At 42.7% G+C, this 126,302-nt stretch overlaps 1 protein-coding gene and 1 non-coding gene across 3 annotated transcripts; one reads left to right on the top strand and one right to left on the bottom strand.

Moving 5' to 3' along the window:
• Positions 1-21,933: 21,933 nt before the first annotated feature.
• On the bottom strand, positions 21,934-118,886 carry ILRUN (inflammation and lipid regulator with UBA-like and NBR1-like domains). Of its 2 annotated transcripts, XM_047858955.1 has the most exons (5): positions 118,448-118,883; positions 80,776-80,930; positions 74,974-75,171; positions 41,577-41,905; positions 21,934-24,942 (listed from the first exon to the last, which is right to left on the bottom strand). In XM_047858955.1, the coding sequence occupies exons 1-5, from the start codon at positions 118,603-118,605 to the stop codon at positions 24,907-24,909; spliced, it is 876 nt and encodes a 291-aa protein (XP_047714911.1). In that variant the 5' UTR covers positions 118,606-118,883; the 3' UTR covers positions 21,934-24,906. The 2 variants fall into 2 exon arrangements, with proteins under 2 accessions (XP_047714911.1, XP_047714913.1); XM_047858957.1 differs by lacking the exon at positions 74,974-75,171 and having other exon boundaries at positions 118,448-118,886.
• On the top strand, positions 46,398-46,500 carry LOC125166888 (U6 spliceosomal RNA). The gene has a single exon (XR_007152595.1). It is a non-coding gene; the product is annotated as a U6 spliceosomal RNA (small nuclear RNA).
• Positions 118,887-126,302: the final 7,416 nt, after the last annotated feature.

The following is a 126,302-nucleotide window of genomic DNA, read 5'->3' on the forward strand; positions in this document are numbered from 1 at the left end:
GTCCTCTCTGCCAAGCGCCTCACTTACTGGGGCTCACTTACTGTGAGCCAGGTGCCATGTCAATTGCTTTATAGCATTAATCTATTTCATCGCCTTAACAGCCCTTTGAGGTAGCACCCCTATCATTAGCATGCCCATTTTAACCTGAGTGAGGAAACTGAGGCACAGAGAGGGAAGCAGCCTACGTGGTGAGGCCTGGGGCCTGGCTCTGAAGCAAAGCCTGGCTCTTGGCCCCTGCGGGGGGGCCCCCTTGCTGCTCGGGTGCCTTGCGTCAGCCGCCAGCCGGTCCCTCCGGCCAGAGTGCCAGGTGCACCCCCGGCCCGCCGCCGCGGGGGGTGGGGATGGAGGGGCCGCGTCACCGCCCACACCTGGAGCGCCTTTCCCCCCATTAGCGCAGAGCCAGCGGGGCCTTACAAAACCGCAGGCCCAGATAAGAGCACAATCGGAAACTGTTCTGCTCTCGGGCCGGCTGTGGGGCTGGGCCGCCGGCCGTGAGGTGCAGGGGGAGGCCGCTGGCAGCACCCCGGCCCTGCTATCAGCAGCCCTGCCCACCCCCTTCCCCATTAGCCCCTTTGAAATTTACCCACCTTATCGGGGCACGAGCTTGCCCAGGGCCGGCTGTTATGCCTTTGTGTCCGGCTGCGGAAGGCCGCCTTCCTCCCGGCCTGGCCTCTGCCCGGAGACCGTGCGGGGGGACACGGGCTGGAAGGAGGACCCGGTCCTCAGACACCGAGGGGCCCTCCTTGTGCACACACAAGATTGCCGGAGGCGCTGCACGGCCCTCCCGACGCACGCCCCCTGCACCGAGCCTGCAGGACCCCGTGCCTTCCTCCCTTCCTGCAGACGAATCAGCCAGCGGTTCCTACTCGATGTCTGGGGGGCATGTACGGCCTCCTCCTCCTTCTCCTCCTGTCCCTGACCGGTTTCCTCGGCAACCCATGCCTCCAGTCACACCCTCAGCAAATGTTTATTGAGCACCTACTACAGCCAGGCACTGGGGCGCAGCCGTGCAGACTGACCAATGTCACTCTCCTACGGGGCTGACGTTGGCGTGCTGGGGAGAGATGATAAATAAACACAAATAAGTAGGACATAGAGTGTGTTAGAGGTGATAACTGCTGCTATGGGGCAAAAATAAGCAAAAACACAGGGTGTGTTGGGCAGTTTTAGGTGTGTGTGTGTGAGGAGAGTGACGGGTCCAGGGAAGGCCCGCCTGAAAGGGCAATGTTTGAATCAAGATCCAAAGGATTCTCCTTTGCTCCCTGTCTATGGGGTTAGAATCACAAACACAGACGGCAGAGCCAGGAGGAGAATAGAGATCAACCAGTCCTACAGACTCCTTTTTCACTGTGGTTCAGAGAGGGCAGTGAAGTGCCCAAGGTCACACAGCACAACAGCAGCAGAGCCCAATAGGAGTTAGAGCCCAGTCAGGACACTTCCCACCATTCCAGCTGCCCCTCACCGGGGGCACCGCCAGGGCCCTGGGCAGGACAGTATGGCCATTGCTGGGCAGCTCTGGGGAGTGGGCTAAGCCTGGAGGGCAGATGCTTGTGGCCATTTGACTCTGCCTTTTGCAGCCAAGGGACATTCCAGGTCTTCTCTGAGGGTGAGAGTCTTGCCCCCCTGCCCAGTGTCATGGTCCTCCTGCTCCCTCACCCACCCACGTATTCTCTGTCCTTCTCTGGATGTCCACGTCTACCAGGACCTTAAGGGTCCTCTAGGAGAGGCTCCTTTCTGCCCTCTACCCCCTCACTCCCAACACACACTTGCTCTCCAGCAAAGGGGCGAGTGGCCTGGAAGGGGGGAGGGAGCAGCGGCTGCCTCTGCGGGCACATAGCACGTGGGGCCACGGGGCCGGGATGGGCAGACTTGTGCCCATGGGCTTTGAGGAGACAGGTGACAGAATGGAGGCTGCAGGCAGCTCAGGCTAGCAGGCTGTTGGGTGGGCCTTCTCCTTGGGTCGTGGGGTTGTGGGGCATCACAGACCCTCAGGGTGCCGTTTCCATGGAGCCGAAGAAGCCAGGCTGCTGGGAAAGAGGGCCGAGTCTCAAGACCAAGTTCAAATTTCAGCTCTGCTGCATTCTCGCTGCGTGACCTTGGGCAAAGCACTTGCCCTCTCGGCCTGCATCTCCGCTCAGTAAAAGGGGAACAAGGGTTCCTTCTTCAAAGGGGTGTCATAGAGAGCAAAGAAAAGGAGCCAAGGAGAGGCCAGTGGGCTCTCCCTTGTGGGGGCTTCTGGGTCACTCAACGAGACCATGGCCAGAGTTTAGGGAACACTCTGCATGTGCCAAGTACTTCAGAAGCTTTTCTTAAGGACCCATGTTAGTCGGACTTACCGCGATCCTGGCTTTATGACACCCACTCACTGTGCATGCATGGTCCTCTCTTAATTTTTAATAATATATTGAACACGGTGAACGCACTGCCCATCCAGGATCAAGGTTATCACCAGCAATGCTACATGTATTAACTTACTCATTTCTCACATCGGTCCTATAGTTTAGCTCTGAATTGTCCCCGTTTTACAGATGAGGAAACTGAGGCACAATGGAGGGTGTAGGGCACCCTCTCCACTGGGTGATGCTGGAGATGCACTGGGTATGTTCTTCAGGTTGACTTCCCCTTCTGGGCTCCGGGGAGACCTGCCCCTGCCAGGTTGGGTAGCTCGGTTGAGGGGATTCCAGCCACCGGTCAGCTCTGCCCCCCTGCAGGGCGCCCTCTTCCACCTGGGGGAGCTGTGAGGAGCAGCCTGCCTAGTCCAGGGCTCCCTGCCTTATGGGCCTCCTCTGGCCCTGTTGGGGCCCCAGTGCTCCCCTTAGCCGAGCTCAATGACCCAAGAGCTTGTCACTCCTACGCTTTCTCCTATCCTCTTTCTTGGTGGAGCCCAAGAACAGATGAAAGAAATTAAGCACATGAATGAAGAGGGAAAGGGGTTTTAAAAAGAAACAGGGAGCATTTCTGAGAGGAGGGAGTGGGAGGGGTGGAGGTGGGCAAGGCGGGACTCAGCCCCTCTGCCGGCTGCCTCACTCAGGGAGCCCCTGAGCCCCTTTGCTTGTGTGGATCTGACCTTCAGATCTTACTGCCTGAGTCCCGCTCCCTCTCCCGTGGTGACTTCCCAGATACAGTGACAGTCACGGTGTTCCCAGAAACCTCCTAAAAATAGTACAGCTGAGGTTGCTCCAGGGGCCTGGGCGGTGGGCGGGACAGCCCAGCTGGGCAGCGGCACCACCAGCCAGGAAGGGCTTGGTGGCCCTCGCCTGCTGCCAGGAATGGCCAGCCCCTGACCTAGGGTTGGGGAGGGTTTGGCAGAGCCGAGGCTAGGCTAAGATTGGGAAGTTCTGGGGCCTGAGCTTTTTTTACAAGTGTCTAGATGCAATGTCAGGGGCAGGAACTTTCTGCCTCACACGTGTGGGTCTTGACCTATATGGGGAAGTGGTCACTCTTGAGAACCTACTAAAAGCTGTGGACTCCCCACCTCTGAACTCTCTCTCCCTTCTTCCCGCCTCTCTCTCTCTCTCTCTCTCTCTCTCACACACACACACACACACACACACACACCCCAATTCCAAGGGCTCACAGACCCCCTGAAACCTCTCCATGAACTCCGGATTAAGAGTCCTCACCCTAGATCAAGGGTAATTGCTGGCAGGACGGCCTGATTCACCTCCAGCTCACGGCAAAACATCTGGCTCGTGGTAAGTGCTTGATATGTGCTTACTTCCACAAATCCGCAGACATCAACTTGTTGGATGAAGGAAAGAGGAGCTGTAGGAACACACGCGGGATCAGAGTCAGGGGAAGGGAAGGGAAGGGAAGGGAAGGGAAGGGAAGGGAAGGGAAGAGAAGGGAAAGGAAGGGAGGCTGCGGTGAGGGCTGTCATTCCACCACTTACCAGACTCCCGTGGCTCTCCGGGGCCCTCAGAGGAATTGGAAGAGCCAATTCCTGGGGCCATTTTGTGGGGCCTGGGAGGCTCGGTTGGACCTGCCCCAGTTGTCCGATTTGCAACCGCACGTGCAGGTCCTGCTCTAGGAGCTGCCGGAAGCCCTCCCTAAACATTTGCCCTTTCTTACATTTGCTGAGCATCAGTTGTGCGTCACACTGTTCTAGACGCTGGGGACACAGCGGCGAACAAAACAGAGGCCTTGCCCTTGTGGGGCTGACAGTGGCTCTTGCTTCCCAACTTGCTATATGCACTCGTACTTGGTCTTCAGAATCCGTGAGCATCATCTCCTCTGAGAAGCATTCCCCGATCCTGCCATTCTTGGGACCCTGAGATGACAATATCCCACCTTAGCAAATTGTCCTTCTCTTGGTCTGTCTCCTGCACTGGACTAGGGTTCCATAGAGACAGGGCTTTGTCCTATATGCACTTGGACTCCAGTGCAGTGCCTGGAAAACAGCTATGCATGGAGTAAAGGGATGGATGGTTGGATGGATGGATGGATGGATGGATGGATGGAATGAATTTATTAGGGCTGGGGCTATCAACCAGGAAGTAGAGGGGAATGAGGGCTTGGCTGAGGTAGACCTGGGAATGTCCCTGGGGAGGCCAAAGGGTGTCGGGAGGGTGCAGGGCTGGGTTCCCTCCTCTTGGTTCCCATGTGAGACCTAATTGGTCTGGACAACAATGGCCACAGGCGTGTGGGAAGGAAGGTCAGGGAAGGGGTGACAGAGAATAGGATCTGTTTCCTCGTCTGGGGTTTCCAGCTACTCTCACCCCACCCTCGTCTGGGGTTTCTAGCTGCTCTCACCCTTCCCCTGCAGTGACTTAAGCTCTGCCAAGCAGGGGGAGCTGTAAGAGAGGTGGGCAGTACAAGACCACCTGTGTGGGGCTTCTGAGGGCGGGGGACATTGAACTCTTACCTCCTTGGGTTGCGACCTCTGTGTCACCAGCTCCAGGAGGGGCTGAGACATTGTCTACCCTGTGCTCAGAACTCAAGACAGCCTCAGAGAGAATACGAGGGCTGCCCACGGTCACACGGTAGGCCAGGGCTTGACTCATTCTTGACTCATTGGCCTCTGCTGTCTTCATTCTCAGGCGGGTCCTACCCAGCTCTGTCAAGCCATGGAGGGGCTTCTTCTTTGAGGATCCCCTCTCCTCACCGAGGGGCAAGCCAGGCCTGCCTCTGAGGTCCCCAACCCAGCTGGAGATGAGCAGGGGCTGGGCCCATCCCTGGGATACCAGTGAGCAGAAACAGGACAGAGGGTTGGAGGGAAAGAATCTATCCCTCTCCTTCCCACCATCCCAACGCTGTGACTGCCTCCCCGTTTCCTTCACCACTAAGGCCACCTCTCTCCTTTGGCTGCCATCCTGGAGGAGGGGAAAGGAGACAGGGAGAGAGAACAGAAGCCGGGGAGGGGTCTTGTCCTCAGGTGTTCAAGGACGGTAAGAAAGGAGAGGGCATGGGGCGCCTGGGTGGCTCGGTCTGTTAAGTGTCTGACTTCAGCTCAGGTCGTGGTCTCATGGTCGGCGAGTTCGGGCCCCACGTCAGGCTCTGTGCTGACAGCTCAGAGCCTGGAGCCTGCTTCATATTCTGTGTCTCCTTCTCTCTGTGCCCCTCCTCCACTCATGCTTTCTCTCTCTCTGTCTCTGAAAAATGAATAGACCTTAAAAATTAAAAAAAAAAAAAAGAAGAAGAAGAAGGGAGAGGGCATTATGTGAACATAGCATGCCTCCACTCCCCAGAACTATGATCTCAGAGCTAGAAGGAGCCTCCAGCTGAACTAGTCTAATGATTCATTTTACAGGGATGCAGCAGAGGCCCAGAGAGGAAAGGGACTTGCTCAAGATCACACAGCACTCTAACTGCTCAGCTTATAGAGTGTTTGCTCTGGTACCAGACATTCTTCCATGCCCTTTACACATATTTAAAAGAATTTTTTTAAACGTTTATTTTTGAGGGAGAGAGAGCAACAGAGTGTGAGCAGGGGAGGAGCAAAGAGGGGGACACAGATTCGGAAGCAGGCTCCAGGCTCTGAGCTGTCAGCACAGAGCCCGACGCGGGGCTCGAACTCACGAGCTGTGAGATCATGACCTGAGCTGAACTCGGATGCTCAGCCGACTGAGCCACCCAGGCGCCCCATGCCCTTTGCACATATTAACTCCTGAATCCTTCCAACACCCTTATGAGACAGGGGCACTATCATATCCCCATTTTACAGATGGCAAAACTGAGGTAGAGAGAGGTTAAGAAGGTTGCCTGGAGTCAACAGCTTGAGTGGCAGAGCAGATCTTTGAGCCCAGGCAGCCTGGCTCTAGTGCCTCATGCATAATCCCATGCTTTGCTGTCTCTTGCTACAGATACTAAGTAGGAGTCTCCCTCCAGTCTCTCCTTGGCTTCTGCCTGCCCTGGGGCTTCAACTCAGTCTCATGGTCTCTGTGCATTTATACTGATAAATATAATAATAACATTGCTATTTGCACTTCCTGAATGCTTTCAGTGATCTAGGCACTGTGAACAAATGCCTTTTCTACAAAATGCCATCCATTCTCACAATAATCCTACGGGGTGGGTATCATAGCCTCCATTTGCAGATGAGGAAACGAAGCCCAGAGGAGTTAACTGACTTTCCAGGACACACAGCCGGTAAGAAACCGTAGGATGCAAACGCAGCCAAGCGCAAGCTGATCACCACCCGGTCCTGCCTGTACAGGGGCCGGGCTGGACCAGGGGTCACCGTCAGTCCCAGGAAGGTCGTTCTGACCAGGCCCTCCCTCCACCTTTGGACACCTCTCGCCGCGTGCGCCCTTCACTGGACCCAGCGGCCCGGTGGCCCGCGATCTGCCCTACCCCTTGCTGGTGACCCTTGCCCCCTTCTGCCGCCTGACGCCACTCCTGCGTCACGTCGGGGAAGCCAGCATCCCCGCGCCCAGTCTGGGACGCGGTTGGCAGCAGCTGCAGGAAGCAGGGATCAACGGGCATCTCAGGTGTCACTCAGAAGCCGTCACCCTGCTGTCCTCGCTCACACAGTCTGTCACTCCTTCTGCATTCAGCCCCAGCTGCGTGCCGGGCCTGGAGCCTCGCCCCCGGGGAGCTGAGAGCAGCCCTGTGCGAACAGGAAGGACTCCAGGAGCAGGAAGGGGCACCTGGGAGGCTGGCCTGGCATTGTGGAGGGGGCGGCAGGGGCTAGGACTTAGAGAGGGTGCAAGGAAGTGGAGGGAACACACACGTGCTCTACTCCCCGAGGGGGTGCTGTGCTCGGAGCTCCTCACGTGTGAGCGGAGTGGAGCGGGGGACAGATGACTTACGCACCCTTCCCCGCGGTCTCAGTGCGGCCCTTGCTAACTCAGAGAACGCGTAGTCAGTGCTGTAAAGGGGGCCCTGGGTCACCACTGGGTCCTCCTAACAACCTTGTGTGGGCTTCTCTTCTGAATCCCATTTCAGAGGTGAACAAGCTGAGGCAGGGTAGGGGCGAGGTGAGCTGCCCGTAGCTGAGCAGTAGCATAGCTGATTAGAGCCAGGGCCTGCCTAACCATGAATCTCAGAGCCTGAGGCAGGGGTGGGTGGGAAGTCTGGGGGCTGGAGGGAGGCTGAGGCTGGAGACTCTCTTCACAGCCCCAAGGTGGGTGGGCCAAGGGCTGGGACCCAGCCCTCACACCCAGTCCTCAGACCCAGCTGTGCCTCTGACTTGCTGTGCAACCTCCACAAGTTCCTTTCTCTCTCTGGTCTTCTGAAAGCCAAGAGGCTGGATTAGACAGTCTGTCACAAGGTCCTTTGTGGGCCCACAAAGCCGTACCTTTGTGGGGAGGGACTCCCCATCTTCCCCTCACTGAATTTATTCTCCATCGCCATCCCCAACGCTGTCACATTGATTGGGCAGGCTCTTTACATATGTTGTTTCATTTCATCTCCACACACCCTTGGGAGGAAACCTTCATCTCCAGCTTACAGATGAAGAAACTGAGACCCAGAGAAGGTAAGTGGGTAAGAATGAGGAGCCTAAATCCCCATGCCCCTGCCTCTCCTCCCAGCTAGGTCACCTGGCCTAGTGGAGACCGGGACTGACTTGTCCTCCAGCCACAGACCTGGGGGAGCCAGGTTTCAGGACGGGGGTGCCTCTCACTCCGCCTGAGGCTGCTCAGGCCTCAGCCAGGATGGCGGGGGCTGCTCCAGCACCATCGCCCCATGGGTCAGCCTTTCCACATTTGAGGGCTGGCTGCGTGCCTCATGGGGAGTTGCAATTACTGTCCCTCTGCATTGCTGCATCTGGGAGCTTCCCTGGGGGCCTCCATGGAGGGTGAGCGCTGCCCTCGGGGAGGCCCCATTCTCAATAACTGGACAAGACTAACAACAAGACCATGCACAGACCCTCGAAATTCTCAGCACGTTAACACAGTTTAACAGTTGAAGCCACACATCGGCCCTAGGAGGTGGGCACCATTATCAACTCCCTTTTGCAGAGGAGGGAACCGAGGCAGAGGAGAGGTTACATTACCTCCCAGGGAGCAGGGCTGGCAGACACAGAGTGAGGACTTAAACCTGGCAGTTTGGCCTGAAAACCACCATGCCCGACTCCCTCCCAACACGCGAAACAAAGGAAAGCGATAGTGGACACACAATCTGTAATGACCAATTTAACTGTACAGGACAGACTCTCCGTGCCCGAGAGAAGCTGAGGCGGGAGGCAGATCAAAGTTTCCGAGAAGGAAGCCCGAGTCCTGGTGATCGAGGTGTTGGAAGGGGTGGGTCCGGGTGGAGGCACAGGTCTTCTGGCAAGGGTGTTTGATCCTTTCGAGATACTGGGTCTCCGTCTCATAGGTGCCAGGCCCTTTACCCAGTCCACCTCCCTATCCCCACACCCACCTCAACACTTCCATTGCACAGATGGGAAAACTGAGGCCTGAGCTCTTTCCAGCGGGGCCCTCTGAGTCACAGAGGATGGGGGGTATCAGCTAAAGGGATGAGTTTCTGGGGGTCCAGGAGGAGGGGCTGTGGGCCCTGAACCTCAGGGCTCCAGGCTTCCTTTCCCAGCCCACGTGGGGAAGGATCACCCCTCCTCCTCTCCCCTTCTCCCTGCCCTCTGCCACATCAGTAGGCCACAGAAGGAGCTAGGCAGCTGGGAGGCCAGCATCTTTCAGCTTCCACAGCCAGCCCAGGAAGGGGGCCATTTCACAGAGGGAAACATTTAGAGCTCATCAACTTTTGGCCTTGCCCAAGGTCACAACAGCTGATGGGAAGTGGGTCAATTTGCCTCTCTTGACAAGGGGGAGGAAGGGCAGAGAACAGAGAGGAGAGGAGAGAGGAAGGGAAAGAGGAGGGGCAGTCTCAGGTGTCCTGAGCCCAGTTTTCACAGGTCCCTGCCCTGGCCTCAGTCTCCCCAGTTGGCTTCCCTCCCCCTTCCCATAAAGGACAGACCATAGCCTCAGCCCCAGGCATAAGGCATCCTGGGAGGGAACATGCTGATGACGGTTCCAGTGGGGTGTGGGTCCTGGGAGGGGCCAGGGAGGGACTGTTTGTTCCTCGGGTGGCCCAGGTTTGGGGACTGCTTTATGGTGCCATCTGGAAGATGTGGCCTGGGCGGGCCTAGCTGGCACAGGGCCATGGCGGGGAAGGGGGCACTGGGCACAGTGGGGAGCTGCCCCCCAGCTGTTGCCTGGCCCGGAGAGGAGGGTGGAGTCCCCTGGTGAGCATGAACCCAGCGTAGTCTGACAAAGATTCTGTGAAGCGGGAACTAGTCCCATTTCATGGGTCGGGACACTGAGGCCCAGCAGATCAGTGAACTGCCCAAGGTGACACCTGGCCAGGTATGAATGACATCTGAGCTCATGTCCTACCTTCATACCCGCCTCCCAGCACTGCCACACAGGCGTTGGGCACCAATGGCAAGCCTGGAACCAGAGGACCTGGCCCAGATGCTCTGAAACCTTGGGCAAGGGTCCCTACCTCCTTAGGGATCAGTTTCCTATACTGTAAAATGGGGAGAATATATGCCTTCTGGGTCGATCAATGGGAGAAACAGCCGAGATGGTATTTGGGAACACTGTCAGAAGGATGAAAGGACAGTGGTCCCAGGGATGGATGTGGGGGTGCTTTTTAACCGTGGAGCTTTATAGCTGACAGACCCACGGTGCTCACACTGCTGCCACGGGGTGAAGTCCTCACCTGGCATCCGAGACCCTTGACTGCAGGATTCAGCTGTGCCCTCTCGTCAGCCATTGCTGCTTTCCGTCTGGGGGAACCTGAGCAACTTTATCCCTTCTCTCTGAGCCTGTCTTCTCCTGTGTGAGGTGGTGGGCAGATGACATTGTCTACAGAGGGTCCATGGGAGGCCCCAGGAAGCCCCTGCATGAGAAAAAGCATCATGTAGACACATAAGGTATTATTACTCGGTAACATTGACACCGTAAGCTGTATCAGTCCTTAGCTCCTAGGGGAAGAGTTTTGATCTTCCTAAGGCCTCAGAGACATTAGGGTGAGAGACAAGGTCTCTGGCAGCAGGACCTGCAGAAAGAGACGATTTGGGGCACCAGCCCATTCTTACTCCTTGCCTAGCACCCCGAGGCAGCTTTCTCCACGGAGACGTGTGCTCAGGGCTTAGGGTCCCTGCCCTTGGTGGTGAAAGTGACTTCTCTCATATGGCTGGTTTGGGCGTAGGGCTGGCTCCCTTCCAGGTCCAGTGAGAGGCCAGGAGGGTCTGCCTGGAGATGTAGGATCTGAGGGGAGGGAGGCCCTGTCTCCTTCATCACGTGTCCACCATTCAACCACACACATGGGACCCAACCCACCAGAGAGGACCGCCTAGGGGATCCCACTCAGACCAGTCTTGGACCCTCAGCATTTGCTGGGCAGCTCCTCTGAACAGCTTCGGTATTGATGCAGGAGCCCCTCCCCACACCTCCTTGTGAGTTTTCTTTCTGTCGCTTCTCCGGGCTTGGGCCAGCCCCTGGGCTGAGGACCCTCGCACTTGACATCTGCCCTGGGGCCTTCCCTCTGGAGCTGTGTTCTATCACCTGCCTCTCAAGGATCTACAGCCTTTGGATTCTGGGCCACTTTTCTGGGGGCTACACACATGTATCACACACATTTATTCACACACATTGTTTTTTTTTAAAGTTTACTTATTTATTTTGAGAGAGCGAGCATGCGGGCAGGGAAGTGGCAGAGAGGGAGACACAGAATCCCAAGCAGGCTCCACTCTATCAGCACAGAGCCTGACGTGGTGCTTAAACTCATGAAGTGCAAGATCGTGACCTGAGCCGAGATCAAGAGTCAGACACTCAACTGCCTGAGCCACCCAGGTGCCCCTATTCACGTACATTTATTGAGTGCCAACTGTGTGCCTGGTGTTCCTTGACCACCTGGTTAATCACTGTCTACCTACCACCTTTCCCTGGTTTATCTTCTTGGTACATAGAGGAGGCTGAAAAGACCTTCTTTAGGTCTTGGTCTGTGTGATGCTATCTCTCCCCATCAGGATGTCAGCTCCTTGGAGGCAGGGATCGGGCTTGTCCACTGCTGTCTCCAGTTCTGGTCCTTGCTGAGCAGGGGAGTGGGGAGGCCCCGCACTGCCCCTCTGAGGGACATCATAGGTTGGTGTTCTGTGTTCTTACAAGTAACTCCACCACCCCCCCTTTCACTTGAGCAACCCTGGGGGGTTTCTATTACTGGAAACCCCAACAGGTTCAGAAAATGTGCTGTGGTCTCCTTACCAGAGAACAGAAGGGTGGGGGTGAGGACAGAGGGCCCCACAGGTGGAGGGATCACCATGGCACAGATGGAAGAGTGCAGGGCATGCATACAGAAGAGAGTGCTAGTTGCCTCCCCAATATCCATTCTCTCCTTTCTTACTAACAGAACCCCAATTTTCCTGGGTAAAGTAACGCCAGCATTCCTTGCAGACAGAAGGAATAGTTGTTATGGAGGGATTCCAGGACAGTTTCTTAGAAAGAGAACGGATTCAGTCTTTCCTCCTTTCTGCCTGGAACTGGGATGTGATGGCTGGAGCTGGGGTGGCTACATTGTGACCATGAAGAGGCCTTGAGGGTGAAAGCCAGACCTGTAATTGCCTTCAGACTTCACATATGAGAGAAAATAACTCCCTATCTTGCTTAAGCCACTGTGTTTCAGGACTATGTTACTTGCAGCTTAAATGTAATTCCTAAATGACTCCAGAGGGTCTGTCAATATCTTCTTCTTCGCCATCTCCTTTGTCTAGATGGTCTTGGGTGACCACTTCCCTTAAGGAGGCCTTTGAGAAGCAAAGGGGACGAAGCCAATTCATTGGATGTGAAGCCAATACCGGGAGGTGATCAGGGGGTACCCAGGAGAGAGTACCTATAGAGATGGGCCATGCCTGGGAGTGTCCAGGGAGAATAGAGTCTGAAGGGACCCTGAACTCAGTTCTCATCCACTGTTCCCCTCACCAATAAATCTGCAGATAAACATATGATATCCAAAGCACATAGAAATCTCCAGTAACACCACCCATTCTCCCAAATACACAGAGCCAATATCAGAAAATGCTCTCATATCCAGGAACTATGCCAGGGTCTCCCTTATGGCAGTCCTGCCCACTACAACCAGAGGGGTCAGGAGCATGGACTGAGGCTGTGGCCAGCCCAGGAGTGAAGGCGGCTAGGCCAGAGGCACTGCTGTGGGACTCTGCTAGGCCCGGTGACCAGACCTGGGGGTGACCACAGATGCTCCTCTGCTGGTTAGGGCAGGCCCTTGAGGGCAGCGTGCTCAGGTGGACACAGCAGCTCATTGTCTAAGCCTCGAATGATGTGGGTGAAGAGACAGAGCCCAGAGATGGGGATTGCTTCCGTCAAAGTCACACAGGCCTAACGGTGGGGCAAGGTGAAATGCCAGAATCTCCATTTCACAGAAGCCACAACTGGCTCAAAAATACAACCTTTTCCCCTTTCTTGGCTGTTCGCCTTTTCTAGAATGCTCTTTTCCCGGACATCACAGTGATCACTCCCTCAGCCGCTTCACACCTTGTCTTCACACATCACCTTCTCGGTGGGGGCCTCCCTGACCTCCTGTCTAAAGTTGTACTTCGCCTTTCCTTTCCTAACCTCTCTGTTTCTCCAAATCCCTTCTCATCATCCAATACACCACATATTTCACATATTTTGGTTCCATGACGCAGGGTGATTTTTTGTCTGCTTCACTTTTCATCAACACCTAGGACAGGGCTGAGCCCAAGGTAGGTAAGTGCTCCATATTTCTTTCTTTCTTTCTTTCTCTTCTTTCTTTCTTTCTTTCTTTCTTTCTTTCTTTCTTTCTCTTCCTTCCTTCCTTCCTTCCTTTCTTTTTAATGTTTTTATTTATTTCTGAGACAGAGAGAGACAGAGCATGAGCGGGGGAGGGGCAGAGAGAAAGGGAGACACAGAATCCGAAGCAGGCTCCAGGCTCCGAGCTGTCAGCACAGAGCCCGACGCGGGGCTCAAACTCACAAACCGTGAGATTGTGACCTGAACTGAAGTCGGTCGCTCAACCGACTGAGCCACCCAGGCGCCCAGTGCTCCATATTTATTTCTTAACAGAATGAATAAAAGAAGGATGTCAAGCTTCACCCATAGCACTTCCACACATGGAGAGCACGATGAAAACGCTCGAGCGGCTTCTTCTTCCCAGTGGATGCAGTCGGCCCCAGGGCGGGAGCTGTAGCCCCTGAGCGCACCGGAGCTAGCTGATCCTCCGGAGCCAAGACGTGCCCTTTTAACGGCAGACTGAAAACAAAGCTTAAATTGTGTCTGCTGCTTTCTTCATGGAAAAAAAAACAGGCCTTTCCACCTCTTTTGTAGTCATGGCCCTCTATGAACGTGAGGGTGTGCACGTGCACATTGCTGGGTATTTGTGCAGTGTCGTAGTCTGGAGTCACAGAGCTTCATCTAGGCCACACCTTTGTGTGTGACTGTGGGCCTGAGCCTCAGTTTTCTCACCTCTTAAATGGGAATAATAATGGTGCTTACCGTAACCAAATATTGGTTCTTCTTGTGTGGGCCATCGACTGGGAGGGCACACATGGGAGCCTGCTGGGGCACTGGACATGTTCTAGACCTTGACGTGGGTGATGGTGACGCAGGGTGTTGATAGGAAAGAGTTCATCAAGCTGAACCCGTACGTTTTGTGTTCCTTTATGTACGTAAAGTATGCAAAAATAACAGCATTTGCAGTGAGGCTGAAACAGAAAAATTTCAACTACACTCGAGTTACAGCAAAAACTAGTAAAAAAAAAAAAAAACCAACCCAAAACACCCCAGCTATTATTAAGTATGAACGTGTGCATAGGGTGTGAACTTTTTGCAGGCACATGGTGGTGTGAGACTACATGACCCTAAGGGTGTGGCGGTGTCCCTGGGTATGAACTAAGGTAATGAGCACGCACCTGTGTCAGTAGGTGGGTGCACGCGTGCGGTGTGAACACGCTTGTGAACGTGCCCGTGCACGTGCAGGTGTGGAGGGCTCTGTTCCTCGGACCCCAAATACTGAGCCAGGGGGACTGGGACGCAGCTCACACCACACATAAGGTAGGGGCTGGCTGGTCCAGGGCCTGCTCCCCGTTCCCACCCCACACACGGGGAGGCGGGAGACCGAAGGCCTGGCCGAGGGCTCCCAGGCCCCCTTCTCTTCCCGTAGCTGTAACTTCGCAAAGATGCAAATTCCTCTTCACTCCATGCAAAAGAGTCCTGAGAGCCAAGGCTGCCTCCCCTGGAGCCCAACCACCACGACTGGGCCTCACCAGACACTTGGCTGCACGGCTTGGGGATCGGGGCCAGCTGGAGTCGGTTCTTGTTTCCCAGCCACTGATTCTTTCTCTCCCCTGGGGACTGTGGCTCTCCCTGCTGGCTCAGGTGTCCTGGAGACAGCCTGGGCTGGGAGTGACCCACACTGGCTGTGGGATTCTGGGGAAGGCAGTGCCTCCTCTGGTTTCTAAGGCTCTTCCTGGTTTCGTGTCTGGGGATGCTCTGGAAAGGTCACTGTCCCCAACCCCAGGCTGCTGGGGAGATGCCTGGCTCTCCCAGACCCTCCTGGGACCCTCCCAGACCCATATTTACTATGGGTCCCCTCACAGGACTTAGCTGAGCCAGTGGCCACTGGTGCTCACTTCTCCCATCTCGTACGTCCTGTCTCCCCACAGGGACGTGTGTCTTCATCAGCCCTGGATGACCCACATCGGGGTGGCGGGGGGCCTGGGAGAGGCCCTTCTGACCTATCTCGGTAACAACCGCCCCCAACCCCGAGCCTTCACCCCCATGGCTTCCGGTTAAAGTGTGCTCAACTAACCGGAAGCCAGGATGTGTGGGAGTAGAGAAGTGAAGGAAGCAGCACAGAAGCAAGGGCTGGAGATGTTCAGAGGATTTCTGCGCTCTTTGACCCCAGCACCTGCCATGAGGATGGGGTGCAATGCCCTTGTGGTGCCCACTTGTGGCCTGGACTCCATCCCTGGCCCTGGTTCTGATATGGGCCCTTGAGGGCACCTGGAAGCAAACGTATCACCTCCACTGCTCCACCCTCGGAAGTGGTAAACCACAGTGGCCAAACCAGTTCCCAGGCATAGGTTTCAGGCTGTCAGGCTGTCATTCTCAACCTCAGGCGCACCTGTGATGCCCCCTCCCTCCAGGAATCCCGCTGTCCGGGGTCTGAGCTGGGTTGGGCAGTGCCTGCCTCCAGAAATCAGGCCACACAAAACCACCTCTCCTACACATTTCTCCACTCAGCACACGTGTGTTAGGAGCCTACTGCCCACATGACTAACACGGCCTCTGCCCTGAGAGCCTCTTCTTGGAGGGAATTAGGATCTCCTAGACTTCTTTCTAGAATGGTCCTTTCCTGCAACCCAACTCCAAACCCAGACCAAGAAATACCCACAAGGATTTGCTCGAAATAAAGGCTGTGGTGCAGGGGGAGACTCCTGAACAGGCTATGGATTTTTTTTGGACTCTGCCTCCCATATGCCCAGTGTCCCAGTCCCAGACCCTCAGGAGCCTGGGCCTCCCACATCTAGCAGGTCACAAAAATGGAACAACAGCTCACCTCATATTGGACACTTACCATGTGCCAGGTATACGGTGCTAAACTTTTATGATGGGTTTTAATTCTCACGAGACCTCTGGAACTATCCTGAGGTTCTGGGCGCATAACCTGACCAGTCACACCATGGAAAAGCAGCAGGGCCTAGATTCAAACTCAAGCTCCCCTACTTGGAGTGGAGAGCAGGGGCAACACGCCCTGGAGGAGTGGGTATCTGGAAAATCTACTTGGCAGGCGGAGCCAGGCCAGGGCAGTGTCCCTCCTTTCTGGACAGGGCCTGGGCCACATGGCGCCCTCTGCCGGCCTCAGGCCCACCCAGCAGCAGCTCGGGGTGGCCATGCTCCCGGCACCCCCAAGGGATGGCTCCTGCTCTCCACACATCCCCCTGAGAAGGCGTTCCTCATAGCTCAGCTGCAAACCCTCCCAGGCCCTTGCTGCCCCACTGCCCTCTTACTGTATTGGGGGGGAGGGAGGGGGAGGGCTCTCAGCTGCTTAGAGGCCCCATGCAGTGACAGCCCAGCCTTTCAGACCTCTTGGCAGTCTTGGTTGTTTGACCAGGGCTGGGGGCCCCCGCTCAGACACAGCCCCCATCTTCTCTCAGACTTCCCTCTCCCACAGCCCAGCAGGAAGAATTCCTAGAACTTGGCTCCAGGGCCCTAGGCCGTCCTTGGGAGGACGTGACCACAGGAACTAAGTTACAACCTACCAGGGCCCTGGCTTCACTTCTCCATGCCCCTGCCACCTGGCTCCTGGGTGGAGCCACCCCTGGCCTGGACAGCATCTAGCCCTCGTGCTATCCACGAGGATAGCATTCGTGGATTCGTGCAGATATCCATCTGCAGGAATGAGCTGCAGAGAGGGCTGGGACAGAAGAGTCTAGGGACAGGGACGGGAGAGGGATTGCCAGGAGAGGTCAACTGCAGTCATCAGAGCTCTGAGTCCAAGGAAGAGTCTTCTTGGTCAGAGAAGATCATCACAAGGGAGCTGGAGCAAGGAGCAGGCTTTGAGAGAGCGCAGCTGACAGATGAGGTCACACCTGGGGACACTCCTTCCATGGAGATCTCCTTTGGTCCTGTGGATTTAAATTCCGCCCTCTGGTTGACGACTCCCACGCTGTCTCCCGCTCCCACCTCCCCGGGGGACCGGAGACTTGCATGTCCGGGGCTGCCCAGCACCTCCCACAGATGCCAACAGGCATGTCACACTGAACAGGTCTGGACCGGACTCCCGATCCTACCCACGAGGATCATGCAGTCCTGTCTGTCTTAGGGAGCAGCACTCCAGCCACTAGAGAGGTCCCAGCTGTTCAGGCCTCCCATCTCCCGCATCGTCCCTCTCCTCACACTGGGCATCTTACCCATCGGCAAATACCGGTGGTTCAACTTTCTTCCTTTTTTAATGTTTATTCATTTTTGCGAGAGAGCATGAGCTGGGGAGGGGCAGACAGAGAGGAAGACAGAGGATCCGAAGCGGGCTCCTCACTGACAGCAGCAAGCCTGATATGGGGCTTGAACTCACGAACCGTGAGATCATGACCTGAGCTGAACTTGTACACTCAACCGACTCAACTGAGCCACCCAGCTGCCCCATTGGCTCAACTTTCAAAGTGTTCCGAGGACCTAGTCACTTCTCACCACCCCACTGACAGCACCCAGTCAACACTGGGTCTCCCGGCTTCTGCCCTCGTAACCTACAGTGTAGTCTCGACACAGCAGCCAGAGAAATCTTTTAAAGGATGTCAGATGTGTCCCTCTCTGTGCTCACAACCCTTCAATGGCTCCTGTCTCTCTGTCTTGCCCAGAGTGAAAGCCAGAGCCGTTTCAATCACCTGAAGGCCCCACATGACTTGACTGCTTCCCCCCCACTCCCCGCCCCTGCTCTGACTTCATCTTACTATTCTTGTTCACCCTGCAACAGCCCACATTCCCACCCCAGGGCCTTTGCATCTGCTGTTCTGCCTACACCACATATCCATAAGGTGTACTTCATGCACGTCAGCGAAGGCTCCTCTGGCCGTCCCGTACACAGTAGCGATCCCCTCCCTCACCAGCGCTCCCTATCCTTTGCTTTCTCTCCACAGCACCTGTCATCTCTTGACATACTACATCTTTGTTACTTGTCTTGACCACCCCGACTAGGATGTCAGCTCTATGAGCACAGGGATTTTTGTCTCTTTCGGTCACTGCTCTATCTCCAGCACCTAGAACAGTGCTTGGCACATAAGTAATGCCCAATAAAAGAGTGAGTCCATGAACTGAGAAGGGGCAAGGGCAGCAGAACTCTCCCGAATGGTAACTGGGATGGCCATTCTACCTCTTCCCCTCCAGACACAGACAGAAATAGGAGCACAGGACGGTCCTCGTACAGGCGCAGACCTCCTTTGTGGGTCTCGGTGCACCAGCCCCTCTCCCACCTTCCCGCAGGTGGCTTCCTCCACCCCCTTCCCATCTCTGCAGGTTCAGCTTTAGTGCCGTTTCCTCCCGGGTGGCCCTGGACTAAGCTCCACGGTACCTGCACTTCCATTGTCACGAGCCATGACATCAAGGAGTTACCTGTTCACACACCGAGCACCACACCGGCCTGCCCTCGACTGTCTCGTGGGTGTGAGGACTTAATGAGGGTAATTCACGGAAATAGTTTAATAGGGGCTGGTCAACAGCAGTCGACCGATATAAGCATAGTTGCAGCGGACACTCAGACATCTGCTGTTTGTGACAGAAAAGCAGTATGCTGGAAGTAACGCTTAAGGCAGAAATCACAGTCTAGGATAAACCCTGGGAAACTACTCACATTTTGAATATTACTGTTCTAGCTACTGAGTATTACTGTTCGACTCCCTCAAATTCTAGTGGGCCTGGGGCGCCTGGGTGGCGCAGTCGGTTAAGCGTCCGACTTCAGCCAGGTCACGATCTCGCGGTCCGGGAGTTCGAGCCCCGTGTCAGGCTCTGGGCTGATGGCTCGGAGCCTGGAGCCTGTTTCCAATTCTGTGTCTCCCTCTCTCTCTGCCCCTCCCCCGTTCATGCTCTGTCTCTCTCTGTCCCAAAAATAAATAAACGTTGAAAAAAAAAATTCTAGTGGGCCTGGCCAACACAGCCCTGGCTATATCTGGCTCGGTCCCACAGACCCAGGAGATGGGGGGGGCTTGCGCCCCTTCGGGCCATCCTCCACTGTCCCCATGCAAAGTGCAGTCCCAGGACCAACAGCATCTGCTTGCCTGGGAGCTTGTTAGAGACACAGAACCTTGCCTTCTTCCCCAAGATTTACTAAATCAGAAATTGTATTCTAACACATACAAGCTTGAGAAGCACTGCCCCAGATCACAGCATTGCAGACTTAGTTGGGCTAAAAAGGGTATTAACTGCCCCCGACCCTGCCAAAACCCAGGAGCTCCATCTCAGTCCTGGTTTTTATTTATTTTTTTTTAATTTTTTTTTTTAACGTTTTATTTTTGAGACAGGGAGAGACAGCGCATGAACGGGGGAGGGTCAGAGAGAGGGAGACACAGAATCTGAAACAGGCTCCAGGCTCTGAACTGTCAGCACAAAGCCCGATGCGGGGCTCAAACTCACAGACCGCGAGATCATGACCTGAGCCGAAGTCAGCCGCTTAACCGACTGAGCCACCCAGGCACCCCTCAGTCCTGGTTTTTAAACACGTCCATGTGCATTTTTTAGGGGAGGCAACTGAGACCTGTCAGTCATGCTAGCCTGCCAGAAACCATTCTCTGGACATCTTGACTCCCAAACTCACACACACTCTCCCGTCTCAAGGCAGCCTCGCCTGCTCCCTGCTCCACTCCCCTGAGTGCCCTGGGTGCCTGTTCTTGGCCACCAGCCAGGGCTGGACACCAGGTGGTGTCAGGGAAATGGCCGGGTCACAGCAAGCAGGTGAGCAGGTGAGGGAGGGGCCTTCTAGAGAACAGGGTGGGAGGCACCCAGGTACAACCTGAGCTGGGGCAGGGAAGTGGCTTCAGGATCTGTTTGCTCTGCCAGGAGGGCTGGGCCTCGGCCACTGCAACTGCCTCCCCAACGCCACCCACCAAGGCAAGAGAGCCCCCTCCCTGTCACCTAGCCCCCGTGGGAATGGCTTGATCCAGGAGCTGCCATCAAACCTGCTCCCCTCTCCCAGGGCCTGGTGACTTCTTGACAGGTTACAGCCCCAAAGACAAACAGATTCTGCCAAGCAAATAAGTGTCCAGTGGTAGGGGTGCTGAAGAAGGCCTGGGAGGGGTCTGAGCTGCCAGAAGACCCAGGTGACAGGGTGGGGGCGCCTCTCCTGCAGAGAACAAATAGCCCAGGGCACCTGGAAGGAAGCAGGGTGCTGGTGTGCTGTCACAGTGCTGGCTGGGGGCTGGGGTAAGGGCAGCTCACCACAGGGGTCTCTGGGCCAGTCTCCCACACCTTGGGCTCTGTTATCAGGCAGAGAAACCAGTCTTGCATTTAGGCCCTTGGGGCAGAGGCCAGTTCTTATGCTGTGCCTTCATCTCTCATGAATCAGTGGCTACCGGTTCCCTCAATGAACCGTCCATAGGGAGATGGCCAGGGCATCCCCTCCTGCACTCTAGGTGGCACCCAGGACCACCATCATTTAGAACACACAGCTTTGCCAGCCAGGGTGAAGGCCCAATTCGGGTCTGCAATTAGGTGAAATTAATGCCAGCATCTGGGAGCCGAGGCCACGGGTCTGAGCCTATACCACCTAAGCCAACTCCCTTTGTCTCTGATCCCACTTTCTCTTCAACACAGGGGTGATCATGTGGCTTGAGTTCTGAGCTCTTACAAGTGCTTCAGACATGAAGAGATGGGTCCAGTGAACCCACCTGCCATCATGCCAATTAAGTTTTTTTCATGTTATCTGACCACCATGTAACCTGCCTCCCCATCTCCTGGCCAAGGTCACAAGTCTATCTCACAGAAGTACACGGGTAGGTTCTAATTTGTTTGCCAATTGCCTAGAATATGGTCCCTACCTGACTCAGGTTCCCAGGCCAGTCCACAAAAATTTACCTAATCCATTTTATGTCAGAAGGAGCGCTTCATGCATCCAAGAACTACACCCAACAACCACGGAAAACATGTAAGGGAAGATGCGTTCCCTCTTCTATCTAAATCCAGGATGCCAAGGGCCCAGCTGGGACTGAGAAGGAGGACTCCTCAACTCAACTCTTTCTTCGCAGGAGGAAAGATGCCCGTGATGCTGTACCTTCTCCCTGTGCTATTCGCACTCCTGTGCTCTGGACCTGACACGCAGTAAATGCCCAAACAATGCCTGCTGGCTGACTGACACTAACTTGGCTGGCTCTTCTTACGTGCGGGGAACAGATGCACAATAGATGTGCTCAATAGATGCACAGTACCCTGTGAACCTAAGGGCCACCGGAAATTGTTTCCCCACCTTTTTGATCATTGAGCCAGGAAGGGCAGCAGATCTAATTATAAGCCCAGGGCTAATTTCCCAAACACAATGAACCTCAGGGTCTCGGTTTTCCCATTTGCAAAAGGAAGACCCAGAGACCAAAAAGCGCACATTGGAGTCACTGTGGGGGCAAGCTGGTACACAGGGTGCCTGAAGGTACAATAAAACTCACTGACACACATGAAAATAGTATTTTTTTTTTTTTTTGGTGTGTGTGTTAATTTAATCATACAAATCTTCATTTATACAGTAAGGAAAAGCCTCCCCATCTTCGTCTCCTCCCAGGCACCATGAGGCCCCACCACAAACACCCACCGAGCTTGCTTGCTACACACCACTGTCCAGGTGGAGAGGCAGCCACTGCTGCTCCAGCATTCATCCAGGGAAATGAAGGAAAGGCAAGGCAGGGTGTAGGGTGGGGAATCAGCTTGCACTTCTGAGCCCTGGCGACCCCACCATCCTCTCCTGCTGGGGCTCCGACTGAATTTGGGGATCCCATCCTGGCCACCCTCAAGCCACACTAGCTGTCTTGGTGAGGTTCTATGATGAGCTTAAGGTTACAGCCTATCCTAACTGGGGGAGAGAAGGCTGTTTCTTGTAGAAAAATACCCCGAATTCAACTGTCCCCATGGCAAAAAGAAAAAAAAAAAAAGGCATGCACGCGTACACACATCCACACACACCTCACTCCATGCACACAACAGGTTCTTCCAGGTCTGAGCCTTCTGCCTCCCTCACTGGGCTCAGGCCCCTAAGGATGCTGTCTGCCTCATCTCATGGGTGCCAGACATTGGTGGTCCTGCCTAGAAGGCAGGCTGCCTTTTGCAGAAGAGTCCCAGAGGAGCAGAGCCTACTGGGGCTGAGAGGGTCACCCCTACTACCACTCTAGGCAGGGGGGAGGAGGGGGGCTCTAGGCACTGCTCAGAACTCAAACCAGTGAGAGGAGGCAGAACAAATGGTACTGATACCCTCCTGGTCCTGGCGGAGCCATGGACTCCCTCTACCCCTACTCTATGGCTTGTGCTTGCTCTGGCCCTCTGTAAGCAGCTCACCTCTTCAAGGATGTGTACAGAAATGGTTTGTTCTTGGGAGGGAAGTCAACGTGCTTGGGAAAGTCACCTTGCCTACAAGCAAGGAGAGAAGCAGGATGCCTCTGCAGGGTCAGACCCGCTACTGGTGACTTATTAAAGCTCCTGCTGACTAAAGGCAGGTAGCTCCCCTGGGATATGGGGAAGGGGCACCTGGTGTAGGGCAGATGAGAAAGCCAGGAAACCAGGTGATGTAAAGCCTCCCACAATCCTGCCAGGAGCAGCTGGAGATGTGCTGTTTTCCTGGTTATCAAACCAGCAGAACGGTTGGGCGTGTGTGGGCTCCAGGGTGGCAGTGTCCCAGGAGGTTGGCACCAACAGTAGTGGCGATCTGGGCCTAACAGGCCCCTCAGACAAAAAGGCATCGCAAGCCCCTGGCTTGGGCCAGTGATGGCCTGAGCACCAGCAGGGACCACCCCCCTCCTCTGCTCTGCTCTGCTCTGCTCCAGAATGGAGAACTCATGCGCACTGCAAACGGGTGCTACAGTGTGAGCCCTATTAGTCTAGCCCCAGACCCAGTTGCACTGCCCTTCTCAGCGAGTTGGCTCCACCCTCCCCCAGCACTTCTCCCGTGGACCAAAGTTTATCCTGCCTTTTATTTTTTGGGAGGTGGGGAGGTGAAGGGGGAAATTTCATACAAGCTTTTCTCCCACAATCAAGCTTTAAAAAACAACAGTCTCAGAAGAGGATGAGGAGGAACAAACAACACACATTTTTGGAACTGAGATACCCAGACAGACAGAGACAGACGGGCAGGCAGACCCTCACCCACACCCAGGCTATATGACCCCTTGCAGCCACTCATCACCTGGTCTCCCTGCTTGTCTCACACCCCCGGTGTGGGTGGGGGTGTGGTAACAAGCAGGTGACCCTACAATCACACCCTAGATCCATATCCCCGGCTATCAAACCAACCAAGACTCAAGGGAAGGAGAGGATGAGAAGGAAAGAGAAGAGGGACTTGCATATTCTTGTATCTTTGGCAGACAGCTGTTCTAGCCTGGTTCAAGCTTCCCATGGAGAGATCCACATCTCAACCTGCTTGGAATCCATAGGATGCTAGTGGGGTCACATGCCCAAGTGAGCAGCCAGCCAATTAGCCTCTGCTCTGGCTGGGCTGCCCCTCGCCCACCACTTCCCAATAACCAAGCATCCAGCTTGCGGGGGGGGGGGGGGGGAGGGGGGGGAGGGGGCGGGTGGTGGTGCTCTCGTTTCATCAAAATGCGATCTCTAAAATCATACAGTCAGTAACTGTGGCCCTTCCCCATGGCCAATTCCCCACTTGGGGCTGTATTTTCATACCTTAACAGCTCAGCCTCCACTAACAGGCTATGAAAATACCACAAAGGACAATGGAAGGGAAACACAAGGAAGGGAGTTGTGTGACAACAGAGAAGCCTGGACACCTTTCCACCCGCCTGCTGCACACTTGCTGGTGAGCTGCACCAACACCCAATATGTGTGTGCATGTGGCACGCACATACATACAGCACAGAGGCACTGTTCCCAGAGTGAACGGGGAGCCACTGTGTATGAAGAATCCAAAAGAGCATTAAGTGTGATGGCAATTCTCTCTGCCAAGAGAAACATGGAGGAAAAGCAATTTGAATTGATGTTAACTGTGTGCAGAAGGACACCTTTTGGGCTCAGAAATTCCCATGTTACTCCAGATCTGTCCTCAAGGCTTCCTCTGCTGGCCACACAGGGAAGTTTGGTCTTCAGAGAGGTTCTGATGGTAACAAGCCACAGGGATTGACAAATACAAATGTAAAGGTGTAAATCAACAGAAGATTAAAGAGAAAAGAAGAGGAAAAGGGTGAGAACTCATTGGCTGATGCCATTAAAAACGAATGGGGTCAGAAACCTCTGGAGTCATGTGGCCCAGGAGATGTCCTCCTGTAGCACTGACCCAAAGAGTCCCCACACATGCCACACCAGCTTTGAACCTGAATCGCTTCCAGAGCAAGCAGCTAATCTATAAAGGGCATGTTATCCCTTATCTAAAAACAAAAGTGGGGCAAGAGGGCAAAAAATGAACATGTGCTCAAAACTACAACCTGTCTGTAGGCAAAATAATTTTTGTTTAAAAAGATGGCTTTTTTTTCCCCCATTAAAAATTTTTTTCCTTCCCGAGTGACCTAATGACTTGTTAGACTGACACCTATTAAACAAAACCCAAGGTGGCTGCATGGATTTCTTCTTAGTAGCCTCAACACCATTCCTGCGGTTCAGCACTCACACATGCGCACTGAGTTTACTCAAAACTAGTCTGTTCTGCTTCTTCCTCTTCTTCCAGGATGGGGGGGGTCGAGCCAGGGGTCCATGCGATGTGGTCTGCAATCCAGAGGAACCCCTTGCCCTCCCCCCCACCCAAAGTCAGGCCTTCTGTCTTTTGTTAATTTTTCTTCTTGCCGACACCCGTTTAAGACTGGCCGAAGGGGTAAGGCCCGTGGAGCCCCTGGAAGAGAGTGAACATAGTCAGTGATGGTAAACAGAGAAGATACAATTAGACAATCAAAACAAGTAAAAGAATCTCTGGTTCCCCGTGAGCCAGAAGAAAATCCCAAGGCACAGACAAAGCCTGTGGGTTTTCCTTCCACGCAAAACCTCAAGAGGCCAAACATCAGCATTTCAAGTTGCTAAGTGTTCTCACTCTATCACACCATCCAAAGAGAGGAGAGGCTAGGGGGGTAATCCTCATTTTTCAGCTTCTAGATCAATCAGTGCCAACATTCCTCCACCCAGTTCACAAAGCCTTCCTCCCCTGTGGACAATGTCTCCACCTCTCTGCGAAAGATATCTGTATGCCGTTTTCTGCACCTTAACTTCAGATGTAGGCTACTTCTGGCTAATGACCCTTATAGTAACAACAATACTGTAGCAGAAATGGCAACTGTCTGTTATCTATAGATAACAGACATGGTATGAGGACCTTTGCATGCATACATTGTCTCTAAGCCTCACCCTGAAAGCCAGGTGAGTGTCAGTATGCTCATTTAACTATGCCCATTGACTGCAGAGACTAAAAGACATGTTCAAAGTCACAGGGGTAGTAAAAGGCAGAGACAAGGTTCTAACCCAAGTCCAATTTCTGTTCTCCCCACGTTGCCTCTCCCTTGCCACATGATAAGGGTTTCTTCTCAATTCCCAAGGGTATTTTCTGTGCTGCTTGACTAGGTGGAAAAGGCTTCATTTCATGTCTCATTTTTCCCTCATGTTAAGAGAATGAGACACTAAGATATGCTAACACCAAAAGCAACTGCATGAACTTGCTGGAGAACGACCTGTGCCTCCCTCCACCTTCCCAGCCTCCTCCTGGAGCGTGCTCCCTGGAAAGACCAGTCGATGCCAAGACCTAGGAGGGCAAAAGTTAACTGGTGACAGCCTCACTAGGGTCCTACTCCTCAAAGTGGCCTAGAAGCAGCAGGGCCGTTGGACCAAAGGGACCAAATGGGTACCAAGAGCAGATGCCTCTGCCATAACCATGACAAATGACCAGAGGGTATTTCCTAATGCTTGACAACTATGTTAAGAATCCTGAATCTAGACAAAATTCGGGGTGAGAAGGCATAAAAGTGATGAATATCAAATTTTCTATTAGCTTGATGGGATGTGGGCAGTCAGAATTTGGTTGTCTTTTTTAAAAAATGACATTTTAAAAAAACATTTTTTTAAATTTTGAGAGAGAGTGCATGAGCAGGGCAGGGGCAGAGAGAGAGAATCCCGAGCAGGCTCCATGCCGTCAGTGCAGAGCCTGACGTGGGGCTTGAACTCACAAAACGTGAGATCATGACCCGAGCCGAAATCAGGAGTTGGATGCTTAACGACTGTGCCACCCAGGCACCTCCCACCCCCAAATAACACATTTCTTTGTGGAGGGAAAACAGTGCTTGGTTGCAGGGTGGCCAGTGATTAGAATCCTTTTCAGTGTGACTTTGTTTTGTTCGCTTCCACCTCCTTAGCCCAACAGGTCCCCAGTAAACTCTTGGGGACTTAGTAGCTAAAAGAGGACAGGTATTTCCCAGACTACTGCCTGAGGTGTCAGATACCCCTAAGTCACAAGACTACTGGCTCTTCCAAAACCAATTTTTAAAACAGTTGCTTAGGCCTGGGCTCTCTGGAGGTGGTTAGGCTAGAGATGTAAGACCCTCCCTGTTTCCACTACAGTGGGGTGCAGGTCATGCAGAACTGGGAGAAGGGGATCTGGGTTCTACTCCCAGCTTTGCACCACCTCACCAACTGACCTTGAGTAAGGTCCCTTCCCCTCACAGGATCTCATCAGGTTCTTCTCTAAATCTTCCCAGAATTTAAAGTTCTAGGAGTCAACACAGTACCTGACTTAGGAGGCTGAAAAACAGGACTCCATGAAAGAATGGAAAGAATGCCCTTTGGTCATGCTTAGGCCAGAGGTCAAAGCTGCCAAGAATAGGGAACAGTAGATTAAAGTTTCTATAGTGTTCTCAGTGGAAGGTACTAAAATTGCTTCTGCTTTTTTCCCCTCACCCACATAAAGCCTCAAAAGACCAGAAGTGTGTGTCTAGCTGCTTGGTGGCCGGCATCACTGAACCAAAAATCCTGACAAGGTGATTTGGAGGCAGGCAGGCCAACACGGATTGAGCATCAATCCCATGCCAGGTGCTGCTGTGGCACTGTAACATATTCTCTGTAGTTCTCACAAAGATCCACTAAGACGAGCCAGACTCAGAGAGGTAACTGAATCAAGGGCACAGAACTGGTAAGAGCAGTGGTGTTGAAAATGGCCACATGTCGGGGCACCTGGGATGCTCAGTCGGTCAACTTCAGCTCCGGTCATGATCTCACAGTTTGTGAGTTCTAGCCCTGCACTGGGCTATGTGCTAACAGCTAGCAGCCTGGAACCTGCTGTGTCTCCCTCTCTCTTTGCCCCTCCGCTACTCATGTTCTGTCTCTCTCTCTCAAAATAAACATTTTTTGTTTTTTAACAAAAAGGTGTTTAAAATGGCCACATGTCTGCCACCCCTCAAGCCAACCACACCTCCAGCCGGCAAGCTGACGCTGTAACTATCTCAGCGGCCATGGTACCACCTGATTAACAAGGAAGGGTGGGTTGGGGGAGCGAAGGGCTCTCAGACTCCATTCTACAGGGCCTGGTTGGAGGTCACACACACCAGATGTAGAAAGTATGGAAGCTTAAAACAAGCTGTGCTCATTACTTTCCAGCATTTATTCATCTGGAACAACCCAAGGAAAGCAATAAAGCCCTAGATCCCCATAAGATGTAGAACTAATACAATGCTCAAAGGTCTCTGTGCAGGAAAAAATGCACAGAGAAATGAAAACCTGAAAAACGAACAGCATTTGTTGTCTATGAAGTATTTTTCCCTAAATGTAACTGTCTTCCAGACCAAAGCTCCACCCACTTCACATGGGCCTTTCTAAAGCAGGTACTACTAGCCTTGTGACTTGTGTAGAGTGCTTTAGGGAAAGGAGTTCGTGCCTTTGCCAAGAACTGCAGCACATTCCCATTTTACAGGTAAATAAATGGGTCCTGTAAAAGACATAAAGGCGGGGAGAGGGACAAAGACATAATGGGCATCTTCAGAGTTCCACCTGAGTGTCCTGAGTGACATCCAGTGTTGTGTGTAACTAGCTTAGATCATGAACTTGTTGACCTTCTACCTAATAGCTGAGGTTCCATGCCTTTTGAGGGAAAAAAAATGCTGTCTAATTCCCTTTCACCCAGAGAATGGCATATTGGAAGTTGTTGATGTTTTAATTGGTGCAGAAAGGTGGCTTGAGGAACAAACTCTATTCTCACTCACCCCACACCCTGCCAAATTAACTACCATCCCTTCAAGGAAGGGAGAGGAAGCCAACTCTATTTCAAAACGATTTTATCATCTAGACTCCCCACACGCAGGATTATAGGTGTCACAAATGGATCACAGAACACAGGCAATGCAATACCAGTTGTGGAGGAAAAGCCTGGCAGAGATTCCAAGAACAGCGTGTCCAGGGCGCCCTATGGCAGGAGGCCAAGCAGGAAGTGCATTTCCTAACAGTGGGATGGAGGTATATTCGAAACGGGAGGCCCATCCACATTTCAGGTTGCACTGAAGTTCCAGGACCCAGTGTAACAGGTCCTGGTGGCTAATGTCTCCTACCCCAGCCTAAAAGCAGGGGTTGGCAACAGAGATAATGTTCATTCTCCTCTGGGGCCTAGCAACTCTTCAACCTCTAACCATTGGAAAAGCAAATGCCAAATATTTTAACTAACTTGGCATCAACTGACACCTCTCCTAGAACAGTTGTGCCTCTACGAATAAGGAAAACAGGGATAGGAGCATTAGATGGTAATTACCAGAGAGCCCTGAATTGAATGGACTAAGAGAAAAGTGAGGCTATCGGCATGACAGCAAAACTCAGAGGAGTCTGATGCAGAAGGCTACCCTTCTCTCTCACCACACAGGGACTAGCAGCAAGGCTGGATTTATCTATGCTAACAGAAGCTATGAATAATCAAATCTGAAGAGAAGTCCTGCATCTGACTCCAGGTCTAAAGGCCAGCTCCCCAGGGCCCACCTAACTTGCACAGTCCTCAACGCTTTCAAAGGCTACGTCTGCTAGGGGACAAGAAAGTGGTTCTGGCAAAGGAGAGACGGCCTTTAGGTCCATAAGGACTGAGGTGTTGCCTGTGTGCTTCAGCCTTCCTTAAGCTTTTCACTGAACAGCTGCAGTACCTATGAGCCCTGGGACCTAAGTTCTACTTGGCTACAGGCCAGGCAAGCCCTCTCAAAGCACAGAAGTGCCACCCCGCCAGCTAAGACAGAGGTGCCTCTCTGCTGGGGTCGGGAAGAAGACCTTGGCCTCAAGCCAGCCGAATCATCACAGTAGCTGGGCTAGGTCTGGAACTGCACTCCCACGATGCAAAAACAATGGAGAGCCATTATTTGGCTAATTTTCTAACATATTTTAACATATTTGTAAAAGACAACATTTACAGACATGAAACAGAGGCTCAGTCCCATTCACCACAATCTCCTAAAAAGATCCAGTACTTGTGATCTTGTTTTCAAGCAAACCTAAAAGCACTATCTCTCAGATTTTTCACAATAGTTTATCAGCAGAGTCACTCCTAGCCAGCAATCTGGTTATCACTGATCCTATGTGGGTGTGCACCTGCAAAAGTTCTCCTAAAATTAGAGAGGAATCAGAATAACTTTTCCAAAAAAGAGTACTAAAAGTTGTCACTGAGGGAAAACATTAACTGTATGTCAGAGTACCAGAAAGACAGGATACTGGTACTGTTTCAGCTAGAATATTTTTTAAGAGTTTCTTCATCAATTTTCTTTTTTTTTTTTTTTTTTTTTTTTTTTTTTTTTTAATTTTTTTTTTTCAACGTTTATTTATTTTTGGGACAGAGAGAGACAGAGCATGAACGGGGGAGGGGCAGAGAGAGAGGGGGAGGAAACAGGCTCCAGGCTCTGAGCCATCAGCCCAGAGCCCAACGCGGGGCTCGAACTCCCGGACCGCGAGATCGTGACCTGGCTGAAGTCGGACGCTTAACCGACTGCGCCACCCAGGCGCCCCACAATTTTCAACAGTATAGTAAGTGCAGGGATATGAGAGCAAGATGCCCTTGAAGAGGGTAGAAACTGTTTCTGCCAATTCGTTATGCCTTACATATGGCAAAACTCAAATATCAGTAAAACGAATGAGTGAAAGAACGGTGAACCACTCTGCACTGGCGAGCCATCTGTTTCTTAACACTCCGGGGGGGGTGGGTGGGGGGGGGGGCGAATGAAGGGAGCTGAAATGTGTAATGAAACAAGGATGTCTTATAAGGGCTTTCTGGGTTACGCTTTTACTGTTTGAAAGCTAGTTGTTTATTTAGATAAAGCACCACAACTTGGAGACTTTCACTTCCTGTCTTTATTTTGCTTCTTTAAATTTGTGATTTAAATAAATGAAAAGGTTCACACAGGTTGATAAAAAGACAGGACGTGTGCTGCAAGGCTGTGAAATAACATGCTCTCCCAGAGTATACTGATGGCAGCATCAGATAACACCACGACGGCCCTCCTCCTCCTCCTCCTCATTTCCTGGGCCAAACCTGGTCAGTGCTGCGTCTACCTAGTGTTCCTCTTGTATCACTAAGTACACTGAATGCAAACATAGAAGAATACAGGGTTTAGTACTAAGTTCTGTCCTGATCCTGCATTGTAAACATGGTGTGGTGAGGTCCTGTGCACAGGGCTGCTTCGCTGGTAAGGGCCAGAGACTGACCAAGCCCTGATTAAACCTGTTAGTCTCTTCATTAAATAGAAATAAAGTTGGGGTGCATCTGGCTCTTGCCATTTCGGCTCAGGTCATGATCTCAGGATTGTGAGGTAGAGCTCCACGTTGGGCTCTGTGCTAAGCATGGAACTTGCTTGAGATTCTCTCTCTGCCTCTCTCTCAAATAAGTAAATAAATAATAAGCAAACAAACATTAAAAGAAATAGTCTCTACTGGAGTAATAGGAAGGACAATGAGGACTCTCAAGAGTATTCAAACAAGGACCCTTCTCTCAATGGCTGCCAATAGCTTAATGAGTCTTCCTAGTGGTATAGGAGTGCCAAGTTAGCAGGACAAGAACTTCTGCAGAAGCTTTAACACTGGTGTTCAAGCCACTTTCGTGGGACAGTCCTCAAAATTTCAAAGACACATTTGATGGACTGGCTGAGCACGAGTAGGAGAATCAGCCAAAGAAAAGCAAATAAACCAGGGCATGGCTCAGTCAGTTAAGTGTCCAACTCTTGATTTCAGCTCAGGTCATGATCCCAGGTTCGTGAGACTGAGCCCCAAGTTGGGCCCCACCTCAGTGTGGAGCCTGCTTGGGATTCTCTCTCTCAGATTCTCTCTCTCTCCCTCCCCCTCTGCCCCTCCCTACCTGTACTCTTTCTCTCTGAAATAAACAAACTTTAAAAAGAAAAGAAACCTATTTTTATGCACGAGGGCTGATCATGGGGCAGGCTCAGTTCATAGTCTTCTCACTGTGCCAAAACTGCTGCAAAGCTTGATTCAGTTGTAAGTGTGACAAACTTATTTTTTAAAAAAGCCCTGTAAAACCATTTTTATACTTACCTCTGTGGCACAGTTTTTCTGCTGCTCTTAACTGACTTTTATAGCCATGCTGGGGACCTCCTCATCTATCCATCCGTCCTCCCTCTACCCATTCATCCAATCCTTCATCATGCAGCCCTCATTCTTCCTCCCTTCATCATCCATCTCTCCGCCCTCCTTCCATTCTTCCTCCCATCCATCTAAAGCTCCCCATGGCCAAAGGCAACTCCCAGAGCCTTCACCTACTTCATGGCAAATGAAGAAAATCACCATAAAGAATAAAACTCAAACATAATTGTGAATGAAAATATATTATTTAAAGTTCTACAGGAGATGAAGGATACTGGCTGGGTTTGATCTCCCCTTTCAGTAAAGACTTCAGAAAAAGTTATTTGCAGCTTGGAATTCTAGCTCCCAAATCCCAAGTAATAGCAAGGGTGCTAGAATCCAGGTGGTAAGCTGGTGGACAGAGCTCTCTCATGGCCATCTCCTAGAGTAGAGGAGATTCCTAAAAAGGAAGAAAGAACTGATAAGGGTCTCACTGGGGAGGATACCCAAAAGGAGAGAAGCTTATCCAAGTTCCTAGCCCTGTCATCACTCGGGCTGGCTGCACTGTCAGGGTCCTGCTAAGCACTGGGTGAGGCTGTTGGTCCCATTTCCTCTCAGAATTCCCATCCAAGCTCCTGTGACCTTTTGTCAATTAGCCTTCCCTTTCTCCCATCTCTCTTACAATTAGTTCACAGCATCACCCCCTGTCCCACAATGTCTGGCTGATTGAGGAAGGAGAATAAATGGTCTCTCCTTGGTCTCATTCAGCTATATTTGCTTTCATCTTTTCATAACAGAGTATTGCTGTTACTATGCTTCCTTTCACATTAAACATTGACTCTCCTTTGCTTGGCTTTCAAAGGTCTTCCTCCAAAATTCGCCCCACCTTCTTTAAGCACACCTTACTCCACAGCCAGGCTGGCCAGTGTCCCATGAACACACCCTGCCTGTGGATGCCTCTGGGCCTTCCTGCATGTGGTTCCTCTTCCCTCCAATTCAGTTTGAGCCTATCATCTACCAAGGGATCACTTTCCTGGCTACTCTAAACCTCCCTGCTTTCTCCTTCCACCAAGTACATTTGTACAGTTACTCAAAAGTCAACTGGAACTCAATACACTCTTTACTGGCTGTTCTTTCCTATGAGCTAGTCACATGTATGTAATCAGACAGTAAATTCTTTGAAGCTAAGGATTAGCACCTAGAAGGCCTCACTTATTAACTACATCATATCAAAACTATCTCTGTGGAAAGCAAACAGTTTTAATTGGCTATTGGGTAATGAAATCACAGCAAAAAGCCCAAGACCCTCAAGCCACAGCTTTGTAAAAGGTCTTGCTTTCAGTTGAGCTCTAAGGAAGCACACATTTTCCCCGAGGCCCAATAGCTCTTCACCTCACATTCAACACCTGTCCTGCTACAACACAGCTACAGAGGACTTAACTGAGAACAAGACATTCAAAACTTAAGCATCTATACCAGGAGACAGAGTCTCACACTTGTGAATTTCACTAGTCCTACCTTGAGAACTTCCATCAGAAACGAAAATGCTAAACTCAGAATATAGGAAAGAAAATGCACCCTTACAACCAAAATAAAATATTCTGGCAATCCTGGGAACACTGGCTGTGTTTCAGCTACAAGACTGCCCGGCATCAGACCAGTCTAAAACAATGCTCAGAGCCCCAAAGCAAATAAATTGGAGTTGAACGGCTTTGAAGCTGTTGAGGTACAAAAGGGAGAGTTCTTGGAGATACTTTTTATTCTCAGTCGGATAGTAATGTTACAAACAACAAAAGACATTTTCTAAGGCTCATGGTGTTTGCTTAATTTATTTTTAAAATGCACACATGACCCATGCCAATGCAAACACCAGCAAGGCTGGGAGGACTTTCCTGGCTCCTCTGGGTTTTCAAAAGAGAGTCATGGTAATATCATTAAACCAGAGTTTCCTGACAATCCCCTTCTGGTACAGAATGTACTGAACGGCCAGCCAACAAGGACAGGTTCCTCTGTTCTGCATTGCTTCCTCCCTGGTCACAAATTCTTTGGGAGCTCCTAAAGATGAATGAGGAAGTCTCTACAACCTGACACTAAGGGTATAAACTACCTTCAGAGAGGGGCGCCTGGGTGGCTCAGTTGGTAAAGCGTCCAACTTTGGCTCAGGTCATGATCTCATGGTTTGTGGGTTCAAACCCCACATCGGGCTCTGTGCTGACAGCTCAGAGCCTGAAGCCTGCTTCAGATTCTATGTCTCCCCTCTCTCTGCCTCTTCCCTGCTCATACTTTGACTCTCTTTCTCTCTCTCTCTCAAAAATAAACATAAAAAAAAAAAAACAAAACTACCTTCAGAGAACCAACAGACTTTGCTTCTGCCAGCAAACCTCATCACAGTATGGTCTAGAAGAACATTAGACTCAAACTGGGTCCCTGGGTTCCAGCCCATGGCCTACCCCCAAGTCACTTACAACTTCTTCATTATTTTGTCAAATGAAGAGTGTAACTACAGAAGTCACAAGACTGTTATGAATTAAGAATACGCACAGTAAATGTGTTTTGGATAACACAAAGTTTGTTTACATGTTACATGGACAGTATTGGGCCCAGTTCAGTCTGTGAACCTCTTCTCTATCTATACCAGTGGTTCACAAGTAGGGCGATTTTGTCATCTCTCTGTCCAGAGGACAGTTGACAATGCCTGGAGATATTTTTGGTTGTGAAACTTGGGGGTGGGGAGGTACTACTGGCACGTACTGGGCGAAGGCCAGGAATGCTGCTAGACATCTTACAATGCATTAGACATCCCCCATTTCCTACTTATCTTCAAGACTTCTCTGGTCTAAAATTTCAATGGTCTTACTACTTTGATGAGAAACCCTGCTCTACACTCATCACTTAGTGGACCGCAGCCAGTCTCAGAGCATTAGAGATATAATCTATACGTTACAATTGCCAAATTTGTATCTTCACCCAGACCTCTCTACTAAACTCTAGATGCAACTCAGATATACAACAGCCCACCTGACATCTCCATTTGGATATCTAAAGAAATTGCCAATGTGCCAAAAATGGAACTCCTGACCTCTCCCCACCTCTACCACAGTCTTTTCCTTCTCCATTGATGGCAATTCCATCCCTTTAGTAGCTCAGACCAAAAACCCTGGTTTTTCACTCTTTACTTCTTTTACTTTTTACATCTTTACTCCATTCTCTCTTACATCCACTTTCCAAAGCAGGGGTTTTATTTATCACCTCTCTGCTCAAAGCCCTTTAATGGCTTCCTTTGTCCCTCAGAGCAGAAAGCCCAAAGCTTTACAGAAGGGTCCATAAAGCCCTCCATGATCTGGTTTCCATCCTCTGATTTCACCTTTCTCTACTCTCCTCCTTCACTCTGTTCTTTAAACAAACAAGGTAAACTTCTACTTCAGGGTTTGTACTGACTGTCTCTTTGCCTAAAATATTCTTTCTCTAGATAGTTTTTGCAGAAATAGAATCTGCCTTTAAAGGGAATAAGATAGCCCCTAAGTATGTTCTAGGTCTAAAACATTAAACATGTTCAAAGAGAGATTTTAAATTTGTTCCAGAAAAGTAAAATTTCAGAGACTGTATCTTTTGGCCTCTTGAGGCCTCAAGAGGTATAGGTGTTGCTGTTACAAGAGTGACTTAATGGAAATTTCAATGTCAACAAAAATCTAAACCCAACTAACTATGGAGGTTCTAGGCAATCTTTTCCCTTGGGAAGCTAAAGAGAAAGGCTGGTTCCTGTAGTTTGTGAGGGGAGGCGGTTTAGTAGTAGAGAAGTCATGTAATAGTCAATAATTGGCTTGATCCTCATTTGAAAGGCAGCAATATGTTATAGAAAGCATTCTCTCCCTAGCTCACAGCTGTTAGCTTGGCTAATAATATGTACTGGAACACTATTTGTGATTGGGAATCAATGCAGTACACTGTTAAGAAAGCAGGCTCAAGAGTAAAAAACAATTGCTTTTGTTCATATCCTAGTTTTACCATTTCCTAGCTGCCTGACCCTTGGGCAAGTCATGGAACCTGTGTACCTCAAGTCTCAGCAACTGTAAAGTAAGGGAAATAGCAGCGCCTGCACCATGGTACTGTTGTGTGCACCAAATGAAATAATCCATATCAAACACTGAGCCTGCTGCCTCTGAGGAACAAATACTGGGGGGAAGAGAGGTGACTGGTGTTTCTGTAATAAGCTTTGTAGAACTACTTGGCTCCTTAAACTATGTACACACTGATAGTTTTCACAATAAAAATTAAATTTAAAAAGTTCTCAGTGCAGTGCCTGGCACATAATAAGTACTCAATAAATGGTAGTTTCATAGCTCTAATTACTGCATTCTGATCAGCCTCTGCCTGGCTGCCGTGTGCCTTTGTTACCTGTCCCTTGCCAGAGGAAAACACAAGCTGGAAAACATATCAAGTGACCCAAGTTTTCCTTCTAGCTTCGCTTTGAACCATCTTTAAACCTTTCATGAAAGGGTCTGTGAGAACGAAAATTCAAGTTTCATGGCAGTGGGAAGGTTACACTGCCTGCTATCACCTCACACAACCAAGTAGCACAGCTGTGGACACCACCTACCTGCCTTCCAGTCAAATCCAGTGCCCTCTGAACTGGGCAAATGTTGAACCCAATTCCATTACGTCACCCCAAACCCATCCCTTATTATTATGCGAAACCAATTAGCTACTTCAAAGTAGACAGTAAGATCCATCTGCCATTATATCCTCAGGCCTACAGAGCAAAAGATTTGCTTTTCCCAAACCTCCCCCAGTAACCTCTAGTATGATTTCTGAACTCTCACCTAAACAGAGAGAAAATAATTCCTCTATGCCTTTGTCAACACAGAAAGCAGCAGGTTAGGAGAGAGTTGACTTCTGATGTAATAAAAGCAGACTGACTCCTGCTCTAGCTCCAGATCCAAAACATACTAACGGGTGGCAGTCAGACAGAGATAGGAAGAGAAGCAGGTGGGAGTGTGGGCAGGCAGGGCAGATGGCACTCGGCAGTGGCTGACGCTGGAGGAGCACGATGAACCTCCCCACAAAGATAATAACAAGTTTCTCCTTCTGAACCAGCATTTGGCGGAAGTAATAACAGTGCCTCAGACTGTAATCCAGTTTAAAGGAGGACTATATGACATATACCAGCTCCAAAGATTTTTTTTTTTTAAAGTAAGAGCAAACACAAAATAAAATCCATAGGCCATGTAACAAAATAAATGAATTTGGGATTCTTTTCAGTTCCCCCAGTGTAAATTATTACCCTTTTGTTTTCTTTTTTAGAGAAAGGAAGTGAAGCATTTGGCCTTCCTCAAGAACAGCAGCCTCTTGGTTTTTGACAGCCACATTCTTATTCCCATCTGTCCTGAATCAGATTGTTTGGCTGGTGTCTTTTTTCCCTCTATAAGGCCTTCTTAGAAAACATTTAGACATTAAAAAAATTACTGGCAAATAAGAAAACGAAGCATCTAATTTTAACAGGACTTATCTTTTCCTTCTGGACTTCTAGAAATTGGTTTTTTTTGTTTTGTTTTGTTTTTACTATTCTCACACTGTCCAAACAGAAGCTATCCTGGCCTCTAGAGAGGAGTCAGAGAGCTAGAATTCATGGTGAGACTGGCCTGGAGTCAACAGAGTGAGTACCTATCCTACTGCGACTCTGTCCTCAGAGGCTCTTGAGCTAATCACATAGAAAGGTTCATTAAAATAGCCCTACTCTTCACCAATACTTGATCTGACTGTTCATATGGCACAGGTCAACCATAACTGAGCTGACAACGAGGCCAGCCAATTTCTAACAAAAGCGAGGAGTCAGATTTATGAATCTTTTGTAGGTCAGCATATACTTACTTTCCTGACTCCCTCTGACAGCTCTCATGCAGGGAGGGGCCAGGCCCTCTGGATTGTGGGATGGAGCTAGAGCAGGCATTCCCACCCAGAGTTTCCCCCGAGACACGGAGTACTGAGTCCAGAGAGCTTATGGCTATTCAAGTGCAGCTGGGGAAGGGTTCCAGAGATGCCTAGTTCCTGGCACTGACATACGTGCCATTATGTTGACATATCCACGCAGCCCTCATGGAGCAGGTGCATGAAGCAATCTTTTTATTTCATCCTACCAACCTTAGCAAGTTAAACTGTAACTATGGAAGCAGCAGGGAATTATATCTGCCTACTACAACCATGATCATGGGCTTCTAGAGCATCATGTTCTTTCTCAGCCTTAATGGCAGGCAGGGAATTACTTTAGAATAAGTCAAATCTATTGCCAACTCTGATCCCGGACACCAAGGCATAAGGTATTCCTCCTATCCATCCAATGAAGACAACACCCTGGGGTGAACTGAAAACACATGTCCCAACTCTAGAGCCCCAAGGGTCTCTTTCATCCTTTCCATTCATTTATAAATAAAAGGGTGCTAATTATTATAAACACCACAAGGTTTATGTACCCCAAGAGTTATAAGAATAGTTCTTATTTTTATCAACCAGGAAAAGAAGTCACTACTTTAAAGATTCAACAAACAAGGGAACTCTCCAAACAGGCCATCTTCAGTTTACATTAGAGCCACTTATCTTATTTCAACTCTGCTTTCTTTTTACTCCTTCATGATATTGATCATCAGTTCAGTAAATGCTTTCACTCAACATAGCCTCCAGCCCAAAAGGAGGATCTAGGGAGAGCCCAGGTTCATCTACTAATAATGAGTTTTAGTAATGTGGCACCTTGGATTTGAATCCCAGCTCTGCCTCTCAATAGCTATGTAATATTGGGCAAGTAACCAGGTCGCTTTGAGCTTTTGTTTTCTTGTCAAAAAATGAGATGATACGTGTAAAGCACTTGGCAACACATCTGGCACATATGAACAGCTAAAAAGTAATTCTGGCATATAACTGATCTCATCACTGTGTCAAGTACACCCTTCAAGTATACCTTCGAACATACTTGAGCATGCCTGCCTTTAAAAATAAATAAATCTAGGGGTGTCTTGGTGGCTCAGCAGGTTATGTGTCTGACTTCAGTTCAGGTCATGATCTCGTGGTTCACGAGTTCTAGCCCCACATGGTGATCTGTGCTGACAGCTCAGAGCCTGGAGCCTGCTTTGACTCTGTCTCCCTCTCTCTCCGCTCCTCCCCATTCGTGCTTGCGCGCGCTCCCTCTCTCTCTCTCAAAAATAAAAACATTAAAATAGTTTTTTAAATTTTATAATAAATAAATCTATATTCTCAAGCCAAACATGAATGTTTAGAATTATGAATAAGCTCTGCTTTAAGATATCCATTTAAGTACAGTCCCAAATCTTTCCAAAGTCATTTATAATTATTTCATCCACTGCTCCTCAAATGAAAGCACTGCAAATGACTGAACCCTTCTCTCGTTGTCCATCATCCACATCTCCTGACCACACGTCTCTTACTCATTCTGCCCTCAGCACTTAAACTGTACCTCCACTCTCTTTCCTGTCTATCCTTCCAAATCTATCCTTTGAAAACCCTTTTCCATCAACCCAATCTCTTCTTCCTCTCTGCCCTAACTCTAATCCACAGTCATACACACAAATTACAAAACACACTTTGACTGTTGTTCTCAGTCCATACTTCATCTTGACTGAACTGTTCTCTAATTGCTGTGTACATGTTTCATCTCCCCTACTGTACTGTAAGCTACTAGTTGGAAGGGGTAACTTCATTTATTCAAGTCTCCTACTGAACAACGTACACTGATCTAAACAGTACACAGATGTGTTAATAAATATTTACTGATGACTGTTTATACCACTACCCTTGTTCCTAAGAAGCCTTAAGAGGTGGAGCTGACTCAACTTTAGCCAGAAATGCTTTTAGAGAACTTGCCAGATGTTCACCTAAGTGCATTCTGAATAAGATTCTGCTTAAATTAAGAAACAAGGGAGGCTCCAATTTCTCTTTGGCACCTAAGTGCCATATTCTCAATGTATTATAGCCAACAGTCTCCTTGAATATCATCTCCAATGAGAACCTTTTCTCTGAGGTTCTTGCAAATACTACTTCTAAATGATCCTACAGAGTTCATGACAAAAAGAAAAAATACAAAATTAGGTAACATACCATGAATTCATCAACCTCAGGAAATCTCAATAGTGTCACCTAGCCCAGCCCCTCCAAAAAAAAAAAAAAAAAGTAACATGGTAGGACCTCAATTAAGGCTTGTAGGTAATCCATTCTGACCCCCCCAGTCAATCTCTCCCCAGCTCCCACACCCCAGGCCAGGGTAATGATCACAGAATTGGCCAAAAGGCATCAGTCCCTAAAGGGGCTCCCTATAGGAGCTGCAAGCAACTGACAGGTTCACAATTTATGAAGATGAGTGCAGTGCCCTGGCCAAGAACACCAGCCCTCTCCTAAGACCACAGTGACTACTGAGCCAGGCAGCTCACAGTTGGGTGAGGGGGCTTCCATTATATAAAGTACTTGAACAACTGGTGTTGCCTCCTCCAACTCTCATCTTCCTATTAAACTCAATTGCAAGTTCCGGTTCTAACAGGGTAAGCTTCCCTAGGGCTTGGCTCACTTAAGCACCTTGAGCAGTCATACTCTGGATGATTAAATTTAAGGAAGAAAAATCTGGAGAAATAGGAGCTTGGAAGAAAACCTTTTATTATAGTGTTTTGACATGAAGTCTTTCCTCAAATACAGGCAATTTTCTGTCTTGCCAATTAACTTCTCTTACAGCCTGTACAACTACCATGATTCCGCAGAATCTTTTAGAACCATCTAAACAACCAAAAAAATCAATCCTTTGTTACATCACTACTGAATGAAGTCTCTTACTAGACTGTGTGGGGGAAAAAGAATTCACATCTCTAGGTTTCTTTTTAATTTGTCTCTTGATCTGGACCATATATAAAGCATTAGCCAGAAAAATACCATTCTTACAACAGACAAGCAATTTGTCTCTCAAATAAATATCAATTTTATTTTAAAAACTTGAGGGTAAATGCCAACATGAAGCAAGGGCAGACTTACCAGTTATATGATCATATAGGTGGGATGCTGGGCCTATTACACAGCATTATTAATCAGAGAAGAATGCACAGGAATGCTCACAGGCCCTGCCATACCAAACACCTCCAACAGTGAGCTCTTAGCATCAGGGCTTTATTCAGCCAACCAAAACCAACAACCAAGAACCATCATCACCTTAGCAGAGTGTGGAAGACACAGGTTAATCAGCTAGCATGGAGAGAAACAGACCAAGAAATCAAACACCCAGAAAAGTGTCTCAGAACAATCAGAATATTTAACATCATGGTGAACTTAACAATCAATTCTCTCACTGCCCCACACATAAAAAGTCAAAATATCACTTGGACCACTCTTGGTTGTGGGTGAGGAGGTAGATGGGCCATAACAGACTGAAAATACATCGATAAGAAGACATACAAACGAGGTAAATGAAGAGAAAGCCAACAACAATATTTAGGATAAATAATTGAGTTTGTCTTTTTTCCTTGGAAAAAACAAAAGCCCCACCCAAAACAAAAAACAAACAAAACAACAAAAAACAAAAAAACCCTAAAACCCCCAAAACAACAAAGTAGGAGGAAATTCCAAAGGTATGTTGTTGTTCTAGGTTTAGCATACATTTATACCAGAAGGAAGGCTGGTGATATTTTGACTTTCTTTTTTTTTTTTTTAATGCTAAAGGTAAAAAAAAGTGTGTTCTTTCAACACCCAAACCAGAGCAGAGAGACAGTAGTAAATTACAAATGTGGATAAAGTAACATCCACAGGACATGAAGATGGGGGGGAGGGGAGAAGGGGTAGGTTTTTGTATTCTTGCTGTTGGCAGGAAAGCTAAGCAGTCTTAAAGAACATTCTAGGCTTCTAGGTTTGCCATGAAGGGGTATCACAAATCCCAAGGCCCACCACCTACCCCTTCTCCTCTTCTCCGAGGGCACCTACCTTACTGTAAGTCACTACTGATAAGTTGTTTGCGTGACTGCTGGGGGACAGATTTACAGAGTTCTGTGAGAGTCTATTCTCATCTTGCTCGGTTTGGTCAGGAGCAGGAGCCCATGTGTTTTTGCTGATCGAGTCGAACTCGGAACCCCCAGGGTCTTTTAAGTTGTTTTCATCTGATTGTCGGTTCTTTTGGGGAGAGGCAAACGGGTTGAAGTTTCCTTCTACCTTGCGATGCGGCTGTGTGTTGAACTCCGTTTCAAAAGATGACAGCTGCTGCGTTACTCCTAAAAGTCCACCCACCTCCACACTGAGAATCACCCAGATGACATCTGAAACAAAAAGGCAACTCACATCAATGACAGGCATACCCTCAAGGCCTACAGCAGCCACCACCAAAAACCCCAACCATCACCCAAAGCATAAAGAGCTAATTTTAAAAGCTTGCTGACAAAGTAGCGCAGTGCATTTGCACTGCGTGATTTTCTACATTTTTGGTAATGTCAAGTTCAAACTCCAGTACACATTCAGTAGAGGTCTATCATAAGACCCATGAAACTATTTGTGAAAAGGTTACCAGCTGATTCTGATGCACAGCCACATTTGGAAATCACTGCTCCAGAGAACAATCATCTTTAGGTAGAAACCCAAAAGCTATTTTCCCAGAATTATAATCTCTTTGTGGTTTTTGCTTTATTTTGAATGTATATAACTTAGAAAACTCAGGGCAGGCATAATTCTTGAGCCAAAAAATGCTTATAATTACTATAATAAGCAACCTATCAACTGTCCCCTCCCTACCTCTAGCAATTTAGAGTGACTACATGTTGTCTGAACTAGGACAACTGAGAATAAAGGGGGAAGCTATTAATAATGATACCAGGACATAAGTGTAAACCAGCACTAACCCTGACTATTAAGACAAATATCACCTAGGGTGTTTTTTCTCCTAACAACCTATGTGATCAAAGGATACCAAAAATTTAGTCTGTCCCAGACTTTCTAAAATACTCCAATTCAACACCAACTTTGCCTTTGTTATAATAGAGGGACACCCCACCATCTACATTGAAACCATAAGAGATTTGTTTTAGAAGATGCACCACAGGACTTTTGGTCATAATTCAGTTATTTCCTCAACTGCCAAAGCTAAGTGTTCAAATAGAAGAATAAAGAAAGAGGCTGTTTCCTTTGATGTTTGGCACCTCAATTTAGAGAACAGTGACATCAACTTTCCTGCTGGAAGGCTTTTAAAAAGCAAGCTGCAGGAAGGCCAAGAAGTGGGAACCCAGCAGAAAAAATATGAAAATCTGTCCAAGGCTCTTAAATAACTGCTGAATGATTGATAAGAAAAGGCTAATAAAATTCATCAGTTACCTAAACAGAAATACAGGTAATATTAAGCCTAGGGGGGGAAAAAACACTAAAAAGTATAGTGAGGAGATTGAGGAAAACCCTCTTGGGCTGTGCTTATTCTCAATTTTCAATTTGGGTTCTGTATCTGAGGACGGCCATAAATAGTCAGTTTGTGTTCAGTGGTTTGGGAGCTCTATTAAAAACTTGGTTGCAAGAGAACAGCTAGAAGCCAGAACCCTAGTAAGTGGAGATGCAGTGACACCTGCTGTTCACTTCTGGAACTAGCAATTCTTTGCAGCCACTAGCTGTGCTAGCATGTTAGGAATGGGGATCCATTCCAGACACTTTTCATTAAGGCAAAGGTGAATCCTCATGTAAACTAGTACCATAAAAGTTCAACCTGTTAATTAACATTGTAAGCCAGGATATTCAGCATGCCACTTCACTCAGAAATCTGGGACAGTGCCAGGAATAGTGGGTCAGAGAACTTTCATTCAAAGCTTGAAGTCAATCTCATAAACCAACATGATGTAGGCCTTAAAGAACAATTCAATGGCAGGCACCCGAGGGAGATTCATTCCATGCTTTCCTCTCCTAGCTTTCTAACCAAAGGCAACATTTCTTCGCTCTATTGTTTGTTTTCCCTAAACAGATACGCCCTGTCTTACAGCATATTAATTCTTACTTCTTCTCTTTCACCCCTCTGTTTTCCAAAATCCTTTTGTAAGTACATAATGTTTTACATACTCAGCTACAGGTCATGTGCTTCCTTCACTTTGCTTATGGGAAAGGATAGTCTTCTGAAGACTGTTATCAGTATATGAGGCTAATGACATTTTCCTCCCTGGCTTTAAGAGCTAAAGCTTCTTTCATATAACTCATAGAGCCATGTCACATGTAAGCCACTGCACTCTCTTCACCTTGGCTATTCTTCTGTACTGTTCACAGGCTAAATACAGTAGCTGTAAAGAGAAGGTCATTTAAGAAACCATTGGTTTATAAACGCCAACAATGAATACTCCAGTTCTGATCTTCTAAATATAGGTCTTCTACATGGTTCAATCTCAGCCATGTAGGTACTACCACTAGCCTTCGCATTTCAGAACGTGTCCATTCCAATCATGGTGTGTGTGTGTGTGAGTGTGTGTTAAACAAATAAAAACAGCGACAGAAATGGACCCAATAAGCTTGTTTCAGAGAGGCTGACCATTTCCAGTTCTTGCCAGATGCCTTAATTACTGAGATAAGAACTGCCAGCCACGTTATTTTATTACTTGTGATGATAAAATCATAGCTGTAAGAAATCTTAGGGGTCATCTAATGGAACAGCTGCACTTTCTTGATAAAGGATCTGAGGTCTGGAGGTAGAAGTGATGGGCCCAAGATCAGATTTCAAGTTAAAAGCCAACTTACATGGTGACTGAGAACGCTCAACTCAGAGTAACTGGTATAGCTCATATTTATTTTTCCTCAACAGGAACTTGAGAACCCAAGAATCCAGGGAACTAAAGCTATAGTTAAGTCAGTCTTATTTCCCAGGCCAAAGTATCTTTACCCACAAACATATATGATCTTTGGCACCAATAATAAGAACGGGCCAACATTCTACGATGTCCTAGAAAAGTAGCCAATAAAGTAGAACCAAGTGCCAAGCCTACACATTCAGGGCTTAAGAGCAAATGGAGAAACTGATTTTAGAACGTGTTGCCTTAAGGTGGTTTTCAAAAAGCACCTGGACCAGGACTTTGGAACTAGATGGTACTGTAAATATTGTTTCATTCAATTCGTCCCTTTTACATATAAAACCTTCAGCAAGTATATAACTTTAATAAGTATAAACTTCCTTTTGTAGAAATGTATGATAAATTACTGAAGAGAGAACATAAACTTTTTATTTCTTAAGTTTATATTAGAAATGCAGAATAAAAGGGAAATATTTTACTTGAAGCCCAACTCCATAATCTTAATGAACCATGGTGCTATACAAAGACATCTCAGATTATCGTGGATATGTCAAAAACATATCTAAAAGCTAGCATCACAGATCAAATCACATTATAATAAACATAAATAAACATCTACAATTTGTCCACCAAAATAGAATTGCTACAAATCAGTACAATATTTAAACTGGTAAATTTGTTTCTTGTGGGGATATGGGTTATAAGACAGGTACAGCATGGGTACATGTGTACTGGGGATGAACAGTGAAATGGTGGGAGCAAGGTTCCTCATTGTTGAAGAAGGATATTATAGATGAGCAAGAAAAGAAAACATTCTAAAATGAACTCTGTGGTACTAAATTAAAGTCCAAGACATCAATATAAACTCATGTTTATCTTGATATATATGCAGATGAAGAAACACAGAAACAATGATATGTCGATATTCAGAGATTAGTATGTATACACATGCTACCCAGCTCTGCCTGCTGAGAAGGCCTAGAAGTAATGACAGCCCAGCAGCATTAAACATACCCAGTGGCCAGTGGTTTCTGAACTCCATTCACCAATAAAAAGAACAAGGGGTCCTCAGAAAAATGGCTGATTCTAGGGCTAAGTCACGGAAAATATAAAATGAGCCTGGACTATATTTGTAGTATCAAAAAGTAAGGAAGTGTTCAAAAAAAACCAAAAGGATAAGAGTATGTCAAAGGGATGCATGAGTCACCTAAAAGACCTCCCTCTGGCCAAAGCTGGAATAATTCGGGCAACAAGATAAATAACATAGTACTGGATTATAACTCAAAGTATAAAAAAAATACACATGAGTCCTTAGTGATATAAACAAATGATTAAATAAATTGATGAGAAGAGTCAAATTTCTTTACATAAGAACTCTAAATAAGGGGTCCTTGGCTCACTTACAACTCTTGATCTCAGCTCCAACTCTTGATCTCAGTTCAGGTCTTGATCTGAGGATCGTGAGTTCAAGCCCTGCGTTGGGCTCTGTGCTAGGTGAGAAGCCTTCTTAAAGAACTCCAAATAATATACGCAGATACTCCTCCTTCGAAGAGATGGAGTTTAATTCCATATATCTCCCAACCCATTTTGAGTATGGACTAGACTCAGTGATTTGCTTCCAAAGAACAGAGTAGGGAATGAAAAAAACAATAACTTTTACAACAGATAAACTGGCAACCAAACAATTTAATCAAGTGACCAATTTTAATCACTAGTGATGTTATGGAAACATCAGGTGCCCCCTGGGAGGCAGCATTGTTCCCCAAACCTGTAACATCAGTCTAAATTGAGGAAAACATCATAAAGGCTCAACTGGGGGACATTATAAAAAGTAATTGCCAGTATTCCTCTAAACTATCATGGGTCATGAAAAATATGGAAAAGACAGACAAACTGTCAGGGATCAGAGGAGACTGAAAGACAAGATAACTACATGTAATGTGGTATCCTAGGACAGATTCTGGAGGTGATGAGTGGAAAAACTGGTAAAAACTAAAGTCTGTGCTCACTTTGGCAGTGCATATATTAAAACTGGAACGATACAGAGAAGATTAATGTGGCTGCTGTGCAAAAATGACATGAGAATTCATGACGTGTTCCACATTTTTTCCAAAAATCTAAATAAAGTCTGGAATTTAGTTAATAGTAATGTGCCAATGTTGAGGTCTTCCTTCTAACGAGTCGTCCATTCAACTAGACACACGAGTTCACTCTTCCATGCAGTGTGATGTCTCTCTTCTTCTGTGCAACCCCTTCTCAGTACACCAGTAAGGGCCAGTTAACAGTTTTCGAACGAACAGCAACAACTATACAAATAAGCCATCATCTGGATGTGCATGTTGGGCTGAAGCTGCCCAACGACATCCAGAGCTTGCTTCTGTGACAGAAGTCACTTACAGAAAGCAATAATCTGCCACATCAATATGTCCCACTTGGTCTGGACATCCCCAGGGAAAAGGCCAGGAGACTTGAGAAAGCACAACTTTTACATATTAAGTTTACAAAGACACCTCAAAATGGTTCAAACTGTGTCTAGGACTGAAATCTTGTAGGCTTCTGACACCTAGAGCAAATGCCTTAGACTTGTCCCCAGGAGTCGTGAAACAATGCCACAACACCAGGAGACACAGCCTGGCTTTAGTCAGTGTGTACATCGAAGACTACCATGGAGATCATATCTAGGTTTGGACGTCGTGAATTCAAATCCTAAAGCTCAATGCACCTTAAAGTGCAAGAGGAACATCACATTTCCCCTGAGGATTAAGAAACAACTTGGATCTGGAGAAGTAAAGAGGCTCTAATCGAACTGCTGGGCTAAAGCTATGGGTTCACATTTCATCTCTGCAGGAGGGCTGGATATGTACTGCCCAGCTTCCATGACAGAGGCTTGAAAGGAGAGAGTTTGAGCGCTGGTAGTCTATGGACCGAAACTTGCTAGACAGTAAGCAATTCAAAGGTCAGTGTTATGAGCAAGTCTCAACATACTTGTGTCTGTCTCTAGGAACTACCAAGGCAGCAGTGTTTGTGTACCACTGTGAAAAAGAGGCACTTCCAGTTGTCCTTGTCTCAACTTCCCAGTCTCAACTTCCGATCTACATTTCTACCTTATTTACTCCACACAGAGCCTTGCTCCCATGACACGTGCCCATATACTTTTGCTATGTTTACCAACACACCACCTATCGCAGCATCTAAGGGGGAAGAAGGCTGAGCAGGCTCCAGTTCATCAGCTGCTCAGAGTGACTGCTGAAGGATAGCCTCTACTCAAACCCTGTTCCCTACCCATCCTCATTCTCCACCCCATCTTGCCACAAAAGCATTAGAACCTTGTACCTTGGTTTCAGTATTATTCTTAGGAATTTCCTTTTAAAATGCAAATGCCCCTCCAAGGAATATATTAAACTACCTTAATATATTAAGGTCATTATCAAATCAACAACATTATCAAATCAACCAATAGGCACAAGTTCAAAAAGGGGAGAGGAAAGGGCCTAAGAAAGAGCAGCGAAAGCCTGGATGAGATGAGATGAGATGAGATGAGATGAGATGAGATGAGATGAGATGAGATGAGATGAGATGAGATGAGATGAGAAGAGAAGAGAAGAGAAGAGAAGGGTTCCTGGGGCCCTGTATAACAGGGAGAGGGGCTTGGAAAGAAAAGCTGAAACGGCAACAAAGAAACTATTCCTACTTCACAATTTTCCCAAATCATGCCCTATTTACCAGTTATGAGCTCTCACCTTAATTTAGGGGTGGGGTGGGAGACTACAGTGATCATTTAATTACTTAACTACTTGCTTCAGTCATAGGAAACAAAAATCTATACTTCCCAAATCCAGTAGATCAGTGCCATGGAACTGAAAGACTAAAAATATATCTGAGATAAAAGATGAAAATCAGCTCAGAATGAAAAATGAAAAAAAATAACCCTACCATGAACTGGGCTTGAAGTACAGACACTTACTTATAGATAGAGGCAGGTGCAAAGTTAACAGGAAACATTATTTGTCCCAAGGTCAGGCAGCCCCTATAAAATGCTGTTAACAACCCTCCGAGTGACTATTGCTTTCTTACCAATGATGCCCCCAGACCCATTCCGTTATAGCATCTATTACTGAGGATACCCAACTGTTAAACTGCCCCTGCCTCAAGATAGCATTCAAACCCTAATTAATCCCCCCTTCTAATCCTGCCTCAGAAATAGCTGCCAATCCCAAATTGATCCCCATTTCCCTTAGAGCTTTCTCAGAATCCTTCAGCAAGAACCCAAACCTTACAAAGGCTGCTTCCCTCCTCCCTCTTGTTGTGTGGCATTCCAGAGTTCCCCTGAAATGCCTGGCCTCACCATATTAGCATCAATAAATCTGGTTGTGTCAGATACAGGCTTGTTTCAGGTGACCTTTGAAACCAGAAGCCTTCATCTCTTCCCCCTCTTGGCTTCAACTTATAGACGCAGACTCCAGCCCTTCCTATTTCCCTTCTGGTACAGACAGCCCTCCCCTGAAGTGGGCCCAGCTGGCCCAGCCACCAGCTGACATTACAGGCAAGAGGAATGCATTCATTCAATGGTAAGACGGTGAAAAAAAAGACAGAAGGAACAGCCTCAAGAATGAAGAAAACACAGCGACACCTGGGTGGCTCAGTCAGCTGAGCATCCATCAGGTCATGATCTCGTGGTCAGTTCGTGAGTTCAAGTCCCACATTGGGCTTGCTACTGTCAGCACGGAGCCCACTTCGGATCCTCTGTCTGCCTCTCACTCTGCCCCCCCACCACTTGTGCTCTCTCAAACATAAATAAACATTAAAAAAAAAAGAATAGGGGCGTTCGCTTTCAAATGTCCCCTCTCTGTAAAGAGAGCTTTCCTATTATTCTTACTTTCTTATCTTATTAACAAAACAAAAAATAAAAAAAGAACAAAGAAAACACAGAAGTAGAAGCCTAGTCACAAATGTTTCAAGCAGGACAGTCATCAACTGGGTCCAGTGCAACTAATAATTCAAGTAAGTTGCAAAGTGAGAACAAAGCATGGAATATAGCATCATGCAGGTCACTGGTGTTTTGGAAAGAGGAGTTTCAGTGGTGCGGACAGAAGCCTGATGGAAAGAATTCAAGAGTCTAGAAATCAGGAGGTGGAGACAGCCATTACTGATACAAAATTTTCCAAGGAATTTTTCTATGAAGGAGAGCAGTGAAATGGGGAAGAAACTGGAGGAGGAAAATAATAGCATTATATGTAACAGCAAGAATTTTTTAAAAACTTGAATGTCCATCAATAGTGACTGGCTGTAAAAATGATGACATTCTACCAGAGGGGATACTCCACAGTCATAAAAAGAAATGAGGATTTCTAGAGTGATCTCTGGAATATATTATTAAGTGGGGGGGAAAAAAGTAAGATGCAGATCAGTATCTTTAGTTATGATACTTTTGTGTAAGAAAAGGGTCAAATTTCTATGTGTTGGCTAGTATTTGCAAAACAACACTGAACAGATAAACCATAAATAAATAAAAATGAGTATCTTAGGGGGAGGAAGGGACTGGCTGAAGGAGGCAGTAATGGGAAACTTCTCTAAATATTCCTAAATTGTGACTTAGAAATAGTAGAAATGTCTTAGATAATGAAGAAAAAAAACCCAGCCAAACAACAACAACAAAAAGAAAACAAAAACAAACAACCTAGGTCAAAGGGAAACACAGTAAGGACTGGAGATCAATTCTGTAGGATGGTGATTAGCATAGGATAGGTGCACAATAAATAGCAAATTATCTATGCACAATTTAAGCAGCACCATTTAAGTAGCATTAAAAAAAACAAACAAAATATGTTTACGGTGTTGCCATGTTGGAAGTTAGTCAATGTTAAGAGTAATGTCTGATGACTGGCTATGTCTAGTTAGAGGACTATGACAATGACAGTAAACAAAAAGCAGATAAGGCCTCCTTACTTGGGCAAGTTAACATTTAATGTTGTAACTTAAAAATCAACTACTTTGATAAGACTGGGCATTAACTTGTCAGTGAACACCACCTGTGGTATGGAAGACAACACCACAAAATAGTAGCCAGTTTTCAATCAAGCATATTACTTTACAGCAGACTGCTCTGCAGACCACCTACATCAAGAACATGAGGGCTATGTGTGAAAAAAACAGATTCCTGGATCCCTAACTGCAATGAACTAAAATAGGTTTTATATATAAAATCTAAGAGTTTATGATACCTATAAAAAGGGTATTTAACCTTTAACTTTTCCTCCTCATTCATTAGTTTCACTGAAAGCAACTAGAGCACCAACTCCTTCCTCTAAAAATTGGCAAGCAAAGGTAAAGAATCAAGCAGTGAGTCTAGCCTGACTGTAAAACTGAATTGCAAGATATCATTGTTGATAAGAAAACTTTTCTTTTTATCCCAGAACTACTCCAGCTAATAATGTGGGTGGAAGAAATAATCACTTTGTAACCCCTGATGAAATGACTTAGGCAATAATCATCAATGAATGAAAGCCATTAGGCTAAAGGTTGCTTGAGAAGGAGGACCTCCGCAATGGAGGGATCAGGCAGTCACTACTTGAACCCTTTGATCGCTCTCGGCATCACTAAAACCATAACAATTTTCAAAAGCCAAAACAATTTTGAAAAAAGAATGACATTGGAAGTCTCACACTTCCTGATTTTAAAACTTACTAAAATACTACAGTAATCAAAATAGTGTGGTACTGGTAAAAAGATGTACAGATCAACAGAAGAAAAGAGAGACAGTTCAGAAGCAAACCCTCCCATATATGGCCAAATGATTTCTGACAAGGCTGGCATGGCCATTCAAAAGGGAAAGGACAGGGCGCCTGGGTGGCTCAGTCAGTTGGGCGTCCTAATTCGGCTCAGGTCATGGTATCACAGTTCATTGGCTTGAGGCCTGCATCAGGCTCTGTGCTAACAGCTCACAGCCTGGAGCCTGCTTCGAATTCTGTGTCTGCCTCTCTCTCTGCCTCTCCCCAGCTCACACTCTGTCTCTCTCACTCTCAAAAGTAAAATAAAAATGTTAAAAAAAATTTTTTAAAGGGAAGGGACAGTCTTTTCAACAAGCGCTGTTAAATATCATATCATATTCAAACTGAATATCATATACAAAAGAATAAAGATGGTACCTTACTTTCACACTACATAGGTACAAGAATTACCTCACAACAGATCAAAGACTGGAGTGCCCGGCTGGCTCGGTCAGAGGAGGATGTGACTCTTGATCTTGGGGTTGTGAATTTGAGCCCCATGGACACAGAGATTACTTAATACAACTTAAAAAAAAATGGATCTGGGGTGCCTGGGTGGCTCAGTCAGTTAAGGGTCCGACTTCGGCTCAGGTCATGATCTCAAAGTTCATGGGTTTGAGCCCCGCGTCAGGGTTTGGGCTGACAGCCCTGTCTTCCTGTCTTCCTGTCTCTCTGCCCCTTCCCCACTCGCACTCTGTCCGTCTCTCTCTCAAAAATAAATCAACATTAAAAAAATAAAATAGGGGCGCCTGCGTGGCGCAGTCGGTTAAGCGTCCGACTTCAGCCAGGTCACGATCTCGCGGTCCGGGAGTTCGAGCCCCGTGTCAGGCTCTGGGCTGATGGCTCGGAGCCTGGAGCCTGTTTCCGATTCTGTGTCTCCCTCTCTCTCTGCCCCTCCCCCGTTCATGCTCTGTCTCTCTCTGTCCCAAAAATAAATAAAAAACGTTGAAAAAAAAAATTTTTTTTAAATAAATAAATAAAATAAAATAAAATAAAAAAATGGATCAAAGACCTAAACATAACAGCTTAAAGTATAAAACTCTTAGAAGAAAATATAGAAGGGTAAAAAAAAAAAGGAGGAAAATATAGAGGGAAAGCTTCATGACACTGGATTTGGAAATGATTTCTTGGATATGACACAAAAAGCACAGGCAACCAAAGAAAAAATAAACTGGACTACATCAAAATTAAAACTTTCATGCATCAGGGGTGCCTGGGTGGTTCAGTTGGTTAAGCATCCGACCTCCGCTTAGGTCACAATCTCATCTCGTTGGGCTCCGTGCTGGCAGCTCAGAGCCTGGAGCCAGCTTTGGATTCTGTGTCTCCCTCTCTCTCTGCCCCTCCCCCACTCATGCTCGCTCTCTCTCTCTCTCTCTCTCAAAAATAATCAAAAAAAAAAAAAACTTCTGTGCATCAAAAGACAAAATTAACAGAGTGAAAAGATAACCCACAGAACAAAGAATCTGCAAATCATGTATCTGATAAGGGTTAATACCCAGAATATATAAAGAACTCCTACCTAAAAAAAACCCAAAACCTGATTTAAAAATAACTTTAACAGATAAACTGAATAGCCAACAAGCACATGAAAAGATGTTCAACACCCCTTATCATTAGGGAAATGCATATCAAAACTCATAACACCTTACACACATTAGGATGGCTACTATCAAAACCCAGAAAATAAAGTAACAAGTGTTGGCAAGGACGTGGAGAAACTGAAACCCTGGTGCACTGTTGGTGGGAGTGTAAAATGGTGCAGCCACTATGGAAAACAGCATGGCGGTTCTTCAAAAAATTAAAAATACAACTGCCATATGGTCCAGCAATTCCACTTGTAAGTGTATACCCAAAAGAACTAAAAGGAGGCTCTCAAAGAAATATTTCTATATCCACGTTCATAGCAGCATTATTCATAATATCAAAAGGTGGAAGCAATCCAAGTGTCCAGTGATGCATGAATAGACCTAAAAGTGTGGTATATACATACAACTGATTATTACTCAATCTTAAAAAGGAAAGAAATTCTGATACATGCTACAACTTGGATGAACCATCAGGACATTATGCTAAGTGAAATAAGCCAATCACAAAAGACAAATATTGTAATACTGTATGATACCACTTATATGAGGTACCAGAAGAGTCAAACTCGTAGAGACAGACAGAACAGTGGTGACGTCAAGGGCTGGAGAGAGAGAGAAATGAGAAGTTATTATTTAGTGGGTACAGAGTTTCAGTTTTGCAAGATAAAAAGAATTCTGGAGGTAAGTGGTAACGATGGTTGTGTAATAAGTACTTAATGTCACTGAACTGTATACTTAAACATGGTTAAGGCGGTAAATTTTGTTATGTGTATCTCACCACAATTAAAACAAACCAACCAACAAAAAATACCCTGAGGCCCAGTAACTTTAAGTTAGTTGCTCAAGGTCAATCATGAATATATTATGTGGCAGAATCAAAAACAGAAACAGAAGTCAGCTCTTTTTAATCCTAATCTAGTGCTTATCTATAACACCATGCAGCACTCCCACCGCTAGTCAGTTTTGAGTGTTCCACCAATCAGGAAACAGATACTACTTATGGAGACAACTATTTCTGACAGAAAATATGTAAATATTAACATCCTCACTATTTACATTTCTATAGCCTACTTATAAAGCATAATCTGAGTGGGTAACAGCACAACTACAGAAAATTAATGTAGATTGCAAGTACATTGAAGCAACTTAAAATATTTAAATTTTATTATTATTTTTAAAATTCTTGGGGCGCCTGGGTGGCGCAGTCGGTTAAGCGTCCGACTTCAGCCAGGTCGCGATCTCATGGTCCGTGAGTTCGAGCCCCGCGTCAGGCTCTGGGCTGATGGCTCAGAGCCTGGAGCCTGCTTCCAATTCTGTGTCTCCCTCTCTCTCTGCCCCTCCCCCGTTCATGCTCTGTCTCTCTCTGTCCCAAAAATAAATAAACGTTGAAAAAAAAAAATTTTTTTTTAAATTCTTATTTATCTTGAGAGCCTGCAAAAGCCCAGGGGCGGGGCAGAGAAAATCCCAGGCAGTCTCCGAGCTGCCAGCACAGAGCCCGATGTGGGGTTCGATCCCACAAACCATGAGATCATTGACCCAAGCTGAAATTAAAAGTTGGGCACTTAACTGACTGAGCCACCCAGGTACCCCTTAAAGTAGGGGTGCCTGGCTGGCCCAGTCAGTAGAGCATGCGACTCTTGATCCTGCGGTTGTGAGTTCAAGCCCCACATTGGATGTAGAGATTAATAAATAAATAAATAGTAAATTTTAAAGTACAATTATGTTTAAAAATACTGCAGAGAATTCAAACTATAGCTATGAGCACATTAATAGCCAAACTTTTGCAAATGGCATAATATACAGATTAAACCGACATCTTCACAATCATTTTGGCAGTTATGTCAAAAAGCACTTAAATAAAACATTGGAGGGGTGACTGGGTGGCTCAATCGGTTAAGCATCTGACTCTTGATCCCAGCTCAGGTCTTGATCTCAGGGTCTTTAAGTTCAAGCCCTGCACTGGGCTCATGCTGGGCGTAGAGCCTACATAAAGAAAAACTTGGATAGAAGGACTTAATATTTAAATATTACCCATTCTATATGCAAACAGGTAGAAAGATGGCTGGTTTTTTTTTCCCCCCCACTACTACTGCTGAATTTCTCAACCAGTTTGTTTGACTGGGACACACTTGGTATTTGCTGGTATCAATAGTATTTTCATCAAAGGAGAAGTTAAAATAGAATATTTGAGCAGAAGTACCTCCAAGTATTTAGTTCAACAACCAGAAAGAAAAATTTTAGACTATCAACTGATTTACTGAACTTACACACCTTAAACTTACACACCTTAAAATTAAAAATAAAAAAGACTGCTCCTCTTGGTACACATACTTCTAAGGTGAAGTTTAACTTAGGACTGTGCTACCTTTCTACAAAACTACTATGTATGTTTTGAATACTTAAAAGCATATCAACAAGACAGGGGTCCCATTCGCCTTTTTTAGAAATTTAAGCCTTGTCTTCAACATAATTATGGCCAGAAAGTATAAAAGAGCATTTCGGATGGTAATTAGTTACTCCTGGTGAAAGCTTTTCTGTCCTAGAGATCTGGTAATGCACTACATTAACTCTGCTGTCCCTTCCCCCTCCTCCTAAAAGAGGACAGGCTTTGTTTTCTGGCTTCAGAGAAACTGCTGCAAGTCAACATCACCATCCAAGCCAGACCAATGCAAGAACTAGCAAAACAACACCCTCCCCCTCAACATTCTCTCCAAAAAGAATTACATTACAGACATCACATTCACTGAGAAGTCAGAGTCAAAGGCAGTGACAAAGCAGAACCTCCTAAATGTTTCTTCATTCTCCCCCTAACCCATTTTTCCTTTTCTTCATTTCTTTGGTCTTACACAACTTGCACAAGTACCCTTTCCTCTCCATTTCTACTGCAGGCTCTTACTAGACCAAATTATCTGCCTGGCTCGAATCTGGGCACAGAGCTTTGGAGAAATGAATGAGTACTCATCCTCAACTGAAGTGGGTCTAGCAACATCCACACACACAGGATCACAGGGCTCACTCATGGCCATCTCAACTTCTCAATCCTACCAGAGAAAGTCAATCTCACCACTCACATCTGAGGTGCACGGAATACACAGATGCCCCTCACAGGCCTCTTAGTCTGGACTATGAGAGTCTGCTACCCATCTCTCTTCCCGATGACTAGTGGTGTAAACATTCCTCAGAGCACTATGACCTCCAATCCACCTCCCAGTTCTTCCCACACAGCACCCTCACTCATGTCACTTGCACAAGTCACACTCCACCAGAGTTTATGTTATTTATTGCAGTCTGAAAATGCAGTACCTTCTCCCTTGTTACCAATCTGAATCTATTTAGTTAAAATATTGCAGATTGGGGAAAGCCCTTCTAGACCACTTGACCTAAAAAGTTATTTTCTTTTCTTCTGTTTTTAAAATACTGTTTATTTTTGAGAGAGAGAGAAAGAGAGTGTGAGTGGGGGAGGGGCAGAGGGAGGGAGAGACAGAATCTGACGCAGGATCCAGGCTCTGAGCTGTCAGCACAGAGCTGACGTGGAGCTCGAACCCACGAACCATGAGATAATGACCCGAGCTGAAGTCAGATGCTCAACTGACCGAGCCACCCGTATGGCCCTAGAAAGTTATTTTCTAATGTTTATAATTGAAGAGAAGCATTTTTAGTAGACTTTGTTACCTTTTAAGACTTTATTTCTAGGGGAGTTTTTAGGTTCCCAGCAAAACTGAGAAGATACATGTATATTCTGCCTCCACACATGTACAACCTCCTCCACTATCAACATCCCACACCAAAGTGATATATTTGTTATAATCAATGAACCCACACAGACACATCATTATGACCCAAATCCATAGTTTATATTGGGTTCACTCTTGGTGTTGTACATTCTATGTTTGTTTGTTTTTTAATGTTTGTTTATTTTTGAGAGAGAGAGACAGAGTGCGAGTGGGTAAGGGGCAGAGAGAGGGGGAGACACAATATGAAGCAGGCTCCAGGCTCGAAGCTGTCAGCAGAGCCTGACTCAGGGCTGGAACTCAACTGTGAGATCATGATCTGAGCCGAAGTCGGATGCTTAACTGACTGAGCCACCCAGGCACCCTTCTATGGGTTCTGATAAATGAATGATGTGTATCCACCACTCTGGTATCATACAAAATAATTTCACTGCCCTAAAAATCCTCTGTGTTCTGCCTTATTCATTCCTCCTGCCCCCAACCCCTGACAATCACTGATCTTTTTACTGTCTCCAGTTTTGCCTTCTCCAGAATGTCACATAAGAATCATACAGAATGTAGCTTTCTCAGATCGGCGTCTTTCACTTAGATACATGCACTTAAGGTTCTTCCATGCCTTTTCATGGATTGAATGCTCATTTCCTTTTAGTGCTGGGAATTATTCCATTATCTTGATGTATCATAGTTTATGTGCCCATTTACCTACTGCTAGACAGACATCTTGGTTGCTTCCCTGTTTTTGCAATTATGAATAAAACAATTATAAACACAGCAAAAGTATTTAGTTTTGTGAGATACTGCCAAACTGTCTGAAGTGACTGTACCATTTTGCATTCCCACCCACAATAAATGAGAGTTCCTGTGGCCCCACATCCTCCCCAGCACTTGGTGGTGTCAATGTTGTGGATTTGGGGCATTCTAATAGGTGGATAGTGGTAACCTGTTTTAATTTAACTTGCAATTCTCTAATGACATGATAATGAACATCTTTTCATCTATCTGTATATCTTCTTTGGTGCTATGTCTATTTTACATTTAGGTTTATGATTCATCGTGAGTTAACTTTTTCAAAGAATGTAAGGTCTGTGTCTGGATTCATTTCTTTGCATTTAGGTATCTAGCTGATCCAGTACCATCTGTTGGAAAGACTATCTTTTCTCCAGTGTATTGTCTTTGCTTCTTTGTCAAAGATCAGCCGACTGTATTTGTGTCCTTTTCTGGACTCTCTATTCTGTTCTATTGATCTATTTGTTTTTTCTTTCACCAATACCACATGGTCTTAATTACTGTAGCTTTATATAGTAAGTCTTAAAGTCAGGGAGTGTCATTTGTCCAACTTTGTCTCTCTCCCATATGAAGTGGCTATTCTGGGTCTTTTGCATCTTCGTATAAAATTTAGAATTAATTGGTTGATATCCACACAAAAACTTGCTGGAACTCTAATCGGGAATGTGTTGAATCTACAGATCAGCTGGGAAGAAATTACATTTTGACGATATTGTCTTCCTATCCGTGAACATAGAAAACCGCTCTACTTACTTAGTTCTTCAATTTATTTCATCAAGGCTGTGTTGTTTTCCTCATATTAATCTTGTTCATACTGTGATAGATTTATACTTAGGTATTTCATTTTGGGAGGATGCTAACATAAACAGTAATGTGTTTTCAATTGTTTTTTAATGTTTTTATTTTTGAGAGAGAGCAAGCAAGCAGGGGAGGGGCAGAAAGAGAGGGAGGCAGAGGATCCAAAGTGGGCTCCAAAGCAGGGGCAGAACTCACAAACCAAACTGTGAGACAGATCATGACCTGAGTTGAAGTCAAGATGCTCAACCAACTGAGCGTCTAGGTGCTCCTTTAATTTCACAATCAAGCTATTCACTGCTAGTATATAGGATAGTCATTGACTTTTACATATTAACTTTGTATCTTACAACCTTGTTATCAATGCTTACTAGTTCCAGGAAGTTTTTGTCACTTTTTTTTTTCAGATTATCTACATCATCATGTCATCTGCAAAAAAGTACAGTTTCATCTCTTTCTTCCCAATCTATATACCTTATTTCCTTTAATTGTCTTACTGTGTTACCTAGAACTTCCAGTATGATGCTGAAAAGCAGTGGTCTTTTTCTTGCCTTATTTCTGATCTTAGAGGAGACGTTTCTAATTTCTCACCATTATAATGTTAGCTGAAGGATTTTTGTACATGCTCTTTATCAAGTAAATCCCCCTCTATTCCTAGTTTTCCTCAATCATGAATTTTGACAAATGGTTTTCCTGCATCTATTGATAAGAACGTGTGATTTTTCATCTTAGCCTACTGAGGTAATGGATTCCATTTACTGATTTAAAAAAAAAAAATTTTTTTTTTTTAAATTGTGGTTTGTATACACAATGGAGTACTACGTGGCAATGAGAAAGAATGAAATATGGCCCTTTGTAGCAACATGGGTGGAACTGGAGAGTGTGATGCTAAGTGAAATAAGCCATACAGAGAAAGACAGATACCATATGTTTTCACTCTTATGTGGATCCTGAGAAACTTAACAGAAACCCATGGGGGAGGGGAAGGAAAAAAAAAAGAGGTTAGAGTGGGAGAGAGCCAAAGCATAAGAGACTCTTAAAAACTGAGAACAAACTGAGGGTTGATGGAGGGATGGGAGGGAGGGGAGCACGGTTGATGGGTATTGAGGAGGGCACCTTTTGGGATGAGCGCTGGGTGTTGTATGGAAACCAATTTGACAATAGACTTCATATATTGAAAAAAAATTAAAAAAAATTTTTTTAATGTTTATTTATTTTTGAAAGGGAGACAGAGTGCGAGCAGGGGAGGGGCAGAGAGAGAGGGAGACGCAGAATCCGAAGCAGGCTCCAGGCTTCGAGCTGTCAGCACAGAGCCCAATGTGGGGCTCGAACACATGAACTGTGTGATCATGACCTGAGCGGAAGTCAGATGCTCAACCGACTGAGCTACCCAGGTGCCCCAAATGATTTTTAAATGGTGAACCAGTCTTGTATATCTGGTATAAAGTCCTCTTGGCGATGGTATGTATAATTATTCTTATACATTTGGGTTGAGCTTGCTATTATTTTGTTAAGAATATTAGCATCTATGTTCATGAGAGATAATTAATGGTCTATGGTTTTCTCTTCTTGTAGTAGCTTTGGTTTTGGTATTAGAATAATGTTAGTCTCATAGAATGAGACTGCTTCTATCTTCTGGAAGAGATTCTAGAGAAGTAGTATAATTTCTTTCATAAGTGTTTAGTAGAATTAATCAGTAAACTCACCTGAGCCTGGTGTTTTCTGTTTTGTAAGGTTACTGATTTAATTTCTTTAATAGTTAAAGGCCTATTCACATTTCCTATTTCTTCCTGTGTAAGTTTTGGCAGACTGTATCTTTCAAGGAACTGGTCCATTTATATCTAGGCACAGAGTTGCTCATAATATGCCTTTACTATTCTTTTAGTGTCCATGGGATCTGTAGTAATGTCCCTTCTTTCATTTCTTATTTTAGTAAATTGGGTCTTCTCCCTTTTGTTCTTAGTTAGCCTGTCTAGAGGCTTACTGATTTAATTGATCTTTTCTAAGAACCAGCTTTTGGTTTTGCTGATTTTCTCTATTGATTTTGTTTGCAATTTCATTGATTCTTGCTCTAATTTTTATTATTTCACTTCTTCTGCTTACTTTGGATTTAATTTCCTTTTCATTTTCTAGTTTTGTAAGGTGGAAGCTTAGATTATAGATTTTAGGACTTTCTTCACATTAAGCTGAATATTCTTTTGCCTTGAGTACTCCACACAAATGTTCAACACCTTTCTGGTTTTAGGACTTAGAATATTTGACTCTACCCTCAAGATCCCAATAGGACTCTAAAAAAAACCCAGATCATTGGGATATATGAGGTGACAAAAGCTTTACAGAAACTTTACTAAGAAGTTAATACACAACAGGTTAACAGCTGAAGAATGATGACTACACAAGGTTTCACAATATAGTCGCATCTTTTAATAATAATAAAAATGCTAAAATAATAGCATCTAACATTTAATCAGAGCTTATCATGACATGCTGTTCTACAAGTTTTTATGTGCATTAACTCTTCTAATCCCCTCAAAACACCATGATGTAGGGTAATGTTTTCCTTGTAGATTAAAAAACTAGAGTCACTAAAAGATTAAATAATTTCCTAAAGGTCACATTGCTAATTACTATTGAACTACAGATGGTATGACTTCAGAGCTCATCCTACTACTCTATTACCCTATTTTACTTAAAAAAAAAAAAATGCATTTGTGAGCCAAGTTATTATTTGTTCATTCTTAGCAAGCAGCCCAGATTCTATTTTTCAGATGGCTGTCTAATACATTTATTAGTTGATCACTATTTATACACTTTGCCCGATCTCTAAGAATTAATAACCAATCCATAGAGACAGAAAGCACGTTAGTGGTTGCCAGAGGCTACAACAATAGGGAATAATTGTAATGGGTATAGGGTTTCCTTTTGGGGTGATAAAAATGTGTTGGAATTAAACAGATGACGATTGCACAATACTGTGAATGTACTAAACGCCACAGAATTGTACACTTTAAAATTTTACCCCAATAATGCGGCACCTGGGTGGCTCAGTCGGTTGACCGTCTGATTTCGGCTCAGGTCATGATCTCACACAGCTCGTGAGCTCGAGCCCTGTGTCGGGCTCTGTGCTGACACCTTGGAGCCTGGAGCCTGCTTCAGATTCTGTGTCTCCCTCTCTCTCTGCCCCTAACCCACTCGCATTCTGTCTCTGTCTCTCTCAAAAATAAATAAACATTAAAAAAAATTTTTACCCCAATAAAAAAATTATCTATAATATTTTGGTTATAGTAATCCAATGGAATGGTATTCAACTACTAAGTTTCTGAAAGTATTTAATAACAGGGGAAAAGATCCTAAAATATTAGCGAGTAGGAAAAAAGTAGATTATACAACTATATGTAACACAAGGTCAAATTTGAAAAATAAAAATTTTTGTTTTTAATATTTGGACACATACATTAACAGTGTTCATATAGAACAGTAAATGTTTTGCTTTGTTCTTTATATTTTTTCTATTTTCTATGTTTTATATTTCTTTTATTGTCAGGACAAATACACTTTTAAAAGAATTTAGTCACAAATAAATAATAAGTTTAGCACTGTAACGGACTTCCAAGTCCCTCAAATAAGAGAACAAATAGAAAACAAATAAAATAGTTTAAATTCAAATATATAAATAATTACATTAAATACCAGTTAGAAGACAGAGATTATCAGGTTAGGGGGAAAATGGCCCAACTATATGCCATCTCCAAGAAACTCCAAATACAAAGACATAGTTAGGTTGAAAGTAAAAGGCTGGAAAAAGATATATCATGCAAACAGTTATCAAAGAAAGGAAGAGTGGCTGTATTAATATCAGACAAAGTAGACTTCAGAATAAAGAAAATTACCAGGAAAAGGGGGGGACATTACACAATAACAAATGGGTGATTCACCTAGAAGACATAATCTCAAATATGTATGCACCTAACAACTGAGCTTCAGAATATATGGACCAAACACTGACAGAACCGGAAGAGGAAATAGACAAACCCAAAGCTGTAGTTGGAGACTTCAACACTTCTTTTTCAGTAACAGACAGAACTAGTAGACCAAAGAAACAAGCAAATAATAAAGACATAGAGGAATTAAACATCACCAACCAATTGGATCTGACATTTATACAATACTCCACCCAACAACAGCAAAATAGACATTCTTTTGAAGCACACATGAAATATTCACCAGCGGGAATGCAAATTGGTGCAGCCGCTCTGGAAAGCAGTGTGGAGGTTCCTCAGAAAATTAAAAATAGACCTACCCTATGACCCAGCAATAGCACTGCTAGGAATTTATCCAAGGGATACAGGAGCACTGATGCATAGGGCCACTTGTACCCCAATGTTCATAGCAGCACTCTCAACAATAGCCAAATTATGGAAAGAGCCTAAATGTCCATCAACTGACGAATGGATAAAGAAATTGTGGTTTATATACACAATGGAATATTACGTGGCAATGAGAAAAAATGAAATATGGCCTTTTGTAGCAATGTGGATGGAACTGGAGAGTGTGATGCTAAGTGAAATAAGCCATACAGAGAAAGACAGATACCATATGGTTTCATTCTTATGTGGATCCTGAGAAACTTAACAGGAACCCATGGGGGAGGGGAAGGAAAAAAAAAAAAAAAGAGGTTAGAATGGGAGAGAGCCAAAGCATAAGAGACTGTTAAAAACTGAGAACAAACTGAGGGTTGATGGGGGGTGGGAGGGAGGAGAGGGTGGGTGATGGGTATTGAGGAGGGCACCTTTTGGGATGAGTACTGGGTGTTGTATGGAAACCAATTTATCAATAAATTTCAGGAAAAAAAAAAAAAAAAGAAATATTCACCAGCAAAATAGACAGTATAGTATCTCCTGGATCAAAAACATCTTAACAAATTTAAAAGATCTGAAATCATATAAACTGTGTTCTCTGACCATAATGGAATGAAACTAGAAATGATTAAACAAGATAACAGAGGGGCAACCTGGGTGGCTCAGTTGGTTAAGCGTCCGACTTCAACTCAGGTCATTATCTTATGGCTCATGGGTTCGAGCTCCGCTTCAGGCTCTGTGCTGACATGACAGCTCAGAGCCTGGAGCCTGCTTCGGATTCTGTCTCCCTCTCTCTCTGTCCCTCCCCCACTTGCAGTCTGTCTCTCTCAAAAATAAACATTAAAAAAAAACAAAACAAGATAACATAAAAATCACCAAACACTTGGAAATTTAACACACTTCTATATAATCCATGGGTCAAACACAAAGGCTCAAGGGAAATCAGAAAATATTTCCAACTGAGTGAAACTAAAAATACAGTATTTCAAAATTTGTGCTATGTAGCTAAAAATAGTGCTTAGAAGAGAATTATAGTTGCTACAAACTAAGTGTGCCCCAGCCCCCAAATTTTTATGTTGAAACCTAATCCCCAATATGACTGTATTTGGAGGTGAGGCCTTAGAGAAGTGATTAAGTCAAGAGGTCTCAAGAATGTGATTACTGCCTTAAAAACAACAACAACAACAACAAAAAAAAACCCAAAAAACACACACACCCCAGAGAGCTCCCTTACCCCTTCTGCTATGTTGAGAGCACACAAGAACTATGAACTAGGAAGCAGTCTCTCATCAGATACCAATCTGCTGGAGTTTTGATCTTAGACTTACCCTATAGAACTGTGGGAAACAAATTTCTGTTGTCTACAAGCCACCTAATCTTTTTTTTTTTTAATTTTTTAAATGTTCATTTATTTTGAGAGGGGGTGTGCAAGCAAGAGAGGGGAGAAAGAGATGGAGAGCACGGCTCCATGCTCAGAGCAGGGCTCAATCCCAAGACCACGAGATCACAACCTGACCCAGTATCATGAGTTGGATGCTCAACTGACTGAACCACCCAGGTGTCCCAGCACCTAATCTCTAATAGTTTGTTACAGCCGCCTGAACGGGCTAAGAAAATAGCATTAAACACCTAACATTACAAAAGAAAGGTCTCAAGTCAACCTTAGCTTCCATCTTAAGAAACTGGAAAAACAATAAAATAAACCCAAATCAAGCAGAAGGAACAAATAAAAATAAGAGCAGAAATCCATGTAACTGAAAACAGAAAAATCAATGAAACCAAAAGCTGGTTCTCTGAAAGACCAAAAAATTAAGAAATCTATCAAGAAAAAAGGAGAGAAAACACAAAACATCAAGAGTGAGAGAAGAGATTATCACTATGGACCCAGAAGGCATTATAATAACAACGGGTACTACAGGGGTGCCTGGGTGGCTCAGTCGGTTAAGCGGCGACTTTGGCTCAGGTCATGATCTCACGGTCCACGAGTTTGAGCCCCACATCGGGCTCTGTGCTGACAGCTTAGAGCCTGGGAGCCTGTTTCAGATTCTGTCTCCCTCTCTCTCTCCCCTCCCCCACTCACGCTCTGTCTCTCTCTCTCTCTCTCTGTCTGTCTCTCAAAAATAAACATTAAAAAAAATTTTTTTTAAATAACAAAGGGTACTACAAACAACTCTACACACAAAAATTTCACAATTTAGTAAAAAGGACCAATTTCTTGAAATTACCCAGTCACATTGAAATAGATAACCTGAACAGATTTATAACTATGAAAATACCGAATTAGTAATCCAAAATTTTCCAAAACAGAACCCTCCAGGCTCAGATGGTTTCACTGGCAAATTCCTTAAAAGAAGACCACCACCAATTCTATATAATTTCTTAAAGAAGGAAAAATACAACATATTAGAGTTTATAGAGTTGTGCTGAACAATGAGAACACATGTAGCTACTGATTACCTGAAATGTGGCTAAAGCCTAGTACTGAAATGATCATATTTTGGCTATACTAACATATTATTAAACATTTTTTAAAGCCCTCAAATAAGACTTAGGTCAGAAGTAGGATGTGCTTTCTTAACCACTTCTGATTTCTAAACATAAAAAAGAAACTAAAACTAAAATGGAAAAATGACTTTGAAGTGGCTACTAAACCACAGCCTAACCCACTCTAGAATTCAATTGCTCTCAAGATCATCTCAAAACAAAGTATAAGCAAAAACTCTTAGAAAACAAGAGGGAAGTGGAAGGACACTGATCACTACAAAGCAAAATCCAGAGGTTAACAGGCTCACACAGCATTCCTTTCTAGAGCCCAAATGTCCAATACTGACATTCTCTTTGGAAATAAAGGGAAGCCTAAGCTTTTTAAACATAAAAGGAGAAAAATAAGAGAGCTTTTAAAAAAAGTATTTTTTTCAAGATAAAGATTATAGAATGAACTAGTTTCTAAGTGATAAATATCTTTGCCATTTCAAGGAAAAACCCATTCGAGTATTTTGTGGCCAGTGTCAAAGCATCATTACAGGAACAGAATGCAATTTGCTTTTCAGTAAGGAGCCATCCTCCTCACAGATTTCCACCTTTAATTACAAGACTAATGGGAAGTTTCTAAAAATAAAGTAATGGCTACATTCTGAGCAGTAACAAAGAATATAAACCACATGTGAAAAACTAAGATCTCAGGTAAAGCTTAAGAGACCAATACACTGATCATTTTAGACACTAATCATCATTCTGTTAAAAAATAACCACACAATTTTCAGCAGGTTTACAGCACATACTGACAAATTAAGTATTCACCATGATTTGAGTGGAAGACAATTATGCTTGCTTCCTTACTTTCATAAGAGGTATGATCTGGCCTGATTCAGATGGAAGTATATACAATGGCACTTACTAACAATTTCCATCACACAACAATTTAGTACAACTTTAAGAATTTCTTGGGGCGCCTGGGTGGCGCAGTCGGTTAAGCGTCCAACTTCAGCCAGGTCACGATCTCGCGGTCCAGGAGTTCGAGCCCCGCGTCAGGCTCTGGGCTGATGGCTCGGAGCCTGGAGCCTGTTTCCGATTCTGTGTCTCCCTCTCTCTCTGCCCCTCCCCTGTTCATGCTCTGTCTCTCTCCGTCCCAAAAATAAATAAACGTTGAAAAAAAAAAAATTAAAAAAAAAAAAAAAGAATTTCTCATGTGAAACAATTTCAGCATATATGTAAACATTTTTTTGTGTGAAGGAGAAATGTACTATATCTCCTCCATTGTTCTTTTTTTCCTCACTTTTATTATTTCTGAAATCAAAATCATACAATCAAATGTGTTCATTCAATGTAATGGCTCTACCCCTCCCCTTAATCATATAAAAATTGCTGTCACCTAAGAATCAGAGAAGCGCAGTTTTTAAGTGTTTTATTATGATAGGGCTATATACTAAGTTAACTAAATACTTTTTAACTAGCTCCAGCCTCAGCTATAGCCCTTACCAGTACATACACACAAAAAAGGATTACATAAACATATTTTTTTTTAATTTTTTTTTTCAACGTTTTTTTAAATTTATTTTTGGGACAGAGAGAGACAGAGCATGAACGGGGGAGGGGCAGAGAGAGAGGGAGACACAGAATCGGAAACAGGCTCCAGGCTCCGAGCCATCAGCCCAGAGCCCGACGCGGGGCTCGAACTCACGGACCGCGAGATCGTGACCTGGCTGAAGTCGGACGCTTAACCGACTGTGCCACCCAGGCGCCCCTACATAAACATATTTTTAAAAGCAAATTATGCTTAACTATTTAATCTTTTAAAATTTTAAATCAATATAAAGGTTACTTTATAACTTCTTTTTATCAAAAAGTATATTAATATTTCAATGAAGAATCAGATTTGCTTAAAAACATTTTTTTTAATGTTTACTTACTTGAGAGAGAGAGAGAGAGAGAGTGAGTGTGTGTGTCTCAAAGAGAGAGAGAGTGGGGGAGGGGCAGAGAGAGGGAGAGACAGATTCCCAAGCAGGCTTGATGCTGTCAGCATGGAGCCTGATGCAGGGCTAGATCTCATCAACTGCGAGAACACAACATGAGCCAAAATCAAGAATGGTACGATTAACTGACTGAGCCACCCAGGTGCCCCTGGTTAAAAACATTTTTAAGGAACTGTCAATCCCCATATTTACAATCCTTAGAAACTGACATTCCAGGTCAGAGAAGTTTCTTTAACAAAAGAGCTTTACCTACCATAAGAAAAAAAGATGCTGCTTTCAAATTATATTTTTGCCCTTCTATCAAATCCTTATATGTACATATTAGGCCTACTGAGAAATAATAAAACTAATTATGAAGCAAATTGTTAGCAATAACAGCACATATTAAAACGACTCACAGTTGAATTTCAAAGTAGTTACATTTGATGCTTCATACTTGGACATGAAAATATTTTATTTACTATCCTTTATGGATTGATCACTGTTTCATCCTATTTCTTGATTTTCTATGTTCCATAGAGTTTCATGACCCACATATGTGCATTTTAGAAGTTAATCTGAACAGTACAGCCATTTCACATTGCCTTCAACGCATGTAGAACTACCTAGACACAAATAATTACTCCATCTGGTGAGGCACCACTACCAACAGCAGGCTTCCTTCTCTGAAGCTGAAATAGCACATCACCTTATAGACTTAATATAAACCTTAAACATAAAGATATTTAAGGATTTCAGATCTCATTTACATTTTGAAATGTCCTTTCTAAAAATAAACATTTCCCATACAAGTCACATTCAGCTTAGGCTAGCATTTCTTTATCAAAAAAGAAATCTGTGGTTTTCAAGGGCTGCTCTTATTTCTTTAAAAAAAATTTTTTTAACATTTATGTGAGAGAGAGACAGAGAGAGACTGATGGAGAGAAAGACTGCGGGGGAGGGGCACAGAGAGAGAGGGAGACCGAGAATCCCAAGCAGGCTCTGTGCTGTAAGCACAGAGCCCCACATGGAGCTCATTCTCACAAACCATAAGACCATGACCTGAGCCGAAATCAAAAGATGGACACTTAACTGACTGAGCCACTCAAGCGCCCCTCATATTTTTGATAGTGCAGAATTCTAGAGACCAGAACTGAAACAGTGCCTTACTAAGGATCTTCTAGAAGCAAATGAGGCAACCTTTTGAGTCCAAGATACAAAAAAGAGAGGTTCTAGAAGTCAAGTCACCTAAATAGACATTTTTCCAAAGAAGACATCCAGATGGCCAATGGACACATGCCAAGTGCTCAAGATCACCAACCATCAGGAAAACGCAAATAAAACCATAACGTAATACCATGTGAACCATCCACACCTGTAGGAATGAATGGCTGTTATCAAAAAGACAAGAAATATCAAGTTTTTGTTTTGTTTTTTAAAGTAGGCTCCACACCCAATACAGGGCTTGAACTCACAATCCCAAGATCAAGAGTCACATGCTTTACTAACTGAGCCAGCCAGGTGCCCCCAGAAATATCAGGTTTTGATGAGGATGTGGAGAAAAAGGAACCCTTATACACTGCCAGTATATACTGATGCAGCCACTATGGCAAACAGTATGGAGTTTCTTCAAAAAATTAAACAGGGGCACGTGGGTGGCTCCATCAGTTGAGCGTCCGACTTCGGCTCAGGTCATGATCTTACAGTTTGTGAGTTTGAGCCCCGCGTCGGGCTCTGTGTTGGCAGCTCAGAGCCTGGAGCCTGCTTCGGATTCTGTGTCTCCCCGTCTCTCAGCCCCTCCCCTGCTCATGCTCTGTGCCTCTCTGTCTCTCAATAATAAATAAATGTTTAAAAAAAATGTTTTTTTAATTAAAAAAAAATTAAACATAGAACTACCATACAACCAGCAGGTATTCATAAAAAATTTTTTAAGAATGAAAACACTAATTTGAAAAGACATACACACCCCTATGTTTCATCACAGCCTTATTTACAATAGTCAAGATATGCAAGCAACCTAAATGTTGATCAACAGATGAATGGATAAAGGAGATGTGTATATACATACAATGAATATTACTCAGCCATAAGAATGAAATCTTGCCATTTGTGATAACATGGATGGACCTAGAGGGTACTGTGCTAAGTGAAATAAGTCAAAGACAAGTATCATATGATTTCATTTATATGTGGAATCTAAAAAACAAAACAATTTAACGAACAAAAGAGACCCACAGATACAAAGAAATAACGGCACATAAATGTGTGGCAACTGTATATAAATACGAAATCACTACGTTGTATACCTGAAACTAAAACAATACCGATTATGTTAATTATTCTTCATTAAAAAAAGAGAAAAAGAAAAAGAAAAAGAAAAAGAAAAAGAAAAAGAAAAAGAAAAAGAAAAAGAAAAAAAGAAAAAGAAAAAGAAAAAGAAAAAGAAAAAGAAAGGTGGGTTCAATATGGAAGAGGGCAAGAGAACTGGCAGAAACGCCAAGAAGAACAGCATCTACATAGAAGACACAAGTGTGGAATCTTGAAGTCTGTATAAAATCAGAGCTTCTTTGATATAACAACGATCAGTTAAAATATAGGAGAAGAATGAAGAGGGACAATCCTGCATCACCTGGCTACGAAGGACATTCCATAATAGGAGGAGGTGGAAGAAGAACTTAGCAAGGTTTTAGGAAATAAACAGTGTGGTTTATATAGAGCACCCAAGGGGGGCCTGGGTGGCTCAGTCGGTTAAGCGTCTGACTTCAGCTCAGGTCATGATCTCACGATCTGTCAGTTTGAGGCCTGTGTCAGGCTCTGTGCTCTGTTCTGTCAGCTCAGAACCTGGAGCTGGCTTTGGATTCTGTGTCTCCCATTCTCTCTGCCCTTCCACTGCTCATTTTCTGTCTCTCCCTCAAAAAATAAACATTAAAAAAAATTATATGTATATATAATTTTTTTATATATTTATATTTAGCACCCAATATGTTTCCTAATTACATGGGACCTATTATGATTTAGCAGCTTAATAAGGGGACGTCCCATTCCTAACCTCTGAGAAACTAAACGAATTATGTATAAGTATTTAATGTACACATACAATGTCCCCAGGGACCCATGTGAACTATTTAACAAGAGGAGCCACTTCAAGTGGGAGAAATCTTCATCGGCATGTGATGACCAGACCAGTACTTCACCTTAGCTTACTTCACAACTAGAACACCTCTGATTTAGAAGGAACCATCACAGTGCAGGGATAAAGCTCTCCTGTGGAATTTTGGAAGAGGGCACTTGATTAGGAGGAGAGAAACATGTTACTGTTGGTATCAAGACTAAAATGGTGACAACCCCTCATGTTGCTTACTGCTTCCCCAGAGTCAAGTGTCCTATAAGAACTGTGCATCTCCTAGCAGGCAGGAACTTCTTGGGCAACTGATAAACTGATATTTACCCAACTACCTAAGAGTTTCCCCACCAATATTAACCCTGCCTTCATTCCCAACTCACTCTGGAAACGTGGAGAAGATGTGGCAACTATAAACCCCATCCTGCCTAAACCCGGACAAGAATCAACACCCTGGGCCAAAGTTTCTTCACAAACCCTATGTAGCAGTGAAAGCTAAACTCATTAGCAAAGATCGTAAAACTACTTTTCTTAATTTATAACTATAATTTATAACTTTCACTGAACCCTAGACAAATTATTAATTATCTCTGGTATTCAGTTTCCTCATCATAAAATGTAGCTCATAATTCCCTTATAAGGTGATTTATATGTACAGAGCCCAATACGACGCCTAACATACAGCAGGTATCAGATAACAGGTTGCTTTTATCTAAGAAGCAAAAGTCTGTAAAAAGAAGGTAAAAGAAAATGTTTGAGCTTGAAAATAAATCTGCCAGGAATCAGATACTTAGTGGTACTCAACCAAGGGAGTTAGAAACGTGTGGTTGAAGAAGGTCGCTGGTAAAGATGAATATGCAAAGCTAAGGTATTTAGTGAGAGAGGGCCAACGGTCATATAAACATGCCCCACATAGGGAAGAACTGTCCACACAACATGCCAAGAACACCTCTCTTGACTCTGAGAGAGTACAACCAATCTAAAATGGGGGAAGGGGGTCCACTTTATAAATTATTAAATGTGGCAAAAAGCCTTTTTGAGGAAGAGAAATGAACTGAAACATGTTATTATGAAAATAAAGAGAATGGATTCTTTCTAGAGAAGACCATCTAAAGACTATAGAAGAGATCACCCACCAAAAACAAAAGCTTTGTTATTAAAACAGAAAGATGAAATGCTATTGAATAGTTACCTAACTTGTCCAAGTTTGTGCACAGGCAACCTAGGCTTTCTTTCCAAACTCTTACCACTATAATACACTCTATGAGTTTGCAAACTAAGAGTGAACAGAAAAAATGGGAAGAGCCAATCATGGTTAACAAGGCAGTTTATTTTTTTTTTAATGTGCATAGTTGTGGTTTTATGTATATTATATTCACATTCTGCCAGTAATTTACCATCTCTGCTATCAGAGAATGTGTTATAATCAACAGTAATCTGGATTCAATGAAATGTGGTAGTTTGTACAATGGAATTAAATTCTTTACTAGAGAAGATGAATTGTTTGCAAACTACTCCACAAAGCAGTGGAGGTCATCAGAGCAGGCAAACACAGGTTAAGGAGGCTCCCAATTTAACAAAAGCAGTTTCATTTTTTTTTTTAATGTTTATTTATTTTTGAAAGAGAGAGAGCACATGAGAGTGGGGCAGGGGCAGAGAGAGAGGGAGACAGAGGAACCGAAGTGTGCTCCGCGCTGACAGCAGCAAACCCAACATTAGGGCTTGAACTCAGGAACTGTGAGATCATGACCTGAGCCAAAGTCAGACACTTAACCGACTGAGCCACCCAGGTGCCTTAAAACCAGTTTCACTTTTATGTTTCCCCTTTTTTTGAGAGGGCATTCATATATGCTTATTTGTAAAGGAAAGCATTCTACTGATTTAAAAAGATGCTTTGAAAATCATGGAACCAGATAAATTATTGAGATCTCTTGAAGATATTAGATTTCACAAAGTCCTAAGAAACAACTCCGATTATATGACCAAGAAAAGCTTTAAATTCTTTACTGCCTCCAAAGCTAGTATATTAATACTCTACCAACTTCTAGAATTTGAGAGGAATGTTACAAGTATAAATTTTAATGTCCCACATAGAGATAATTATTTTTATCTTAACAATAAAACACACACAGACACACACACACACAGACACACACACACACACACAGAGAATTCTCGAACACCAGAGAACAGTAGGAAGCAATATCTCTGGATCAAAGGGATTTTTTTTTTTTTTAAGTCACGTATGCAGTCACACCCCTCCCTTAAAAACACTGACATTCATTTAAAAAAATCTCCACTCCACTCCGCCTGCATTGGGCTCAGCTTTTCGAAGTTACAAAGATAAATTAAGACATATATCACCTTAAGTTTTTAGGTGATATGAGACATTCATCAAATTAACTGGGTAGAAAGAGGTAAAGTGCCAAAGAGAGGCAAGGGAGCGAGAGGTAAAGAGAAAATGCAATGGAAAAAAAAATGCAATGGGAGCTCAGCAGTGGGAGAAATCAGTCAACCCTTGAAAAACACGAATTTGAACTGTGTGGGTCCACTTATATGTGGATTTCTTTATAGATACAGATATAGATATAGATATAGATATAGATACAGATACACACACACACACACACATATATACATATTTTTATTACTGTAAATGCATTTTCTCTCCCAATTTTCTGAATGACATCTTTTCTCTAGCTTACTTTACTGTAAGAATACAGTATATAACACATATAACTACAAAATATGTGTTAATCGACTTAATGTTTTAATGTTATCAGTAAGGCTTCTGGTCAACAAAGTTATTAGTAAAGTTCTGGGGAAGCCAAAGATTACACATGGATTTTCGACTGTGTGGGGGTGTCAGCACACCTAACCCCCCACGTTGTTCAAGGGTCAACTGTATTTCCAACTGTGCAGGTACAAAGGTTTTTAGAAGTGGCCTGAAAAGAGAGTCCAGAAGGAAAGGGACAAATAGTTTCTGCATTCTAATACATGATTGCATATTCATTTGTTATTCAACAAATAATTCACGGTCTAGTAGGAGAAAAGGGTAAGTAAACAAACACCTAAGGGCACCTGGGTGGCTCAGTCTGTTAAACCAGTGGATTTCGGCTCAGGTCATGATCTTGCAGTTCATAAGCTCGAGACCCACATCAGGCTCTGCACTGTCAGAATTCTCTGCCTGGAATTCTCTCTCTATTCCTCTATCTCTGCCCTTCCCCTGCTTGTGCTCTCTCTCTCGCTCTCTCTCTCTCTCTCTCTCTCTCTCACGCTCTCTCTCTCTCTCTCTCTCTCGCTCTCTCCCAAAATAAAAAAATAAACTTAAAAAAAAAGAAACACCTAAAATACAAGGTGTTAATAAGTATAACCAAGCCTGTGCATAATATTAATGAAAAAAGGAGGGATGGATTTCCATGGAGCAGTGAGGAGAGTGAGCAAGGCAGGAAGGGGGAAGAAGCAATGGTGACTTCATCAGGGCCCCAAGGATGAGCAGAAGTTTAATGGAAAGAAGAAAAAAGGGATTTCTGGCCATAGGAATATGAGCAAGAGCAGGGAGAAGTGAAAGCATGTGGCGTCTTTGGGGGCTGCTGTGGGGGAGTGAAGAGGAGACCGAAGATGAAAGTGAAAACGAGGCCAGATCGTGAGGAGCTTTAAGCCCCATGCCAAGGGAGTTGGCTCCATTACAGTAGGCACGAAGGTTCTAGGCAAAGAATGATGTCACATAAGCACTATGAGACACCCTTTCTAACATTAAAATTTCTTGAGGCTATAAAAATATATAAAGTTTCCACTGGCTGCAAAAACACATAGAAGAACACTGATTCCAGGACCCCCTGAACTCACTCCAAAGATCCAACTGGCCTTGAGTCCACTTAGGAACTCCCTGAGGGCAGTAACTATTTACCATTTATTTTTCTTTGGATTACCAGGACACGGGACATAGTGGAACCAACAGGAACTGATTTGTAATGAAAGACAGTAAGACAGAACAAAAGATGACCCCAACGATCCTGCCTGATCACCTCAGTGGGGTGCTGAGGAGAAGAATGTAAGTTTTGCCTGGGAATATTAAGATTCGGAAACCTACAGGATGTCCAAGTGTTCTGTCCATAAGCAGTTCAAACACAGATTTGGAGCTCCAAAAAGAGTCTGCAGCCACAGATATGAATCTGAACATCGCCATGTAAGCTGTACTGCTGACAGCTGAACCCGTGTGGATGGATGAGGTAACTGAGCAGGAACAGGACCCAGCTCAGAATCTAGGAATCTCAGGGTAAAGATGAGACTAGACAGAGACAGAGAAAGATCATTCAGGGGAGGAGAAACAAGACTGATATCATGTGAGTCTAGGAAGGTCCACAATTCAAAAAACATTTGGAGTACGGTGCCCAACGAGAGGGTCAGTTAGTGCGAAGACTACGTGCCTATTGGATTTGTAAACTGGGTAGTCTGATTTTCATTTCACTGGAGCGGGTAAAGAACAGACTAGGCTGAAGAACAGATGAAAAAGGGAAGAGACAGTGTAGCTCACTCTGCTCAAAAAGTATGGCAATAACGAGAAGGAGTGAGAGGTGTCGACAGGGCCTCAGGTTGGGAGAAGAGTGCACATTTTGTGCATTATCTCTTTTCACATGAGTTCTATCTAGAGACTCTGAGAGCAAGGACTGCCTTCAGTATTCTTACAGCATCTACTAGATTATATAAGAAAAAGAGCAGCACTACTAAATCACTGTTTAGAATGCAAGATATATATATATCTCATGCACTTTGCTAAATTTTAACTAACTTCCTAGTATGAAAGGGAGAGCACTAGACTGAATCAATTAGTCATTAAATTCAAGTCATTTACCTGCATGGGGTGACTGTTTAAAAGAGGCCATGCCTTGTTATGTAATTTGACAGGCTCTGTGAGCAACACTGGGAATGCTGGAAGATATTACCTTAATTCCTTCACCCTGGGCTGCACAAGGACATACTCACCTCCATAGTAGAGTCCTGTAGCAGTGCACATCCGCCACTGTCCCTGATACATTCCTGCTCTGCTGGGGCTGCACATCTGGACGCTGACATCTGCAATCTCTTGGGGCTCTAGCGATCTCACCATCACCATGTTCACATGTCCAAATTGGTCTCCCCCGACATATTTAAGACAAACCCCTGGAGGCCAGGCCTCTGCCCCTGAGTTCAAGCAAAAGAAAAAAATGTTAGGCAATTAGTGGTCCTATGCCGGGTGCAGTTCATTACACAACTGTAGAAGAGGCCTCTTTCTCGGTCTTTCACACATACGTGAACCTAGCCACATATCCTTGAGCTAGATAATGTCACAAGACTGATCAGAAGGATTATCAGAGTTAACAACCTCTGACCAACAGTCTATCCCTAAGATAAAGGACATATGACCAAAGCAAGGCAGTTCCTCAAGAAGATGTGTTTCAGGGGACCCCAGGGAAGGCCATACGTCACACTGAATCCATAGAACCTAAGAATGATGTCCACGAAGAGCCATGGAAATGAAGCACAGGCCCACATCTTCGGAGGCCTGCTTTCTTTACTAAGAGGTAACACATGCCCATTTTCACTTGAACTTTTTAAGCTGACATTCAAAGTAAAAATACATACATCTGATTGTCCCTACTTTTTCTATCAAGGCAAGAGGATGAAACACATGAGGAATAATTCCTGTATTATTTTCATTTGAAAACATTTTCCCTGATGTATGACTTTTCTTCTGGCGTCCGTAACTATGAAAAGACCAAGGTTCAAGAGACTCTGCAAAGACAAGACAAAGGAGTCAAGTGGAAGTTTCTTTTTCAGAATCTAATAGTAGTGGGGAAAATAGGAACAGGTAACTCCCCTCGTTAATAACACAATGAACTGTGGTTTCAGGGGGGATGACAGCAGCCGGACATACTTATATAAAGGATAGGAATGGCAATACAGAGAAAAGGCATTAGCTGGAATATCTTTCCTCCTTTGGAAGTGACAAAGATCCTATTTGCGTACCTCTTCCTGTGTACCTGTTTTCATGAAAACGAATTCAAAATGAGAAATCCATATACTTTGTTCTGACAAGTCATAGGGCCACACAGTGACTAGAGGTTATCTTTCCTGTGAAGTTTCTCCAATATACTCCTTTTTTTTTGCTGTAGACAGAAACCTCTATATATCTTTTGGGGGGATATATACATTCATTATAAAAATACACCACTGTGAAAAGATAGATATGGCCAGACTCTCAGGACAAAGCACGCTTGAAATTTCTCTTCTAAGAGTATTCTAGCATGCCTTAGTACCTAGTTCTCAAAGTGCCAGACTGGTTTTGATATACCTGATGACTCACGATCGAAAAAGGAACCAGAGAAAAAAGCAACTACAGCTCCACTGCTGAGACCTCAGCCCCATCATGAATAGCACACTCCGTGGCTCCTGGGTCTTAAGGGGTAGCAGATGAAGCAACGGGAGCTATGTTTTGTCACACACTCCTAAAAAACACACCTGCCGGCAAAGTGCCCTACCAAGTTAACACCACAAAGGGCAGGTGCTGCCGGTGGAAAGGCTGTAGATGATACCCTGGCAATACATGCAAATTCTGTTTTTCATTTCTGGGGCCTATGGCCTTGGCAAAAGCATATTTGTCTTAGGTCGAGAATAGAAGCAGATGGCATGAAGCACCTTGGAAAATGTCAGTCTTTCTAAAGACCAAGATCAAGAGGAAAATTACACTACTGTTTTAGGGTCAAATTCATAATTTTTCTTTCAAACACACACCCATACACACACACACACCTGAAACAAGACAACATCTATTTATATGAAAACCCGAGAATGTATCTGTTTTTGAATGTCTAAGAAAATAAGGAAAACAAGCCTGTCTACATGTGGGACATACTGGGCTGTCCTGAGCAGACAACCACAAACAATCCAGTCAGATCTGTCAGCTACACGAAATAGGGAGTGCTGCCATACTCCAGAGGAACTGAGTTCGCTGGTAAACAGTAAATGATCAACAAACTATACAGTTACAGTCCTCATCTTTTTTAGTACACCAAATACTCTAGTAATGTGTTACCTAGAGGCATGTAGAAGAAAAAACTGGATGAGTTATCCACCATCAACTCCAAAGTGTTAATCTGCTATAAGTGAAGAACCAATCATTTCCCTTCTGAGAGTTACCAATAGAGAGTTCACAACCACGACATACAGTTTTACAGCCTGTTAGGATAGGTAAACTCTAAAGAGATCAAAGATACCGGTTCTTAATACAGAGGAAAGAGAAATACTGGTGACCTGTATGGACTACCAGCATACCTAAAATCTGGATTTGAGAAATATAATACAACACGGTTTCAAATTAAGTCTCAGTTACAAAATGGCTTAATGGGGGATAGGTACATCTAGAAGAAAAGAAAGACTAATTTGTGTTTTATAACTTCCCAAGTTAAGTACCATAAGCACGTATAGGATCAAGGCTGTGATTCTCCAGTTATTGTGGAGTATAATTTTATTCAAACAAATAAAAAGTAAATACAAAACAAAAAAATTCTGCAATATGGCAATTTTGAGATGATAGAGAACATGGCAAAAATGAGATAAAAGTCTTATCAGTTCCAGAAAGCCTGGGCTTACTAGGTATAAGTGATTATAGAAATAGTTTGGAGACAGTAAGGAACATCCAAAGAGCAATGAGGAAGTAAAAAAACCTCAGTGAAGCTCCTCTATTCTTTTTAACCCCCATAAGCTTGGAGATTACATTTCAAATTAAGCTACATGCAAACAGGGACTTTCATTGATCTTGTCACTATTTGCTGAATGGATGAAGCAGAATTACCTTCTCTATAGTCATACTGAAGAGAAAGGTAGAAATTAAATATTTTAAGGAGCCAAAAGAAAAATGGATAAAACAGTTGTTCTTTCTCAAGGACTTTTCTTAACCCTTGTTTTATGTTCACAAAAAATAAAGTTGACTCTGAAGCCACTTTCTCACATCACAAGCTCAACTACTTCACCAAAGTCCACGAACACCAGAGTTTACCGTAACATGCTCAGCTTAACATTCACTACAGTTGGACAATAAAGCATGGCTGTAACAACTGGGAAGCTGTAAGTGTTGGTAAGGAAAATTATCTACTTTCACCATGGAGGGCAGTTTCAAATTTTTACTTTCCATTTTAATGGTAAGATTTCCTGATTGAGTTTCCCAAGCTTCTAGTTCTTATATAGTGCCAAAGGTTTGGATCCTGGGATTCTGCGTCTGTCATTAAATGTCTCGCTTCTGTTTTTCTATGGTCTGAAACCAAGGATTTAAACAGTATTAAAAGTTGAATTTTAAACAATGTGTGACATCCATCTTCTTTGGGGAAACTGTTGGGACAGCTACATGCAGTTCCTATCAATCTCACCTGTTGTATATTTGAATGCTTGGCATGCCTAAAACATAACAGCAGAAAGATGCCATGAAAATTATTTGTGAAACTATTTCAGTGAGCACTTATCTCTTAGAGAAGGTTATGAATGAGAGGAAAAGAGTCAGAGGAGAAATAGCTAAGGCCTGCCCTTCTTCTGTGTTACTCTATTTCCAGAAAGAACTCAGGCCAGATTAGAATGATGCTAAAGAACCAGTACACGTGCATGTTTTCCCTCTTACTCTTTAAGAACATACCGATTCCTTAGTTATGGGACGCCAGTTTCTCCTTAATCAAATGGAAAGTATTTAGTGTACAGATACAATACTATTTTACAACTGGATGAACAATTTCCAGAAGGATACAAAAATCTACATGTTTAAAGTAATCTGAAGGGTAAAATCTCCAGCCAACTGCTGTCCAACTTTTCAAGAGGTGTTCAAGCAAAAAATGTCCTTTCACAGGAAGAAAGACTGCAGACCCAGAGGCTACTTTAAACTGGAGATACTACACAAAAGTAGGCAGAAAAATGCAGCCAGGCCCACCAGTACAGACCCTCTCCAAGTCAAGATGAAAGGCAGGCTCTTTGGGGCTCTGATTTGACATTCTAGCCATTTTAGATCAATCTCTCCCAATCTCCCATTAACTCAAGGAGCTGTCTAGTGAGTGAGTGGATGTATCAAGAGCCTTTCTGAAATACAAAATGGTTTCTGCAACCAAACAATATTTTAAATATTTCAACAGTACTCTAAGAAGTTTCAATATTTAAAAACGCAATGAAGAACTCACGGAAAGCCTGACTGTTTTCAGTGTTTTCAGTACAAATAAAAGAGGTCTTAGATTAAATTTTTTCATGAAATAAAACCTATTCATGTATAGGTTTCAAAAGGAGTTTTGACCAGCAACACAACAGGTTTTAGTAATTCAGAGCAGAAATATGATGAACAGAAGCTGAACTAAAGAGGCTGTTATAATATTTTTAAAAGCCCACAACATTAAGAAAAGTGAGAAAGAAATCAGACCCTCTCAAAAGGGAAAGAAATTAGACAAAAATAAACGACCTTTAAAAAAAAAAAGAATTTCAAAAAAAATAGAAAACATGCCTATTTTTCCATATTACCATGTGCCTCTCAAACTAACGTTGCCCCACACCATTGTAACCAAAAGGGAGAAGAAGCTACTAAAAATTTTATAAAGCCACAAATGTCCCCTCTCATCTACAACACTGGGGTCAATCCAGACTATATGCATTTCCTCAGTGGCATACTGAACCTCCATCCAAGGGAGAGTTACTTCTAAATAAGCCAGAAAAACTAAGAATAACAATTTGGTACGTTATATATAAAAGGCTAGTGTAGTCAGTTTTTTCCCATCATAAAAAAATTAAAGTCTAAAGAACTGAAAAGTAAACAGTCAATAAAAGGTCACTTTTACAGGTTTGAGTCCCAAGAGTTGAATCAGCTCACATCACACCTTGCTAGACAGGGTTCCCCCACACCCACAGATTTTTAGCTAAATATGCCTTTTGCCTAGTTTTCCATCTCTCAGAATTTCCCTGTTCAGTCCTTAGCAACAAGAAAGTTAAAGCATCCTCATCCAGTCAGCAGCACTGTTACTGGACGAAACTAGCAATACTAAACCCATTCAAATTTAAAAAGTCATTATAATAAGTAAAAGATAATTAACCGTTACCAGATACCATTTTCAAAGAACTACTGTTAACTTATTTTTAATTTTCCTTAAAGTCAGCAGTACATCAAAACAATGCTTTAAAAGAAAACTTCTCAATCTTTTCATCTTTCCCATTCTGAACAAATCCCCACATTTCTTACCCTATTTTTCAAAGTGGTATTAATGTTGTAGAGAGATACCTCAAGGAAATTTCATAAAGAATCATCCTTATGGTTATAAAGAAATGAGCTTTCAAAAGAGCAGATGCTCACAGCTCTTTCTAACTACCTTGTTCTATTCAAGGATGTACCTCCTCTAGTCTGCTGGAAAGAACTGGAAGATTAATTAGAGCAGAATTAAAATGATGGAGTAGAACTGTACAGGTGAAGATAACACCATCACCACACACAGGCCTAGCTCCTGGTATCAAATGAATATTGAATTGTTTAGAGGCATCAACACTTAAATTGAAAGGAAAAAAAAAAAAGGATGAAAGATCTAAATTATTTTTCCTGACCTAAAGCAGGGGACATTTCACTGATGTTTGGTCATCACACCAGCATAAAAAAGTACTGCATCATGTATATGAAAAAGCTCAGAATTACAAAAGCACATTCCTGAAGCTAAAACATTTCCCTAATTCTTTTAACTACAAAACAAAACAAAACAAAAAAACTGGGCAATGAAGAATTGCCTGTTATCCATTTACCAGAATTCTGGATCCGCCACGTTTTTATAAATTGAGTATCTGGAGGTATCGACTCCCCTTCTCCTATGGTGACATCTTCAACAAACGACATAGAGGGCACACTGATGTTTGGGCTCTCAAAGTCATAATAGGCGCCAATTGCTGCTTGTAGGTTCCTATAAACAAAAAGAAAAGACAAAAGACTTTAGTCCTGTCCAGAGTATATTATCCTGATTGTCAAACAAATGAAAAAAGCTTACTTCTCAGGACTTGTTATCGAACCGAACCGAAGGCTCTTGGTATATAAATCTTCAGAGCCACCAATTCTGGCTGAGGAACAACAGGGAAAAACCCAGGACTAACAAACCTGTGCAACACTTTTCTCCCAGGGTGCCCACATAAAAAGTAAGAAGCATCAGCATCATCAGCAACAATATGAAGAAATCTCTCTTTTACCCACAAGGATAGCAAGTACGGGTAAAGAAAAAGAGAGCTCCTCTATAACTGTGCCTGGAATTCAAAAAAGCTCGATTTTAAAAAACATTCCAAGTACTTAATTTTTTGAAAAGGCAATACATGCAGATGGTTCAGAAAGTTTTGTACAGTGAAAACTAGCCATCTTATCTCTTCTTTCCTATACACATATACCCATAATTGTTCATATCACTTTCATAAATACCCTTCCAGAACTTCCTTATGCATATACAAGCAAATGATATTCTTTCTTCTTCCCCTTTTACACAATTAGTGATATATTATACATTGTCCTTTGCTTTATTCCCTTTATTCCCATGAAGACATTCCTCTATCAGTACATAGCGAATATTGTTTTTTATAGCTGTATCCAATGTACAGATACATCATTACTTACGTAACGAGTCCACTTATGAGTTTGTTTCCAACCTTTAATTCTTCCATAAATAAGCTTAAGCACATATCGTTTATATATATATGCAATATATATATATAATATATAAAATATATTATGTATATATATAATATATAAAATATATATATATATATATATATATATGCAAATGCATCTGTAGGATAAATTCCTATAAGTGATTCTGCTAGGTCAAAGAGCATGGATTTGTGGTTTTAATAGATGTATCTAAACTTCCCTCAATAAAGCTGTACACTTAGTGAATGCTCCCACCAAGAATGTATGAGAGTGTATATTCCCTCATTTGTTCATCAACAGTGTTCCTCCACAATTTTAGATCTGTGTCAATCTGACAGGTAAAAGGGAAGATCTCATTAAGGCCTTAAAATGGTTTTCTCTTGGGGTGCCTGGGTGGCTCAGTCAGTTAAGCACCTGACTCTTGATATCAGCTCAGGTCATGACCTGGTCATGGGATCCAGCCATGTGTCAGGCTCTGGGCTGAGTGTGGAGCCTGCTTGGGATTCTCTCTACCTCTTGCTCTGCCCCTCAACCGTTAGCGTGCACGCGCACTCTCTCTCTCAACATAAATATTTTAAAAATAAATAAAAAATTAAAACATTGATGTTTCTTATTTTAAGATGGTTTTATCTTATTACTAGAAAGGTTAAGTATCTCTTACATGTTTTTATAAGCTTTTGTAGTTTCTGTTTTGGAAGCACCATTTTGTAAATGTTGGTGTTCTTTTTAATTACTCATAAACCCCCTTATGTCAGAAGGAACTACCAAGCATACACACCAGAGTCCCTAATTGAACAGAAACACATGATTGACAGCGTGTTCATCCATGCCAGAAACCAAAGGCCACTAAGGGGTTTGAGCAAGCTGTATTCATTAGAAAGATCAAAGAAATTGTTAGTAATTACATTAACTGCTTCTCTTAAGGTCTTACTTAAACTAGTGACATCATCTCCAGTCCCCACAGTAGACAACAACACAAATTGCATTTTTCTAAACATAACCCAAACATAAGCCAATGGATCCAGTGGGTTGTTTTTAATTATACATAAACATAGCATGAAATAAGCTCTGACAGTATACAACTGTTCAACAGACATACTATTAACAGCAAATACTTTTCTGCTGGGGGCCTGCCTGCTCCTCCAGGTGTTTGCAGCTGCCAGAAAGGAGGGCTATATTTAGAGCAGCTGCCTCAGGTCAAGTCTCATGCACTGGTGGCCTGTCATATTAGTCAGTATTGACTGGAATTACACCACCAACAACTGCCTGTCTGTTGTGTGTGTACTAGATAAAATATACATGCAGCAGAGCTGGGCCAGGGGCCAAACTGTTTGCTTGACTATTCAATAGGAAGGCTTGGACTTTAGTCTTCTCAGCAACTTCCTTCGCTAGCTGACTGTGATCCAAAATGAGTAATACGTGACTGGTCAAACTTGGGGACGCCCAGCCTCTACCACCCACAAACAGGCCTTAGGAGTGTATCTGGAATCAGTCTTACACTTAGGAATCAGGGATAAAATGAAGAAAAGAAAAATAAGCCTAGTTTGCATTTTGTTCTTCTGAAAACTCTGTGTAAAAGCTATGTGTCCACCCTTTTGTAAAGATGATTTTTCTGCCACAGAACTCCAGCAAGTAGCCTGCTGAATTGTTTTCTGTTCACTTGGCTGTAAAATATGCTCGGGAGGGAAGAAACTATTTGTGCACTCAGGACAATTGCCAATTCTCATCCCCAGCATGTGTCATATTTCACCACTTGGCTCTGCCTGATATCAGAAAGGACTTCAAGACCACTGCAGCAGAAACATGAATAAGTTCAACTACCTTAGGCAGATCTGTCCCCCTAACTCAAATCTTGTTTCACACAGACCAACTCATCCCACAGCTAAGTCAACAAAACCATTCCTTTGTACCTGTATTATATACATAATTCAGCCAGAGAAAGATTAAGAAACACTTTTAAATCCCAAAGTGAAAATGAAAGTACTAAACTGGACTCCTGGCAGGAAGCAGGAGTAGAGGATGACAAAGCAAATTAACTTCCCAAGTACAAGGCCAAGAGTGGACTTTAGCCCAGTGGCGCTCTAACCCATATGGCAGGTACACAGTTCAAAATGTAGGTACACAGTTTCTCCCACTTGGACCACTTAGATCACTGCCTGACTGGACCAAGTAACGGCAGAAATAGACCAAACAGCTCCAATTCAACGTGAGAACAAGTAGATATGATAGCATGTATTCCCGTTCAAATCAACATACTCAGCTATTATTAGCCAACAAGAAATTCTACGTGAAATAGAGCTGGCTGAGGAAATGGGAAAAGGGAGAACACAGACTCTGTATTCAGCCTAGTCTGAAAGTTTAAGCATCCAGGTTCCTTCACTGTTTGCACTCGAAGAAGTTTTAACCTGATTTCAGATTAAACCAAAAGCACCCTGAAGAACAAAGGAAGGCAGTGTACCAACGGGGAAAAGGGCACAGGCCAAGATGATGGTGATGGCTGTGAATAAACTTAATGCCACAGAACTGTACACTGAAAAATGGTTAAAATGGCAAAATTTTACATTGGCTTTGTTTGGAGGCAGCTCCTACACCTGGCTGTGGGTCTTTGAACAAGGGGCTATGCATCTGTGTCCATTTACTCATCTACAAAGCTGAGTTTTTTGTATCAAAAGGCTGACTTATATTTTATATTACCAAGTTGGCATTATAGGGCTGGCTGTGCAGACTGCATGAGACAATGTGTGTAAATGCCTTAGGGTTGGTGTTCAACCAACATTTAATTATGAGCATTTATTCATGTGCTAAGCACTCAACCTGAGACTAGGATACAACAGCTAGCAAGACAGGCGAGGCCCCTACCTTTACAAAGCCTATAGTCCAGCAGACTGCAGCAAACCAGGGACATTCAAAAAGGGTAAGTAACACCAACTGCCTCTCACACTGAGGCTATCAGCCCAAGGCAGCTTTTCCTACTTGAATAAAAAATGGGCTTGGTGCACAACAGCTTCAACTATTCTGATAATCAGGTTAACCTGATTCAGTGTAGAAGAATTTGGTGATGTTGATAAGTGTTCTCTCATGAAGTGCAGTTTTGTAACTCAGAAGCAATATTGCCAAACATTAATTTTATAGAGGAAGCCTTAATGCACTGACAGGTAAATAATTTGCCCCAGGCTAGACCGTCAATTATTAGGAGAATTTATTCAAAGGCATAAAACTTTTAACTTATCCAGAACTTTCCAATTACCTAGTAACACTCTGAACACTTTGTTTTCTTTTATACATATATGTGAAAAAATAATATTTTATTTATTTTATTTTATTTATTTAGAGCGAGCAAGCGAGCAGAAGGGGCAGGGAAAAGACAGAATCCCAAGCAAGCTCCACACTATCAGCATGGAGGCTGATGTGGGGCTTGAACTCACAAACCGTGAGATCATGACCTGAGCCGAAGTCAGACACCTAACCGACTGAGCCACCCAGGTGCCCCTGAACACCTGATTTTAAGAACATAATAATTACCATCACAAATTCTATAAACAAATTAGTTGTAACCTTCCCTTAAATTGAACTACTGAAAATGGTCAAGTATCTAATCTTGCAAAAATTCACAAACACAGAACATTTATTTTTGTACAATGTATATACATACATAGGTCAGATTACTGATATTATGAAGAAAATTCATCTATGTGCTGCATATATAGTCAGGAACATCATCCAAAAATATGGAGGTAGAAAAGAGTTAAGAAATTCAGGAAATCAGAATTTAAGAGGGAGTATCAAAAGTCTAAGTATTAGCTCAGATTCCCAGGAAAATAAAATTAGGTATCTTTTCTTTCCATTCTCTGAACAAAAAACTTAAAAAGATCCAAATTATTTAAGAGAAAAAGAAAACTACCCAAATTTTGGGCACAAATGGGAAATCAGAATAATGAACTAATCAAGTTAAGCACAAACAGTAGCATCTTTGGACTGTAAGCAATACTTATTCCAAACCACAAGAAGTTTCTCTCACCTTTGCAATGCCAATGACACTGCTACTAAGGCCACAAGCCCACGAGTGTGACTGCAATGATCTCTGAATGACTGAAAAATCTGACTAGAAAAGGGATCAATAAAATAGGTAAGGGTCTTACTAGGGCTTTCCAACATCAACTCAGTGGGAATTAAACATGGAGACCAGAAGAGTCAATAAGTAAGTACTTGTGACTACTGTGAAGAAACTAAAAATTCATTAAACCAAAAAGATGACTGCAGGTAGGGAACAGGAGTGGGCTAAAGAAGACTCCATATTTTCAAACCTAAAAATTAACTTGTGGATGACACTATTTAGTATGTGAACACAGTGAGAAAAAAAAAAACTTGTGAACATTTAATTAAGAGGAGCAAGTTCACACCAACATTTACCCACTTCTTAGAGCCTTAGGAAGTCCAAGATTGTTTCTTCTCTCCTCTTTTCCTGGCTATCTATTGATCCATTATTTTTATTACTTTTTAGAATTGATCCTTTTTGTTGTTGTTATTTATTTTTGAGAGAGACACGTGCAGGGGAGGGGCTGAGAGAAAGGGAGACACAGAACCCAAAGCAGGTTCCAGGCTTTGAGCTGTCAGCACAGAGCCCAATGCGGAGCTTGAACTCACGAGCAGTGAGATCATGACCTGAGCCGAAGTTGGATGCCCAACTGAGCCACTCACGCTCCCCTAGAATTGATCTTTCTACCTACCATCAGCAGTTATACCTTTTCCAAATAGAAAGTAAAAACCAAGCATTCTGCCATGAAAAGGCAAGGTGGTGGCACTGTTCTAGATTTAAAGAGCTATAACAACCAAAAGGAATACACGGTCCTTGAGGTCCTTGATTGGGTTCTGATTTATTAAAAACACAAAAAAAGGGTTATAAAAAAAACATTTGGAGACAACTAGGGAAACTTAAACACAGATTAGATATTTCTTATTAGTAAAAATTTTTGTAAATTATTTTTGTATCTCAGTATGTGGTTACTTGAAAGAATACCTATTTTTAGGGGTACCTGGGTGGCTCAGTCGGTTAAGCGTCCGACTTCGGCTCAGGTCATGCACAGTTCATGGGTTCAAGCCCTACATTGGGCTCTATGCTGACAGTTCAGAGCCTGGAGCTTGCCTTGGGTTCTGTGTCTCCCTCTCTCTCTGCTCCTCCCTCATTCATGCTCTGTCTCTATCAAAAATAAGTAAAAGTTAAAAAAAAATTTTTTAAATGCCTATTTTTAGGAGAAGCATGATGAAATATTTAAGGATGAAGGGTTGTGATGCCTACAACTTTCAAATGATTCAGAAGATGTTTATACAGAGAAAACAGATTATGACAAAAATGTTTACTACTGTTGGATCTAGGTGGTAAGTATAAGGGTAAACACTACAATTCTTTAAATTTTTCTGTAGGTTTGAAAAGTTAATAAAAAGGCAAATGAAAAAAAAGAGAGAAGGAACCCTTTTTCCTGCCACTGGAAGATATCAAGAAAATTCAGTAAGTAGAATTCACCTTGGAAACATGAGAAGACCTACTGGGATGGGATGAGGTTGATATGTTAAGGATGATCAATCAGAAAGAGGGAAATAATTGTTGTGTGCTTGATGATATAAACCACTAAATTAAATCTGGCAACCCCAGAGCCAACTTACATTGGGTAATTCTTGTCATCGGAGATAATAAAATTAGCTTATTGTTAGTTTAAAAAAAAAAAAGATTCTAAAGACACTGCAGATTCAACACTGGCATTACAGAAGTTTAGTTTCTAAGTGCCTTTAGATAATGTCATGATCAACTATTTTCTTTTTAAAAAAAATTGAGGTGAGATTCAAATAACATACAATTAACTAAAGTATATACTTTAGTGTTATTTAGTGTATTTACAATGTTGTGCAACTACTACCTCTAGTTTCAAAACTTTTTCATCACCTCATACCCAGTAAGAACACCCATTAAGTAATCATTACTGATTCCTCCTTCCCCCTATTCCCTGGCAACTACTAATCTCTCTGTCTCTATGAATCTGCCTATTCTGGATAACTTATATGAAAGGAATCATATAATATGTGACCCTGTGTGTCTGGCTTCTTTCCCTTAGTGTTATACTTTCAAGATTCATCCCAAATTGTAGTATGTTGATCAGTATTTCATTCCTTTCTATGGCTGAATAATATTCCATGAAATGTACACAACCACATTTTGTTTACCCATTCATCTGTTAATGGGCATTTGGGCTATTTCTACTTGTTGATTATTATGAGTAATGCTGCCGCAAACATTCACATACAACTGTCTGTGTGAGCATATGGGTTCATTTCTCTAGATATACACCTAAGAGTAAAACTGTTAAGTCATATGGTAATTCCATGCTTAACTTTTAAAAAAATTTTTTAATGTTCATTTATTTTTGAGAGAGAGAGAGAGAAAACATGAGCAGGGGGAGGGCAGAGAGAGAGGGAGACGCAGAATCTGAAGCAGGCTCCAAGCTCTGAGCTGCCAGCACAGAACCCGATGTGGGACTCGAACCCACCAACCATGAGATCATGACCTGACTGAAGTCGGCCGCTTAACCAACTGAGCCACCTAGGCACCCCTATGTTTAACTTTTGTGTGTATTTTTTTTGTTTTTTGTTTTTTGTTTTTGTGTTGAGAGGGGAGGGGGGAGAGGCAGAGGAGAGGGAGAGAGAATCCCAAACAGACTCCATGCTCAGTGCAGAGCCCGATGGGAGGATGGATCCCACAAACCTTGAGACTATGACCTGAACCAGGCACTAAACCAACTGAGCCACACAGGCACCCCGTGCTTAACCTTTTGAAGAGTCACCAAACTGTTTTCCATAGCAGAACCATTTTACATTTGCACCAGCAATGTACAAGTGTTCCTATTTCTCCAAATCCTCGCCAACACTTTTTTTTTTCCAATTATAGCCTCCTACTAAATGTGAAGTAATATCTGACTGTGGTTTTGATTTGCACTTCCTTAATGACCAATGACCATAAACATCTTTTTTATTTACTTGTTGGCCATTTGTATATCCTCTTCAGAGAAATCCTTTGTTCATTTTTTGACTGAGCCATTTATCTTCCTATTGATGAGTTGTAAGAGTTCCTTATATATTCTGGACAGTAGACCCTTATCAGATAGACAACTTACAAATAAGCTGGTTTTTCTCTTTTTCAATAATGTCCTTAGATACACAAAAGCTTTAATTTTGACAAAGTCCAATTTATCTAGTTTTTCTTTTGCTGCTCATGCTTCTGATGTCAAATCTAAGAAAAGATTGCCAAATCCAATGTCATGCTGATTTATCCCTATGTTTCTTGTAATAGTGCGATTGTTTTAGCTTTTATATTTAGGCCATTTATCTGTTTTATTAAATTTAATGTTTATTTATTTTTGAGACAGAGAAAGAGAGAGAGCATGAGAGAGGTTGGGGCAAAGAGAGAGGGAGACACAGAATCCGAAGCAGGCTCCAGGATCTGAGCTGTCTGCACAGAGCCCCACGTGAGGCATGAACTCATCAACCGCGAGATCATAACCTGAACCAAAATCGGACGCTCAACCAACTGAGCCACCCAGGTGCCCCATTTTATTTAATTTTTGTATAAGGAGTAAGGCAGGGGTCTAACTTCATTCTTTTGCCTGTGGTTATCCAGCTGCCCCAGCATTGCATGTTGAAGAAGATCAACTATTTTCGAGGGAAAAAAACAAGCCAGACAAACTCTTGGGTGTGGGTAGGATCCTTCGCTATTTAAGACCCTAGCTCTTGGTGACTCTTGGTGACACTTTACATGTCAAGTCCAATCAATGGTGAAGCTCAGATTTGGGTTAAGTGGGAGAGCAAGTTGAGACACGCGTGGCACCTCACCATACCTCAAGTGTGGTATATCCGTATGCTCAAGATCACCCTAAATGATATCTCCTAATCCCACCAAACAGTTTCTAGGACTAAAGGAACCAACAGTATTTATCTTAGAATCTGTCAAAGTATATTATAAGCACAAAGTTTTTCCTTCTTTGCCAATCAGTAAGTATACAACATTTACTTTTTTTTTTAAGTTTTAACTCATTCATGACTGTAGGTACTGTAAGCATAAAAATAAATAAGACAAAGTCTTTGCTACAAAGGAATGTAAAATCTATTAAGAAAGATTTGGGAACAGATAATCACAACTCAATGTGATAAATGTCAGAGAAGAAACAACCAAGGAATATGAAAGTACAGAGGAGGAAACACCTAATTCAAACTTAGTAACTGAGGGAAAGCTTCATTAACCCGATAATATCAAAACTGATGGACTTGTTTACCACCTAGAGGAATGAAGGAGCAGTTAAATAGAGGGAGAGTGCGTGCAAAGGCCCACAGATGAAGAAGAGCTGCCTCTTCTCTCTGGGATTGCTGTTCTTGTCCACAGGAAAGCACATATAAAATAAGAACATAACGTATTAATAAATCAGTCTGCTCCAAGCCACAACTGATAGTCCAGGAATGAATGCCTGACCCAAAGCTGAATCTATCTGAACGCTTCCCCGAAAACTTTGGGACTGGAGCCGAAAGAGATGGCAATCTCTCCCTGTACTGGGAGCTTTTTAGTGCCATGTTTTGCCCATGGGACTAAAAGACACAGAAAAGCAGTCTTCAGAGAAAAAAGACCACAAACTCACAAGCAGCCAGAAAAAGAGAGGACTGACAACATTCAAGTCCCTGGTTCTGGTTGTTTCTGAGGCCCAAATGAATTTCTAACTTAGGTTCTAAGATATCCTCCCAGTATCCTCATTATTCTCATTTTCACTCAGGCTAGTGTGACAAGGTTCTGTTCACCACTTCTAAAAAGTCCTAACTGATACAAGTACTGAGGTATTGCAAAAGGAACAAACCCTAAGTGTGTGACAAAATGAAAAGAGGCCTCTCCCACCTCAGGCTGAGAAGCCAGCAGTCCTTGTGTGTGGCAAAGCAGTTGGTTACACTCCTTATGCACTCCAAAGCTACATGGTGCTTTAGGAGCTTTGGGCAACAAAAAGAAATTGCCCACAGAAGACTATGCTGACTTCAGTAAGGTTCTACAAAACAATCCAATCTGCAAAACTCCATCTTGTCCAATCCAGTCTCCTAGAGGGGAGATATGACAAATAAGACAAGAATATAATGATTAAGCAAAGGTCTTTCTGCCCTAAAGCCATGGATCCGAAACCTCTATTGATCAGATAATTACTGTGCTGAAATTCACCAAGTGAATTCCTTGTGCCACTAAGAAACAGGGAGACCCTGATGAATAGGATGTAGATAACCCCTTTCAAAACCTTTGCATAGGGTTCCCCCAAACTGCCATTCCCTCCCCTCATTATAAAGTGTATCCGACAGAAATAAGGCTGGGGAGGGAGTAAATTTATGGGGATAACATTCCACAGAGGTTTGAGAAAGCTCTAAATCCAGAATTTTCCACCTGCCCTGAGGTAGAGACCTTTAAGCCGGGAAGATAAGCAAAACTAAGGAGAATTAACCTGGTCCCAGGTATTCTCTTCAGCAATCTTATAGACTAAAAAACCTAAATATTACTGGGGTTGGGTTTCAAAGGGAATGCACCAATATGCAATGGATAAGCAGTGAACTGAAGTTTGAAAAGAGTGCCATCATCAGGAGGCTGTAATTCTTTAAGTGTGAGTTATTTTTGAGAGAAAGAGCGCGCAGCAGAAGGAGAGAGAGGGAATCCCAAGCAGGCTCCACACAGGCAGTGCAGAGCCCTACGTGGGGCTCAAACTCACAAACCATGAAATCATGACCTGAGCCAAACCAAGAGTTGGATGCTCAACCAACTGAGCCACCCAGGCACTCTAGGAGGCTGTAATTATTACACTCCTAGTCAAACCCTAGGTCCAAAAAGTGGCATCTTATTGCAAGGAGAAAGCTAAAGCAGCACAGCCCTCATAAAAAGAACTATCTCCCATCCTGTCCCCTGTGCTCCTCTCAAGGATGGTCCTGAGTAATATCAGACATGGTAAATCTTTTGGGGGCAAGCCAGGCTAAAGCCTTCAATCTTCTAACAGTGAAATGAGTTAACAGGTGACCACGAGACTTGTTGATTGTATTTTACTGCTCCTGTCCTGTAGAAGATAGCACATGCTCTGTATTCTTTCTGCTTATAACCCCCAGCTGAGAATAGTGCCCGGCACATAGAAGGTGCCTAATAAATGGAATAAACTGTAACCAAAATATAGTATTTTTCCTTTCTCCTTTTTATCTGCTTTTCCTCTCATGATGGGATTATATTAGAGAGGGTAGAGGAATGATAACAATAAAAAAAAAACAACTATCATTTAGCCTACAGGCTGCAGGATCATGCAAATGTTTATCTGGACCAATCAAGAAGAAAACAGGGAAAGCACGGCTATCATCCTGAGGCCTTCAGCTGGTGAGATGGGGCACCTTTAACAATAAGTCAAAGTATGATAGCTGGACCTGACTAGAATCATATCCCACTGGGGAGAGATATGACAGCATTTGTAGTTGTTACTTGTTAAGACAATGCTCTCATTTCCACATATGATTCTTCAGGACACAGCGAGGTCATTCCACAGTTAAATGAGGGTGGGGGCACCCCAGAATTTAGAAGTGAAAGTTTTTCCCACAGTATATGAACTATAAACTACATATTTGGGAGCTTTGGACAGTCACAGTTCCATTCAGCAGAGACAGAAGACCACTGCAAACACCTACATAGAACAGACATACAAAGAAACCAGAAATATTAAAAAAATTGTTAATATTTACTTATTTTTGAAAGAGAGAGGGGAAGAGAATGTGCACATGAGCAGGGGAGGGGGAGACAGAGGATCCCAAGCAGGCTCTGCCCTGACAGCTGAGAGCGCGATGGGAGGGCTCAAACTCACCAACCATGAGATCATGACCTGAGCTGAAGTCAGATGCTTAACCAACTGAGCCACCCGGGTGCCAGAAACCTGAGTTATTTTAAAGTCCAGTTTTTCCTGAAGCCCAAACATATTCAGGTCTTTGGGTTCTGTGTAACATAGCAACATCTTTAAGATACCTCCCCCAACTCCAACATACACACCTTTAGCATTATCCAGTTTGAAGTGAGTTTGGGAGTGCCTGGGTGGCTCAGTCGGTTGAGCGCCCAACTCCTGATTTGGGCTCAGGTCATGATCCCAGGGTTGTGGGACTGAGCCCCACGTTAGGCTCCACACTGAATGTGATTCTCTTTCTCTCCCTCTGCCCCTTTCCCGCTTGCACTCTCTCTCTCTAAAAATAAATGAACAGGGGAGCCTGGGTAGCTCAGTCAGTTAAACATCTGACTCTTGATTTCAGCTCAGGTCATTATCTCATGGGTCATGGGATCGAGTCCCATGTTAGGCACTATGCTGTTAGCATACAGCCTGCTTAGGATCCTCTCTCCCTCTTCTCTCTGCCTCTCCCCCATTCACACACTGGCATGCTCTCTCTCTCTCTCTCAAAATAAACTCAAAAAAATTTTAATAAGTAAATGAAATTAAAAAATAAAAATGGAGTGATTCTGTTACCTACAACATAATAGGTCTAGATTAATCCAAAATTACATAGTGAGTTCCAGGGATAGAGTCTGTACATGTGGTGCAAAGTCTATTATAAGAGGCAGAAGAGGAGCTGAAAAGGTAAATTAAAACTTAACTCAGATCCAGGAATCCCACTTTGGGGTATATACCCCAAAGAACTGAAAGCAGAATCTCAAAGAGATAACTGCACATCAATGTTTAGAGCATTATTCGTAACAGCCAAAAAGTGAAGGAAAGCAAGTCTCCATCAACAGGTGAGCAGATGAATAAAATGGTATACACATACAATGGAATATTATTGTCTTTTTTTTTTTTTAAGTTTATTTATTTTGAGAGAGATGGAGAGGGGGGAGGCAGGCAGAGAGAGAGGGAGAAAGAGAATCCCAAGCAGGCTCTGCTCTGACAAAACAGAGCCTGATGCAGGGCTTGAATTCACAAACCCTGAGATCATAACCTGAGCCGAAATCAAGAGTCAGATGCTTGGCCAACTGAGCCACCCAGGCACCCTATAATATTATTCAGTTTTAAAAAGAAAACCTGGGGGCGCCTGGGTGGCTCAGCTGGTTAAGCATCCAACTTCAGCTCAGGTCATGATCTCACAGTTAGGAGTTCGAGCCCGTAGTCGGGCTCTGTGCTGACAGCTCAGAGCCTGGAGCCTGCTTCAGATTCTGTGTCTCCTTCTCTCTCTGCCCCTCCCCTGCTCACGCTCTGTCTTTCTGTCTCTCAAAAATAAACATTTAAAAAAAAAAAAGGAAAATCTGGGGTGCCTGACTGGCTGCGTCAGAAGAGCATGCGACTCCTGATTGTGGGGATTGTGGGTTCTAGCCCCGTGTTGCATGTAGAGATTACTTAAATAAAACTTTAAACAAAATAAAGGAAAATCATACTAAACTTTGAAGACGTTATACTAAGTGAAATAAGCTGTCACAATTGTTCCACCTATATGAAAGTAATCAAATTCATAGACACAAAAAGTGGAAGGATGACTAAAAGGGGCAGAGGGAAGGGGGAAATGGAGAGTTACTGTTTAATGGGTTGAGTTTCAGTTTTGCAAGACAAAAAAGTTCTGAACGTTGGTTGTACAACATGCTTCCCACAACTGAACTGTACATGTGAAAACGATTAATATGGCATCTTTCAGGTTATATGTACTTTACCACAACTTTTAAAAAATTTAATCAGGATGGGACCAATATGTTTCATTAAGAAATTTGGACTTCTAAAAGCAAAAGAGAGCATCTAAAAGTTTGCCAAAGAAACTTTATTGAAATATAGTTTACATAGCATAAAATTCACCCATTTCAAGTTTACAATTAGTTTTTAGTAAAGTCACTGAATTGTAAAACCATCACCATGTTTTAGAACATTTTCATCAGCCCCATAATGTCCTACTCTCCATAACATGTAAACATTAGGGTACATGAATTAAGGCTGCTAATCAGCTGACCTAAAATGGGGAAATTATCCTGGATTATTCCAGGGAACTCAATGTGATCACTTCTTTAAGAGTGGTTTGAGGGAACTGGAAGAGAGAACCAAGGAGATAGCAACAGGAGGACTCACTGACTTTGAAGATGGAAAAATTAGGCCATAAGCCAAGGAATGCACGTAGCCCCTGGAAGCAAGAAAAGACAATAAAAGGGATTCTTTTAGCAAGAGCACAGCCCTGATAACACCTTTATTTTAGCCCAGTAAGACCCATTGGGACTTCTGAATTCCATAATTATAAAATAATAAATTGGTGGTTTTTTTAAAACCACTAAGTTTGTGGTAATTTACTACAGCAGCAAAAAACTATGAATGTCTATTTGTTATATTCTATTTTGCTATATATTTGAAAATATTCATCACAAAAGGAAAAAAAACTATGAATATGAAGCAGACTAAAGAAGGATCACAATTTAAAAAGTGCTGAGTCATTTCCTTCATCATAACTCCACTTTTAAGAACCCAATTACTCATTAAAGATGCATATTTAGAAATAATTCCCATTTTTCTTACTCCCAACTTAACAGTCATGAATATTTCCTAAAAAGTAAACAATCACTAGGTTCAGTGCCAACTGAAATTTTTTAAAATACTAACTAGAAGGGCCCAGAGGAGACATGAAACGTATGATACCCAAAAAGTCCCAGAATGACGAACAGAAAACGTGATTCAGACAAAAAGCTATCTTCATAAACAAAACATCTGTGGTTTATTGTTGTTCATGAAACTTTCTTTGGGACATAATTTTAAGTAGCAGTTACGAAATGATCAGGTAAATCTATAATTATGGTTTTCAAAAGTATGTTTACCTAACAGAAAACTTACAATAAGCCAGAAATGGTCAAATGCATCTTATCCTGCTGCCTAGTCAGAGCTAACACTAGAAACTTCAGGGGGTGGGGTGGGGGGTGGGGGTGGGGGTTGTTTTTTAAAAAAGGACAAAGTGCCTAAAAGCTAAACTATAAACAAATACTCCATTCTCAAATGTTTACGCATACAGAGAAGAATGCATGGGCTTTGAAAAGAAATACTTTACACCTTTGATTAAAATGCTCTATACCTGTCTAAGTGTCTTACCTTTGCAATTTCTTGATGGCATGCTACAGAGGCCTGCTTCAAAGCCTCTTCAGTTTCACCTCCCCTAAAGAACAATGCCAACCACACCATCTTTGGAGATAATGAAAAGTAAACCTCAGTATACCTCATCTCCAAAAATGCGTACTATGGTACACGTCTAAGAGTGAATCTAAAACCCTTATGTTTTCAATCTTATTTTCCCCCTTAACAAAAAGGTAAATAAACCTTGACCAAGTTCTATGTAATATGATAAAGCCAATGCAATTTATCATCACTACCAAATAATGCCACATGGCATTAATGCCAACTCTACTCATTCTTCAGCCAACCCATCTCCAAATACTCTTATGGTTATATTTGGCTACTCTCTGGTACATGAGATAGGTACCTTTAAAAAGCTACATACTTACAGCTAGGAGACTAAACTAAATTAGATGAAACTTGGTGAAATACAATAAATGCAGATTTTATGATAGCTCGCAAACCTGAGAGGAACAAGCCCCTCCCCCCTTTTTTAGACACTAATAAAATGACAGTATAAATATGTCACAGATTGCTGCCATTTTTGGTAACCACTGAGAAAAAACAAGGAAGACAACATTTAAAGACTATTTCCTTTAAAAGTTCTATGACACTTGCAAACAATCTCACATACTCTTTAATGTTTTCATGTTCTCGGCAACTAGCTACAGATGACAAATAGTCTAGATAGCTCATCCAACTATGGCATTTTTATACATTACAGAAGAACAGGATTTTTTAAAAAATAGCTACTTACATGACACTGCATACTTACCACCAGTTAGATTACTACCAAAAAATCACAAATCCATCCAAAAGAAAACAGGAAAAAAATCTATCCAATTTGGTTTACAAAGAAAAACTAAAAAATTGAGGAAAAAAATGTTCTATAGCTTTTGCTAATTCTTCCTTAAAAAGAGTGGCCTCTCAAAGAGAGAAGAGCAGCAAACACCCCAAAATAATGGAAACACAGCAAAGGAGCTTATATATTTCAGGCTTCACAAAAGTCAAGGAGATCTCTCTCTTCAGTACTTTTCTTGGGATCCTCTGTGTCTGAGGGTAAGGCAAATAAATACACTTACTTCCACACTATTAAGATACACTAAAAAATAAGCATAGGGGCGGGCGCCTGGGTGGCTCAGTTGGTTGAGCATTCAACTTTTTTTTTTTTTTCAACATTTATTCATTTTTGAAAGAGAGAGAGAGAGAGAGAGAGAGAGAGAGAGACAGCGAGCATGAGTGGGAGGGACAGATAAAGAGGGAGACAGAATCTGAAGCAGGCTCCAGGCTCTGTCAGCACAGAGCCCAACACGAGGTCAAACTCAACCCACAAACTGAGAGATCATGGGCCGAAGTCAGATGCTTAACCAACTGAGCTATTCATGCACCCTGAGCATAGAACTCTTGATGTCAGTTCAGGTCATGATCCCAAGGTTGTGGGAGTAAGCCCCGCATTAGGCTCCAAGCCGAGCATGGAGCCTACTTGATTCTCATTCTCTCTCTCCCTGTCTCCCCTTTTGCTCCTCTCCGCCACTCATGCATGCTCTCTCTCTAAAAATAAACAAATAAATAACCTACCAAAAATCTTCATTCCCCATAAAATCCTTCATGATCGAATTGGTAAGTTCCACTTAAATATCAACAGTAACTTTGCAAAAGACTTGCCAATAAATGAAGAAGGAACAACAAAATTAGAAAATTACCTTTTGCAACCCACTCAAGCAATAAATGACTCAGGGCAAGGATCATCAATGGATACTAATACAGTTGGGAGAAAGACTGCTGGGGAAAAGGATACGCTCAGTCTTTCACAGATTACTTATTAATTATAAAGGAAAAAAAGAGGTAGATGCTATCTTAACCAAATATTCAAATTTAGCATAATAATGGGACAAACTACAACATTTACCTCCTGATGTGATGCAAGAGAAGACATAGGATCATCCATGTATTCTCTCTAACAAAAAAATGTTTAACCTGAACCTGTGAGGAAACAATCAGACTAATCAACAATATAGGACACACTAGTGGACAAATGGGCTGGACTCAAAAAATGTCAATGTCATAAAACATCCAAATGACAAAGGTGAGTGAAACTTGCTCTAGATTGAAGGCAAGTAAAGAGACATGACAACCAAATATAGCATGAGATGTATGAGAAGATCCTGGATTAAAAAAAAAAAAAAGTTATAAAAAACATTTTGGGAACAAATAGGGAAATCTAAATACGGAATGTATATTGGATAATACCATTGTTTCCATGCTAAATTCCTAGAGAGTGACAATAATATTACAGTAATACAGGATGAGACCACTGTTCTTAGAAGATCTTTACTGAAGGGCTAAGGGCTGAAATGCCAACCTCTCTGCAATTTATCTCAAATGGTTAAACAAAAAATATATAAATCTATAAATCTAGACAGAGTATTCTTATATATTGCTGGTGGGAATGTAAGTGGTAGTTGCTTTGGAAAAGAATTAAATATAAAATGGCAGTTACTTCGTAAAAAAGTTAAATACAAAATAGCAATCCAAGGACTAGGTGGGCTCAGTCAGTTAAGCATCTGACTCTTGATTCTGTCTCATGTCATGATCTCACTGTTATCGAGTTCAAGCCACAGGACTCTGCACTGGCAGCATGGAACCTGCATAGGATTCTTTCCCTGTCTCCCTCTGCCGCTCCCCTGCGTGTGCTCTCTCTCTCTCCCTCTCTCTTTCTGAAAATAAATAAACCTTTAAAAAAAAAAAGTTGGGGTGCCTGGGTGGCTCAGTCAGCTCAGGTCATGATCTCACAGTTCCTGAGTTCGAGCCCCATGTCAGATTTTATGCTGACAGCTTGGTGCCTGGAGTCTGCTTCAAGTTCTGTGTCTCCCTCTCTCTCTGCTCCTCCCCTGTCATGCTGTCTCTCTCTCTTTCTCTTTCAAAAATAAACATTAAAAACAAAAAATTTTAAAAAATAAAAGCAATTCATTTCTAAGTATCTACTCAAAAGAAATTAAAACATATGGGGCACCTGGGTGGCTCAGTTTAAGCCACCATCTCTTGATTTTGGCTCAGGTCATGATCTCACAGTTGTGAGTTCAAGCCCTGCGTGAGGCTCTGTGATGGCAGTGCAGAGCCTGCTTGGGATTCATTCTCTCTCTCTCTCTCTCTCTCTCTCTCTCTCTCTCTCTCTCTCTGCCCTTCCCCTGCTCTTGCATGCTCACTCTCTCAAAATAAATATTCTTAAAAATATATAAAAATTAAAAAACATGAATGCTTCACAAACAATATGCTAAGTAAAAAAAGCCAGATACAAAACACCACCTATTATATGATTCTACTGATATTAAAGGTGGAGAAAAGGCAACTGTTTAAAGACAGAAAAAAGATCAGTGGTTGCCTGATGCTGGGGCATGGTAATGGGGATTAACAGTAAACAGGCAGAAGAAATTTTACTGTATGATGAAATATTATACAACTGGATTCTAGTGATGGTTCCTCAATTCTGTAAGCTTACTAACAATCATTCAAGTATCCACTTCAATTGGGATAATTTATGCTGTGTAAGCTGTACTTCAGTAAAGGTACTTAAAAATAAAACAAATGTGGTAAAATGGCGATTATATAGGTATTCATTGTGCTAGTCTTTCAATTCCTCAAAATAAAAAGTTGCGAGTAGATCAGAATGAACTCCGCAAAACACACGCACACCCCAAATTTAGTGTTCATTAACTGCAGATTACCTAAAGGAGGTAAAGAACACTGGGATCTAGAGCCAATTTTTATCCAAGGATTTGATTAACAACTTTTCTCAACTTAGGTGTTATTTTTTCCTAATTACATTTATTTATTGTAGGAAATTTAGGAATTAAAGAGAAAAAGATCAAGAATTAAAGTATAAAAAGGAAATGAAAGTATAAAAAAGGAAATAAAAGCCAACTATAAGCTCATAGCCAATGATAACGATTTATAATTTGTTCTTGATCCTTCAGGTAAAACAGTTCCATTTCACCAAAGAAAAGCTATCTATATATGTAACATCATTACAACCTGATCAATTATTCAATTGGCATGTTGAAATTTTATATCACATCCCAATCATATAAATCATAATACAAATGAAAAGGCAAAACAGAAAATTTTCGAGACAAATCCAATGTTTCCTTTCAGTTTCCAATGAAAAATTGCATGCACTGGCGTCAACTCTCCCCCACAATCCCTCCTAAAATACAGGTATGCAGGGTGTGTGGATGGCTCAGTCGATTTAGCTTCCCGACTTCTTTGTTTCTGCTCAGGTCATAATCTCACCGTTCGTGGGTTCGAGTCCCTCACTAGGCTCCACACTGACAGTACAAAGCCTGCTTGGGATTCTCTCTCTCTTCCTCTCTCTGCCCCCTCCCCTGCTTGCTTGCTCTCTTTCAAAATAAATAAGTAAACGTTAAAAGAAATAAAATAAAGGCAGGGACTCCTGGGTGGCTCAGCCGGTTGAGCATCTGACTTTGGCTCAGGTCATGACTTTGCAGTTCACAAGTTTGAGCCCTGCATCAGGCTCTGTGCTGACAGCTCAGAGCCTGAAGCCTGCTTCGGATTCTGTGTGTCTCTCTCTCTGCCCCTCCCCGACTGGTTGGCTGGCTTGCTTGCTTGCTTTCTCTCTCTCTAAAATAAACATTGAAAAAGCTAAAATAAAATAAAATACAGGTATGATGCTATAGATTGGATAAATGTTTGTGCCCTCAAATAGTCACATGTTGAAACCTAATTCCCAATGTGATGGTGTTACAAGGTAGAGCCTTTAGAGATAATTAGGTCATGAGGGTGGAGCCCTCAAGAATGGGATTAGTGTCCTTATAAAAGACACCATAGAGAGCTCCCTCACCCCTCAACTTTGTGGGGTTACAATGAGAAGTCAGCCATCTGTGAACCAGGATCAGACCCTCACCAGATACCACATCTACTGGCACCCTGATCTGTGATTTCCCAGCCTCTAGATCTTGTGAGAAATAAATGTTCGGTGTTTATAAACCACACAGTCTATGGTGCTTTTGTTATAGCAGCCCGAACAAACTGAGACAAATGGGGAGAAAAGTCATAAATTCATGAGGACAAAGTGAACAAGTGAGGAGGCAACATTTGATGCTCTGGAAGGTAGACAAACAAGTGGTAAATGACTTAGCCAACCTGAGAAAGCTGAATCCTCCTCAGCCAGCAGTGGGGAAAAGTAGAGAAGCAACCCGACTTAAAATGAGGATTCCCAAAAGGTTCAGGAATTAACAGCACCGGGTACCCTACAAGTGAAGGTGAAGATATGGATAAAAACAGGAGAGGTTATGCATTTGCCTAAACCCAACCGTTAGATCTGTCTAAACACTGCACACGTAGCCTGGTGAATGCCCCACCCTGGAGGAAATGGGTGGGGCTTTTTAAAGCTTTCACTTAAAAACTACAATCAGGTCCACAGCTTCCAATCCACTTTCTGTATCCTACTTTTAAATAGGAGTAGACAGCCAAGAACAACCAAATACTTAAGGTAAAGCATTGAATATGAAAGAAAAAGACTAAAAAGTAAGCAAACAAAAATGGCAACTTGAAGATCTCCCAGAAAACAGAGCAAAAAAAAAAAAAAAAAAAAAGTCAAAAGATGAAAAGAGAAAAGACAGAGGACCAGACCGGAAGATCCACTATCTGAAAAATAGGAGACCTAAGAAAAGAGAACACAGAAAATGAAGGGAAAGAAATCAAAGGATTAACTTAAGAAATCTCCCAAGAAAAAGAAGACAGTTTCCGGACTGAAAGGGCTCTTCCAAAGCTGAGCACAAGGTATGAAAATACATGTTGAAATGTATCCCCATCAAACTTGAGAACACCAGGGACACAGCAAAGTTACCAAAAGCTTCCAGAGAGGGAAAAGACAGGATTCATACAAAGCACAAAGTATCAGAACAGCATCACATTTCAACATTTCCACGGAAAAAAAGAAGACAAAAGAGCAGTGCCTTCAAAATTCTGAGAAAAAAATATTTCCAACCTTAAAACTGTTACCTAAGCAAACCTGGATATCAACTAAGCATCAGAGTAAAATATAGTTTCAGAATACAAAAGTCTCAAATTTTATCTCCTCTGCACTCTCAGGAAGTTTAAAAAAATGGGGTCCAGGAAACAAGGTTTCCAACAAAGGGTGGGGAGTAGGAGGAGTGTGAAAGAAATCCCCAGGGTACCCAGAATAAGAGCTGTGCAGCACACTCAGAGCTCAACCAGTCCAGATTAGAGTAGGTCAAATGCTCTGAAGAAAGTTCTTCAAAAAGGTTAAACTGATACAACACCGTCTGGAACCTATGAAGAAGAGATTCATGGTTGGTAAGGACTTTGAGAATGACTTAGGAAAAAAATATCTAAGAGACTGAACAAACCAAAAGCCTACACAATTATTACCCTTGGGGCAGCAAAAGATTGTACAGAAAGGGAAAATGAATCTAAGTATACTAATAGCTCGAGTGTCAGTAAGCATTTAAACAGTTAAAACAACATAGACACTGAAAACTGACTTCTCTAAATTACAAACACTTAAAATGGGAGAATGGGAGACAGGGTAAGTGAAACTAACAATTACCATGTGCCAGGGCACAGCTCTAAATCTTTACACATGTTAATTAATTAATCTTCAGATAAAAAAGGATATTGTCTTTATATATGAGGAAACCAAGGCACAGAGAGGGTAATAACTTGCCAAAGTCACACAGACAGTACATAGCAGAAACTCTGAACTTTGCTCTTTACCACCACACTGGCTATCAAAGAATGAAATCCTCATCTCCCTGTGGGAAATAAACAAATTATAGTTAAAACAAGAAAAAAAAAATCAATAGAGAGGCAAAAATCTCAAAATCAGTTGAAAGAATTGAAAAAGATTGCTTCTGGGAACTGAAAGAAGGAAAAGGGGGTCTGGAATTCCTGGTTCTTTTAACAAGCCTGTAGAAATTTACTTTACTCTTGGAAACTATGTGCATTTATAACTTGGAAAAACTGAAAAATTACAAGAAGATGTACTTGCCTTTAAAAATATTTTAAGCAAACCTTAAAACTCTTATTCAACCCTAGAAAACTGGAGATAAACAGAGGAAAAAGTGCAAAAACAAGCCCAATGTGTGTGTGTGTGTGTGTGTGTGTGTGTGTGTGTGTGTGTGTGTAAGCATTTGATACATGATAAAGGTAGCATTTCAATCTTTGGGAGGAAATATGATTTTCTCAAAAAAATGGAAAACCAACTAATCATTTGCAAAACATGTTAGGATATCGACCTCCCACAACACTGCCAAATACATTTTAACTATATAAAAGATTTATGTAAATTATGCAATCATAAAGAAAACAGAGGTAAATAATAATTATGTAACAATTATGTGGGGAAAAGATTTATAAACATGAAACCAAAAGCAGAAATGAAAAAAGAAAAGATTGCTGGATTCAATTTCATAAAAATTCACAAAGAAAGCACCACAGAGTTAAAAAAAAAACAAAAACAAAAACAAAAACAAAACATTATAAGCCAAGTTAAAAGAAACTAGAGAAAAGGCAAGTATTTAATAAGTCCATTTCCTTAATATATAAACAACTCAAACAAGTTAATGAGAGAAAGAATAACACTCCAGTTGAGACAGAGAAGAAAACACAAATAAGTCACAGAAAAGTACAAATGGCCTCAATAAAGCTGGGGGAAAATACAAATAGCCAATAAAGATATGGAAAGATGTCCTACCTCATTCATAATTAAAGCAATACAAATTAAAATGAATACATTTTAACCTGCCAACCAGCAACAATGTAAAGACAAAGATCATTCCTGGTTGATAAAAGTGTGGCAAAACAAGGACTCTTGGGGCGCCTGGGTGGCTCAGTTGGTTAAGTGTCCAACTTCAGCTCAGGACATGATCTTGCGGTTTGTGAGTTTGAGCCCCACATCGGGCTCTGGGCTGACAGCTAAGAGCCTGGAGCCTGTTTCCGATTCTGTGTCTCTCCCTCTCTCTGCCCCTCCCATGCTCACTCTGTTTCTCTGTGTCTCAATAATAAATAAACCTTAAAAAAAATTTTTTTTTTAAAAGGCAAGGACTCTTTTTTTTTTTTTTTTAATTTTTTTTTTCAACGTTTTATTTATTTTTGGGACAGAGAGAGACAGAGCATGAACGGGGGAGGGGCAGAGAGAGAGAGGGAGACACAGAATCGGAAACAGGCTCCAGGCTCTGAGCCATCAGCCCAGAGCCCGATGCGGGGCTCGAACTCACGGACCGCGAGATCGTGACCTGGCTGAAGTCGGACGCTTAACCGACTGCGCCACCCAGGCGCCCCAAAAAGGCAAGGACTCTTGTGCAGGGACAGTAAAAATGAAAATTGTTACAATATTTTTGGAGTGAATTTGATGTTACCTATCAAAATTTAAACTGCCCATACACCCAGCCCCAGCAATTCCACTTCTAAAACTGTACCCACAAGTATACAAAGATACCTGTACCAGAGCAGCTTTATAAAAGCAAATACTACCTGGAAACTAGCTGTCCATCACTAAGGAAATATTTAAATTAAATATAGTCAGCCACAATGAATAAATACCATGCACCCATTAAAAAAAATTACGTCCACAGTATACTGTGAAGTTAAATAAGCTAACGTATATATACTATATATAATACGTATACCTAGGTTCTGTGTGTGTGTGTATGCGCACACACAAGTTTTCAAGTGTAAGGGAGGAGAGAAGACCTCTACAAGAGATGGTACACCTACAGATCATGCTTTCAGAAAAATTCTTGACAACTGAAGTAGATGATGGATCTGAAATGACCTGGCCTAAAGTCCGTACTTAACAATATACCAAAGTTTGTTTTAAGGCGCTGTGGAGGAAAAAACTTCCCCAAAAGACCTAACATTTAAGATCTAAAGACATCTATCAGGAACTACTTTCACTGACAAAATTTTAAATATCTATGTAGAAGACAGTTCTTTTTCAGGAAAAAAAAAAAAACTGTAAGAGGAGGGATTTAAATCTGCATGTAGAATGGAGGAAAGTATAGTAATAACTTACTAGCATACATATGGACTCTCTGATCAAATACAGGCCCACAAAGGTACACAGTGTCTCTGAAAAAATAGACTAATGGCTACTTTTGCAGAGTGAGTTGAGGGAGGGAAACACAGCGATCTATGTACCATCTAAACTTTTCATAAGAAACACATACCCATTTTATAATTACATATCTAAATAAAATTTTTAAGAAGTTAAAACACAAACAGGAAACTGGAAAAACATGTGCAAAATCTAACTTACAAATATCAATTTTTAAAATGACAAAGATGCAAGTGTGTCTGGGTGGCTCAATCAGTTAAGTGTCCGACTCCTGATTTCAGTTCAAGTCACGATTTCATGGTTCGTGAGATTGAGCCCCATATCAGGCTCTGCACTGATAGTGCAGAGACTGCCTGGGATTCTCCCTCTCTCAAAAATATATTTAAAAAAATGACAAAGATGCCAAACAGCAAGGACCTTTACAGGTATTAAAGCTATGTAGAATAACATCTGGAAAGGTACACAAGAGACCAATCAGTAATAGGTACTGTCTCTGGGAAGAGACACAAAAAAAGACTTACCTTTCACTGAAAAGTCTCTGGTACTGTTTGAATAATGATTTTTTAGTAACAATGATTATTTTTCAATGTCTGTAGAATATTCAGCAGTAAAATAAAACAGAATGAACTTCCATCAATGATCCATGCTGCAATGTGGATAAACCTTGAAAACATTATGCTAATAAGGAAAAGAAGCCAGCCACAAAGGCCACATACTTCATGTTTACATTTACACGAAATATACAGAAAAGGCAAATTCAGAGAGACAGAAGTCAGAATGGTGGTTGCCTGGCACTGGGGATGACTGACCACAAATTGGCATAAATCTTTTTTTTTTTTAATTATTTCTTTGATATACTTTTTCAATGTTGTATTTTTGACAGAGAGAGACACCAGGTGCAAATGGGGGAGGGGCAGAGAGAGAGAGAGAGAGAGAGAGAGAGAGAGAGAGAGGGAGGGAGACACAGAAGCTGAAGCAGGCTCCAGGCTCTGAGCTGTCAGCACAGAGCCTGACACGGGGCTCAAACTCACAAACTGTGAGATCATGATTGGGCCGAAGTCGAACGCTTAACCAACTGAGCCACCCAGATGCCCCTCAAACTGGCATAAATCTTACTGGAGTGACAGAAATGTTCTAAAACTGGCTTGTGATGATGCTTATACAAATCTATAAATTTACAAAACTCACTGAATTTGTACACTTAAAATAGGTGAATTTTAGGATGTGTAAATTGTATTTCAATAAAGTTGTTACATTTTAAACACCAAAACAAGTAGCCACCACATAGCTGAAATCTGCTTTAAAAAATACTGTTCTTTAGTGAGGGGAAAAAAAAAAGACAAAAAAAAAAATTAATGACTGAAATCAAGATGATGGATACACAGGGTTCATTAGAACCTTTTTTTTTTTTTTTAAATAAAAAGGTCTATAAAAAAATAGCCAGCACACACACATAAAACTTAAGATTTCACCAGCAAAGAAATGCAAACTAGAGCAACAAACATTTATCTATCAGATAAATCTATTCAGCAAAAATTAAAAATCAACATTCCAGAAAGCAAGTTTTCTAATGCCGAAACTGTTTGGATTATTGTTACATCCTTCATGGAGGCAATCTGGCAATGTTCATGAACCTTCAAAAGGCCATACCTTTGACCTGGCAATTCCACTTCTAAGAATTCTCCAAAATAAATACATGGGCTATATGTCACAGTTTTTTAAAATACTAAGAGAAAAGAAAATAATCAGGCAAATATGAAAAGATGTTTCTAATAGCAAAAAACAACAAAAACCAATAAATGGCTTCTCAACTAAAGTACAGAATACCCAAGTAATGGAACACTAGCAGCCATGAAAAGCAGACATGGAAAGATATCTACGTTTAGTGAAAAAGCAGGCTATAAAGCAATATGTCTTCCTTCAATATTTCTGAACTTGCTGATTTTTTGTATTCAGTATTACTACTTTTACAGTCAGGAAAAAAAAACTCCACTTTCCAAAAAGGCAAACCTCCTTATTAAAAAAAATGGACAAAGGGCATGTTCAGCCAATTCATAAAAGAAATACAGTGGACATTTAGGACATAAAAATACTCCTCAGAAATGACAAAATACAAATTAAAACAAGATCACACTTTTTATCTACCAAACTGACAAAAGAAAAACATTTTTAATTGTAATATGCTGCATTGATGAGGTATTAAAGGAACAGCTACTCACACAGTAGCTGGCAGAAATATAAATTAGTCTGACCTTTATGAGGGAGACAATTTAGCAATTAAATATTAAGAGCATTAAAAACCATGTTTATCTTTAGCCCAGCAATCTAATTCTATGAAAAAACTCTAAGGAAACAATTAAGGTTGCAAGCAAAGATTTACCTACAAGAATTTCAATACTGAGTTTATAGTGACAAAAAAATAAAAATAACCTTGATATCCAACAAAAAAGGATTATCAAGTTATTTTATATACACTTAATACCATGAAGCCTTTTAAAGGCTTTTAAAGTATAGAATCATATTTATTAAAAATGAATAATTATCGTAAAAGATTTTTCAGTGAAAGATTACAAATTGTGTTTGTAGTGGTTTAAGAGTATCCACCAAAATTCACATCTACCCAGAACCTCAGAATGCAATCTGATTTGTAAATAGTCTTTGCAGATACAAGTAGTTCAGATGAGGTCAGATCAGGTTGGACCCTAAATCCAACTGACTGGGGATTGGGGAAATCTGGGGAGGAGGAAATCTGGAGACACAAGGAAGAAGGCCTTGTGACTATTGAGGCAGAGGTTGGGAGTGATGTAGTACAAGCCAAGGAACACCAAGAAATGCCAAAAGAAGGGAGCCATCAAGAGCTAAAAAGAGTTAAGGGAGGATTCTTCTCTAGGAACCTTCAGAGCGAGCAGAGCCCAGCTGATGCTTTGATTTCAACTTCTAGCCTCCAGAACTGTAAGAGAATAACTTTTTTGTTTTAAGCCACCCAGTTTGTGGTAATTTGTTATGGCAGCCCTAGAAACCCACCAAGTGTATAAAACACAGCAATCAGGAGCACAGACTCTAGTCCGAGACTACTTACATCTGAGTTCTATTTCTACCACTTATTACCCACGTAACTTTACGTAAGTTACTTAACCTTACTGAGCCTCTTTTCCTTTTCTGTAAAGTAAGAATAACTGTATTTATTTCCTAAAATTATTGTGAGCATTAAATTATGTAGTAATCACTTGAAACAGTACATGGAATACAGCAAATACTCCACTTTCATAAAGCAAACACAGGTACGCACACAAACACATGCAAGTATGTACTAGAAAAATACAGATGAAAGGGTTAAAATTGTTTATCTCTGGCTCCTGTGAGTATGGCTTGTTTTTGTTTTCTTTTTGCTTACTGGCACTTTCTAGCTTATCTGCAATGATTTAAGTCACAATAAAATTTTATATCACAATAAAAATTATTTTTAAATTAAAAAAAAGTTTAAACACAGTTGGTTCCCAGTTATATAGCTGTATGCAAAACCCCATCCCTCAGCCAATGATTTCTACTGTCCCAAAGTCCGTTATCAAAGGTTTTTTTTAGTTAAAAAGCAAAATTTACTTCAGAAAATAAATCCTGACCAGAAAGCATTTTAGAAGCACACTGTGTATCATTCAATCAATCGAGTAGTAGGCTGTTGATCCATAATAGGCTGTGAATCACTGACCTCAAGCACAATAATTCAAGTGTGAACCCTTGGAAATACTTCATAGAGCCATGGTTCACACATAAGAAGACACAACTGTTCATTTTTTAAAGTGAGTCTTTTAAAATCCAGTACATAGTCAATTCAGTGGGGCTGAGTTCCAGATTTGGAATTAACTGCTCCTCTCCAAAGACATACATTAACTCTGGCAAATCATGAGAAAACCACTCACAAAATCAATTACCCTTACAAGTGAAAAATGTATCAGTTTCATCTGCACAAGGTAATTCAGTAAGAGTTAAACCTCTTCAGTAAGTTTCAGTCTTGTGTTTTGGGTCCCTTGTGTTTAGTCAGTTAAGCATCCAACTCTTGATTTCGGCTCAGGTCATGATCTCAGAGTTCCAGGAGTTCAAGCCCCGCATCAGGCTCCACACTAGTGGTGTGGAGCCTGCTTAGGATTATCTCTCTCCCTTTCTCTATCTTTCTCTCTCAAAATAAATAAATTTTAAAAAAACCTTATAAAATGTGTTCTCTGAAAATATCTCATAGGCAAATTCAGATGGATTCACTAGTTTACTTAACACATTTTGCTCTTAATACAGCAAAACAAGTTTTAATAATTACATGTAATTACTGGATGAGAGTTGGTTGCTCAATACAGTGAAAGAATTCTACTGTACTTGAAGAGATCAAATCTGAAGAGATAAAATCTACCACTACGCTATTATTTAGTAAAATATAGATCTATTTGATCATCCTATCCAAATATCTTGACAACTACTTCAGTACAAGGGCTGTGGTACCCACTACTCTGAATAGGAAGAACAATTATTCAAATTGCAATACCACTGCTGTTTAAAAAATACACACACACACACACACACACACACACAGAAAATTCTGTAAGTATACATACACATGCAAAATTCTACAGGCATGGAAATTTTCTAAAAGGTACAGAAAAATAGATAGTAGTGGCCACATCTGGAAAGAAGAACAGATTTTTGCTTCTCACTTTTAGTCCAGAGGTTGCAAATTAGTGGTCCAAGGAACACATCCTACCTATAGATGAGCTTCATGTGGTCCATACAGTGTTTTAAAATTACTTGAAATTGTTTTCATGCTTATTTATTTTTGAGAGACAAAGAGACAGAGAGTGGGGGAGGGGCAGAGAGACGGGGAGACACAGACTCGAAGCAGGCTCCAGGCTTCAAGCTGTCAGCACAGAGCCGACACGGGGCTTGAACTCACAAACTGCAAGATCATGACCTGAGCCAAAATCGGACACTTAACCGACTGAGCCCCAAGGCACCCCAAGATGGGGCCAACCTTTAGAGGGCTCAAATTGCTTCCAGAAACAATATTCTTGCTGTTAACTTAAATTTTAATTTCTTTCATGGCACATATATTGACAACATTTACATCTCATGGCAAACCGAATCTACAAAAAAGCCTGAAAAAGAGCTTAGATTATAGGACTTGTTTCTTCTAACAGCACTGGACCACAAAGTCTCCTTAAAAATGAAGTCTTTAGTCCATCTACTCTCACACCTTACTGAATCCGATGTTTAGGGAGAACCAAAGGCTGTTAGGGTATATCTTCCTCTCCAGGGTATGTATCGTATGTGATCAATGTTATCAAAAAAGCAATGTTCAGAGAAGACAGCACAATTAGTGTCCCAATTTCAAAAAAACAATAGGATTTCATGAGGCATAAGAAAGGGAAGAACAACATTCCAGGCAGAAGAAAAAAGTTTAAAATTGGGAAAGCAAAAGTATATGTGGGAAATGAGCAGCAGACCAGCTTGAATGGAGCAGAGAGAAGCAAGATATCCAGCATAAAGGTATGCAGGAAAGGTAGAGGCAGATAAACCAGGACCAATCTTTGGAAGGCCCTGAATGTCAAGCTAAAGCCCTGTTTTTTATGTGGTACATAACTAGGGCATTATTAAAGGTTTCTGACCAAAAAAAAAATGGTCCAGATCAAAGCTGTGATTTAGAAAGATTGGTCTGGTAGTGGTATGTCCACAAAATGGATTGGAAGGAAGAGAGCCAGATGTAGAAAAACAATTTGGAGAGTACTCCTGTTAGGGTAGTCGTGCAGGGAATGGAAAACAAGAGTTGGAAAGTGCACTGTAGAGTGGAAACGAACAGGGTTTGGCAAGTGATTTGAGGTGTCCAGGAAAGAGAGGGCATTGGATAGAACTCAGTTCAAGCCTAATGTCTGGGAGACCAATAGAGCTATTAACAGGGAAAAATCAGAGAGAATGGCTGGTAAGATGGGGAAAAGGATAAACTGATCTTGTAAATACACAATTAGGGGCACCTGGGTAGCTCAGTCGGTTAGGCATCTGACTCTTGATTTGGGTTCAGGTCATGATCTTCCGGTTCGTGGATCAAGCCCTGTGTTGGGCTCTGTGCTGACAGTGCAGAACCTGCTTGGTATTCTCTCTCTCCCTCTCTCTCTGCCCCTCCCCTGCTTATGCTCTCTCTCTCAAAAATAAATAAATTAATTGATACACATTTAATTTTGGTTCCTAATAGAACACCCCTAATATTTTCCCCCATTAGGAAACCTTGCATACTTTCCTGGCCCAGTTTTTAGGGGTGTTCTGAAGAAAATATGTATTTAATACAAGTAAAGGATATATTTAATGCAGTCAATGAGAAGCCAGTCCCAGAGCATGTGACATGATCAAAACTAAGCTCCACAGGATTAAGTTGGACTCCTACCTCACACCACATGCAAAAATTAACTCAAAATGGATCAGTGACCTAAGTTTAAGAAGTGAAACCATAAAACTCTTAGAAGAAAACATACAGGTAAATCTTCATGACCTTGGATTATTAGATATAATGCCAAAAGCACAAGCAACAACAAAAAATTAGATAAGCTGGGCCTGATCAAAATAAAAACCTGTGCACTGAAGAACATCATCAAAAAAAATAAAAAGACAACCTATAGAATGGAGAATAATGTTTGCAAATTACATATCTGATTAGGTTCTAGTATCCAGAATATATAACTCTTACAACTGAACAAAAAAGACAATCCAACTAAAAAAAAAGTCAAAGGACTTGAATAAACACTTCTCCAGGAAAGTATGCACTGACCAAGAAGCACAGAAAAAGACATTCAATATCATTAGTAATTAGAGAAACACAAATCAAAATCACAGTGAGGTACCACTTCATACCCATAAGAATGGCTGTAATTAAAAAAAGGAAAATAACAAGTGGTTGGCAAGGTATGGAGAAACTGGGACAGACCCTTGTTCATTGCTAGGAGGATTATAAAGTAATCCAGTCGCTGTGGAAAACGGTTTGGTGGTTCCTGAAAAAGTTACACATTCAACTCCTAGGTATATAACCAAAAGAAGTAAAAACAGGTATTCAAACAAATACATGTACACATATTTTCATAGCAGCACTATTCACAATAGCCAGAAATGGAAATGGCTTAAATGTCCCTCAAGAGGCAAATGGATAAATTATGGTATACACATACTTTGTTGAAACATTATTCAACCATAGTATTGACACATGCTATATACAACATGGATGAAGCCTGAAAGACACTAGACACAAATGGACACGAATATTGTATGACTCCATTTATATGAAATATTCAGAATAGGTACATCCATAGAAAAAAAATTCAGATTGGTAGTTGTCAAAGGCAAAGGGTGAAAATGGACCTGGGTGGTTGCCAGGGCTTGGGTTTCCAGGGAATGAGGAACAACTGCTTAACGGGTGTAGGGTTTCCTTTTGGGGTGATGAAAATGTTTCAGCTCGATATATATGGTAGTTGTACAACACTAGGAATACACTAAATGCCACTGAATTGTTCACTTTCTCATGGTTTAACTTCATGTCGATTTCACCTCAATTTTTTAAAAATCTGCAATATTCCAAGCCAAAAATAAAAATAAGCTCCATGTCTTGTTACTCCTGATCCCATTAACTGCATTATAGCCAAGCCAATATTCTAGATGGTTCTGCTCCACTTGCTCCTTCCTGGTTTCACTCAGGAAACATCCTCTACCTATATTACACTACTTTCTCATCAGTTCAAATCGCCTAATCATTTCAAAACTTCTAAGAAAGCAACCTGCCCATAGCAGTCATTCCATCTTTGTGAATCATTCCTTCTACTTGACTCAGTCCATTCCTACCTGTTCTGAAATTCAGCTAATTCAGTACTGACATATGAATGTTTCCTCATTATTCCGAAACTTTTCTCTCATCATTTCAGGCATGTTCTTTTCCTATCAGAACACAAAGTATAATACAGGCTGTTTTCTGCTTCTGTATTACACTATCTGCTATCCAAAATACATTTATTTAAATACTGTCTGGTTGATAGTTTTTGGTGTTATGCGTTACACAAATTTTGTGTGGAAGGAGTGGGAAGATAAGAAATGGTGAAGAAACCATCTCCACCCATCCTAGCTACAATGGAGATTAGTTTTCACTTCATCTGTGATCAGAAATACAAGGCCCACAGCAATACTGTTTATAAAGACTTCCTGCAGGACAACAATATACTTTTTACTGTGCTCCTTTTAAAACTAAAATGAATCTAAATGCTCTTTTTATAAACTTTTTTTAATACCCAGAGTCCAAAACTTCTATGTGCCACTCAAAAAAGATAGAAAAAAGTGGAGAAGAATATCCAAAGAACTCTCAACCTTCTTAAAAATGTTATAGACTGTACAACACTCTATCACTAAGTGTTATGCAATCCTTCCCTACCCTCTTCCTAAAACTGCTGCTTGGCACACATTTTTTTCAAGGAACCCAGTACTAACATCATGATTTATGTTACAAAAGTCTGGCTGCCAGGCTTTTCCTAGACTCATACACATAAACCAAAGAGTGGATCAGAAACTCATTTACCATGCAGGTGACTGAAAAAATGGATTAAGACCAGGCAGGGGAGGTACTATGAAATACAAGGTACAACTGATTTTTACATCTAGATCCTGATTTCACTTCATCAGTTATACCTTTATTTTATCCAGTGGGGTGCCTCTGACAATGCTGACAAAGTCAGCAGGACATGAGTGTACAAAAATGTTTTTCCAAGTTGCTTTTCTAGAACACATCTGTTCCATCCACTGTGGGCACATGTAATGTTCCAAAAAATGTATATTACTTCCTGAAGACACCAAGAGGTAAGCTAGAACGTTGCAACACCACAACTGCAAAGGGTCAGCCAAATAAGTAATCAACAGTGTCTATATGCTAGTCAACTATTATTTATACTTATAACTGAGAAATAAGGCCAATACTGACTCCTAAGTTAATACCCTCTAAAAATCTAGAAGTGTTAAAAAAATAAAATCTAGAAGTGTTACTTGCCTCTTGTCACAAATGCTAAAGAACAAAACTCACTTTAAAAACATAAGAGACAAATGATTTTGAGGACCAGAAGAGAATTTGAAATCTTACATAACACTAAACTGTACACTTAAAATTGGTTAAAATGGTATATGTTTTATGTTAAATTTTCTAAAAATCATATGTAAATTCTCCTATGAATCATGTCAGTTTCTCCTGGAAAAAAGATAAGTCTATTAGACTACATTAAAGGATGAGAAACCATTAAGTTGAATGTGTTTAAATTATAAATAGTGAAAAAATTTTAGTGATTTCAATTAACAGAAACTTTCTGACCTCTTAAGGAAGGTGTTTATTAGATAGTCTCCATCTCCAAGGAGGGCATAAGCAATGAAAAAGTTTAAACTGTGGTAAGTAAGGGAGATTTAGTTTTGACATAATTCTAACTAGAAAAGTAATTAAACACTATAATAAGGTACCATGCAAATCTCTGCCCTCAGGGATGCAAAAATAAACTGTCTTGGAAGGATTATATGCAATTCTTCAGGAAAAACTGGAATGAACTGGAGAATCTCTTAAGCCAACTTCCAGTTTTAGAATTCCAGGTTCTATACTCACTGTCCAATTGTGTCTCTGCAAGACATTCCACCTATAGAAAGTTATACTAATCTACAAATCATTTCAGTTGGCTTAGCATACTGGGTTTTTTTTATCACACCACTTATTCACTTTCTGTACTTACTGAGGAACTGAATATTGGCTACTTTTATTAAGTATCCCAGCAGCATGGCTGCCAACTCAGGTATAAACACTACAAAAAGCTTAAGCTGGGGGCACCTGGGTGGCTCAGTCGGTTGGGCATCAACTTCGGCTCAGGTCATGATCTCGCAGTCCCTGAGTTCGAGCCCCGCATCGGGCTCTGGGCTGACAGCTCAGAGCCTGGAGCCTGTTTCGGATTCTGTGTCTCCCTCTCTCTCTGCCCCTCCCCTGCTCATGCTCTGTCTCTCTCTGTCTCAAAAATAAATAAATGTTAAAAAAAAAATTTTTTTTTAAAAAAAAGCTTAAGCTGAAACAATACTTCATTCCAAATTAAAAATTAGAAATATCGGGGCGCCTGGGTGGCGCAGTCGGTTAAGCGTCCGACTTCAGCCAGGTCACGATCTCGCGGTCCGTGAGTTCGAGCCCTGCATCGGGCTCTGGGCTGATGGCTCAGAGCCTGGAGCCTGTTTCCGATTCTGTGTCTCCCTCTCTCTCTGCCCCTCCCCCGTTCATGCTCTGTCTCTCTCTGTCCCAAAAATAAATAAACGTTGAAAAAAAAAATTTAAAAATTAGAAACATCTACAAAATGCACAATGAACTAAAGACTAGAGGAAAAAAATATTTTATAGGGTAGATAATTGACAAGGCCAAAACATTCAACTTAGTTTTTTGACAGCTTCTTAAAAAGCTAATACTTACTTTTGAAAATAAAAGCAAAGTCTTTCCAACTTGAGTTTCATTTTAGAAAACTCATGGCCTTTGTTTTAAAATAATGATTTTTAATTTACCATAGTATTTTCTAGCAGTCATCAAACAACCGAATGGTGGTTATTTATTACAACCAATAGCAGGCACTTAAGAAGTCACAGTAAAGTTAATCATCTCAAATTCAACAGGTTAATCACAGCAATTTGAGAGATTTTGCCATCCTATATTATAGGACCATCTCAACAAAGTTAGACATTAAATGACATTTAAAAACAATACATTTCTAGACCACATATTTCTTAAACAACACAGACAAATGTTTTGACCAAGTACACATGCATGACTCTATTTATTTTAACTAGATTGTATTAATCAAGATGAGCATTTGTTTAAAACAAAAATCTAATGAACTTAACCAGGTCAAAATAGAAATCAAAATATAATACTGGGGCTAACTGCTTTCAATAGAAAGAAAAGAATAGTAAGCCTTACTTCCTTCAATTCACAAAAAATTTTTCATTTTATAATCAAAGACAATATGACTTTTACAACCAGAAAATAAGGTGGCTTAAAGCTGAGTTACCACTTAATTGCCTGCATTCCTAAGAAGCTACTAACTTCTAACTACTTTAAAACCTGAATACATCTGGGGCGCCTGGGTGGCTCTGTTGGTTGGGCGTCAGACCACAGCTCAGGTCGTGATCTCTCAGTCCACGGGATTGAGCCCTGCGCTGGGCTCTGTGCTGACAGCCCAGAGCCTGGAGCCTGCTCCAGATTCTGGGTCTCACTCTCTCTCCACCCTCACCTGCTCATACTCTCTCAATCTCTCTCTCAAAAATAAATTAACATTAAAAAATTAAAAAAAGAAAAAAAACCTGAATACATCTTTTAATGGCTCACTACTTTGCTCAGAAATGTATCACACCTTGTTTCATACAGAGATGCTACATCATTAGAATACATGCTACTGTGTGCCATTGAGCTTAATAATTTTTTATAAAAAATTCAAATAAAATTTTTATAACGCAACTATAATTTTTAAGTTATTTTTTTCTTGCCCACACTGGGCCTCACCTTTCACAAAACCTAAAAACAAACAATCTTAGATGTTAAACACACACACCTCAAACACATAAAATTCATTACACTGGTTTTGTAGCCACAATAATTATACTAATAAATACTGACTCTAAAGAACCAAAAACTTATTAGGGCAGGGTTTAAATGGTACGACTCACAAGGGGGTGGGGAGAAATAATGATCCTCCCCTACCAAACTGGCAGCAACAATATGCCAAGTTTCCTATGCTGAACTAGTGTAAACAAGGAAGAAAAAGAGCTGGGGGTGGGAAGCTGGCAGGCAAGAGAACAACCCTCGTCAAGATATAGCTTTACTTCTAAATTTCACTAGGGTAATACCTGTTCTCAGTGTTTTCAATAACCCCTATCAAGGACTCTTTAAACACCATAAGTTGGTGTTCAGAAAACTACTGCAGGCTGTAGTCCCTCTCTTCCCAGACGTAAAAAGATGTAAGTGGGGATCATAAATGCTTCTTTAATTATAAAGACTATCTCTCGCATTCAATGCCTCAAAAAGTTTTCTAAACATCTAGCAATTCAATCCCACTCTTGCTGTAACAAGTTTAAAGATAAAATAGTAAGACCCACCAATGATGCTACACAGAAAAAAAATTCACACATCATCTTTGGTGTGACCATAGCTACAAGGAAGACGAGCACCATTCCAGACAGGACTAGATGAGAAATGGGATAAAGACTAAGCTTACAGCCTCTTTTTTCTGGCATTGCCTGAGGCATTCAGTGGACATGGAATAAAGGCGAAGCTGGTTGTATAAGTGATGCCAAGAGAAACAAGATTCCACATGTCAGGGGACTGAATGCCCAAACACAGAGAGCAAAGGGCACTCATCCCATGGCTTTCTGACCAAAGAAAAATGAGTTGTTTCACCTGAAATCTTTTCAGAAGAAGTCTAATGGTCTGTACTTTACCACTCACCCTAAGTGAGTGAATTCAACAACCCCTCCTCAGAGAACAAGGAGAGAGCCTTGCTTATCAAAAATAGCGAGGGCTACATCCAAAGCCAAGAAACACTCCTTTTGGTCTAAGCGCCATGGTCTTCTGCCCCAATTCTACAAGGAGACTCCAAGACAAAAAACTTGGTTCCTAGTTTTCCTAAGCCAAGTTCTCCATTTTCCCAAACAACCCAGTCTTATTTCAGATAAGCCCCTCTCCATTCTGGCATTCTGGAATCCAGGGCTCCAGTTCTCTCAGAAAGTTCCCTCCTCCAAGATAATCTCCTTTCCTTCACTTTTCCTAAGGCTTTCCCAGACCCTGCCCCCAAGCACTCCCGGTCCTCCGTTAGATCTACTAGCAGATCCCACTCCTCCCTGGCACAACTCTTCGGAAAGTCAGCTCTCTTACCGTACTCACTTGTCCTTCCCCAAAATGTTTCCTTTTTCCCTGTCTTCGAATGAAGAAACACAATACACACGCGCGCGCGCATAGTATCTGTTCTCATCTCCTAACTCCCAAGTCTCTCCAGTGCCCCACGTTCTTCCAGAACACCTAATTCTCTCCCGGAGTTTCCTCTCATCCCTGTCTTCCTCGACCCTAACTCCATACCCCAGGCTTTCCCCCCACTCCCCAAATTCAGATTTCCTGTGCTGTGTACTCTTCACCAACACCACAGCCCTCCTGCTCACAGGTCCACCCCTATGGTCTCGATACTCAAGTCTTTCTCCTCTTCCCATGTTCTTCGGCCCCTAATTCTCCGCAGAACCTCGGGAAGCCCTCCCCAGTCTCCCTTCCGCCCCTCCTGCACTCCGTGGCCCCCCACTCCCCTCGTACGTCCTCTCTACTCTTGCTCAGCCCCCAAATTTCTCCCATGTCCCTGAGGCTCCCCCACTCTCCCTCCACGCCCCGGGAAGAGGGTGCCCCTCAGCGCCCGCCCGCCCGGCCCGCCCTGCCGCTGGGCTCGGGTGTCCCTTCCCTTCCCCGCGGGCCCCAGTGCTGGCGCGATGGGGCCGGCTCACCAGTTGGTCATATCCAGGAAGAAGGCGCAGCCGGCCGGGTTGAGCTGGAAGCCGAGCAGTCGCTGGAACTCAGAGATGAGCACGTCCTTGTCGGTGGTGCCCAAGCAGCTGAACTTCTGCATCAGCTCAGGGTCCAGGTCCACGTCCATGCCCTCCATGGCTGGGGCCGGACACCCGCTTCCCCGCCTCCTCACAACCGAGCCGCCGCCGCCGCCGCCGCCGCCGCCGCGCCGCCGGGCCCGGGGACCGGGAGGGGGCTCGCTGCTAGCTGGCGCCGCGACCCCGCTCCTTTAAGGTAGGCCCCGGGCCTCTCACCGCCTCATAGGGATAAACTCACTCAGCCACTCACTCACTCTCTCGCTCCCCCCCCCTCCCACCCCCCCCAGCGCCGCCGCCTGCGCCGCCGCCGCCTCTCGCTTCTCTGCCGCCTCCGCCTCCTCCCGCGCCGCGCCCACTGCGCAAGCGCCGCCCGCCTGGGCCCCGCCCCTTCCTCTCCCGGAGACCCGCCCCTCAGTGGCGTCACAACCTCGTGACGTCTCCCGCGTGACCTCACCGAGGTGGAGCGAGGGGGCGGGGAGTGGGAAAGAGGAAAGGGACCGCTCGGCGGCTGAGGGTGACTCCTGGCCTGACCTTCTCCTCTCTCCGCCCCCACTTTCAAGGGGAGGAGTTAAAGTCCGGGGTTTGGGGAGAAGCTCCGGGATCTTGCTCTACCGCAACTCCACCATTTTGCAGGTGAGGAAACAAGTTCGGGAGAAGAGACCATGGCAAGGTCGAGTAGCAAAGTGCAGGCAGGACGCAGTCCTCTCGGCCAGGGCTTTGCCCCTTGTCCTGGAAGGGCTTGTTTGCACAAGTTTTAAGAGCTGTTTTTCCAGGTCGATAAGTGCCGTGAACGCTTGGTTACCAGCCATCCTCGGCGATGGTTACTACAATTTGTTAGTGCCGTTTCTGTTATGCAACAGCAGTGTCAAGTCTCGGAAGTTAAGGAGGCCTCGATACAAACATCAATCAGAAGTCCAGACAGCAACATACATATCCTCCCACCCACTCTGTCAAGACCAGCCCTCTCAAAACAAAGGTTAAGTCACGAGGATTTGGCATGCCTTGTTCTGTTTTTAAAATAGGAAGCAAAATACTGCTGTAAATTTGGTACACCTGCCTGGTGAAGGCCCCATTTCGAGATCAGAGAATGAGAAAGGCAGCGTAGGGACCATTTTGTCTACCCCCTTGCATTCCCATTTGCTCAACACCGCCACATCCAAAGAGGAAAAGATGAGGAAGAAATGGTCTTCTGCCTTCAAGTAGCTCCCTGCTTTACTAAAAAGGAAAGTGAGATCTGGAAAGCTTATATGTCTTGTCCAAAAATACAGAGCAGCCAAACTAAAACCCAGCTTTCAGTTTCCTAATGGGTTATGTTTTCCATAACAATTTCAACAACACAGCACTAGAATAAGTGAACCGTAGTGTCTGGGTTGCTAGGAGGTTTTACAAATGGACAGTATTCTATCTCTTTCTGTTAGTAAAATAAAATATCTTTAAAAGCCTGGGTTCTGGGTCACACACATTTAGGATTCTCATTCTGCCAGTTATTGGTAATCATAGTGCCTGCCCAGATAGGACTGCTGTAGGAATTAAATGAGATAAAAAATATAAACTCAACACAGTGCCTGTTCCATAAAAAACACTTCAAGAAGTGATAACTAGTATTGTGGCCATAAACATAAGACGACTCTGGAAATAGACAATGATACAAGTAGCCCAGGATATTTCTTTACCTGACTCCCCTTCTACTTCATTTCCCTTCCTTGTGCTCTATTACAATATGAAATATATGCCCTTTCTCATTTCCTACTAAGGGACCACCCTTCTCCAGTGATATATTATGGGAGATAACTTTAACAGCAGATAGTTACAATACTTACAAACTCATATAATAGTTCTGAACTTTTTTTATAAGAAACTGTTCTTAGGCCTCTAAGACCTGAGCAGAACTTAAATCATTGCCAAGGCCTAATTTTTGGGTGACCACAATGTTGGAATATGTTACTAATATTGAGGAAAATTCTATTTCAGGGGTGAACACATATTGTCCCAATCTTATGGATGGTGGAATGGGAACACAGATTATAAAAATCCCAGTATTAGAACTGAAAGAAATCTAAGACTGCCTAGCCCAACCTCCCCCATTTTACAGATGAAGAAACTGAAACCAAGAGGGGGGGAACTGATTTACCCAAGATTACACAATTAGTAAGGGGTGTTCAAACTCCCAATCTAGCACTGTACCCATTATATCCTACTACAATTCCTTTTATACTTTGAGTTCAGTTTGGCCTTACATACAAAATAATCAGAAATTGATATTACTCTATTAACTAAAACTAAGTGTCTTAACTTGCAATATCCATGGATTAATGTTATGTTGACCTAGGACCCAAAAGAAGAAAATGTTATTTTGTTATAAACCTGACAACTCCATTAGAATGCTGACCCAAGAGGGGCGCCTGGGTGGCTTGGTTAAGCGTCCGATTTTGGCTCAGGTCATGATCTCACGGTCCGTGAGTTCGAGCCCCGCGTCAGGCTCTGTGCTGACAGCTCAGAGCCTGGAGCCTGTTTCAGATTGTGTCTCCCTCTCTCTCTGCTCCTCGCCTGTTCATGCTCTGTCTCTCTCTGTCTCAAAAATGAATAAATGTTAAAAAAAAAAAATGCTGACCCAAGATAAACTAACAACTCTTGGCCAACACCATGTAGTATTAAAGTCTTGACTCACTCATAAACAGCCCACATAATGCAAAGAGATCCTTGCAAATAAGAGACCCAAGTGGCCCAGAACTTCAGTTTATGACAGAAGTTATCTCAAAAGAGTATAACTACTCCTAAAGTGAATTCTGAACATTGTGGGAACATTTGGGGTTCTCATGAGATTGGATGTGGTACCCTGGCCATTAATTCCCTGGGGACTGAGGATGATAATCTGCAATTCTTGGGACAGTCACACACAATAGAGGACTGACCCATCCCTAACCACTATGCAAAAACACTGACCAAGGTGGCTGGCACATTAGGTATGAAGGAAGAACCAGCCGCTCCACCTTCCATTGAATTGTTCTTTTGCGGGATGAGATATTAAATGGAGAAAATGAGGTGTTACCCATCAGGATACTCACAGAAATGTGAATCTCCACTTGAATCTGGGGGGATATTAACATGCATGGTTCTGCTATAATGGCTCTGCAACTTTGTTTTATTTTGTTGGAAAGAGGGCATGCAGAAGGACTAGTTGAGAGACAAAAGAACAAATTGCTGAACGCCACCCTAAGGACAAAAAGCTGATTGATGGCAGTATTCCAAAAGGGCTTCTAGGTATTATCTCAGAACTATGTCAGGTACTTTGCCCAGAGATGCCGCTGCCTGGGATATCATACAACCAGCCAGTTTCTTTCTGAGTTTCTTGGGCTGGTGATCACATATAAGAAATTTAAATTAACCCCAGATCCCCAGACTAGTTCAGTTTAAAATTTCTTAAAGGAGTTAAGCCATTCAATCTTTAGAAGTTAAAAGTCTGGGAGAAAAGTGATTCATCTCACCAGGGCAGCCTAGATTGGTTCCAAACCTCTAAGTCCCTAAGATTCAGAATTGCCAAGCCTGGCTAGTACTAAGATTATGCCACAGCATAACCGATTCAAGGAACAGACAGAGTCCAAATAGATGTTATGCTACATTATATGATAATAGCAACTTGTAGTAGAAACCTTTTGGGTATATATCCAAACTGTGATGATCTCTTTTCTGCCAACTATTAATGACCCTCTATGTGGCCTCCAGCAGCCATATGTATCCTACATTGCCCTTTCCTTTAGCCTCCATTTGATTGGACAAAAGGGATATGCTCAACCTAGGATCAGCCAATCAGATTCTCTCTCTCTCTCTCTCTCTCTCTCTCTCTCTCTCTTTCTCTCTCTCTCTCTCTCTCTCTTTCTCTCTCTCTCAGGAATTTGGAACTGAACTCAATGAGTTTGTGGAACAGGCCTGGGCTGTTTACTTGAAAGTCAGTGATAGAAATACAGAAAAGAGACTATCTTTGTGGGGCACCCATGAAAACAAAATAATGCCCATCTGCAGAAAGAGAGCCACAAGGCAGAGAGAAACAAAGATGAGAGACCTGAAGGCTTAGGAGAGAGAAGTTCCTATCACTTTGAGTCCTGGTTATTCAGCTTCCCTTAGATTCCGTTAGAATCTCCAGATTCCATTCAAAATACATTATCTCTTAGATGAAGTAAAAAAATAATCAAGTTATTTTAAAAAATTAAGAAAATCATGTGAATACAATGTTTGATTTCTAGATAGGGATGGACGTCCTACTCTTAAAAACAGTGAAAACTTGGGGGCGCCTAGCTGGCTCAGTTGGGAGAGCGTGTGACTCTTGATCTCAGGGTCATGAGTTCAAGCCCCACACTGGGTGTAGAGATTACTAAAAAAAATAAATAAATTTAAAACAAATAATGAAAATTCCAATTGAAAAAAAATGGCACAAAAAGGCAATTCACAAAAGAAGAAATACAAATGGCAGATAGACATATTAAAAGATGTATTATGCTACCCATATTAAAGAAATGGATTAAAACAGCAATAAGGTAGGGGCGCTTGGGTGGCTCAGTCAGTTACGCATCTGTCTCTTGGTTTCAGCTCAGGAACCCACGGTCATGATCTCGCGATCATGAGCCCACCTCCGGCTCTGCACTGGACTTGGAACCTGCTTAAGATTCTCTCTCTCCCTCTCTCCCTCTGCCCCTCCCCAACTCTGCATGCTTGTGTGCTGTCTCTCAAAAACAACATTTTGCCTAATCAGATTGTCAAAGCTTCAAAAACATTTAAAATAGCTTTAGTTGGCAAGAATATGGAGAAATAGGTGCTCTCAAACACCACTGCTTCTGGGAATATAAATTGATGTAATTTTTCCTAAAAGTGAGTGGACGTGAATTCAGATGAATTGATGTGAGTAACCTTAATAATGTTCATATATAATAGCCCCCAAATCTTAGGTTTATAAAAAAGCTTTTTGTTAGAAGTATTATAATACATATGATAGTAAAAAGGTGGAATAACCCAAATGTTCACCAATAGGGGAATTGTTGAAAAAATATATATGGGCAGGAGTGGATTCATTCTTTTCACCAATATACTTTTACATGAATCTATGACCAAAAAAGTAAATAATTAGAAAGAAACCTGAATGAATATTTCAATAATCTTAGAAGAAGAAATCTCCAATCATAATATCAAAGAAAAGATCTATAGTTTTGCCTGTATAAAAAATCTAAGAGGCACCTAGGTGGCTCAGTTGGTTAAGCGGCTCACTTCAGCTCAGGTCATGATCTCACATCTCATGGGTTCCAGCCCCGCGTTGGGCTCTGTGCTGACAGCTCAGAGCCTGGAGCCTGCTTTGGATTCTGTGTCTTTTCTTTCTGTGCCTCCCCACTTGCACTGTGTGTGTCTCTCTCTCAAAAATAAGTTAACATTAAAAAATTTTTTTTTATTTAAAACTTCTTTGCTTCAAAAGTTAAAAAATAAAAATAAAAAATATCATGAGCATAATCAAAAGACAAAAGGATAATTCAAGGACAATATTTATAATACACAGGACAGAGTACTAATATCATCATTTAATAAATAAACAGCTCTTGGGTCGCCTGGGTGGTGCAATCAGTTGAGCGTCCAACTCTTGATTTCAGCACAGGTCATGATCCCAGGGTCATGGGATCGAACCCCGTGCTGGGCCCTGTGCTGAGCATGAAGCCTATTTAAGATTCGCTCTCTCTCCCTCTGCCTCTCTCCCCTGCTCATGCTCTCTCTCTCTCTTAAAAAAAATTTTAAAATAAATAATAAGTAAATAAACAAACAGCTATTAGGATAACCAAGGAAAAAACAATCTAAAGGAAAAATTGGTAAAGGACATGAATGGGCAATTGACAAGAAAAATTATATAAATGGCCTGTAAATGTATGAGAATATTTTGAATACCATGAATAATCAAGAAATGCAAATTAAAACAAAAGTGCAATATCATTTTTATCTGTCAATTTGGCAAAGATTGATCATAACCAGTATTCTACAAGATGTGAGGAAAAACACAATTTCATACAATGTTGATAGGATTACAGATTCGTAAAAACCTTTCAGGAGGGTGTTTTGGTAATGGCTATTAAATTTTAAATGTGCACCTTGCATCTTAGATATCATACAGATAACTAAAAAGGATGGCCAAAGATATATGTAGGATGATCACTACAGAATTTTTGGTAATGCTGAAAAATTGGGAACAATCTGAATGACCAACCATAAGGCTTTGACTATATTTATGCTATAGAATATTACACCACCGTTTAAACAATGAAATAGGCCTATATGAATTAACATGACAAGATACAGAAGACTGAGTTTTTTTTAAAAAAACGAATTATTAAACAGTATATATACCATGATCTCTTTCGTATCTATATAAAAAGTATAGTAAGTATATATGTTTATGTATGTGCTTGGAATATATGCATAGCAAAATATCTGGGGGAATGTATACCAATGGTTAAGGAAGGTGGGGTTATGGTAGGGTTGCCACATAAAAACCGGATAACCAGTTAGACTTGATTTCAGGTAAACAACATTTTTTAAAAATGTTTATTTATTTTGAGAGAGAGAGAGAGAGAGAGAGAGAGAGAGAGGAAGCAGGGGAGGGGCAGCCAGAGAGGGAGTGAGAGAATCCCAAGCAGATTCTACACTGACAACCTGCCGTGGGGCTCAAACCCACCAACCACAAGACTATGACCTGAGCCAAAACGAAGAGTCAGACTGTTAACCAACTGAGCCACCCAGGCACCCCAGTGACAATTTTTTTAATGTAAGTGGTCACAAATATTAACTGGGTATCCTGTATTTTTATTTGCTAAATTTGTGGGAAACATTCACTTTTAATGTTAAATTTCTGTATTAGTTGAGTTTTTACACTGAGCATGTAATCATTTTAAAAAGATAAAATTTGAGGGGCTCCTGGGTGGCTCAGTAGTCGGTTGAGTGTCCGACTTCGGCTCAGGTCTGATCTCACTGTTCGTGAGTTCGAGCCCCGTATCAGGCTCTGTGCTGATAGCTCAGAGCCTGGAGCCTGCTTCAGATTCTGTGTCTCCCTCTCTCTCTCTCTGTGACCCTCTCCTGCTCTCTCTCTCTCTCTCTCTCTCAAAAATAAATAAACATCAAAAAAATTATTAATAAATAAAAAGATAAAATTTTTGAATAACATTTTAAAGTTATGTTGGTAAGGTAGAATTTTATATACCTCCTTTGAAAACACATTTTTGAGGAATGCTTAATGATATAAAAAAATCCTGAAGTTAGTGTCGATTTTTAAAAGCTGCATCAAAATCGTAAATACAGTATAATTTTTAGACTATAGCTATAACTCATTAAAATAAGCACACTAAATAATAAAATAAGCAGAGTAAACAACTGGGAAGAAATATATCAAAATATTATAGCATTATATCACACAGGAAAATTGCAGGGGATTTCTGTTTTTCTTTCTACAGTTTTCTGTATTTTCCAAAGTTTTAACAAGTGTGTATTTGAAGAATTTTTAGAATAAAACTTGCCTATGTTATGTTAAGTGAAAAAAACAGTATGTAAAATTAGCATATTGTATAAACCTACCTATATAGCAAAAGATTGGAAATATTAATAGAGAATTGATCATTTTAATTCTTTTTATCCTTTTTTTATATTTAAAGAAATAGATCAACTTGATTCTTTAATTGATGGACCTATTATCTCTGCTAACATACAAAGATGTTTACAATATATCCCTTTTTTT

The sequence above is a fragment of the Prionailurus viverrinus genome, chromosome B2 (genome assembly GCF_022837055.1).
Source record: "Prionailurus viverrinus isolate Anna chromosome B2, UM_Priviv_1.0, whole genome shotgun sequence".
NCBI classification, from domain to species: Eukaryota; Metazoa; Chordata; class Mammalia; order Carnivora; family Felidae; genus Prionailurus; species Prionailurus viverrinus.

Excerpts from the sequence above, each read along its gene's own strand:
- ILRUN (XM_047858955.1), bottom strand. The coding sequence starts at position 118,605 with ATGGAGGGCATGGACGTGGACCTGGACCCTGAGCTGATGCAGAAGTTC. Across the intron at positions 80,931-118,447 it reads TTCCTGGATATGACCAACTG|GAACCTACAAGCAGCAATTG; the intron begins GTGAGCCGGCCC and ends TTTTGTTTATAG. Across the intron at positions 75,172-80,775 it reads GTGGCGGATCCAGAATTCTG|GGGCAGAGGCCTGGCCTCCA; the intron begins GTAAATGGATAA and ends GCTTGAACTCAG.